The sequence below is a fragment of the Chelonoidis abingdonii genome, chromosome 8, assembly GCF_003597395.2.
Source record: "Chelonoidis abingdonii isolate Lonesome George chromosome 8, CheloAbing_2.0, whole genome shotgun sequence".
NCBI lineage: Eukaryota > Metazoa > Chordata > Testudines > Testudinidae > Chelonoidis > Chelonoidis abingdonii.
The window spans coordinates 33,472,041-33,595,130 of record NC_133776.1 but is presented as its reverse complement, the minus strand read 5'-3'; the positions used below and the strand labels follow the sequence as shown (position 1 = coordinate 33,595,130).

General features: G+C 43.6%; 1 protein-coding gene across 2 annotated transcripts; it reads left to right on the top strand.

Annotated features, from left to right (window-relative positions):
- The first annotated feature begins 6,912 nt into the window (after window positions 1-6,912).
- ATP1B3 (ATPase Na+/K+ transporting subunit beta 3) lies at window positions 6,913-85,359 on the top strand. 2 transcript variants are annotated; one of them, XM_032765673.2, is made up of 7 exons: window positions 6,913-7,163; window positions 29,128-29,256; window positions 44,275-44,382; window positions 55,632-55,822; window positions 57,020-57,070; window positions 73,675-73,761; window positions 76,708-85,359. In XM_032765673.2, the coding sequence occupies exons 1-7, from the start codon at window positions 7,055-7,057 to the stop codon at window positions 76,876-76,878; spliced, it is 846 nt and encodes a 281-aa protein (XP_032621564.1). In that variant the 5' UTR covers window positions 6,913-7,054; the 3' UTR covers window positions 76,879-85,359. The 2 variants fall into 2 exon arrangements, with proteins under 2 accessions (XP_032621564.1, XP_032621565.1); XM_032765674.2 differs by lacking the exon at window positions 29,128-29,256 and having other exon boundaries at window positions 6,964-7,163.
- Window positions 85,360-123,090: the final 37,731 nt, after the last annotated feature.

The window sequence follows — 123,090 nt, the reverse complement described above, 5'->3', positions numbered from 1 at the left end:
GTATTCACCCACGAAAGCTCACGCTCCAAAACGTCTGTTAGTCTATAAGGTGCCACAGGATTCTCTGCTGCTTTTACAGATCCAGACTAACACGGCTACCCCTCTGATACTTGACAAAACTGTTGTCATTCACAGGTGATTAACCACACACCCTGAAAGACAAAAGTTTTGTCAAGGAAAGGGGCCAGTATGAACAGTGCTTTGTAGGCAGGATTGCTTTCCTGCAGACAAAGATACTGCTGCTGGTTGGGGGTGGAAGTTTTTTGTTGGCAGCAGAGCTTTCCTGCCAACAAACAGCTGTTGCACTGTGTGCCTTTTAGCGGCACAGCTCTAGCAGCACAGCCATGTCGCTAAAAGCTGTATAGTGTAGACAAAGCCTTCGAAAGGAAGGGAAGTCCCTCAGTCTGTAATATTTCTCATCTATGCAGTCTCTTCTTGCTATTTTTGTGACCTGCTTCTCCCTCTCACTTATGATGATGAATAACATTTCAGTGCATTTAAAACCTTCCACGTGGGCAGGAAGAAATAGTGTTAGGTCCTCAACTTCCACTGAAATTAATGTGAATTTTACCTGCAGGATTTAGCCCATTCTAATTTAGAAAGTAGCATGATGATGCTCCTGAACTATTTAATCTCTCATCACTATTTTCCATGACTATTAAAATCACCAGATTTTTCTGGAGGTGTTGTAGGCCACCTTATTTCTACTTGACTCCCATGAGCAGCTTTGAGATGCTACAACTACATGTATTGCAAATACTTTATCTTGAATTCGGTATCTTCTTTATCACAAAAGTCTGTATGATTATGGGTTCATCCCTTTACATGTACTGTTCTGAGTGATCTTTTGAGGACTTTTTTCAAAGGCATTTCTGCTGCCTCAGAGTCACAGAGTCTTGTAATTATTTATTTGTTCTCAGTACAAACCCCTCTTGGAAATGAGAAAAGCTGATGAAATAGAAAACCATGTGTTAGGTATATCATTGTCTTTTGAAAACTTATTTATTTAGAATTGTATACACACTAAAAAAGGGTCACATATGTTCTTGCACAGCCATAACTTCAGATGAGGAAATTCTTTGTATTTCTTGGATGTCAGCAAGACTTTCTAGAATATATAATACAAAAATTAGAGAGATGTATTGACTAAAACATAATTTGGTTCAAATTGCATGGAAACATGGGGATTGTGAGGTGAGTAACATGAGAAGAATATTTTGTATTAAGATAATTATTGTAAACTAACCTGGTAAGTCTTAAGAACAGACTCTTATGTATAATTCAGGAAATGGAAAGCAAATAGTCCAGAAGTTGCAAACCACTTATGTCACAATGGGATTTTGTTTTTTTCCAATTATTGAAACAAAGCTACAACGTAAGGGACTCTGACTTTCTTCAGTGTTAACACTTTCTAAATTGTCTTCTAATCTTAACGAAAATTTCTCTATTATAGAGGATGGACAATATTTGAATAATCAAGACATTTGTTGTTGGGGTTTAGTTCCAGGGTTTAGGATAATTTCAAATCTAATTATATTATTTTTCTCTTAGGCACTTATCCCTGTAGGACCTAAAAATCCTCTTATTTCTATAATACAAGTAGTATTAAAAGTGTATGTAATACAGAAAAAGAAAGGTATTCATGTAGCTGAAGAAAACTGGTAAACTGATTTCAAGAATTAAAATTTTCTTTGTTAGGAATGCAGTATAATATATATTGCATTTATTTTTTAAAAAACTGCAATAGAAATGGAACTGTATATTTTTTCTACATATTTTAAATCTGCCCACTAAAATTTTATTAAGAGATTGTCCCAGGAAACCTGATAGATATGATCTATTTGGAAGTATGTGCAGTTCTAGTTAAATGCCATGCAGGAAACAGAGATGAACTTAAGTTGAGATGAATGGATCAAGATAATGTTTCCTGAAGTTCAGAGGTAAGTTTTTAATTTGGAGTTTTGTTATCCTTTCTATTCTAGAAATGATGCCAATGGCGAAGTTTCGATTCAGGTCTGAACTTTCTTAAAATACAGAGGTTTTCAGATCCAAGGTCTGGCCGGTAATTACTACTCAGAATTACTGATTATTCATTATACATTATCAGCAATTCATCACTTGCTTTTACTTTACAGAATTACCAATGAACTTCCTTAAATCCATTTCAAGGGCTTATTTATATATTTAGAAAGTGGGAAAGATGAAAAGGTGAATTGGACTCCTCCTATCTATGCAGTGTTCTGTAATTTGAATTCTTAAGGGTAATGAATTAGGTACCTTCTTGTGATATGAAGGTTTGAAACTGAAAATCAGAACAAAGTGTGTTTTTAAAATACAGTATACTCTACTGAATTGGAGTATACCCTAGTTGCCTTACCTGGAATTCACCTAAGGAACTGATTTATCTCTAATGGCAATGAGTGCTGCTTAATTATTAACAATAAAAAAAAAATTCCACTCTTCTCAAGTTCCATTTCAATCAATTAATAATTGCTTGAGGGGCAAATGAGAATAGATGCATTTTGTTATCAAGTTGAAGACAGGGATTTCCTTGTACAGGTTTTTGGAGCTTATAATGGACATAGGAACACTTCTTCATAGCATACACAGCAGTAAGGACATGAGCTCTCTGCCTCTGTGCTTGGCCATTCCCTATTTTTAGATCATACCACCCTGTTTTAGGTCTGCCTGCCTTTAGTCTTCTGCCATGGCTGCATAGACAGTAAGAGTTACTCTTCTCTGGTATTATTGCTGTGAACCTTCCTCTGTCATAGAATCATAGACTTTAAGGTCAGAAGGGACCATTATGATCATCTAGTCTGACCTCCTGCACAATGCAGGCCACAGAATTTCACCCACCTACTCCTGTATCAAACCTGTGTCTGAGCCACTTAACTCCTCAAATCATGGTTTAAAGACTTCAAGGTGAAGAGAACTGTACCTATTGATTTCCAAGAAGTGGGCAGGTGGAGGCCCACCCACTGCTAAAGGATCCCCCCCCATGAAGAGAACTGTACCAACTGGGTTTTCCGGGAAGTGGGCAGGCGGAGTGTTGGGCCTCCCTCCATTTCCCCAGCCAACTCCAAATTGCAAGCCCCTCCTCTGTCCTTTGTCTCTTTCCCGGGCTAGGAGGCCACCTGATCTCTTTGTTCTCCAACACCTTCAGTTGGCATCTTGCAGGGGAAGGGCCCAGACCATCAGTTGCCAGGAGACAGGGTGTCAGCCATTCTCTGTGCAGACAGCATCACACCTGCCTATGGCTCTGCAATAATCACACACCCACCACCTAGATATTTAAGAAATGCATAGGGGAAACTGAGGCACCCCACAGTATTCAGAGAAAACATTAAGAACATTCCCACTTTGTCATACTGTAGGAGGGGCAGCTCAGGGCAGAGGGAGATGAAAAGAATGGGCTAGAACCAGGGAGAAGGTAAGGTTCCTGCTCTGTGTGGGCAGGGCTGGGAGGGGGATCCTGTTTACCCCCTCCCCAGCGCTGCTGCACTTGTAGTTTACCCCTGGCCCCTCCCTTGCTCCAGGGACCAACCCTAGTTCCTGCCCCACTGTGCTTTTGCCCCTGGCCCCTTTTACAATCATTCCCCCCGGGGGGGGGCAGAAATACGTTTGGAGCTGGGCCCACAAAAAGCTAATCAGGCCCTGGGAGCTGTAGTGAACTCATCTGGAAAAATACAAAACTTTTGCAAGCTCACAAGAGCTATTAATAGGCACTGTCACAACCTGAAACTCACACTCTGGCTCTCGGTCTGGCCGATTGTCAGTCAGTACAGGGTCAACACAAGGTCAGTACAGGGCCGTGTGCTACTAGTGCTGTGTGCAAAAGTGGTGTGTCGTATGCAGCCCCTAGTGTGCCGGGTGCAGCTCCTGCTGACGTAAAGGGGACCAGCTCAGAACCCGATAGGTGCGGGAGCTGGAAATCAATCCAACACCGACACGAGTAAGAGTCTTCAGATAAAACTGTCTCTTGCGCCAAAAAACATTAGAAGTGCCCGCGTGTTAGCTGAAAGGCCTGATCACCCTTTCAGCCAGAGTCGTCTCCGTTTTTTTCCGGTTCGTGTCATGTTATGTTAGGATTACATCCCTTCAATTTGCCATGAACTCGATGTCTGTACTGCTGGTCAGCTGCATCTGGAGTGTGCTAAGAACATTTTATTTTTTGTATATAATCCATTTTGCCTAGTCACTTTCTTCTGTTTTTCTTCCTTACTTGGTATAAAATTGTGTATAAAGTTGTGTATAGAGTTTTGTATATAATTGTTAATAGTATTCTTGACTGATAAACTGCCTTGTTCAATTTGAATTGTAATTCATTCCTGTTGTTAATTCAGTCTGGCTATCTCCTTGTTGTTGTTTTTTGTTGCCTGGTACTCTGTGTGTGTGTGTGTGTGTGTGTGTGTGTGTTTATTCTGACAGTATCTGTAGTTATTGAATTCCCCCTTTCCTGATCCAAATTGCAATTTATCCTTGTTGCTTGTTCAGTTAATGAACAGCTGTTTGGTTTTGAACTTTACTCAGTTGCATTCAGTTGTTCCTCACCAGAGTAAACACTTAGTCGAACCTGATTCGTCTCAGTCAGGCACTTATGACTCTCAAGCATTCATTAAGGATGCCATTAGATGATGTAAAAAAACATAAAATCTGAGAGGTAGGATGTTTGAAGCAAACGTATATTAACAGGCTTGAAAAAATGTGAAAATTGTTGTAAGACATTGAAATGTTTTCTGTTAAACATAAGATCTAATTTATTGTATTCAAATACAGTATACCAATTACTATAATAAAGAAAACACATTCTAAGACCTAGCCTGATGATATGTCTTGGGTTTTGAAAAGCACTTACATGGCCAGCTCCCCTGGGGATAGTCCCAAAAGTAGGGGGACACCATCTCACCCAGTTTGTTTATCCAGGAAAGCAGAGCTCAGATTCAGCATTTGGTTTTCACTGGACTGTTGTTCTTTCTCAGTTTTCCAGCTGGCTTGATATGGGTACAATGAAGTCAACTAACTTGTCCAAGATCACACAGTGAATCAAGGGCTCAGGAGGGATGAGAAACCTGTATACTTTTCTCCATTGCTTGCAATGCTACACTATTCTCAGTAAACTGGAAGGAAACACAATTTTATTTTTCACTCCTGTGCAAATGGTATCATCATTGTATAGACTGAGTTTGCATAGATATAGAAATTAAATGGGATGAAAAAAATTAACCCATACATAACAAACTTCACATGGAACATGCTAAGCAGAAACAGTTTATGGAATCTCTTCTGTTAAACTATGCTATGATTGTATTAATCTTTTTTAGGAAGATGGTTTATTGTATAACATGTCTTTGTTTTCCAAATATTTAACCACTCCTGCACCAAATCCTGGAAACTACAAAATCTACATACACAGGCTGGGTATAAGTGTGGTCCACTATGTGCATGTGTGAAGGGAAGCAAAAAGGGGAAGGAGAGAGCAGCTCCCTTGAGTTGTAATTGCCTCAGCCACCACTGTGCCCCCTTAACTCTAGCACCATGGAAGGTTTGGGTAGTTGATCTGTTGAGCTGAAGTCAGTGATGTCATATTCACTGATTGCAGAACTAGGAAGGGGGAAAAAAGGAGTAAGTCTTTAATATTTTCAATAACTGAAACACATGGTGAGAAAGTGTTAGTGTTGAACATCACTGGCAGTAGTCAGTCCCTAAATATGCACTCATTTTGAAAATCTTAGTCACCATAACTGCCAGGTCAAACAGAGAGGTAAGTGTGCTGGTCCCCAGCTCTAACCTTAATACATTAAAGATTAGGGGATACTCTGAGATCTACAGATAAGGACTATATCAGAAATAGGTATCACTGTCAAACCATGCTCTATTCCTTTATCACTAATTATAAATCAACATTAGTGAACACAATACTGTGCAGACACTTAAAGTGCAGACCTATCCAGAAAAGTGATTTTGTTAAAATGGCATAATGGTTCCCAGGGCCAGTCTGGCACAGAGTTCCATATCAAAGTAGTATAATTTCAGAGGCTGTGCTAGCCTATTGGGGGCCCTGTGAAGGAATATTTTTGCCCCCCCCACATACTGCAAAAGCAAATAGGTGGTTCTCGTGAGCTGTTTGGACCCCTAAGCAATTACTTAGTCTGCTACTTGACTCTGACAGTTTGTAAGTATAATACTCCTCCTCACTCCTGCCAGCTGCTGAACTTCACTCCCCCTGGGCTCAGAGTCAGGCTGGGGTTTTTCCCATTTGCTGCATCTATACCACTGAGAAGTTTTGCAGACCAAACTGTGTGCCCTATGTGACAGCTGTGTCAACTCCATTAGCCTTTAGTGGGTGTGTACAGGTCACTGAGTATATAAATGAAGTCAAGGAGGTAGCACAGTCTTAGTTAAGGGAACAATTAGGCCTGGTGAATCTTTTTATGTTCAAGGATGTGACAACTGACAGCTCCCTTGGTGACTTAGGGGACCTGCCTGGAATCAGCTCATGTGAAAACCAGGTCATTTACGTGCCAGGTCACGGATTCAATGCCACAGTCTGAAAATTTTATGTCAAATCAGTTTCTGTTTCCCTTCCCCCACCAAGCATGTGCTTGGGTCTCATAGCCCTTCCCTAAGTCCGGCTCAATGGGATGTGTGCACACGCTTGGGCAGGGTGAAGCAAGGCAGCGCCTGAGGTCTCCGCGCCATATGCCGTCAGAGCAGCACCACTCCAGGCCCCGTGTCGCTCTTTGGGGAGCCCTTGGAACTCCGGGGCTCTACGCACCACCTCGCCCCAGCGGCTATTCTCCTTCTGGCCGCCAGGAGGCAGCAGGCGCGACTTCGAGACAGAGCGGGAGGGGAAAGGGTGCGCTGACGCGTGGGGCCCCGCCCCGGCAGCGGGAGGGGGAGTGAGGAGCTCGGCTGCGTGCGACTTGCCCGGCCTCTCGGGCGCCCGGCGGGAGGGGAAGAGGGCTGTTACTTGGCGGCTCGGAGCAGGCGCTACCACAGTTCGGCTGGGAGTCTTTGCCGCCCGGACACGCACAGTCCTCGCCCCGCCGCCATGTCCAAGGAGGAGAAGAAGCCGTTCAGCCAGACCATGGCCGAGTGGCGGCAGTTCGTGTACAACCCGCGCAGCGGCGAGTTTCTGGGGCGCACGGCCAAGAGCTGGGGTAAGGGACTGGCGGGGGCCTGGCCGGGAGCCGGGGGCGGGTGGGTGAAGAGGTGAAGGAGCCGTTGGGGGGGGCTGCCGGCGGGGGGAGCCACGAGGCGGTTCTCTGGAAGCCGTTACTTTCGCTGCGTTCTGATCTAAAAATAGCCTATGATAGTGCGCCTGGGAGGGGTGGGTCTCGGAGCCCGCGTGCTGGTTCCGCGGCGCCCGCCCCGCCTTCCTGTTCGTCTTGCTCGGGGCGGGCTGGTAGGGTTGATGATCGGGCCGTCACGGGAAGCATCTCTCCGTACGTCCCCAGCTGATTCACTCTCCGCGTAAATGCTGCAGTGGGGCTCAGCAGGCTCCTTCTCCGTGTCCGCTGCGTAGGGATGGGGAGGAAGGAGGAGTCTGGTGGCGTAACTGTAGCAGGTTACGGCTGCAGACTCCCGATGCCAAGACGGGGGCCATCTCCCTCCTCGCTGATCTCTTCTGTGGTATTGCTGCAGCCACACGCGTGTCATGCTCCCACATATTCCTTATTGGCATGACAGTTTGGGGAGCTCTGACCTGTCAGTGGTGAATGAGGTGTGCTGCTGCTGCTGGAGGTGGTGGAGAGGTCTGGTCTTTGAGCTGTCAGTTTGCCCACAGCTTTTGAAAATAGCAGGGATGGATCTGTAACTTACATTACTTTTGCTTAAGGTTGACCCTAGATTGAATTTTCTGGGATCTTCCTTTACAGATGTGGCTGATAACAGTAGTTTCTCCACATGACCGTTTGGAATACTGTGCTTTCATTCCCCTCCTCATTTTCCCACTGCCTCTGCTGGGAGCTGTAACAGGAGGGAGATGAAATCACGTTGTTCTCCCAAATTCTTAAACTACAATAGTGGGGGGAAAATGCATATTAAAGTGGTGTATAAATGTTAAGTATTAATAAACTACTCCACTTCTCAAGGGAAATGTATATTTCTTGGCTTCAGATAGCACCCTACTTACTCCTAAATTTTGATACAGTTGAGATATTTAAATAGCTGTGATTATAAAATCAACAAGAATTTCAGCATGGTGTTGAGCAGTGCTGGACATATGCGCGCCCTGGTACACACTCCATGAGTAGTAACACAGAACATGCAGGGTGTGTGCTCTCAGGTTGCCTGTCAGGAGAGGGCGCTGTTTCTGATAGGAGCTCTCCTCTATTCAGACAGAAATATGATCCTGCTGGCTACTCTGCTACTCAAATAGAGTAGGAGGAAGAGAGGAAATTTCCAGTCTGTTGTTGTCTTGTGACTTCTCTGTTCAGGCACTCCATCAGCAGGTTCTCTTAAAGTGTGTGGGTTGAATGAATGGGTGTGTGGTTAAGTGATCATAGAAGCATATTTGTGTACTGAAACAGATAGCATTAACAACTATAAGTGTTTTAGAAATGCTTAGCATATCTTAAGGAAAAACAAAGATATTTATCAATCATAGAATATCAGGGTTGGAAGGGACCTCAGGAGGTCATCTAGTCCAACCCCTTGCTCAAAGCAGGGCCAATCCCCAGACAGAATTTTGCCCCAGATTCCCAAATGGCCCCCTCAAGAATTGAACTCAAAACCCTGGGTTTAGCAGGCTGTTGCGCAAACCACTGAGCTAGTCTCTCCCCACCAATGATTGGGCTTGGCAGAATTTGTTTTTTTGTTTTTTTTAATAATTTTGACATGATACGGATGTTTATTTTTAAGCATTTTTATCTGTTTAAATTTCCACAGTTGCAGGAAATCATGGGTGTCAGACAGTGAGTGGGGGTCAGATGATTATTTAATGACAGTAGAAATTCAAAAAATTAGCTTTATAACCATTAAGACACAAATTATCAACTCACAGGTCAAAATATACAAAACAAATATCCTTAAATCAATATTTAAGTTCTTAAGCAGCATTTTTCTTATGTTACCTATCTGTAAATTTCATCAGTGGAAATATTTTTTTGGCAGTTTGTATATGTATGGTGAAATCAGTGTTTTCTGACAATTACTGATAAAAATTGAACCCTTTCAATCTTGTAACTTACTTTACTAGGGAACACTTTTGTAATACTGCCATCCTGGTCTCTTCCTGTGCCATGGCATATTGTCTATAAAATTGTTTTTAATAGCAAACCTACCTTAATCTGGAGTTGAGTGATTGTTCTGTTTTATAGCCAAATCACTCAGTAAAGATACTTTCCCATTTCAAGAATAAATTCAGTAAATATGTTTATATAAAGGTTCATTAGTACTTTATGTAATGTTGTACTTAATTTGTTCTTCAACAGGAGTTTAGGTAATAGATGTGTGGTAAAGAGATTAAATATTCCTTAATGTCAATGCTTAATTCTGCATTCACAAAAATCATTTTGTATGCTATAGGGGTGTTAGTTTAGACTTTTCATGCTTTATATTGAACCTGTTATGTCTGGCTACTTAAATATTTCTGAAATTTTGAGTCTTCAGTTTATCTTCATCCATTCATATCTGACTTTTGAGGGTAACTGCTAAGAAGAAAAATTTGTATTTGATTACAAATTAAAATTGTTTGCCTTGCATCTTTTAAACTGCTCTGTCAGCACTATGGGAAAGAGGTGGGAGGCTGTTGTTTACCAACTCCCTTGGGAGCAGTTTAGGCAGCTGCTGTCCCTTTCTTGTTACCCTTTCTGCTGGGTAGTTCAACTGACTCTGTCTGAGGTTAGGGGAATACCTAATAAAAGATGGCTCCTCATCTTCAGCCAGCCGCTCGGGATAGTTCAGGAAAATGCTAAAGAGAATTAGTTATGGCTCCCTGATTCTCTGCCCGCGTCCAAGATAGAGCCTTGAGATTGCTCTAACTTCCATCAAATTGGCAGTTTATCTGGAGAACACATTACAGTTGCAGGGAGCCAGAGTGCAACATGTTCAGACTGCTCCCCCTCAATCTCTCTGGCCATGTCTGTACTACATTTATGTTGATATAACTTGCATCTCTTAGGGGTATGAATAAGCCATTCCCCTCAATGACATAAGTTACGCTGACCTAAATGCTGATGTCGACAGCTACTGCCGCTGGTTGGAGGTAGATTAATTAAGTCGGTGGGAGAGCTCTTTCCCATCGGCTTAGAGAAGCTATACTAGACCGCTTATAGCGGCGCAGCTGCATGCTGTTTAGTGTCGCTGTAGCCTCTGACGTGACCACTGCACCAGTAGTTGCAAATAGAGAGACGCATAGGAGCTGGTTATCCTAGAATCTATGCTTACAGGGGATTCCTCCATGGCAGGGGAACATCCAGGAAAGGAAATGCTGGTCGTTTCTGCTGGTCTTACCTGCTGAACAGGGTGAAGAATCTGTTTCAAAGTATTGATTGTAAATGCTTGACTACCAGAATTTTTGGCTGAAAAGGGAGGATGCTACTGAGTAATATGTGATTTGACTGGGTGTGTATATTGGGAGGTGTTTCAATAAATAGTCTCTATGTCTCCTGCCTCCTTAGGAGACTACTGTAGACTTTTTCTTAACTTTGTGTATGTGTCCTCCTTTTTTGTTGTCTCTCATTGTTGAAAGAACGCGCTATGTTTCTTTTTGAAGATATGGAGTTCGGTAGTGAATGATGCACAATGGTGATGTGACTTAGGCAGAAGGTATTGTTCAAGAGATCAGCTACTGCACGCATTTGGGCCCGTTTGGAACTGTTTTAAGATTGATGCACTCATTTAATAAAAACTGTAACTTTTCAATAGGAAATGGTATACAAAAATATAAATACAAATCAAGGTTCTTTAGCATTTCCTGTGAAAAATAGGGAAAATAGTATACACAGAAAACATAATATAAGCTAAAAGGCAAAGATATGGTAATTATCTTAAAATGTGACACTGTTACTTTCAGTGCCTGAAACAGGTAAAGATCTATAACCCTAACATGGTTAATTGAAACACTTTCACTAACTCCTTTTAATTTTTCTGTGTTCACAGAAGTAAAGAAAGCTGTCCTGTCCCTTCATCCAAACTACAGGTGGAACTTAAGTTGATGGCTCTGATTGTCTAGCATGTTTACCATTAATTTTATTTTCCCTTTTCACCTTCTGAATGCCATGAGGATATAATTTTTTACACTAGGTATTCAGCTGTCTAAGACGATTATAGGATATCAGCATACTACATGTACTGGCTCAAGGAGCACCATTAAATCTTTATTCATTGTATAGCATATTCTTTGTTGTATAGAGCATAATCTGAGTTTTTTCATAAAAAACTATGTGTATTTTCCTGATCTAGCATCTTAAATACTAATGAATATAGCATGGTGGTAAATACTACTGTCTAGTAGTGCAGTTAATTCAATCATTATGCATTGTCAGGATTTGCACACACTCTCTCCTTCCATGCTCCTCCCCATGAACGCTCTTATTTCACATTATCATGACTTTGGAAATGTGGTTGATTCATGTTCCTCTTATGATCTATTTGTGGAACATACCGTATTACAGGAATGCAGTCTGCCCTGAATGATCGTTAAAGTACTGTATTCATTGCAATATATATTAATGTAAAGACTATAAAATTGTGATAGTTGCTTTGTCCTTTATATACTATTTCATAGACATACCAGAAAATAAATTATACTATCCATAGGTCTAAAAATTTGTGTAACTTTCTAAATTAATCAAATATGAAATGTTGGAATTTTTTAAGTTTATATACGGTATATAATACTTTATTATATTCACACTTCATGAAGTGTGAGTTCTCTGTCAAAACTGTGATTCTTAGGGCTGGAACTGTCCTCTGTCCTAAACTGACTAGTTGTGGTAAAACATGCACAGAATAAATTTACCTATAAATTCCTAAATGTTAAAAATTAGGAAAGCTAATTATTTGCTACAGATCATATAAACTTAATGAGTACTGGATATATACAGCATTACATGGGGCAACTCCATCACAGAGAGGCCCACTGGTGAATGAATCACTTTAATACTCTCTGCTTCATTGAATATTTCAGTGGCTGTTTCCTTGAAGAGACTGAACATTCTGCATACTAGTATTTAACTTTTTTCTCTTCTATTTCAGGTTGATGAAGTGCTGTTTTACCAGATTAACCAGCTTCCTTTTAGTTTAAATTAATGTACCAGCATACAACCTGCTGGTGATTTCATACCCACTATTGTATATCACTGAACCTTGACTAAAAGGTGAAAGGCAACTCCCATTAATTGTCAAGTGTTAATTCTATAAAGTTTTAACTTTATGATTTGTATAGGATACAAAATTGCATTAAAAATAATGGGATTTACCTTACTCCATATGCAGGCTCCACTGGTATGTAATGGTATGTGTATGATTTCAGCAAGACATTGGTTGAGTGTTTTACTAAGGGAGTACTTCATGGGAGCTGGAGTAGAAAGTGAAGGGGAGAAGAGAAGCTTAAAATAAGGCTGATGGTTGGGACATTGGGCATATAGCACAGTTTCTCTCACGAGATCCGAAAGCACTTTTAGAAACATCAAACTTGCGCGGACTCCACACAGAATTTTTTTAAAGGGACAAAATCAACTTAAAAATCGCACCTTGGTCAGAAAACTTCTACCTAATGCTTTTACAAGTAACACCTAAAATTACAATAGCTGAAAAAAATTCTAACTCATTTATATATTTGACAGCCCTTTGTGTATATTCAGTTTTACTGTTTTGCCTGCATAATCTGTAAGTTTTTTTGCCTTTTGAATGGAATTTTCACACTGCAGCAAGGAGGAAAAAATATTCAAACAAACAAAAAAAAAACAACAACAGTGTGATTGTAAAGCACCCAGAATGGCAAGAGGACACTTTGGCAGGTGTAGTACCTGGAGCTACTTCCAGTTCATTTTTTGAAATTGACTAGACTTCAATATTACCCTTCCTCCAATCTGGCATAAAAAAAAAGGGGTAGTCACATCTGTGGTGAAATACAGCTACTGTCTAGCACAGGGGTCTCAAACTCAAATGACCACGAGGGCCACATGAGGACTAGTACATTGGCCCGAGGGCCGCATTACTGACACCTCCTCCCTCAGCCCCACCCCCACTCCACCCCTTCCATGAGGTCCTGCCCCCATTCCAACCCCTTCCCCGAAATCCCCACCCCAGGGGGTGTAAGAGGAGTGTGGGGTGTGGCAGGGGCTCAGGGCAGGGAGTTGGGGTGTGGGGTGCAGGAGGAATGAGGGGTGCAGCAGGGAGCTCAGGGAAGGGAGTAGGTGGGTGCAGTAGGGATGAGGGGTGCAGCAGGGGCTTAGGCAGTGGGTTGGGGTGCAGGGTGTGGCAGGGGGTCGGGTGCAGGGAAGGGAATTGGGTACAGGAGGGGGGCGGCAGGTGGCTCAGGGAAGGGGGTTGGGGTGCAGCAGGGGGCTCAGACCAGAGAGTCAAGGTGCAGGGTACAGCAGGGGGTTGGGGTGCGGCAGGAGGCTCAGGGCAGTGGGTTGGGCAGCAGGAGGGGTGTGGCAGGGAGTCAGAGTGCAGAGTGCGGCACAGGGCTCAGGGCAGCGGGTTTGACTGCAGGAGGGGCTCGGGGGGTGGGCTCCCTGCCTGCCGCCCTACCCCCATGTTGCTCTGGGAAGCAGATGGAACATGGAGGAGCAAGGGCACAGGGGCATGTGTTGCTGTTGCTTCAGGCACACCCCTCCGCCCCTAGTATCTCCCATTGGCCAGGAATGAAGAACCGTGGCCAATGGGAGCTGCTGGGGGCGGTGCCTGAAGCAACAGCAACACACGCCCCTGCGCCTCTGTTCTCCCATGTTCCTTCCACTTCCCGGAGCGGCGCAGGGGCAAGGCAGGCAAGCAGGGAGCCTGCCCTGCCCCGGGTGCGCGACAGGCCGGAGCCGGGCTAGCTAAATGCTGGGCGAGGGCAGGGGGGCTGTGAGGAGCTTGCGGGCCGCAAAAAATAACTTCGCGGGCCTCATGTTTGAGACCCCTGGTCTAGCAGCACACAGCAACGTTGTATATCTTATCCATCATATAATATTACCCATTGCATTTTGTGGAGTTTGGTTAAATTGTAAGTGCTTGGAGGCAGGGACCATATCTATCTTGTCTGGTATGGTATTGAGTCCACTGTCAGTTCATAACAATAAGGAACAGATTATGTGCTTTAAATTCACAACCTACCTTAATCTGAATTAACTTGCAAGTATAGACAAGCCTTTATTAAATGGTAGTTTGGTACAGGAATCAAAGAATGCCATATCCTATAGAAATCATAGAGGGCATTTTAGGTAGACAAAATATAATCAAGTGGTCAGCGGTTTTGTTTTTACGTGCTGTAATGACTGCATATCCAGTTACACAGTGTATCCAGCAGTATATTATGGTGTTCAGAGTACTACGTGCTGAATCCCCACCACTACTTCAGCACATCAGTTTACATGGAAGCGTATCATTCAGGACAGCCACACCCTGTCAATTTAGTTTAAGATCTGGCCGGATCTGAACTCAAATTTGTATTGTTTTTTTTTAATCTAATAGAAGCAGAGAAGGCAGAATGAAAATCTATAAGAACACTTGCAGGTTTTTAGATATGAAAGAGATACAGATGGATATTCAGCAACTAACATTTTTTAACATTCAGATTTCACTTAGTGCATTTGACTAGTGGATACTCTGAATTCAGTGCATTCTTGCAGTGCTTGTTTTTATGAAAACATAGGAATTTTTTTCTGTCAAAATTAAGAACCTGTTGGCATTTCTTATATAAGCTTATGTAAGTTCTTCTTAACAAAAGATAACTTATAAACTGGACATTAAAGCATAAGCATTTCGTGTGTGAGGCTTGATACTGTAGCTGTAGGTGGTGAGTTTCTGGTTATATGCTTGTTACTTTCCCTACTATCTTTTTAATTTGTTTTCTTTGTCAGCCAATGAGACAAAAGGAATTGTCCAGTGATATTTGGAATGGTAACCTGTATTACAGATCTGGTGACCTACTCTTTCCTCCTTCACTCTCTACAAAAGATGTCATATGTCACTAGAAATGGTAAAAACAGTCTCTGATGGGTAGATAGCTGTCTCTTCTGAGTAACAGTTTTTTCCTGACATGCCAAGGAGTACTGTTACACTGTGAATTCATTTAAATCAGTAGTACACAGACTGTACTTAACTATTTCATAAAGTAAGCTAATGCTTGCTGGTTGGTATGAGAATTCAAATCTAGCAATGATATGCTGTAGCCTAGCAAATTACACTTAGCATAATTATTAAAAATCTATGGTAAATATAGGTGTGGGTTTCATAAACTGGATAGGTGATCCATAAAAATATTTAAATTAGATTTGTTAGAAAAAGCTGAACAAGCCACTACAGTCAAGATGTTGGTTTTATGTTCAAGTCTTATAAAAATATTCCATCTTAAAGAATGACCTGAAAGATCATAAAATTATTTTTATAAACTTAAGGAAAGTCCATGTAGTCCTCTTCCCTCCCACTCACCCGAGGAGGACCTGTGAGGTATCTGAGCTCCGGGAGTAAGAGGCAGGGAGTTGAATTTTTAACAAATCTGAATTTCTAACCCAAAAAAACAAAGCTTGAGGTGTAGAAAGGGTTTGCTAGAGAACCTTTTCAGGCTTTTAGACATCATAAAGAAGCAAAAAAAGCATGTCTCTTTTTAGCTTAGTGGATAAGCAAATCAACATAGCTGAATCAAATAACTTTACATTCATATAATGCCTTTTACTGTGAAGTGTTTCACAGAAGTGTTCTTATCTCCCTTCCCTGCTACTGAAATGCAGTAGCTATTCTGTATTGGCAACACTTTGTGGTTATTATTATTTATTATTATTATTAGCAGAAGTGGCACAATAATTTCTGCAACTGGGGAAAATTTGAGCAGATAGAGCATAATTATCTTTAATATCTGTGCTCTTATGGCAATTTCTATTAATGAGTTGAATGCTCCCAAAACCTGCATATTTACTAATCCTGGGGTTCTCAAACAGGGTTGGGACCCCTCAGGGGGTCGCAGGGTTATTACATGGGGGATTGTGAGCTGTCAGCCTCCACCCCAAACCTCACTTTGCCTCCAGCATTTATAATGGTGTTTAATATATAAACAAGTGTTTTTAATTTATAAGGGGGGGTTACACTCAGAGGCTTGCTATGTGAAAGGGGTCACCAATACAATAGTTTGAGAACCACTGTACTAATCATTCATATTGAATAATCAGTTTCATTGTTTGAATTAAACAGTTCTAAAACTAGATGTTTTTTGCCAAAATAAAGACAGTCTTGCTGACTAGATGGAAGTTGTTACCGGCCATGTTGTCATTAATTTTGTTGAAATGTTGATCTTGCTTTTGACTCCTCTGAAGAAATAGAGCATTTTGATTTAAAATTTCAAAACTAAGTGTGAGAGAAACTTTTATCTCCTTTAGTGTCTTATTCTTGATTTTATTCCACTGTCTATATTATTTGTTTCAACCCCTAAACTCTCTTCTATTCTATGTCTAAAACACTGTCCATCACCTCTCCAACTCATGGCATGTATACTCCACTTATCTGAGCTCTTTTTACGGCTGCTCAAATCCCCTCCCATGCGCTAGTCTCCTTTTACCTTACTATTGTCTTCCTTTCTATGACTCCTTAGTCTTGTCTCTCCAGATGAAAACATTAAATTCCCTTGTTCATTATGCTGAAATAATTGTGATTTGGGTAATACAAGTATCCATTCTGTAGTTCAGGAGCTAATGTTTCTCTTCATACAGGTTTATTTAAACTGATTAAAATATATGGTGGTGGTACTGTAGAGTACGTACGAATCCTACTCTGCTGAATTGATGCTATATATTTAATATGAACTGGCTCAGTTCTTCAGCAGACTTAAAAAATCATACTTGATGGTGCTTAAAACTTCAACTGAAGTTTTAAACAATATTTAAAATAACTATAACTTAATCTAATGAACCAAAAAAAAATTTGCTACAAAAGAAGCTATCTTAGTAGAGAGGATTTTAGGGACATGACATCAAGGAGGGAAATACTGTAGGCCTGCTTCACTTGTTTGAGTTCAGAATTGACTGTTGCTGTAGTCAATAAATAAATAAATAAAATTTGGGGTTTTTTCTGACTTCTGTAGGAGTCCTGCTGATCTTCAAACAGGAAATCTTCACAATTTACTGTTAACTCTCTATGTGATCAGGACTTTGAGATTGTCTGAAGAAGTGGTATAAATTATAGTATGACATTTCTTTCCTTTCTGCATTTGTCCTCAAAATTAAATGGTCAAGATAGAGCAGAGTTCAGGCTTTCCCTGCAGGAACAGTTGATCCACAGCATGGAGGCTTGAAGGTTTGTGGGTTAGAAAAGTTTGCCAAAAATGAGACTCCCTTCTATCTGTATGTTTTTGAGAAAATAAAGCTTTTTAGCAGGAAAACTATTTGTTGTTGCTGAACCCAGTGTTCTGAAAGTTAAAAAAATGCTTCTGGCCATTTGAATTGAATTTTAAATTTGCACATCTGAATCTCCTGCTGGGATTCTGTAGCTTGTCGGGGAAACATCCTTCCCTTTAATATCTTGTGTAACATGTTTTTGGTGATATATCTCTAGTAGTACATATAAGGAGATGAATTTATTGTTTTAAATGTTAGGCTCACATGCTATTGGTTACTAAATACCAGATGGGATGATAGTATAATATCCAGCTGGAATTATTTTTAAAGCAAAAATTTATCAATTTAGAGAGATTATTGGACATACAATTTAGTGGCTAAACTGTAAACTAGTGCTTGTTGTGAATTTAAAAATGTGTAGCAGTGCAGGACAAAACTGACAATTTCTCACGATTCTAAAATGTCTTCATAGCTTTAATCTATTGCATAGCTTCAAAAAATTCCCTCTAGCATCCATACAGTGTTAATTTTATCTGCTTTTTCTGCAACAGAAGTTAGTCATTTTCTGAGCTGTACATGTTATTTACATTGGCTACACTTGAAGTAGCACAAGGAAATAAACCAAATCAACCAATTTGGTTTGTGCTGTTAACACAAGTCCATGTTTGTTAAATGGAATGTGTCACTGTTGTACTAAAGGAAACTTTTCCTATTAATTGCTGAGAGTGCAGAAAAATTGTGAAAAATAGAGCTTCTTGATAGTGTGTTGCTATAAAAAGAGCTTTAAGCTGTGTTTCTAGTCCAAAGACACTCAGGAATCAGGTCTGTTAAACAAGGTCATGACACTTTTAGATTTTTAGAGTCCCTTCTGTTTACTGACAGACATTTATTACCTTTTACTTATGCTATCCTGTTAGAGTTAACACAGCTACATCAGTGTGAGCTGAATTTTTCTCCTGTTCATTTCTCACCTATTGGTCAGAGTGTAAGATGAAGTGGTAAGACAACCTAATTAGTGACGTGAGCAGGTCAGGGTTCTTATACTTCATAATTTTTTAAAATTTTTTTTTTTACAATAATATGCCTGCTGCTTTTTAGACAATCTCCATTCAAAATCATGCAGAACATCTCTCCCTTCCTTCTGATCACAAAATCCTGTAGCAATTGTAGCAGTTGTTCATATGGAAAAGTGATAATAGAGAAATATTTAATACGCTGAGTTTCCTTAAATGAAACTTGGTAACTGGAAATTCGGAGACCTTATGACCAGTCAGCTCTTCGTATAGTTTTGGACTCTCTGTAGAGTTACCAGTAAACCTTAATTTTAAATGATCAGACATACACAAATTAGAACTGGCCTTGGTCGTTATTCGGAGTTTTGGCTGGGAAGAAGAGGAGAAGATGCAGAGTCCCATCTGTACTTTTTCCGAAGTATTTAGGGAGGAAGTGAGTTGTGTGGGGGAGGGGGAGGGAACCAGACAATTAGAGTGAAACAGGCAGAAATTATAAAATTTTGAAAGTATTTACTCTTAGTTTAAAAAGAACCCCCCAAATTTGCCATTTCTGATCTAGTGACCAGATTCTCTTGTGGTACAGAGGGGGTGGAATCTGCTTCTAATCCCTTCACTCCCATCCAAAAAAGGAGAGGGGAGAGTCCCTTGTGGGCATAGAGTTGGCATAGCTATCTTCAAATGTTGCTCTCTTCATAGCCCCAGTACAAGATGTGTGTGGCAGGTGCTATGGTGATGCTCAGCAGGCAGGCAGTCCCTTGGCAACTCTACTGCCAGATGGTGGATGTTAGAGCAGCTCCTAAGAGAAATCATAAACTTGGTGCAGCAGAGAATCTGGACTCAGATCTTTTAAGTAAGAGAAATGATTTACCCTATATTGTTGAATGCCATTTGTATGAATGGACACTTTAACCTTGAGATTTCTAACTGTTGCTGCCTGAGAATTGAGTTTGAAGCATGGCTTCTAAGGTAGGCAGTAACTCACAAGTTAGCAAAATGATTTGGTAAAGCCAGCCGTGATGTGGGAAAATATTTCTATAGGACTGCTTAGTCATCTACTAGAACTATATTTCCAAAATGTTTGGAGATTATTTTTACTTTTGCTAAAGTATGAAAAAAAAATTGTGAAATCAGAATGAAATAGCTTTTTTTTTTACTACATTCATATTGAGAAGAGGGAAATATAAATTTACAAGAATATCATTTGCTTCTCTGGGCAACTGTGTACAGGCAAGAAGACATAGTGAGGAAAGAGTGAGAGGGGGGCATTCAAAACTGAGAAGCCAAACAAACCACAAAAGACAAGATGAGGAGAAATGAGTGGTGCTGTTCTCTTCCCTCCTAGGAGGGAGGAAATTCCAAATTTGATAGTTTAGCTACCATGTAAGAATGCAAAATATGGGGTCTTCCTGGGAAAGACTCCTGGTTTGAAATCAGCATATGTTCTCCCTTGCCCCACAGTCTCCATGGTAGCTGGGATCGTTGTGTGCATCATAATGCTTTATCTTAAACCTTAGACAACTACGTCAAGTGATCGCTCATGTGTAGTCCACAATAGGTGTGCGTGCTTACCACGTACACCAGTGCCGAAAGTTTTTCCCCTAGCAGTACCTATAGGAGGGAGAGCCCCCTCTGGTGTGGTATAAGGGGAACTGCGTGCTCCCACCACCCTAAGTTCCTTCTTGCCTCCAGTGAAGGTGTGTCGGAACTGCTCTGCTCCAGCTTTGCTGTACCTCGTCCCAGAACTGTTTATTCATTTAGTACCTATAGTTAGTTTTGTTAGTCAGTGAGCCTGGGCTGGGGCATGCCTCGAGCTCCGGGATTTAAGTTCTGCAGTTCTTGTCAGCGTTCTGTCAAGAAGCAACCCGCACACAGGCTGTTTGCGCTGCTTGGGAGAAACCCATATCAGCAAGAGCTGCAAGATTTGCAAATCATTTAAGCCTTGGACCGAAAGAGAAAGGGACATTAGGCTCCCATCCATTTTGAAGGAGTCACGCTGACCCCGGCACACCGCTTCAAGCCAGTACCGGGCACTGCGGTCTCAGTACACAGTGATCTGTCAGTGTCATCAACCGGTCAGCACCAGTCTCCGTCCTCAGGGCACGTCAAGAGGGCCAAGAAGTCTCCCTCTTCGCAGTGGCACCGAGGGAAGTCTGAGACAGAGGGTAGGCCCATGTCGGGCAGTCTTGATCCCCATCAGGCCCTAGGCCTCCGACTCCCATAGAGTGGAGTAACCCAGCCCCTTTGGAACAGGCCTCTCCGGATGTCCAGATGCCATCCACGCCCGAAGCCCTCCAGGTGGCTTGGGATGTCTTGTCCATGCCGGTGCCCAGAGTGCCGCTGATGTTGGCCCCATGCTCTAGAGGCAAGCCTCCGGTGGGATCTCCACACTTGCCTCCGGCTCGGTACTGGTCTCAGTCGAGGGAATGTTCCTGATGCCAGTCATCGCCCAGCGTCCACTTGGGACAGAGTCCACATGGATCGCCCTTGACGCCAATCAGACTCTCGAGCCGGGTTCCATCCAGCTGAGACTTGTTGACACTGGCCCTACTCAGAGAGTGGATATCGACAGGACCGCGGCGGACGTTGTCGAGAGGGTACCGCAGTCAGTCACGGCATGGTCGTTGTTGCTGTTTCCACTTGGGCTCCTGCTCCAAGTCTCTGCCAAGGCACTGCAGCCCCGGGCGTCGATCGCTGGCGCCTCGCCATTGCAGGTCTGCCTGTTGAGGCCGTTCGCGGAGCAGCTGTTACCGTCAGTACCAGTCCTCCATGTCGAGATCGCATTCCTGTGACTGTTGCAAATCCTGGCACCACCCTCCTTTCAGTCGAGAGACAGCAGCAGATCCTACGCTAGCCCAGTCTCCATTCGTAGCCGTCCTTCAGTGGGCCGGACCGGGCAGCTGGCCCCACCGGTGCCACAGCAGGTGCAGTAGCACTGAGCATCGTGGCCAGCTCAGTGGGTACTGTGGCCTCTGGCACAGCCCCCAGTGGGAGCTTGCTTGGTGGCCAGAGCTTCGGAAGTACCGTCAGCCTCCCTCTCCAGACCTCCGACGAAGGAGTCAGTGGGACGCTTGTCCTCGGTACCATGCCCGGAGTCTGACCAGGTGGTGGATCCTCCAGTGCTGGCCAACACCCAAAGCACTGCACCAGCCTCTTTGCCCCGCCCCGCCTCCCTCTATCCCGCAGGGGGACTTCAGGGCCCACCAAGAGCTCTTAAAGAGGGTGGCAACAAACCTCCATCTCCAGGCAGAGGAGATGGAGGAGCCCTCAGACTCCCTGTTCAACATGTGGTCCCCATTGGCACTGGATAGGGTGGCCTTGCTGCTCCCTGAAGGGGTGGCTAAAATTTCAAATGTCCTGTGGCAAACACCGCCCTTGTTGGCCCCCATATCAAAAAAGGCAGAACACCAGTACTTTGTACCCTTAAAGGACATGAGTACCTATATACTCACCTGGCGCCCAACTCCCTGGTGGTTGAGTCGGTCAACCACAGGGAATGACAGGGTTAGCCAGCCCCAACCCCAAAGAACAAAGACTCTTGGAGGCTGGAATCTTTCGGAAGAAAAATGTATTAGTCTTCGAGCTTCCAGTTACGAGTGGCAAACCATCAGGCCCTATTGGGTCAATTCGAATTTAATCTGTGGGGCACCCTGCCTAAATTTGAGGTCTTCCTCCAGGAGTGTGATAAGGAGGAGTTCTGGGTGCTGGTGGAGGAAGGGGCAGTGGCAGTTCGGGCTTCCCTTCAGGCTAACTCAGATGCTGTGGACACGGCGATCATGGCTCCTGCTTTCCGGGCTCTCCAGCGAGGCACAATCTTCCATGCAGGATTGCCTATTTAATGGGAAAGCTGTTGGCAGAGGAAACAGATACAGGGCTGCATGGCATGAAGGACTCCCGCACGACCCTCCAGACCCTGGGTCTCTATGTCCCGGCTCCGGCAAAAGGTAAGTTCAAGCACAGCAGACTCCAACCCCGGCCACCCTCTTGAAGTACGAGACTGTCCATAAGAAGCAACGGGACTATAAGAGGTGCTTTCACAGGCAGTCTCTGCCTCCACCCGGGCCTGGACCCTTCAAGGGCAGGCAGGTCCAGAAAAGACTCTAGACTGATTCTTGTCTGCATATTTATACCTGCCTCTGGAAATGTCCACCACGTGCATCTGACGTAGTGGGTATTCACCCACGAAAGCTTATGCTCCAATAGTTCTGTTAGTCTGTAAGGTGCCATAGGACTCTTTGTCGCTTTTTACAGATCCAGACTAACATGGCTACCCCTCTGATACAGGTGGGGAAAAAGGCGTTTTGATGGGATGCCAGGGGGCAACCCGCTAGTCCTCGTCAGGGATCCAACCCAGCCGGTTGTGTGCTTTCCTTCCGGAATGGTCTAAGCTCACTTTGGACCACCGTATCCCAGGGTTACACCCTCCAGTTTATCTCCTCCCCGCCCAACCACCGCCTGCTCCTGTCCCTCCTGGGGGACCCCTCACACGAAGCTCTGCTCGAGCAGGAGGTGGGGAGGCTCCTAGGAGTAGGAGCGATAGAGGTGGTGCCTGAGGAGTTCATGGGCAAGGGGTACTACTCCCATTATTTCCTTATTCCAAAGGCCAAAGGGGGGTCTCAGGCCCATACTGGACCTATGGGGTCTGAACCAGCACATGGTGAAGCTCAAGTTCTGCATGGTCTCCCTTGCCTTCATCATCCCCATCCTGGGGACTGGTATACTGCCCTCGATCTACAGGACACGTACTTCCACATCCACGTATTTGAGGGGCACAGGTGCTTCCTCCCTTTTGTGGTGGGACAGAATCATTACCAATTTACGGTCCTCCCATTTGGGCTGTCCACTGCCCCCAGAGTGTTTATAAAATGCATGTCGGTGGTAGTGGCCTACCTCAGATGACGGCGGGTACAGATATTTCCCTGTCTGGACGATTGGCTTGTCAAGGGCACCTAATGTTCGCAGGTGTGGGATCACGTGGCGCTCCTGTCCATGTGCACCACCTTGGGCCTACTGGTAAACAACACCAAGTCCACGTTAGTCCCGGTCCAGCACATAGAGTTTATTGGGGTGTTCCTGAACGCAGTGTCGGCCAGGACCTCCCTCCCACCAGACAGGTTTGAGACCCTGAAAGGTCTCATCGACTCGATCACAAGGTTCCTGGTGACAACAGCCAGGGTTTTGGGTCATATGTCGGCATGCACGTATGTGATCTGTCATGCCAGACTCAGGATGAGGCCCTTCCAGCTCTGGTTGGCCTCGAATTTCTCCCAGGCCATGGACAGGATGGACACTGTGATTACCTCCCTGCGATGGTGGTCCACTCCGAACAACATGCCCCAAGGGATCCCGTTCAGGGACAGGGCCCTGTCACTGGAGCTAGTGTCTGATGTGTTGGACCTGGGTTGGGGGCCCATTTGGGGAGCTTTCAGACCCAAGGCCTGTGGTCGGCTCAGGACCTGACCCTAAACGTAAACATCAAGGAGCTCAGAGCAGTGCGGCTGGCATGTATGGTCTTCTGATTGCACCTGGAGGGCAAGGTAATCAGGGTCCTCACGGACAACACGGCCTTGATGTTCTGTATCAGCATGCAAGGTGAGACCCGCTCCTCTGCCCTCTGCCTCGAAGCCCTCAGGCTGTGGGACGTCTGTATAGCCCACAACATCCACCTGAAGGCCTTCACTGGGCACCTGCAACGAGAGGGTGGATCACTTGAGCAGTGACTCAAGCACCGGCTCTTCCAAAGGTGGGGAACTCCCTAGGTGGACCTGTTCATGGCTCAGCAGAACCGGCGACGCCCCCGGTTCTGCTCCAAGGAAGGCCTGGGGAAGGGGCACTATCTCTGATGCTTTTCTCCTGTCCTGGTCAGGCTGGCTTCTCTACGACTCCGCCCCTGTTCTCTCTAATCACCAGGGTTCTGGAAAAGATAAAGTTGGACAAGGCTCGAGTTCTCCTGATTGCCCTGGCATGGTCCAGGCAGTATTGGTACGGGACCCTCACGGGCCTGGCGGTAGCTCCGCTATGGCCATTGCTGCTCCGCCCAGACCTGCTCTCACAGGACCAGGGCCGCTGCCTCCCTCCCAATCTAGCAGCGATTCACCTTACGGCATGGCTGCTCATTGGAGGAGAGGAAAGGATGTGCTCAGAGTAGGTTCAATGTGCCCTCTTCGAAAGTAGACGGCCCTCCGCTCACCACTCTTATTTGGTGGGTGGAAGACCACAGTGTCTTCCCGGTGACGGCCCTGATCCAACTTATCCTTGATTACTTCCTCCACCTGAGGGCCCAGGGCCTAGTGACCACGTCCGTCAAGATGTACCTGGCGGCCATAATGGCCTTCCATCCGCTGGTGCAAGGACACACGGTGTTTTCCCATGCTATGACTGGCTGGTTCATTAAGGGTCTAGACTGTCTTTTCCCACATTCTAGACTCCTGGTTCCACAGTGGGACCTAATCCTGGTTTGGCTCATCTCACAGGGCCCCTGTTTGAATCACTGGCCATGTGCTCCTGGTCTCACCTCTCGTGGAAGGTGTCCTTGCTGGTTGCTATCATGTTGGACAGGCAAGTTTCGGAGCTCAGGGCCCTGACCTCCGAACTGCCATACACGGCCTTTCATAAGGACAAGGTCCAGCTCCGCCCACACCCTGTGTTCCTCCCGAAGGTGGTCTCCACCTACCACATGGGTCAGGATATTTTTTCTGCCGGTCCTCTGCCCCAAGCTTCACGCATCCAGTGAGGAACTGTCTCCACGTGCTCGATTGGCTCTGGCTTTCTACCTCGAGCAGACTCAGCCATTCAGAAAGTCCTCACAGCTGAGCGTGCGAGGAGCCAGCCGATTTCCACTCAGCAGCTTTCCAACTGGATCTCTTTGTGCATCCGTTCCTGTTATGAGCTGGCAGGCATTCCCCTGCCAACCATTGTGAGGGTGCACTTGACCTGGGCACAGGCCTCCTCAGCTGCCTTCGTGGCCCACGTCCCCGTGGATGTTTATAGGGCCGCCACATGGTCGTCGGTTCACACGTTCGCCTCGCACTATGCGATCGTCTCCCAGACCAGGATGATGCTGGGTTTTTTACCCACCTCCAACAGATATACTTTGTTTACCCACCTCCAACAGATATACCTTGAAATCACCTGTTGTGGAATATACATGAGCAATCACTTGAAGAAAAAACAGTTATCTTTTCCGTAACTGATGTTCTTTGAGATGTGTTGCTCATGTCTATTCCTCATCCCACCCTCCTTCCCCTCTGTCGGAGTTATCTGGCAAGAAGGAACGGAGGGTGGGGGAGCGCGCAGCTCCCGTTATACCGCACCGGGCAGGAGCCACTCCAGGGTTCATGGGGGGACGTTCCCCCCCCCCCACAGAGACTGTAGGGAAAACTTCCGGCACAGGTGGACGTGGCGAGTATGCACACCTATTGTGGATAGATATGAGCAACATATCTCGAAGAACATCAGTTACGGAAAAAGTAACTGTTTTTTCCATCTGTTATATTGCGTGATACGTATGGCTAGTAATCATCTGGTGGACTTTTTTCAGGGCCCTACTATGTAACGCCTGACAGACTGATGCCAGTTGGTACAGGAGTCTGGTGAGGGCAAATATACTGGTCACTGGGTGAGTAGTTTCTGTTCCCTGAGTGACCAGAGCAGGGCTGCACTAGAGTAATCAGGAACTGCTAGAACCAATTAAGGCATGCAGGCTATTAGAACAACTGCAGCCAATCAAGGCAGGCTTATCAGAACACCTGGGTTTAAAAAGCAGCTCGCTCCAGTCAGGGTGGGGTAGCCAGAAGAGGGAAGTGAGTGTGAGGAGCTGGGGCAAGAGGCGCAAGGAGCTGTGAGTGAGAGGGGTGTGCTGCTGGAGGACAAGGAGTACAAGCTTATCAGGACACCAGGAGGAAGGTCCTGTGGTGAGGATAAAGAAGGTGTTCGGAGGAGACCATGGGGAAGTAGCCCAGGGAGTTGTAGCTGTCATGCAGCTGTTACAGGAGGCACTATAGACAGCTGCAATCCACAGGGCCCTGGGCTGGAACCTGCAGTAGAGGGCGGGCCCAGGTTCCCCCCAAACCTCCCAACTCCTGATCAGATGCAGGAGAAGTTGACCCAGACTGTGGGGAAGATCACTGAGGTGAGTAAATTTGCCAAATAAGCGCAGGACCCACCAAGGTAAAGGAGGAACTTTGTCACAGTAAACATTACAACACACAAAATTGTGCACTCTTCAAATGTTTTTGCAATACCTACTCACATCTAGGTAAGTTTAGGACAATTATTCACCCTTAATTCTAAATTACTCTTCCTGTGGGTTTACTTGAGACACCAAAGCTTAATGTACTAAAAGAAAATCTACCAAACTTGACTATTTAATTTTGTATGCATACAATATGCTCTTGTAAATGGATTACTGGAATAGCTTTAGTTACCAAGTTCCAGAATGGGCTACGTTCCTGTAAAAGCTTACAGCTCAATCTAAGCCATTTTTGATAGAGATCGCTTACATGAGTAATTGCATCCTTTACCCTCAAGTCGACTTGTGATGCAGCACTTCTAAGGTGAAAGCCTTCTGCCTTACTACACAGGAAAGGTGCACATTAATAGTACTACTGCAGAGTGTCATATCTAGTTATTTTTAGGACCTATGAGATTGTGTAACCAGACAGCTACTTAAAATGTAGATTATTCTCTTTAGCAGTTTTTCAGAGGAGCAGTCCGTAACTAATGCACGATTCATCATTTTTTATCTTGCAGGCACATACTTTCTTCCAGGCTTTCCATGCAAAAGCTCCCTTATGTCACTTTCATTTTTGTAAATCATTAATCACTATTGCCAACGTGATGAAAAACTCTCTGAGGTGATGAAGTGTTCACACCTGTGTTGAAATAATATGTTAAAGAGCAGTTGGCAACATTAAAAAAAACTACATAACCCTGTATATCTGGGTCATCTTAAAGCCTTTTCATCTATTTCTTAACTAAAGGCTAGTTCCATTTTTTAAAATTGTTCAGTTTAACTCCATAGCAGACTAGGCCAAGATGAGGATTCCAGCCAGTTCCACCCCAGCGATATTAACTTAAAATCTTTAAATCCTTAGTGACTGTGTCCAGTTTCCTTCCTCTTTTTCCACACACTCTGTTCCTTCAACTACTCTTCACAGGTGATATCCATGTGGTAACTGAGAAAGCATCATGATTTCTCAAAGCTTGAGGCAATAGAAGTAACGTTTTAATATTAATTTGTTTGAATACTGATTATAGGAATAATATGATATAGAAATATATTTAATGTTTTGAATCATTGGCAAACATTAGCTTTGGCTTGATATGCTACAGTATAATGTAGCTGCTTACTAACCTTAATTTTCTGTTGATTTTGGGAGATACTGGAGAGGATGGGGGAAGCTTGTTCCATGAAGCTTCCTGTTTTTCTAAGTTATCAGTTTCACTCTCTAGACAATTTCCCTTGGTGACAAACCTTCTGTAGTTTATTGGCACAGACCTGCATAAAGCTTACAGAAAACACCTGAAGTGGGCAATCCAAGCTTAGCTCTAGACCAGTGGTTCTCAACCCATGGGCTGCATGCAGCCCAATTAGCACACAGCTGTGGGCTGAAGGCCGCACATGGTGGGCTCCTGGCTGCCTGGCCGTGTGTGGTGGGCTCCCAGCTTCCCCACAGCAGGTTTGGGGTCCCGCACAGCCCACAATGATAAATAGGTTGAGAACCGCTGGTCTGTTCACTCTGTTTAGTTAAATGAAAAACTATATTTACTTAATGCTTTAAAAAAGAAAAAAACTAATCGGTTAATAAAATTGCTAAAGGAGCTCTGTAATGTGCCCAGTCTAAACCCGATGTCTGGGATAGCTTGAGAAATGATTGCAAGATGTACCGGTTGTGTGTTGGATGTATTCTACAACCTTCTTATCCACATCGCAAAACCACCTAACTTACTGTCACATGTACCTCAAGTTCTGCATCAGAAGAAGCACCATGTAGTCCCCAATCAGCGAATGAGAAATTCTACAGTTGTAATTTGTGTTCACATTATAGCATCTTGTTTTTTCATTCAGGGCTCTCTAAACTTAGTGAAAATCTAATGTATAGTCATTTGGCTTGTAATCTGATTGATTATTCACATATAGTATTGCACGTAGAGGTCTCTGTTATGCTGGGGTACAATCAGTTACTTCGCTCTCAGAAACAGAAGCTGCAACAGAACAAAAATTGTCCTCAGAAGCTGGGGAAGGAGCATCCTCCTGTTCAAGCTCTTTTTAAAAAAAAAAAAAAAAAAAAAAAAAAATTAAAAAAAAAGGTTGATTTCAATTTTATTTTACAATCATATTATCATATGTAATCTAATACAAAATTAAAAAAAAATGGAATGAGAAGTTGTTATATATATATATGTATGTATATATATATATATAGCTATATATATATATATATAGCTATGTCTGTAGATTCTAATCCTGAAACACAAGGAAGATGTAATTTGGTATCTCTGTATTTGAGTGGTGGGGACTGAGCACCTGATCCAACTCCTATTGAACTACAATCCTCAGTGTCAAAGTAAAAAATTAGACTCACGTTCAGTTTAAATATTTTGTTAATTTGAGTTCTTTAATTTTACAGGTCTAATCTTGCTGTTTTATCTGGTATTCTATGGTTTCCTAGCAGCACTCTTTACCTTCACAATGTGGGTTATGCTTCAGACCTTGAGCGGAGAAATTCCTAAATATCGTGACCGGATTTCTAGTCCAGGTAACTGTACTCTTTTTTTTTTTTAGTTTTATTTCTGGATTTTAAATTAGAATTAGATAAGATTTATCTAATAACTTCCTTTTAGGATAAAGTACATATTCCAATGTAGTGTAGTTTTTATTGGACTAACAAAGAGTTTTAAAGGAGGACTCTTTTATAATGGGTGAATTATTTGCACTTTGTAGGTTTGCAGCATAAAGTCATTTATAGGCTGCTTTTTTGGCCATATTTACTAACTGATAGCTCTAAATTCACTCCTTTCTAGTTCTTCCTGGATTTTGCTGTACATTTAAATTGCAGTTTTCAATCCACAACAATGCAATATGAGGTCATAAACATAGCGTTGTTGCTTCAGTGCAGGAGTAAGCTAAGTTTTGATATTTTGCTGCAGGGTAGATTTGATTTAAATCATGATTTAAATCACTGGTTAGGAAGACTTGATTTAGTCATTGATTTCTACATAAAAGTGCATTCTTGTTGGTTGTTATAACCTTAATACATATTCCTCACAACTCAGAGATAGGTGTAGGTTTCATTTTTAGAAGGTACACACTATACATTTTTAAACAGTGATTTATTCTGAAAACTTTTCAGATATTTATGAAGTCATTGGGAGGTGAGCTATCTCCAGTTCAATAGGTTAATCATTAATATTTGGAGGATTTTCTTGCCATGCTGTATTAGGAGAAGAACATCACCAGACAGACAATTAAATTGTTTTATTTAACTAAAACAACAACATTATGTATCCTAGATTCTTTTCTTGAACAGCAAATATAGAGTATTTTAACAAAACAAGCATATGCATTTTTCAAGTTTGTTAAAATTGTTTAACTAAAATAGTTAAATGACATATTTACAAAAATAATTAAATCAACCATGTTAGCCAGGTCAACATGAGAAACTTAAAATATTGCCTTCTGTAGCTAACTCAGTCGTCTTCACCTTCATTTTCCTGTTTGTTCATAATCTGGATAAGAAAAACAAGCTTTCCTGCTTTTTCAGGTCCCAAACGATTTCTCAATTTGAAATAAACTAGTCCAAAGGAAGAAAATATTCTTTCTACACCGGCAGAAGAAGCTACTGCTGTTAAAAGTGAGATTATCACTTCAACAATCTCTGACTCTGAGTGCTTAAGTGACTTCCACCACTTCACTGGTGTGACTTTCTTTAAAACATCATCAGCAAACATATATTTCTTGAATGGTTCACCCTTAGCTCTGAAGTGTATTATAATTGGCATTATGAAGGGATGATTGTTGGATGTCCATGTCATAGCCAACTCCTCTTCTTCAGCAGTTATAGTTTGATCCTTGTACTGAGTATTGAGAATATTTGCAAGAAAATTAGCTAGAGATAGTGCTTGTTCTGTTCATTTTTTTTAATGCTTGTAATTTAACTGTCATTGCAAACTCAGCATGTGTTCAACATTTCTCTTAAGCCCAAAGTTGAGAACTTTGGCTGTGACAATGCCATCTATTTTTTTATGATTTTGTTCACAAATTGTCATCAGATTAGGCCAGTTCTTGATATAGTGCTCAAAACAGTTCACTACTGAGTTCCATCGCACGTCTTGTGGTAGAGTTAGCTTGGTTCCTCCCACTTTTTTCAGAGCAGCCACTGCAGAGTGGTTGTTACGGAAGTATTTTGCAATTTCAACAACATTAGCCTTTATTTCTGGAACACTGAAAAGTCTTGCTAGGAGGTGCAACAAATGAGCACTGCAGCCATATGTTATTGGCTTGGGACTCTCTTCTCTCTCTCCTAAATAATTTCGTATCTTGAATGCATTTGCAACATTGTCTGTGACCAAGCTGCGTAATAGATATTTTAATTTTTTTTCAGTTTGCTATAGCTTTTACTGCTACTTCTTGTAAATATTCTGCTGTGTGTGCATTTACTGATGTATCAATTGTTTCTGTAAGGAAGATATTCCCTTCTTCTGTTGTCACACAAGCACATATAACAGGATCATTGTGGACATTGTTCCACCTATCAAGACTCAGGTTTACAATTTCACCCTCTAGACCTTGTCTATGGTTGTTTCTTGATGATGGAGATTTTTTCTTTTTGCTACAGGTGATGTACTGTGGCTGTGACATACTTAATGTGACTGAAACACTACCACTGGCAGATAACTGAAACTAAAAAAAAAATTGAGCTTGAAGGTGGATAGTCTTCAGAATCCTGTATGTTGAGGATGGATTCTCTTAAACAAACTAAGTCAATGTAGTTATTTAATTGCTGTTACCATACTTCTCATTTAGCATTACTCATTGCATTCACTGACTCTCGGTACTACTTTAAAGGTGAAATTGTAAAAGGAAGATCTGCCTATTTCAGCTATTTACTTTTTATCACAACTACATCTAAAATGATAGTACCATAGAGTAACAACTATATTTTTTGCTCAAATATGATAATTCAAGAATAGTCCAGAAGGAAGACAGGCAGTCCTTCAGAAAGAAGTATGAAATAAAAAAAATTACCAGTCTGAAGATCCTTCATGTTCAGACATGTTCCTTTCATCGTCTTCAAAGCAGCTTCCTCCTGAGAAGGAATGCTTTTCCTGATGTTGTTTCATTCGGGCAACCAGGCCTTGCATTTTTTTGTTGCACTGTTTGTATTTTGCACGCATGCCTGTGTTACCCACAGGTAGAGGAACTTCATTAAAATATTTCCAAACTGGCTTTCTCTTATGGCCTGTTGCCGTTATACGTTTTCCCTTCTAGTGAGAGAATGGTATGGTAGATTTCAAATCAGTGAAGGCTACAGTCAGGAAGACCTCAAGACTTCTGGAATATGCTGCTTGAACAGTTTCGCTTTTGCTTCTACTGCCTGCCCCTCCCTCCCTTCTCACATTTATCTCCAGACTTCTCCTTGTCTAGATTGTAGCCTGAGTTGGGATGTACTAATATTATTAATTTGGATAATATGGGAGTTTAATTTATTAATTTTAATTTAATTTTAATCATATTGATAATAATTATTAATGTTAATAGTATGGGTTTTAGGGTCTCCAATCTGTTTGATCAGAAGATAAAGTTCTTGTCCCGAATCAGGCTCAACAGAATTTACAAAGGACCCTCGGGGTTATGACAGGAAGCCCACACTGAGACAGATACAGCTTTAAAGACTTTTTGTTAAAATCAATAATAGTAAGTAAATGGTAAAATACTCAGTTACAATTGCATTACTGCAATTCAAAAGATACATATGGTAATATAGTATTATATGCTACAAAGCTTTGGTTAAAATACTCACACTGTTCCTTGATAACCTGGTGGTAAGAGACACAGGACCAGCCTTGCAGTTCAGGTTTCTCAATTCTTCAGAGAGGGATGCAGTGCTTAGAAAAATGTAATGCGAAAAGCTATCAATACTAACTTGGGGTTTACTTGATTAACTTTAAACTTAAAATCAAAACCTAATAAACTAAGAATAAAACTTAGGGAAACCAAGCTTAGCCTAGTTCCCTTGAAACTTAAAGTTTAAGAACAAATATAGCCTACTAATAGTAGTAACCATCATAGATGGAATAGAGAGAGAGAGTAGAAATAGAATATAAATGAGAATGGTAGAGTGGAGTGCTCTAGCGAGGTGGGTCACAAGTGCTGGAAATCCATCCTTCTATGCCCAAATTTCATTCCTCACCCACAAAATGTTAGGGTGCGCTTATCCCATAGGCTAATATGTTTGTGCGTATTGATGACAAGTACATACGCCCATAAGTTCCCTTGTGGTGTACCTGTTATGTCTGTGGGTACAACACTGAAAACCCCCCTATGCCATTCTCCGTTGTCGATTGATCTAGATAAAAGGTCATAGACATCGGCGTGGGTATTGCTCTATTTAGGTAACAAGGTGTAGGTCAACTTTACTTTTTGGGGTAAAAGGTCTTAATATAGATAAGCTAACTTTGCCTTAGCTTAACATATAGAATATGGCCTGTAGTAAGTTCCTTGCATTACATCCAAACTTACTTTAATATAAATCTATAAACCTACTACAATAAACCAAATATTGAAACTATAAGAAAAGATATATAATATGCAAGCAAGCAGGTTAATCCTATAGGCTACGTGATCCATTCCGCCCCCATCAATATTCTATTCATTGAACTTTTTGAAACTTTGCCCTTTTAGAGAGAGGTAAGGGATTGACTCCGGGTACACACATTTGCAGGGGGCAATAGGGTTGAGGTCTGTTATTTCTCACCTGTATATGTTTATTTATTTTATTAAAGAACATTTTTGCTGTTAACAAGCATGTTATCTCTGGAGAGACAAATCCACAGTTTGAGAACTGCAAAACTAAGTATCTCTGATGGTATGTTCTGGACTGAGTCCCATTGGATAGGTAGAAAGATTAACCTAAATAATCTGTACAGGAGTCCCTGGAACCCTATAATATTGGGTCTCTAATCCATAACTATTTGAACTCATTTACAAAACTTTATTTAAACATTACATGAATGTATTGTCTCATACTATAGAATTAAAATTTATAATTCCTATTCCATGATGGGATATCTTTGAGCTATAACGTATCTTAGTTTAAACTATCTTTAGATACGTTTTGTCTCAAAAAGCATTTTATCAATTTTTTTTTTAAATCATTGATTTTTCTTCCCTGTTTTACTGTTAAAGCATACAGCTGAAATAGAGGAAAGAGATAATGACTGGGAAAACAAAACTTATGGAAATATTTTGGAATATTTCCTGTTTGTAGAAGAAAGTCCCTTCAGATATTGATTGTTCAAGATATAAATTAGATATGATATAGAAGATAGTGAGGTGAAGTTTTTGCATGTTTTAAAATACCAAACTCAATTAAAAAGGAAAGCTGTCATTACCTAGTCCTATGTTGCTTACTGGATCAGACCGGTGGTCCATCTAGTATCTTGATGCTAACAATGGCTAGTATTGGACACTTCAGAGGAAGTGCAAAAAAGACAGTGTATAAGCAGTTATAGGATAGCCTTCTTCCTGGGAAAATTTCATCGTAACCCCAAATAGAGGTTGTCTTAAACCCTAAAAGATGAGGGTGCTTCCAAAACTTTTAATATTTAGTATGTCAATTCTTAATTTATTAGCCACTTATATAGTATTAAAAAAGATTACCTGCTACCGTAAGAGATGCATTGAGGCTTGGAGTTCCACAGGCTAGTTGTATGGAAGAGTGTTTCCTTTTATCAGTTTTGCATTTGCCATCTTTCAGTTTAACTGAATGTCCGTTTGATCTTGTATTATGAAACAGAGTGATTCGAAGTTCCTGATTTCCCTTGTCTTATCATTAATATTTGTATAGTCATGTCCCTTTTAATTATCTCCATTCTAAGATAAATGAGTTTAAAAACTGAAATATCTCTTCATATGAGATTTTTTTTTTTTCATGCTTATAATTATTCTTGGCTCCCACCTCTGAATCCCCTCTTTCTACTGTGTCCTGTTTGAGAGTAGGTGACCAGAAATAGTTTTCCAGATGAGGGCACACCATTCATTTTATACAATGGCATAATATTTTTATATTCTCCAGTCATTATGCATCAACTATTTTTTTAACCCTGTTGCACATTGAGCAGAGACCTTCATTGTGTTGTCCGCAGTGAAGATCGGGGCCTTTTTATGAGCTCAGGCTGAATTTAGAACTCAGTAAAATATGAATAGTTCAAATTATATCCTCCAGTGTGAATTACTTTGCATTTATCAATGTTATGTTATGTTCAGTGGTTCCTTAAATAATTCAGATTAAACTCAAAGTTCCCTTTTCCCTTTCATTTAGATCATATTGTACGTATAGCCAGACAAATCTTAATTAAAGTGAAGTTAAGGTTGTAGGCACATACCAATAGGTAATGCATATTACCGTTTTAAAACTTTTTTTTTTTAAAACCCTTCCAAACATGAAAAGCTCAAGTACTGAAAAATCAAGGTTGCACTTCTTAAACAAGGTGCCTAAACTACTTTCTCTGTCCCTGTACAGATGCCAGCCTACCATTTTCTCTATTTAAATATAGAGTATTAGAAACATTAACTGTAGAACCTTAGTTTTAGAATTTTTCATGTATACAAATCTCCAGTAGCAAGCCTTGTCCCTTTACTGACTTCTGCTCTTTTTCAAGTACTCTAACAGCATAATCTAAACCGATGAGATTTATATACGGGGCATAATAGCTAATGTCACTTGGAGAATTGGCTGCCACAGAGTTGTAGAGCTGAGTACATCCTATGAAGAACTGAGTCCCCTCAGGACTTTGAAAGATCAAGCGTTTAATGAAAGCAGGAATGATTTATTCTTTCCATATACTGTTTGTCTAATCATGAATTGGTAAAGCTGTGTGTGTACAACTAAAGAAGATCATAAAATGACACTCTGACAATGATTATAATGCACTGTAATTTTGGTGGCCACTATTATTGTTGGATAAATTAGCATGTGTTCCAGGCTTTTCTGAGAACACTGCTCTGAAAGATAGAGTTAAGGTAGTTTGGGGACTTAGAAAGTTCAACCTTAACTTTGTTTTTCTTTGGTTTCTAATGTTTTTAAAAGGTAATATGCACTCAGACTACTGATATTTGCCTGCAAACAGAACTTGACCTTAACATTTTTATCCTTACTTTCTTTTAAAATGGTCCTAAAGTCTGCTGAAGACTTCAGTTCCTGCACACCCTAGGGTATGGTCAATCCAACAGACCTTAGAAGGTTTGAGGGTAAATGGCCACAAAGACTCCTGCTAACTACAGTGCCTATCCACCATCTTGTGGAGGTGAGTTCTGTTGCTGCAGACCTCCTGTGTGGCTCTCAAAGGCTTTGAGTTAGCAAAATGGGGGGAACTGGGGAGAAGAAACTCCCTACCTCTCTTTTATGCTCCAAACCCTTTGGCAGGAGTTGTGAGGAGTGAAGAACCCCTTCCTCACTATATTACTGCCTCCAGATGCTTCCTGGGCCACCTGCTGGAGTTGATGTTTTTCTCCTGCAGTTTCTCTGTTATGAAACTGACTCCTGGCCTCCTGTGAACTGTCGGAAATTCATCAGAGCCCCCAGCTCTCATTAGTTTTAGATCATTCCCCCTTCAGCACCCAGTTGACTCCTGAACCCCTGATGATCCGAAATAGGTTTGTCTGCTGTAAACTGCTAGCTGACAAAAATGGAGTGAATGAACCTAACTTCCATAGCCTGCCCTATGAATTAGCTTATGCCTGTGAGAGGGCAGACAAGAACTTAAGGCTCACTATGGATTCTTTCCTTCTGCAGATCTTGAGCAGTCTACAGAAAAGCGGAGAGAATGTTCCCTCACCTGCACAGATCTCCTCAGATCTGCATGAATGGGGCTTCCTTCTGAAAAGCCTTAGGTCTGCAGGAAGCAAGGGCCTGGCCCATCAAGAAATTTAGGGCACTGATATGTTCTCTGGGGTCCCACCCTCTCCCATTTCACTTTATTTACGCAGACATTTGGGAGGGAAGGTGGGAGCTGAACTTCTAGTCCTGGTTCAGTTGTGCTTTGCCCACCCCAACCCCCTGTTAGCCCTGGCAATGAGCAAGAATAGGTGTTTAGGGAGGACATGGTGGTATTTTCCTCCCTTCCTTCAAGATCTGCCAAATCTTTAGAATGGAACCAATCTTACCTTAACAAGCCATTCTCACTAATCAGGTTACATGTTGAGCTCAATTTCTGCCATGGAAAGGGCATTAAAGCCTCTTGTTTGTTTATTCATTTTAATGGAAGTTTATATCTCCAGCATCTTTTGATACCTTCTGACAAGATCATCGGAGAATTATTGCCTGATGAGAAAATTAAATCAAATATTAAGTCTTTTCATCTTGGGTGCTAGATCTCAGTTGGGGATACTATTTTGTGTGTCTCCATTTTTTTTGTGTGATGGAGGTTGTGTTTTCTTTTTCTTTTTTTTCTTTAAGTAGTTAAAATTTAATTTGGAACTATATTTGGCAGCTCTGATTTGATCAAAGTTTAGGAACTCCTAGTTGCTTTCAAATTTTGCAATAAAATTCTTCATTTCTGGATCTTATTTTGAGGCAAACATATTCTTTGTGTAGATTTGAAAAAGGAAAGGGCAAAGTTCTGACTTAAAGTTGTCCACTGAGTTTCTATTTTAATTAGGGAGTGGCTAGTACTCTACAAAAACTGAAGTAGACAATAAATGGTTACATTTTAGGCATATAGGGTCTCTGTACTGGCCTGAAAATTTACCATTGATTGCTTTGTTACCGACCTTAATGTTGAGCCTATGAAATTATTTTGCAATGTTTTTCTGTGTAATGGTATAGAGTGGTACAAGGGTATACATTTTGCCCAACCTCTCATTGATTTAAGGGAGGTAGATTCTTAACAAAATATTTATATTCTATTTAAGTTCCAAGTAATAACTCAGTTTCCCCAGGAAGATGGCCTGGTATTGTATACTGTAACAGTTCTAGAGAGAGAGCCATTATAGCTTCTAGATACTATTTTCAAAGAGTATATGTATTTTTTTTTGACTGCCTGAAGATTTGATACTTGCTTTGGATGTTGCAGGGAATCAAATATGCTTAGAGATCAAATAACTTATGATTCTTCTTCGAGTGCTTGCTCATATCCATTCCAAGTAGGTGTGCGCGCGCCGCGTGCACGTTCATCAGAAGAATTTTCCCCTAGCAACACCCGGTGGGTCGGCAGGCGCCCCCTGGCGTGGCGCCATTGCGGCACCGCATATATACCCCTGCCGACCCGCCCGCTCCTCAGTTCCTTCTTGCCGGCTACTCCGACAGTGGGGAAGGAGGGCGGGTGTGGAATGGATATGAGCAACACATCTCGAAGAACAACAGTTACAAAGGTGAGTAACCGTCTTTTCGGGCTGTTGATTAATCGCAGTTAACTCACACGATTAACTCAAAAAATTAATCACAATTATTGTGATCGCACTGTTAAACAATAGAATAGCAATTAACATTTATTAAATACTTTGGGATTTTTTTTACCTTTTCAAATATATCTGTTTCAGTTACAACACAGAATACAAACTGTACAATGATCACTTTATATTTTTTATTACAAATATTTGCACTATAAAAAGAATAACAGAAGAAATAGTATTTTTCAGTTCATCTCATACCTGTATTGTAGTGCAATCTCTTTATTATGAAAGTGCAACTTACAAATGTAGATTTTTTTTTTTGATACAGAGCTGTACTCAAAACCAAAACTATGTAAAACTTTAGAGCCTGCAAGTCCCACATAGTCCTACTTCTTGTTCAGCCACTTCTTGTTTGCTAAGAGAAACAAGTTTGTTTAGAAGATAATGGTGCTCACTTCTTAGTTACATTGTCAGCGGAAAGTGAGAACAGACATTTGTATGGCACTTTTATGCCTGATATCACAAGGTATTTACGTTGCAGATGTGCTAAAGATTCAGATTCCTCTTCGTGCTTCGGCCATCGTTCTAGAGGACATTCTTCCATTCTGATGACACTCTTTAAAAAAAATAATGCGTGACTGAACTCTCTAGGGGGGAGAATCATATGTCTCCTGCTCTGTTTTACCCACATTCTGCCATGTATTTCATATTATAGCAGTCTCGAATGATGACGCAGCATATATTATTCGTTTTAAGAATGCTGTCAATGCAAATTTGACAAACTGCAAAGAAGATAGCTATAGCATTCCACCCAAGTGCCTTCAAAAATCTGAGAGGAATGAAGTGTGGAGCATGCTTTCAGAAGTCTTAAAAGAGCAGCACTCCAATGCGGAAACTACAGAACCCAAACCACCAAAAAAGAAAACTAACCTTCTGCTGGTGGTATCCGACTCCAATGATGAAAATGAACATGCGTCATTCTGTACTGCTTTGGGTAGTTAACAAGCAGAACCCATCATCAGCATGGAAGCATGTCCTCTGGAATGGTGGTTGAAGCATGAAGGGAGATATGAATCTTTTGGGCATCTAGCATGTAAATATCTTGCGACACCGGCTACAACAGTGCCATGCAAACGCCTGTTCTCAATTTCAGGTGATGTAAAAAAGAAACATGCAGCATTATCTTCTGCAAATGTAGACAAACATTTGAGCGATTGGCTAAACAGTAGGACTAATAGGACTGATTGGACTTGCAGGCTCTAAAGTTTTACATTGTTTTATTTTTGAATGCAGGGGTTTTTTGTACATAATTCTACATTTCAACTTTCATGATAGAGATTGCAGTACAGTACTTATATTAGGTGAATTGAAAAATACTATTTCTTTTGTGTTTTACAGTGCAAATATTTGTAATAAAAATAAATATAAAATGAGCACGGTACACTTGTATTCTGTGTTGTAATTGAAATCAATATATTTGAAAATATAGGAAACATCCAAAAATATTTAAATAAATAGTATTCTAATATTGTTTAAGTGTGCGATTATTCGTGATTAATTTTTTTAATCACTTGACAGCCCTACTTAGGCTGAATAGTTTTTTTTTGTTTGTTTGTTTTTAAATTGCCCCTTTGAGAGAAGGTGAGCTCTTGCATAAGTAATCCGGATACCTCTCTTTGAAAGATTGAGGGTTGGATTTTCAAAGGTGCTGCGCATTGTCCTAACTGTCCCATTGACTGAAATGGGAATAGTTGTTATAATCACAGTTTTACCTGGAACACAGAGCCAGCCAGTGTGTGACTTCTGGATTCTAGACATGGGCCCATATGATGGCACAAAATATAGATATGTATTTGAACATTCCAGAGTTTGGGGAAGGAGGTTGGACTACCTGTAGTCAGTACCACCATCTTCTGAATTTGAGTGAAGTATTAAAAGTTTGGAAACAAGTTCATCCAGTTCAGGTTTAATCAATTTTTGCCTTAATTTATGAATTCTCAGGCAATCGTTGTCACTTATGGTTTCTGATCATATATTTGACAGATAATAAACAGATAACACAGAACAGGTAGGAGCCCCAGTTACTGAGTTCTGGACTACCGGGAAGCTCTCCCACGCTTCATGATGGTCATCTCAGTCTCTGGTGCAGTATTCTCTGATTTGGGCCCTGTTCACTTGGTTTCTTATGCCTTCCGACAAAACATATTAAGGAGCTTTCTTCCAATAAAAATTAAGGATTAAGTTTCCTATAACCTGTGCAATATGCGTTCCCAAGGTTCAATTTACATAGTATTTGCTATCCACACTGTTTTCATATCATCATGTCTTTGCAACCTTACTCCTGTTTTTCTTTTTTGGCATGATGTTTTGTATATTTTATTACTGAATAACTTCCTCTTATCTAAGCCCGCCAACACAATACAATCCCTGAGCAAAAACTTTGCCATTGTCCTGTCAGTAATTTTGCTTGTGTTTTTTTTCAGGGCCTTCGTATTTAGTTGTTCTCAGCAGGGTTCTCTAAGCTTTAAAACCATAGAATGTTCCAGTGTATAAAATAGTTAAAATAAATAAAAAAAAATCCTGAAACTTCACCAAAAAAGAAACTTCTGACCTCCTTCGCTAGATCCTTTACTATATAATCAGTTCCATGCTCTGATGAAGTTGCACAGTGGCTCTGACAATCCCAGTATCATGTAGGCCAGGGGTCGGCAACCGGTGGCATGCGGCTCACCAGGGTAAGGACCCTGGTAGGCTGGGCCAGTGTGTTTACTGCCATGTCCGCAGGTTCGGCTGATCAACCCCCCCCCCCCAGTGGCCACGGTTCGCTGCTCCAGGCCAATGGGGGCGATGGGGAAGCGGCGGCCAGCACATCCCTTGGCCCTCGCCGCTTCCTGCAGCCCCCATTGGCCTGGAGCGGTGAACCACGGCCACTGGGTAAGTAAACAAACTGGCCTGGCTCGCCAGGGTAGTTGGCCTGGCGAGCTGTGCGCCACAGGTTACCGACCCCTGATGTAGGCTGTGAATTGCTTGGGGGTGATGTGAAGGAAGGTAGATTTAAAAGTGGTTGTACACCATGCCTTTTGCAATGTCTCTTTTAAGATTAAGCATCAAAGAGGTAGCCGTGTTAGTCTGGATCTGTAAAAGCAGCAGAGTCCTGTGACACCTTACAGACTAACAGACATATTGGAGTATGAGCTTTCGTGGGTGAATACATCTGACAAAATGTTTAATCATTTAAACAATTAACTTTTAAAATGATATTTACATCCTTAGTCTTGACAGAATCCAGTCACGTTCTCAAGCTCTGGGTTTCCTAGCATGCCCTTGGGGTGCAGATATAGCAACCCTTTCTAAGATACAGGACTCCATTCTGAAACCAATGCTAGTTCTCTGCATGCCTCCCCAGTTTCAGTTGCATAGCTCGCAGAGTTCCTCTGATACAGTGGATCCTCTGGATTACTGTCTCACCCTTCGGACACTATGGGTATGGCTACACTTGCACGTGTACAGCGCTGCTGCGGGAGTACTCCCGCGGCAGCGCTTTGAAGTGTGAGTGTGGTCGCAGCACCAGCGCTGGGAGAGAGTGCTCCCAGCACTGGGGCACTGTTTACACTGGCGCTTTACAGCACTGTAACTTGCTGCACTCAGGGGTTTTTCACATCCCTGAGCGAGAAAGTTGCAGCACTGTAAAGTGCCAGTGTAGCCAAGGCCTCAGTGGGAGTTAAAGCAAGTATCACAGACTTTATAAAGGAATTTCTAAGCCAGTCACACACTTTACTCACAGACAAAGCATAGAAGAGAGACAGATCTATGAGAAAACAACCAAAATTTATACACAGAGCCATTTGAGTTTGGTCAGTCCTTCCAGGGTGCCTATGCTCTCCTCTGCTCTTTCTCCATCTTTCCACCTTGTACTGGTTTTTTTTTTCTTAAAATGTCTAGTTTGAAAATTGAGAGAGCCTCCTTTGTGTAAAGTTCCAAGTGCCCTCTGTCAGGTGACTGCTCCCCTTGGCCCCCTCCCCCCATGGTTTCAAGTTCCTGTCAGGTTACACATTGCTTAGTTACAGCCCCATCTGGGATAACTGGTGGTTCTGGGGTGCAGTTAGCTTATTGTCCTAGGGAGTGTCCTTTTGAATAGAATGCCCTCCAGGTTAATGACTCTTGATTGCTCTCCATTGTTAGCCCTCTGCTGACACCTCATGGAATCCCACTTCAGTATGGAGGTTAAAAGGCAACAGTGAAGGTACAGTGCAGTTTATGGTCAAAATGGCATTCATCATGCAAAATGGGGTTTGTAGTGTCATGTATCAGACTGTCATACTGGCATTTAGATAAGACTTGCCCTGGGAAATAGTTAACTAACTGCTGCTGGAGTGAGAGGGAGAACCTGTGCTTTTGTGAACCCCACAGAAAAGGTGAATGAGTCAAGAAGTGCATTTTTAAAAGGCATATATAAAATGTTAGCCTCTGGAACTCATTCCTTCTCCAAAAACTTCTAATTTGTCTAAACTGTTTCCCTATTGTTTATAAAAATAATAATAATAAAAAAACTGCACCATTTTCTGTGTCTTCACGTAGGGCTTGCAGTGGATCACTGATTTGGTCTATGTAGTTGTACTTTCCATATGCTTTCTGATAAGTTTTTTTTTATATATAATACATTTATTATTTAATGTATAAAGTGACCTACAGAGAGGGGAAAACTGATTTTGTTACTTGCTTTTCCTTTTTATGATATATAAAGAAGGCCTGAGAAGTGCCTCCACCCCACCCTTTTTGGGGGAGGGAGGGAGGGAAAAAATCTTGTTTAATATTTCAGCTTAGAAATATCAAGAATGTTGTGTGTCTAGTCTTCCTGGGTTTACCAAAAAATGTGTGGTGGCCTTTTTCAGATTTTAATTGAAGAGTGGAGCAGGTAGATATTACACCCTTAACTAAAAAAAACAAAAAATTCTACAAGATTTTTCTTTTCTAGTTATATAGGTTAACAAATCGTTTTAAACTATGCAAATAAAAATTGTATCCTCAGTAGATCAAGTTTTGTTTCTTCAGTGTTTGCTATCTCATTCTGCTAGTTTTGCTGCTGCCTATAGTTTTCAAAGGTAGACATAGGGCTTGGCTACACTCACACTTTACAGCACTGCAACTTTCACACTCAGGGGTGTGAAAAAACACCCCCCTGAGTGCTGCAAGATGCAGCGCTGTAAAGCCTCAGTGTAATCAGGGTGGCACCGCTGGGAGCACGGCTCCCAGCACTGCACGCTACACCCGTAAAGGATGTGGTTTACGTGCTCTGACCACACTCACATTTCAAAGCGCTGCCGCGGCAGCACTCCCGCAGCGCTGCTGTGGCAGCGCTTTGAAATTCCAAGTGTAGCCATATCCATAATCTGAACTTCTGGTGTGTGGGGAAGAAGGGTGAAAAGAACAATCAATGTGGTTTTGTTTTTGGCTAGAGGATCTCTCAGGCCATCTGTTTACATTATAAAGTTTTTTGTTTGTTTTTTAAGGTGCAAGTCCTCTTTTATTCTCTGTGGGTCACCCTGAAATTAAAATTATAATAGCGTCCAGTTTTACTATGTAAGGCATGTTTGGCTTTATAAACCACTTTAAAATTAGTAGGTTTCAAAAGTATGCACAGGAGATACAAAGGTATCTCCATTATGTAACAAATTTATAATGAAACTAAGAGTATGTAAAAATACCGAGTGTAAACTGAAGGTATGGAAGCTGTCCATTGGACTGTCTTACTCAGCACTAGTCTAAAAATTAAAATGTTCTTTTTAAAGAAAGAAGCCTTGGTATAATGCTGTTGAATATGGAAAGTACAAAGTAAAACTGTAATCAATAAAATACTTTAGCTAATCACCTGCAGTTTTAAGTTTTCTATTCTCAATCATTTGGGTTTTGATTATTATGAATTCTAATTATTATAGCTTGCACTTAAATTGTAACTTTATTTAGACTGTAATTTAGATTTTGGTGTTGAAAATTGATTTTAAAAATCTACCCTCAAAATATGGTTGTACAGTAGAAGGATAATGCTGAAATTCCATGCTAGATAGTCTATTTACAATTTTAAAAATGTCTTTCTGAGAAATGAGGGTGGGGATGAAAAGAGTTGTTTAATATCTGACTTTTACTTTTTGTTTTTCTTTAAAAGGACTTATGATTTCACCAAAGCCAGTCACTGCGTTGGAATTTTATTTTAATAAGTCTGACTCCAAGTCATATGCAGAATATGTTTCTACCCTTAAACAATTTCTAAAGTGTAAGTAGAATGTTTTTTACATTACGAGTAGTTTAATTAAACTTAAAGTGTTTGGACAGTTTGTAGCTATAAATACATTCAGTTGATTTCCTTTAGGGAAAATTCTGTAGAATTTAACGTTTATTAACTATATCAATGGTCCCCAACCCCTGGGGTGCACCCCCGTAGGGGGGTGTGGAGAAATGTTTGGGGGGGTAGGGAGGCAGGGCCCCCCAGCTCTGCTCTCGGGCCCCAACCACAGTTCCAATTGCGGCTCCCAGGCAGTGCAGACAGGTTCCATTACAGGTAAGGAGGGAGTGACAGAACAAGTTTGTGGGGACCACTGGTCTAAATTGTATACTGATTTGTGACAGTGTTCGCTAGATTTGCTAATGTACTTTTAACTATGGCCATTCTGAACAGAGACACTTCTACAGATCAGTAAAATGTATATATTCTGCTTTTCATTCCTTAAATACACCCCTACCCCGGTATAACACTGTCCTCAGGAGCCAAAAAATCTTACATTATAGGTGAAACCGCATTATATCGAACTTGCTTTGATCCACCAGAGTGTGCAGCCCCGCCCCCCCCGAGTGCTGCTTTACTGCGTTATAGCCGAATTCGTGTTATATCAGGTTGCGTTCTATCAGGGTAGCGGTGTAAATATAACAGAATCCAGAGTTAAATGTTTGGTCAAAGTCTACCATGATTTACAGCTGTGCAACCTTCGCTGAAGTCAATAGGTAGTGTGCTTGGATAGCTGAGGAAGGAATTGAGTCCACTTGCCGCAAGCATAGTTAAGAGTGACATTAAATTGGTTCAAGAAATACATTTGCATGCAGACAATTAAATAGTATTATTTACTTTTTGTATATAATGTCATAATGGTGCATGGTATTTTACAGGTTTATAAAACATGACGAGATTAAAATTGAAGTTAGTATGTGGGAAAAGATTGTCAGACAAAGGGTAGATAAATGAATAGCAAAGTTATTTGTGTAATATGTTGGTTTCTGTTTTTATATGTTACGTAGAAAAACTAAGCTAAAATAATGTTGTTAAGGTTTTCAGGTCAAGCACTCAAAAGTTAGGAAGTGCCAGAATTAAAGTTGTTTGTACAATCTTAATTCGGCCCCTTTGTGCATAGGTACCACAATTGTCTTTAATTACATGATCACATGCTAATGTTTCCACAGGTCTCCTCATTCAGTGCACAGAATGAAAGGTGCTCAATTAATAAGGCAATTCAATATTGTGTATTCTCCTTGTTTTTCAATGTGTAGCCCATGCCTTATTTACTGCACACTAGGCAAACCCTGTTCTGAAGACTAAATTATTAATTTGCCTCAAGGCTTCTCCAGGAGCTCACCACTATAGTATGATTGTTTCTCAAACATTAGTGAATTTATTTTCACATGACTCCTGTGGGATGAGGGGATATTATTATTCCCACTGTACAGATGGGGAATGCAATGCAGAGAGATTGAAATTAAAGGTATTTACTAGTTTTGGGTGTCTGATCTGAGAAACCTAGAATCTGATTTTTCAGAGTACTTAGCTTTTATATGGTACTTCATGTATTCAAGCACAGCTTCCACTGATGTCAATTGGAGAAGAGAGTGCTCAGGACTTCCACAAATCAAATCCCAACATCTCATTACCCAGAAAATAAGGAATACAGTGAGTGACCACCTTTAAAAAGTTTGGTTTAAGCCACTTATATAGCATCACATAGGAATTCCTGTGACAGAGACAAGTATAGGATCCAGTTCTCCAGGACACCATCCTTTCCTTTCCCACAGTCCTGTGCCAGAGTCACTAACCACCTTCCAACTGCTGCAATAAATGAAGCAGGAATCCTACACTTAAGTCACCTTTACTCTACAACCTTAATTCATCCCCGAAGCAGGTCCAACCTATGCATTGAATCAGGCAGGGATCCCTGCTAACCTGTCTTTGTCTCCAGTCTTTCTCCCCAATCCCTGGCTCCTTGTTGCAGTCCCATTCTTCTTACCCAACCAATTCCACTCTCTTCGTTCCTGTCTCCTCATTTGATCTGTCACTCTCCCCAACTCAGATCTCCAGTAGTGCCCCCCCCCCCCCACATATTTCCCTGTTCTCACTGGTTCCCAGTTCTGTTATCCCTTCATGGATGCCTCATCCAATCTCATCCATTCTCTTTGCTGAGTCAGTGCCAGTTTTCCTCCCTGCATCCCAGATTCTTGTCCAGTCTGTCTTCACATGCTCCTCCCTACCCTTTTGGTTCTCAGTCCCAGTCTTCCCCTCAGATTCTCACCAGGCTTTGCCACTCTACCTCTCATTCGATTTAGATTATGCTAGTATACTAATTCAAGGTCAGTGCCTTTGGGATTTTGTTCTGAAGGAACCAGTTTTTCCAAGATCATATACATATCCAGCTATTTTGTTACCTCCATCAAAGACTACAAAGTATTTTGTGGTAAGAGATTTTCAGAGGCAAAGGTCTTTCTGGGCTTCTACCTCTTGGATGGTGGAATCTATCCTTGCAGTGGATGTCTTGTACAATGCACCTTTTTTTGTCATCTTTTTTTTTACTGAAGGCATCTCACTTCACTGATATTGGCGAAATCCCCCAGGGGTAGTATAGTGACAGTATGGGAATTGATTTCAAAGTCCCAGTGATTATTCTACAGGATTAATGGAGTGCAATATCAATGTCATGTGCCTGAATTGAACATCATCTTACTGGAGCACTGTACTCTGCAGCTGAGTAACACAGGGCCAGCCTGGCTGGTCAGTGTTTTGGGGTCAGTTTCTGGAGTACACAGTTCCTGGAGTTCACTTTTTTTGATCTGTTCTTTGAATGTCACCATTTGATCTAATGTGACCCTTGGCCTACACTGGATGTTCATAGTATTCCAATATCATTGGATGGTACAATCCTTGAGAACTAAACAAAAGTGAATTTTCAAGAGAGAATTGGTGGAAGAAATTGAAGTTTTTCTTCGGTTGTTTGCTCATATCCATTCCAGTTAGGTGTGCGTGCGCCGCGTGCACGTTCGTCGGAAGATTTTTACCCTAGCAACACTCAGTGGATCAGCAGGGCGCCCCCTTGACTGGCACCGCTGTGGTGCCGGATATATACCCCTGCCGACCCATCCGCCCCTTAGTTCCTTCTTACCGCCTGTGTCGGTCGTTGGAACAGTGGAGTGCGGCTTAGCTGATCTCCACCTCCCTAGCTATTCGCTCGTTTCTAACCATTATTGTGTATATAGTTCAATATTCTATATTTCTAGTGAGTTTTATTAGTTCTTTGTAGTAGTTATTGTATATAGTTAAGAGGGATCGGGGATTAGCCCCTTCCCCTCACCTGGTACCGGGACTCATGCCCGGTTCACCGGGCTTCAAACCGTGCTCGGCCTGTCATAGGCCGATGCCTACAGGAGACCCTCACAACTCCTGTCTCAAGTGCTTGGGCGAATCCCACCTCGCAGACAAGTGCCGCATCTGCAAGGCTTTCAAGCCCCGGACGAAAAAGGAGCCCACTCGTCCCGGGAATTTCATCTTCTTCTTCTCCGGATGAAGCAGTAGCGGGGACATCGTCATCGGGCCCGCCTCCAATTGACCTCAGGTCACACCAGGACCTCCTGTGGCGGTCCAGAATATCATCTTGCCAGTAGAGGAAGTTCTAGAGGTGGAGGACCCGGTGGTAAGTATATTGTTGGCGGAGGCACCAACCAGAGTGGCCCTGCTGTTCGTTCATTCGATCCAGGCTAAGGCAGACACCATCTGGCAATCCCCAGCATCTATCCCGCCCACAGCCAGAAGGGTCGAATGGAAATACGTGGTGCCCTCCAAAGGGTATGAATACTTATATGTGCACCCCACTCCCTGTTCATTGGTTGTACAGTCCGTCAATGAGCGGGAGCGCCACGGCCAACAAGCCCATGCACCTAAATCAGGGGAGGCTAGGTGAATGGATTTATTGGGACGGAAAATCTGTTCTGCGGGAGGCCTCCAACTCAGGGTAGCAAATCAACAAGCCCTGCTGAGTAGATACAATTACAACACCTGGGAGGCGGTAGGGAAATTCACAGAGCTGGTCCCGCAAGACTCTCGCCAGGAATTTACAACATTATTGAAGGAAGGAAAGAAAGTAGCACGGACCTCCCTACAGGCCTCGCTAGACGCCGCCGATTCGGCAGCTAGAACGGTCGCCTCTGGAATCGCCATGCGACGTATATCATGGCTGCAAGTGTCAGGCCTGCCACCTGAACTTCAGCACACTATACAAGACTTACCATTTGATGGCCAGGGCTTATTCTCACAGAAAACAGACCCTAGGCTACAGAGTCTGAAAGACAATCGCATAATTATGCGTTCGCTCGGAATGCGTACGCCACAGACTCAAAGAAGATCCTTCCGCTCCCAACCTCAGCGCCCTTACCCCCGTCTAGGCCAAGACAAGACTTTACCAGAAGGCGAGGTCGTACCAACCGCAGACGTCAGTCTGGACCTCAAGGGGGTATCAATTCTGGTCCCACCAAGCCAACAGCAGGACCCAAATCAAACTTTTGAGAGTGCGCCCGAGAGCAGTGTACCAATTGTGTCCCAGGATCCTTTTCAGTTTTACAACCGCCTTTCCCCGTTCCTCCCTGCATGGTCCCGATTAACCTCGGATCTTTGGGTCCTACGCACAGTGGAGTTTGGATACCATCTTCAGTTTATTTCACCCCCTCCCTCTCAACCCCCCTCCTCGTCCCTCTTCAGGGACCCCTCTCATGAGCAACTCCTCCTGCAAGAGGTTCGGAGGCTCCTTACAATGGGAGCTATAGAGGAGGTACCGAAGGAATTAAGGGGTAAGGGGTTTTATTCCTGATATTTTCTAATCCCCAAGGCGAAATGGGGGCCTCCGGCCTATCCTAGACCTGCGACGACTGAACAAATTCATGAAAAAGTTCAAGTTCCGCATGATATCCCTGGGGACCATCATCCCTTCCCTGGATCCCGGAGATTGGTATGCCGTTCTCGATGTAAAGGATGCATATTTCCACAGATAGTATCTACACTTTGTGGTGAATCATCAACACTATCAATTTACGGTCCTTCCCTTTGGACTTTCCGCAGCCCCTCGGGTATTCACGAAGTGTATGGCGGTAGTCGCCGCTTCCCTCCATCGTTGTCGAATACATGTCTTCCCATACCTCGACGATTGGCTTATTCGAGGGACCACCGAGGCACAAGTCACCAGTCATGTGAGCATCATCAAGAACCTATTCACACATCTAGGCCTGATATTCAATTTGGAAAAATCTACTCTAGTGCCTACGCAAAGGATAGAGTTCATCAGGGCCACTCTGGACTCCAATCTTGCAACGGCCAGTTTGCCTCTACCTCGTTTTCAGGCAATAGTCTCGCTTATACAAAGACTTTAAAGTTTCCCGACAACCTCAGCTCACACCTGCCTTGGTCTCCTCGGCACATGGTTGCATGCACATTCATGACAAAGCACGCCAGACTGCGCGTGCGTCCCTTTCAGACTTGGCTCACCTCAGCCTACCGTCCAGGCAGAGACACCATAGATATTGTACTCACAATTGCACCGAGCATCCTCGGCTCCCTCGACTGGTGGCTGACGCCATCCCTAGTGTGTGCAGGTCTGCCCTTCCATCCACCACAGCATTCCGCATCCCTAACAACGGACTTGTCATCTCTTGGCTGGGGTGCTCACCTAGGGCACCTTCGCACTCAAGGTCTTTGGTCATCTCGGGAGTTGGCGTTACACAGAAATGTCAGAAATGAGAGCAGTCCGACTGGCATGCGAAGCGTTCCAGCGCCATCTACAGGGTCGTTGTGTTGCAGTGTTCACAGACAACACAACGGCCATGTATTACATAAACAAGCAGGGAGGGACACGATCTTCCCCCCTTTGTCAGGAGGCGATGCAACTATGGGACTTTTGCATAGCCCACTCAATAGACCTGGTAGCGTCTTTTCTCCCAGGAGTCCGGAACACTGGCAGATGAACTGAGCAGATCCTTTCTTTCTCACAAGGACATTCTCCATTCTGTCTTCCAGAAGTAGGGGTTTCCCCACATAGACCTCTTTGCCTCCCGGGAGAACAGGAAATGCTAGGTTTTCTGCTCCCTGCAAGGTCGCTCCCCGGGCTCCCTCTCGGACACATTCCTAATTCTGTGGAAGGGACACACATTTTATGCCTTTCCTCTCGTCCACAGAGTGCTACTCAAGCTCCGCAGGGACAGAGCCCATCTAATCCTGGTCGCTCCGGCATGGCCGAGACAGCATTGGTACACCCTGTTGCTTGACCTCTCTGTGGCAGACCCAATCCCCTTGCCACTATGCCCAGACCTCATAACACAGGACTTCGGCAGGCTTCACCATCCGGACCTGCAGCCCCTTCATCTGATAGCATAGCTGCTGTCTGGTTGAGCCAATCTGAGTTGCGTTGTTCCACCTCAGTACAACAGGTGCTGCTGGGAAGCAGAAAGTCTTCCACGCAAACGACATATCTCGCCAAGTGGAAGCGCTCCTCCCACTGGTGCGCTCAGGGTAACTCTATCCCCAAAGGTGTATCAGTCCCCATTATCTTGGACTATTTATGGTCCCTCAAGGAGCAGCGCCTGGCAATCTCTTCTATAAGGGTGTATCTTGTAGCTATTTCCGCCTTCCACCCTGGGGAAACTGGCAGTTCAATCTTTTCTTACTCCATAGTTTCCAGATTCCTCAAAGGCTTGGAGCGGCTGTACCCTCAGGTCAAGCGCCCGACCCCTACCTGGGATCTAAACCTGGTGTTGGCTAGACTTATGGATCCCCCATTTGAGCCTTTAGCCACATGCTCGCTGCTGTACCTTTCCTAGAAGACAGCCTTCCTCATCGCTATCACCTTGGCTAGACGAGTCTCGGAACTCCGAGCTTTGACTGCGGATCCCCCGTATACAGTATTCTGCAAGGACAAGATACAGCTGCGACCTCACCTGGCATTCCTTCCTAAAGTGGTCTCTGCCTTCCACATTAATCAAGACATCTTTCTGCCAGTCTTTTTCCCGAAGCCACACTCATTGCGTCAGGAACAAAGGCTACATACCTAGGAAGTCCGCAGGGCTCTCGCCTTTTATATCAAGAGGACCAAACCCTTCCGACGCTCGCCTCAGCTCTTTGTAGCTGTCGCAGAGCGCATGAAGGGCATGCCTGTCTCTTCCCAACGAATTTCATCTTGAGTGACATCCTGTATCCGGACATGCTATGACTTGGCTCGCATTCCCACTGGCCATCTCACCGGCAGTTCTACGTGGGCTCAAGCCTCATCTGCTGCTTTCCTGGCCCATGTTCCTATCCAGGAAATATGTCGCGCGGCTACCTGGTCTTCCATCCACACCTTTGCATCACACTACGCACTGGTCCAGGAGTCCAGAGACGATGCTGCCTTTGGCTCTGCAGTCTTACATTCCGCAACATCTCACTCCAACCCCACCGCCTAGGTAAGACTTGGGAATCACCTAACTGGAAAGGATATGAGCAAGCACTCGAAGAAGAAAAGACGATTACTCATCTTTGTAACTGTTTTTCTTTGAGATGTGTTGCTCATATCCATTCCAAATCCGTCCTCCTTCCCCACTGTCGGAGTAGCCGGCAAGAAGGAACTGAGGGGCGGATGGGTCGGCAGGGGTATATATCCGGCACCATAGCGGCGCCACTCCCAGGGGGCGCCCAGCCGACCCACCGAGTGTTGCTAGGGTAAAAATCTTCCGACGAACGTGCACGCGGCATGCGCACACCCAACTGGAATGGATATGAGCAACACATCTCGAAGAACAACAGTTACAAAGGTGAGTAACCATCTTTTATATGGTACATGAGGAGATTGTGCTGGCCTGGGGCTATGTAGGAAAGAGTTAAGATTTTTGTAGGAGGAGGTCATATGGGAGTATCAAGGTTTACTGAGTTGGAATAACATAGTAGAAGTATGAGAAAAAACGTTTAATCTCATAGTTAACATGTAGCATACTATACGCCTGTAGATAATTTGATTCAAACAATTTAATTTCACTTTCGTGTTCTGTTTAACTCTATATAACGAGACCCTGCTGGCTAGTAGAGGTATATATCTTTTATTTTGTCTAGTGACTATTTATTCTTATTAACACTGTCACCTGCTTCTATGAAGCAGCCGATCTTGTAAAGTTAGGGAAATTAAAACTTTTTCACCATTTTGCTTAAGAAATGTTTAACCTTTTAAAGATATTTTTAGAAGTATATTCAAAAAAGTTGACATACTCCTGCATTTTGCTGTAACATCTGCCCCCAGCAAGCCAGAGTATTTTACTACCAATGTACTGCTTACTTTGGTGGGGTTTTAGGTGAACTTGAGACAAGTGACTGATCAGCAACCCTATTGTCTTAAGTTCTCTACTTACCCATTTACACTGCTGCCACCTGTGCTACAGTTGTTAAGCTGCCCCTCTGCTATCCTCCCAGTCTGCCTGAATCCTGTCCTAGAGGGAGTATTTACAGGGTGAAAAAGTTGTGCATTCTTCTCATTGAATCCTTTGTTGTGCTGAGACTACCAACAAGAATGCCATTTGAGATGGTGACATTTGAATTTGTCATCCTAGTTGTGTACTTGAATACTCTCAATTTAAATAAAAAACGATTGTACAGCGTCTCAGCTTGAATATGCACACTGCCATAGAACTGTTTGATTTAAAGAGCTGTTTCTGTGGTAATGGTGAAGAATATATATCTTCAAAGACTGATACTTGCTGGTAGCTGTGCTAGGGTTTCCAAAACTCATAGCATCTAAATTTAAAAAAACAACAACAAAACTCCCTGTTTTTTCAGTTTACTTTGAACATTTGCTTTTTATGGTTTTAGCAATAAATGCAGCTGTGATCAAATTTGTGACAAAATTGGACAAATAGCTAACAGGAAGAGAACCAAATCCAATTTAGTGACCTATAGCTGGGGTTCTCAATATCTTAAAATGCAATCCACATCTTGACAATTGCCTAGGGACCAAGGATCTTTAATAGCACCTCTTTGGAATCTAGTATATGAACTCTCTAATGGATCACACCACCTTATCCTTATGAGCCCTGTAGCCTTTTGGAGCAATGTGAGCTCAGCAATCAGGGTCCCAGAAGAGTAGGAGTTTCTCTAAGAAAGCAGAGTAAAGGCCCCTTCCTGCCAGATCTTTGTTACAAAATATGATTTCTTGCCCCTTCTGAGAAGGCTAGATATTCATGTGTACCTCTGTCTTGATTGCTGGCTAAGCAGAGGACCAATCATCTTAAAGGATACACTCAGCACTCAAAAGTCAAGACAGTCTGACAGCTGTTCTAGATTTTGAGCTTAAGTATTCACACAAAGTCCACTTCCACAGTGATACAGGTGTTGGAGTTCATATGTACAACTCTGAACTCTAGATTTAATGATTGTACATCTTCCATAAGAACAATTTCGTAATAAGTTTTTAAAATTATTCTTAAGCTTGGGTCAAGACCTCCAAATGACTGCAAGACATTCTGCCTTAGACTGTTGGGCCTCGTGGCCTCTTGCACAGGGTAACTCTACCAGACAGAACCTTGAATGAAAAGAGATAAATGCTGGTTGAGACTGTAGCTCTCCAGATTCGTTATGTAGGGTCACAATTATAGGGTGAATATTGTTATCCAGAAGGTTCTGAGCTTCTGTGGCAGGAGTGCTCATATCACCCAGAATTTGGACCCATGACAGGCCATTTTGTATATTGGCCTTCATTATTATTCATATGTCTGTAGCACTTACGAGCCCTAGTCATGGACCAGGACCCCATTGTACTAGGTGCTGTACAAACACCAGAACAAAAAGACCGTCCCTACCCAAAGGAGCCTACAGTTGAAGTATAAGATAAGAAACAACAAATGGATACAAAGGGGGAGTACAGGGATACAAAAATATTGATCAGCATAATAGTCTGTGGTCTCTGCATACCTAAACATCATCAAGTTTTTTGTAGGTGTCATAACAAAGGAGAGTTTTGAGAAGGGATTAGGAGGTATATAATGAGGTAGCTTTGGTTATGATTATGGGGAGTGCCTCCCCAAGTGTGTGGGGCAACACGGAAGAGAGCATGAAAGTACTTGTTTGAAAATTTAACAAGTGGGCAGTGGAGGCTGGCATCATGGGCCGATTGGAGGTGATCATCAACTGCTTGATAATGAATGAGATGATAGATAGGGTGGGGATTAGCCAAGAAGGGGCTTCAAAATAAATTCAAGCAGTTATAGTTGATGCAATGTAGAAGGGGGAGCCAGAGGAGGGATTCAAAGAGAGGGGTAACATGGTCAAAGCAATTGCCTAGAAAGATGCTCTTTGCAGCAGCATTCTAAATGGATATGAGCAGAGCAAGACTGCATTTGTCAAGGCCCTGGGAAAGGTATTGCGGTAATTGGTATATGAGATGTTGGAGACTTGGACCAGAGTTTTAACTTTTTGAATGGATAAGAAAGGTCATATGATATCTTAGATTATATGCAGAAAGAGTTGGCAAGAGATGAAGACCTAGAGGAAGATGTGAGTTAAAGATGACACCTGGGTGTGAAGGCAGGGTGATATCCACAGTGATTGAGAGAGGACCTAGTAGAGGAGGGCTTTAGGGGAAGGTGTCTCGTTTCCAACAGTTCAGCAGATCAGGTTAACTTGATTGTGGTTATAAGTGAATTTCTGCCTTCCTTGACATATCTGGTCTTTGCCAGGAGCTATGTGCTGCCCTCGTTAAGGGTAGTAGAACTGAATTTTTGATAGCAGTAATGTCAACCCCTGGGAAGAATTTTATATCCTCTGATTACTCTTGTCCTGTAGTAAAATTAATGCGGATTTTGTAGGTCCGTTTCCCCAGACTGGATCATCCTTCCATTGTATGTTACGTCTGCTCAGTTTACACCTGTCTCCTCATTTCTAGAGAAATGAAAAGGCTTGGCAGTTTCTAGAGCCATATCTGTGCAAAAAGAGAACTGGGGGAACTAATTTGGCATCTCAGTAATTTAATGAATATAAAACTTCTAGCACCACTTGTTGATGGCAAAAATACCTGTAAATAGTTTTTGCTGTCTTGCATAATAGGAAAAAGTATAGTGGGAAAATAACTAATTTTGTTTTCAAGCTGAAACTTTAAAAATTTATGTCGAGATAAGGGACCTTGAGAAGTAGTTTTACTGTAGGGTTGTGTGCTTATTGGTTGCATGAATGTGTTAACACCAATAGATTTAGAAATATTTTTTTTTTTATAGCTTATGATGATTCAAAACAATCCAAAAACATAGCATGTACCGCAGGAAAACTGTTTGAGCAGAATGAAGAGCGTGCTGTTAAGCAGGCATGTCAGTTTAATCGCACCAAGCTTGGATCATGTTCTGGAGTGGAAGATGACACTTTTGGCTATGCTAAAGGAACTCCATGTGTGCTTGTGAAAATGAATAGAGTAAGTGCATAGAATTTTCTTTCTGGTTTTCTTAAGTTTAAAATTTAGTTTCCCAACTAAAACTTTATAAAAATTTATTCCAGAGAATGACTCAATAATTTGTCTTGGCTTTTCCTTCAATTTCTCTCTCTATGAAACAATGCAACTTACTGAAATAACTAACCATTTTTATTTGGGGTTGGGGAGGAGGCAAGTTGTTTAAATCTCTAATATTTAAGAATATTGGCTTTGTTTCCATGGATCAAAACACTTGGAAGCCCAATTTTAAATACAAGGGTGCTACTCTTGCCTTGTAAAAGAAAAAGCTTAGTGTAAAGTAAAGTTTGTTTACATTTCCAGAATGCAAGTATAAACCAGAATGTAATGTGCTTGCTTTAACTTTTGAAACTATTGTGTTGAAAATGGTATTGCAGGGTGGTGATGGTAAAATATTCCACTCTTTGTTAGCTGACTTCAAGTTACATGATATGTTGCCTGGACATACCACCTAGATTCAGCCAGTAATGTTACATGCTTAATTTGGAATGGTGAACTGCTACTGGCTGTGGCTAGTGAAACCATTTTGAGGAGTAGTTCATCAACACTTTAGATCCTAGAATGGTTCTAGTCCATGGGACTCTGTCAAAATGGTACCTTCTTACTCACCAGGTTTGGTCTCTGTGTATTTAGTCATATTTGCTTACTGTAGTGAGAAAATATGTTTGTGGGGTTTTTGCTGTTTTCATTCCTCTTTATGCTCTTCAGAAGCAATGTAACTAAAGAGTGAACAACGGATTCTATTCTAGTCTTGTGCATCAGCAAGGTGTATTTTTTTTTTAAAATAAGGTCTAATTAATAACACATGTGCAAGCCTCCTGAAGGAAATGAAACTACACAGCTGTAACTGAAGGTCTGAGCTAACCTCAGAGAACCTTTTTGTTGGTAACAATGTCTGAGTTGGGAAGACCCCAGTTTTTATGCCCTTTTACTAGGACTGTAGACATGGAATCTGGAGACTTAGTTGCTTGTCAACTGAACACATTTAATAGAGAAATCCTATCACGATGCCCAGGGAAACCTGTAATACCATTTTAATCTCATAGTCAAAGTGTAAATGCACATTAAATGTCTCCCATACATTAATGTTTTTTTAAAAGTCAGCTTTGTACAACTCCTACAGAAGAATAGCTGTTTATGGAGATTTTACCTTTTCTTTAGATAATTGGATTAAAGCCTGAAGGAGAACCACACATACAATGTTCACCTAAGGTGAGTAGTGAATCAGGATAAGTATTTATGGCCATTTTCCTTTGTTTAAATAGAGAGTAAAGCAAGCATAAGTGCTAGAGGCAAAGATTTTTAACTTCATTTTTTCTTGGAAACTTCCATTATTTTTAAATCCACATTTTGATTTCTTTTGATAGCTATGTCTGTTTTGTGTTCATGCAGGTTAGTGCTTCAGTACGTTTAATAACTTTTTCATAAAGATACCTTTTCTTCTTCTCTGTCAGTTTAAAAATTGTTCTTTTGTTCTTGTATGTTTCATATCATTAAGTCTTATCTGAAAATCAGGTAGGTCTGATAAAGCTGAAGACAAAAAGTATACATGTGATTTCTTGTTCATACTGAAATATATTTTATTTTTGTTTTTTACTTCAGTACAAGTTGTATTTTGTTTTCCCATTTCATAACCAGTATTTTTGTTTTTCTTTTCATGCTGCAAATGCATCTTAGACAATTTATATAATGATGGGTAAGAGACAAGTGGGAGTTGTAAAATTGTTAATGTTCATAAAGTAAGATTTGTTCATACTTGATTTGAAGACAACTTATATCAACAGATCTATTCATGTTTATTGTATGACTTAGCGTGTGTGAAGAGTTTCTTTCAGGCTAGATTATTTTATTGATCTGACTTCTGCATGTTTTCCCAAGTCTGCATTTTAAAAAAACACAAAATATTTGGTTTAAAAAGAATCTTCTAAAGATGGCCATGTGATTCAGTGGCCAGTGCAAGGGATTGAACGTAGGAATAATCTGGCTTTGATTCTAGGTTGACTAAATTACTCTGAGTGAAATGCTTTTATCCCTTACTTCCTCCTATTCTGTATACCCTCTCTCCCCCACTCTTTGACTGTGAAAAGCCCCAAATCCATTTTTCCCCCAGTATGGATGAAGTGGTGTTGACATGCATGAGAACTTGGTAGACCCCATCATGATGTAAGTTTCTGGCGTCTCACTCTTCAGTCATCAGGGTGTTGGCAGGGAGTGAAGGTATTGCTAATAGATGTATAAATTGTGCAGACGTACTCTCTATCTGTAGTAGCAAATGCAAAGTGACTGATGGTGCCCTACGTTCTTCCTCAAGTGTGAAGGTGTGCTGTAGAAGTTTGTTTTCCTCTCCAACCCCATGTAGTTTCCCCTGCTCAAAGTGTTTTTACTTGAGTTTTTAATAAAGAATAAACGTTTCACCTTGAGACTTCTCTTTACCTCTTTGTGCTTCTGTCAGCCCAGCAGCCAATTTGAAACTTGACTGTGGAGCCAGGATTGCACTAGAAAGCAGAGGTTGCATCTGGGTTGAGCTTTCCTTTGCCAAAGACAGATGTCTAAAACCAATGTGGTGTACTGTGTGTTGGATGTTTAACTTCATGCAAGATTATGGGTATAGTCATGTAATGTTCACTGACTTTTTGGTAACTGCTGTAAACTTCAAAATATTTGAGTGATAAAAGTAAGCTGTCTGTTGAATGTTGTGTGATTGAGCACAAATCCCATTATGCTGTTTACAGACAAAATTTTCTATCTAGCTTTGGATCTGCTCTTTATCAGTCATCTGTCTGCTTTTTCATCACTTACCCTTTAAGTATGTGAGAAATGTGTGACTAGTCTTAGATGGAGTTCCATGGGTGTAAATATGAGCGGGATTGAGACCACTGTCTTTGCCTCCTTGTAATACAGTGTGAATCCTTGTAAGTACAACCTATTCACATTCTTAAAGGACGTCATCTATGTGAAATCTGTAGTCAAATTGAATTTAAAAAATTAAGTTTCAAGTACTACACGTGTGGCAAAAATTGTCAGGAGGACAGATGTAGTGCTTAAAACAACTTAACTCTTTTTTTATAATGGCTACAGATTTTAAATAGATGTCCTTTTAAGAATTTTACTATTAAGTATTTCTCTCCCCTCTGTTGCTTTGTGAAAGTCACGCAAACACTAGAAACCCCTCTATATGGGGATGACAGTAAAATGCTTATTTATGAAGTGCTATAAAATGAATATAGTAAACTGAAAGACAAGAAAAAGTGTCTTTCAGTGTCATTTATAAGAAGTAGTGTGAAAGTTTTTCTGGTAGAATTGTGACTTTCAGTTTGTTCCTTAATACACCCTGTTCTGGTTGCTTTTGTCTCTATTTAGTTCTTTACCCTTTTGCCAGAGATATTTAGTTTTATGTTAGTCAGAATAGCTTTTTCAGCATTTTCGTTCCTTTACCTTAAGATATATTGTTTACATATAATATATTGTTGGCTTTTGTTTTTTTGCATCAAATATTTCCTTAAAACACAGAAGTAAAAGAGGGACACACAGACACATAATAGCACCCAGGCATACACAGCATATGTACTCCCCTCAAAATTTCTCATTTTAATCCAAAGGTATCCAGTTATTACACTGCTTACAGAGAGAGATGACTATTTCCTAAGTTGCAAAAAGAGAATAAAAAAGGTGATGAATTACAATAGAGTTGAATGAGTAGGGTTGCCTTCCCTTGCTGATGTCAACATAACTAGGATTTTATGTTGAGATGTGAGGTGAGATTAGTAAAATTTTGCCCTGTAAAACCAGCTAATCATCATTGATCTTGCTCTTGTTCTTATCACCACACATCAGTTTGGGTAACAAGATGAGCTGTGATTGTAGGTGAATAAGTGGGAATCCAGATATCTAATTATAGGATTACAAATCATTCTTATCCCAAGTTCTTCATTTCTTCAGGACACAGTACGTCCTTGTTTTCACTTCTGGAATAATATTCACTATATTTGGAGGCAGTCCTAGTCTAATATCTGGGGTATCTATTTTGTGTTTCGCAAACTATGGCCTGATTATTAGGAGTGCTGACCACCTACAGAAGCTATTGGTGCTAAGCATCTTTGAAAACCAGGCCATTAATGAACGGAGAGTCTAGAAATTCTTCTGACAGATGCATTTTAAGTAAGTGCTTGATTTTATTCTATAGTAATCTCCTTGAGTTGCACATATATATATTACTTAGGGCCAGATTTTATGAAAGTTAATCATGCAGTTGCTCATCAGGCAATTCTAAGTACAAATATACCTATGTGCACAGAGTTACCAGATCTGTGCATATAAGTACGATGATTGTATATGCAGCTGTGCAACTACTCTTGAAAATCTGTACCTTAACTTCCTACTTTTACTGTAATTCTATTTAATCCATTTTTCTTTTTTAGAATATTCACGTATTCCATACTTCATTTGTTCAATGGTATTTCTGTAATGATCCTTTTAAAAAAAGTGTATTTTCCATTGTGTGAGCACTTATTGTAATTTACAAGTACAATGGGAAATATTGAATCTTTGCGGTACATAGCAGGGCTTGCTAGCTCAAGGGCCAAAATATCTGACAGATGTACCTCCAAAGCAGGTTGAGAGAGAAGGAAAAAATAAATAGTTACAGGCCAGAGAAGGATTGGGAACAGGATCCTGTCCAAAACATCACAAATGATTTTTTTTAAAGCCTACCATACTGAAATTGGATGTTTTCTTCTGCATGTGTTTTTCTCCTGCGTCCTCCTTGCTCTCTCTTCCTTCATTCTTCCCTTTTCTCTGGTTTCCATTTAACTGCTACCCCTACAGTTGATCCTTACTGCATGTATTTGCTACACGGCTTTTATCATTAATTCACATAGAAAAGGGGCATCTATGTCAGAAAAGCCACTTGTGCATTCCTTACCCTGGGGGTCACATTTGAACAAGTAAAGGCCTGAATTTTCCCCTCCTGCAGCAAAATCCATGAAGGGACTTTCTATTTGGGGATCTATGATGATATCCTTTTGGAGATTCCTCTTCATTACCATTCTCAAACCTGGAGAATTCCTGGAAATCCAGGGCCATCTGCGGAGGGGCAATCTATGCCTGCTGCTGCTCTGGCTCTCAATAGCCTCCCATACACAGGAAGATGGGGATAATGTTAAAAAATTACTATAGGCTGGAATTGTACTAACTTTTGAGGTTTATTTTTTCTGTGTGGCCAGTGGGAGGCTGATGTGCATCCTTTACTCTAGTACTGCTCCTATCCATTCTTAACTTCCCTTTTGGACTACACTGACAGCCCTCCAGAGGGTCCAGAAGGGGTGGGCACAATGCTGTGAGGCTGTGGAGAGCTTCGCTATCACACTGCACAGGAAAGACTTGAATGTGGAGGGCCCCCTCCATGCATGGATCTGAACAGGCATGATCTCTGCCAGAGTAAGGAGCCTCAAATGTTAGATTTTATGTAACTTTTAGCAATAAGTCCTGTGTGCTTCTGGAAACATCATGTCCATGAGAAAGTACATAACTAAAGTAATGGACCATTATCTAGAGTAGTCAATTACATTTTACTAACGTTTTTAGTAAAGTCTAATGAAGTGCTTCGGTTAACTTTATCTGCAGATAACTCTGTAACCAAGTATGGCCTCTGAACCATAGCTTATGAAAACAGTCCTCTGTTGTCTCTACTGATTTATATGTTATCCAGTAAATCTGACTGGTATCAAACAAATTAATGTGTTGATGAGATTAAGCATTGTATATTAAATCTCACGGGGGGGGAGAATTCTCTACACAGAACTCAGGATTGTTGCATCCAAAAATGATAGTGTAAGCCCACATTCATCCTAGTAAGTCTGTGGTAGAGCATAAGAGAGGACCCTGGTCTCCTAGTGTGCATCTGCACTGCACACTAAGTCCAGATCTGTGGGACTCGGGCTTGTGGATTTGATGTTTCCAAGCCCATGTTTGAGTTATCCACATTGCGGTGGAAACCTGGGCTTCACAATCATGCTGTTGCATCCACACTGTAATATGCAGACCCAAGTCAGAGCTTCAGCTTCTGCGGATGTTTACTGTCGTATCCCTGAATTCCTAGTGTCCTTGCCAACTGACAGTTGTTTCATACCAGATTGTAGGAGAATTGTCTGTGTCTCCTATGGTGGTTGATTGGAAGCATTTTGAGTGATTTTAGTTCACAAATACATCCATTTTGGGTCCATGTGTTCCCAGCAGCTGGAGACAATACAGACCCTGACAGAGTGGAAAAACTTCTCTACCTCATGTTCTGTCCTATTTTGGGACACAGGCAGAGCATCTGCATGACCTTCTCTACCTCATGCTCTGCCTGTGTCCCAAAATAGGCAGAACATCTGCATGACAGTAGAGGACATTTCAGTTGCAGTTTTTGAACAGCTGAAGGCACCTCTCAGAGGATATTGACATGACAGCTGTGACTCAGGGTATGTCTACACTATGATATTAGGTCAAATTTGTAGAAGTCGGTTCTTTAGAAATTATTTTATACAGTTTATACAAAATGCTCTAAGTGCATTAAGTCCGCGGACTGTGTCTACAGTACCAAGGCTAGTGTCGACTTCCGGAACCTTGCACTGTGGGTAGTTGTGAATAGCTATCCCGCAGTCTCCGCTGCCCACTGGGATTCTGGATTGAGATCCCAGTGTCTGACGGGGCAAAAACAGTGTCATGTGTGGTTCTGGGTAAATGTTGTTCCCCCCCATCCTCCCCCCATGAAAGCAACGGCAGACAATCGTTTTGCGCCTTTTTTCCTGGGTTACCTGTGCAGACTCCATACCATGGCAAGCATGGAACCCGCACAGCTGACCATCACCGTAAGTCTCCTGGGTGCTGGCAGATGTGGGACTGCTGTGCTACACAGCAGCAACTCACTGCTTTTTTGCAGCAGATGGTGCGTTATGACTGGTAGCCTTCATTGTTGTATTCCTGGATGCTCTTTTAGCCGACCTTGGTGAGGTCAGTCACGGGTGCCTGGGCAGACTCCTTCTGCCGAGCATGCAGGAGACGACAATGGCTAGCAGTCATAATGCAGCATCTTATGCTGGGCACCCAGGAGCTGACAGTGGCTAGCAGTCAAACTGCATCGTCTGCTGCCACCCTAAAGATGTAAAAGATAGATGGAGTAGATCAAAACAAGAAATAAACCCGATTTGTTTTGTATTCATTTGCTTCCTCCTGCCCTCCATGAAATCAATGGCCTGCTAAACCCAGGGTTTTGAGTTCGATCCTTGAGGGGACCATTCTGTCTGTGACAGTTGTTTGTGTTTCTCGTTGATGCAAAGCCACCACCCCCTTTGTGGACTGTAATTCCCTGTAAGCCATGTCATCAGTTGCCCTGGCTTCCGTCAGAGTAGGCAATCATTTCGCGCCTTTTTTCAGCCCAGATGCCATAGCATTGGGATCATGGAGCCCGCTGAGATCACCGTGGCAATTCCGAGCACTGTAAACACCACACACAGTATCCTGGAGCATATGCAGAACCAGAACCTGCCAAAGCAAAACCAGGCGAGGAGGCGATGGCAGCGCGCTAACGAGACTGAGGAGGACATAGACAAAGACTTCTCGCAAAGTATGGGCCCAAGTAATGTGCACATCATGGTATTAATGGGGCAGGCTCATGCTGTATAACGCTGATTGTGGGCCCGGGAAACAAGCACACACTGGTGGGACTGCATAGTGTTGCAGGTCTGGGACAATTCCCAGTGGCTGCGAAACTTTCACATGCGTAAGGGCACTTTCATGGAACTTTGTGACTTGCTTTCCGCTGCTCTGAAGCACCAGAATACCAAGATGAGAGCAACCCTCACAGCTGAGAAGCAAGTGGTGATAGCTCTGTGTAAGCTTGCAACACCAGACAGCTACCAGTCAGTCGGGCATGAATTTAGAGTGGGCAAATCTACTGTGGGGGTGGCTGTGATCCAAGTAGCCCACACAATAAAAGATCTGCTGATATCAGGGGTGGTGACTCTGGGGAGCGTGCGTGTCATAGACGATGGTTTTGCTGCAATAGGATTCCCTAACTGTTGTGGGGCGATAGACGGAACCCATATCCCTATCTTGGCACTGGAGCACCAAGGCAGCAAAAAGTGGTACTTTTCAATGCTCCTGCAAACACTGGTGGATCACAAGGGATGTTTGACCAACATCAATGTAAGATGGCCGGGAAAGGTACATGACGCTCGTGTCTTCAGGAACTCTGGTCTGTTTCAAAAGCTGCAGAAAGGGACTTTCTTCCCAGACCAGAAAATAACCGATGGGGATGTTGAAATGCCTATAGTTATCCTTGGGGACCCAGACTACCCCTTAATGCCATGGCTCATGAAGCCATACGCAGGCAGCCTGGACAGTAGTCAGGAGCTGTTCAACTATAGGCTAGCAAGACCAGAATGGTGTTAAAATGTGCATTTGGACGTTTAAAAGTGCGCTAGCACAGTTTACTGACTCGGATAGACCTCAGCGAAACCAATATTCCCATTGTTATTACCGTTTGGTGTGGCTCCACGATATCTATGAGAGTAAGGGGGAGACATTTATGCTGGGTTGGGATGTTGAATCAAATCGCCTGGCCACTGATTACGCGCAGCCAGACACCAGGGCGGTTAGAAGAGCACAGCAGGACACGCTGTGCATCAGAGAAGCTTTGAAAACCAGTTTCATGACTGACCAGGCTATGATGTGAAAGTTCTGTTTGTTTTCCCTTGATGAACACTCCCCCCCACTTGGTTCACTCGACTTCCCTGTAAACTAAACACCTTCCCCTCCCCACTTCGATAACTACTTGCACGGCCATCTCCATGCGACAGGCATCCTGTCTGCTTCTTTCTGGTCTGTCAACAAAGGCTCAACAATTGATGCAGGACCTCTCCTTTGACAGCCAGGCACTGTTTGCAGAGCAGATGGACAGTAAACTGCGTGGCCTTAAGGAATCCTGCACTACCCTGAAAACTCTGGGCTGTACGTTCCAGGTTCAGCCCATAAGTGGTTCATACCGCAGCAATCTCAAGGCCAAGGGAGTCAATCCTACTAGGAGTCCTGTCCCCCTCCCAAGAAGAGTAGGGGCTACAAGCACCACCCAAGCCACCCCTTCCTCTTTCTGTCCAGCATTTTGAGGTTGCGCCTACCAGACTTTATCCCAGATCCATCTCTCCTGCTGTTCTCCAACTGCCTTTTTTCCTCCCCGCATGGACAGATATAACTTCAGACAGCTGTGTCCTCAATACTGTGGCAGAGGGTTATACCCTACAGTTTACTTCTACCTCCCCCCACCCTGCTTCCTCATCCCTCTTCAGGGACTCTTCTCATGAGAGTCTCCTTGTGCAGAAGGTAAAGGGGTTGCTATATTTGGGTGCTGTGGAAGAAGTGCCTCTTGAGTACAGAGGTTCTATTCCCGGTATTTCTTAACCCCAAAGGCCCAGGGTGGTCCGTGGCCCATCCTGGAAACTGCATCCTGGAGCTGAGGGACCTCATCAAGTATATAAAAAAGCTAAAGTTCGGCATGTTCTCCAGTCCAGAGATTACCTGTACATGGTCATTGCCATTCCCCCGATGGTACTCTCCTCACTGCAATGGTAGACCGAACAACATGCCCCTCCCCCATCACTCCATCAATTTAGTGTTGCATGCCTTGCACTTCGGCTGGGGCATGCACCTCAGCGACCTCCAGACCCGGGGTATGTGCTCCCTGGAAGAGATGACGTTACACATAAGCATCAAAGATCTCAAGGCAGTCTGCTTGGCATGCAGAGTCTTCATACTGCACCTGTTGGGCAAGATGGTAAGAGTCCTGACAGACAACACAGCCCTGATGTTCTACATCAGCAGGCAAGGGGGAGCACGTTGGTCGACTCTCTGCCAAGAGGCACTCCGTCTCTGGGACTTCTGCATTAGCCATGAAATCCATCTGGAAGCTTGTCACCTCCTTGGCATCAAGAATATGCTAACAGATCACCGCAGCAGGGACTTCTCTCACCACCAGTGGTCGCTTCACTTGGAGGTAACCTGCATGATCTTCCAGAGATGGAAAACTCCCCGTGTGGACCTGTTCTCCACTAGGCTAAACAGGAAATGCCCCGGTTTTGTTCATGGCAAGGCCTGGGCAAGGACTCCGTCTCTGCCTTCCTCCTGTTGTGGTCATGGAACCTGATGTATGCAATTCCTCTCTTCAGCAGGGTCCTGGCAAAGATCAAGAGAAACGAAGCACAGGTTATCTTGATCGCCCTGGCATGACCTCGCCAGCACTGGTTCGGCACGCTAATGAACGTGTCAGTGGCCCATCCCTGGCCCCTTCCCAACCGACTGGACCTGCTGTCACAGGACCATGGTCAGCTCCTGCATCCCAACCTCATGTCCCTCCACCTCATGGCTGAACCCGGAGGAGCGGACCTGCTCGAGTGAGGTCCAGCAGGTCCTCCTGGGAAGCAGGAAGCCCTCAACCAGACTGACTTACTGGGCCAAGTGGATGAGGTTTTCCTGCTGGGCGTCCAAGCATGGCATCTCTGCCTCGTGCTCTTCCATACAATCTGTCTTAAATTACCTGCTTCATCTGAGGAACCAGGGCCTGGCACACTCTTCCATTAGAGTGCATCTTGTGGCCATCTCCGCTTTTCACCCACCAATCCAGGGACAGACGGTGTTTTCTCATGACATGATGGTCAGATTCTTGAGAGCCTTGAGAGATTCTTCCCGCAGGTATGGACTCCTGTCCCGCAGTGTGATCTTAACTTGGTCCTCTCTAGGCTCACCGGTCCATCCTTTGAGCCTCTGGGTTTCTGCTCCCTTTTCCACTTGGCATGGAAGGTTGTGTTCCTGGTGGTAGTGACATCGGCAAGACCATCTCTGAAAGTAAAGCCTTGATCTCAGGACCTCTGTACATGGTCTTCTACAAAGATAAGGTTCAGTTGCGACCCCACCTGGCCTTCCTGCCAAAGGTGGACTCCTCCTTTCATATGAACCAGGACATCGTTCTCCCAGTATTCTGTCCCAAACCGCACAAGACCAGTAAGGAGAGGCGTCTTCCCGCCCTGGACATCTGGAGTGCCTTGGCTTTTTACTTAAACGTACCCAGCTTTTCCAAAAATCGACTCAACTCTTCATCACTACAGTGGATAGGATGAAGGGTCACCCGGTGTTCTGGCAGAGGATTTCTAATTGGATCACCTAGTTCATAAGGACCTGTTATGACCTGGGGGGGGTTCTACTGCTGCCGCCGATTGTCAAAGCTCACTCGATGAGAGTGCAGCCATCTTCGGTGGCCTTCCTGGCACGCACCTCTGTCCAGAACATCTGTAGAGCTGCAACGTGGTCCTCTGTTTACATGTTTACTTCTCAGGAGGCCAGAAACAATGCTGGGTTCGGCAGAGCTGTGTTGCAATGTACCCATCCATTAATTCCTACCCACCTCCAGGGGTACTGTTTTGGAGTCAGCTAATATGGAATGGACATCAGCAAGCACCTGAAGAAAAGACAGTTAGTTATCTTTTCCATAACTGGTGTTCTGAGAGATGTGTTGCTCATGTCCATTCCACAATCCTCCCTCTTTCCTCACTGTTGGAATTTCTGGTAAGAAGGAACTGAGGGTGGGGGGAGCCGTCCGCGGCCACCCCTATTCCACGCCAGACAGGTGCCACTCCAGAGGTCACTAGAGCTGGTCCCCTACAGATACTGCTAAGGGAAAAACTTCTGGTTCTGGTGCATGTGGTGAGCGCATGCACCTAATATGGAATGGACATGAGCAACATATCTCAAAAAACACCAGTTACGGAAAAGGTAATGGTCTTTTGCTTCCGATTCCTGGAAGGCAAATGGCAAGCCTTGGAATTGAAGGACTGGGAAATGGTTTGTGGGATAGATTGGCAGACTCTCCAGACATGAATCTGGCAACCTGGACTCAAACTGCATCCACACTATGGTCTGGTCTACACTACGCGTTTAAATCTATTTTAGCAGCGTTAAACCGATTTAACGCTGCACCCATCCACACAACGAGGCCCTTTATATCGATATAAAGGGCTCTTTAAACCGGTTTCTGTGCTCCTCCCCGACGAGAGGAGTAGCGCTGAAATGAGTATTACCATCTGGATTAGGGTTAGTGTGGCCGCAAATCGACGATACTAGGCCTCCACGGCGTATCCCACAGTGCACCATGTGACCACTCTGGACAGCAATCCGAACTCGGATCACTGCGCCAGGTAGACAGGAAAAGCCCCGCGAACTTTTGAATTTTATTTCCTGTTTGCCCAGCCGTGGAGCTCTGATCAGCACAGTGGCGATGCAGTCCCAATCCAAAGAAGAACTCCAACGATGGACCAACGGGAGATACTGATCTGACTGCTGTATGGGAGGCAAATCTGTTCTATCAGAGCTCCGTTCCAGAAGACTAATGACAAAAGCATTTGAAAAAAATCTCCAGACAGAGGCCACAGCAGGACTTAGCATAGTGCTGCGTGACAAGTGTAACGGAAAGCCAAAGAATCAAATGGACGCTCATGGAGGTGAGGGAGGGGGTACTGATGGACTCCAGCTATCCCACAGTCCCGCAGTCTCTGAAAGCATATTGCATTCTTGGCTGAGCCCCAATGCTTTGTAGGTCAAACACATTGTCCAGGTGGTTCAGGTATATGTCGTCAATTTACTCTACCTCCAGTGAAAGAAAAGGGAAAAAAATCGTTTTGTTAACTTTTGATAGTCACCCTATGTCTACTGCATGCTGCTGGTAGACGCGATGCTGCGGTAGCTGAACAGCAGCAACCCTCTCCTCTCCCTCCCTTCCCCTCCTCATGGCAGGCGGTACATATGACTGTTATTCCATTGTATCATCAGCCCATGAGTGCTCCTGGTCTGGCCTCTGGTGAGGTCGGCCAGGGGCGCCTGGAAGTATAATAGGAATGCTCCCCGTCATTCCTAGTGGATGGTACAGAACGGCTGGTAACCATCTTCATCGTAGGGAACTGGGGGCTGAGCTCCATCAGTCCCCTCCTCTCATGTCTAAAGAAATATTCTATACTGCTGGCTATCATAGCAGCTGGAGGCTGCCTGCCCCTATTTTATCTCCTACTAACAAGTCAGTGTTTCTTATTCTGCATTCTATTCTATTCCATCCACACAAATTGGGGGGACACTGCACGGTAGACAGGAGGTTGGGAGAGCACGGAGAGCAATGGGTTGGGTTGTTGCAGGGCACCCCTAGATAAACGCAGTTGCAGCTCATCATTTCTGCGGGATCTGACACGGAGCGGCTGTGTTCTCTGGTACACAGGTTCTCTAGTACACATTACCCCATATTCTAGGCAGACTGACTCTAATTTTAGATAAAACATAAAGGAGGAATGACCCAGGAGGTCATTCCATTTTTGTCTTTGTGCCCCCGCGCCACCTCAGTGAAGGTCAGCCAGGACCCCCATAGCAGCAGCAGACGATACAGAATGACTGATAACTGTCATCTCATTGCCAATTACAGTGGCATGGCAGACAACAGAACAACTGAAAACCGACTCTGCTGTCTTGCAAAGCAAAGTGAATGCTGCTGGTAGTGCTGCAGTACCGCCTCTGTCAGCGGCATCCAGTATACATGGTGACAGTGACAAAGGCAAAACGGGCTCCATGGGTGCCATTGCTATGGCATCTGCCAGAGGCAATCCAGGAAAAAGAGTGGCGAAAAGATGTCTGCCGTTGCTTCATGGAGAAAGGAGATGGAGTGACAACGTTTACCCAGAATCACCCGCGACACTATTTTGCACCATCATGCCTTGGGATCTCAACCCAGAATTCCAATGGACGAGGAGCTGCAGGAACTATGGGATAGCTACCCACAGTGTAACGCTCCAGAAATCGAACGCTTAACTCTCGGCGAGGTATATGAGAACGCACAAGGAAAACGAGGCGAAAGGTAAAGAGCAGGGAGGGGCCGAACCTTATGCTGCTTGTGTGGCCGCGTGCACTCGACTTTATACAATCTGTTTTACAAAACCGGTTTATGTAAAATCGGAATAATCCCGTAGTGTAGACGTACCCTCTGAAATGCCTGGACTTTGACCTGCTTCATAGTAGGACTCGGGCTGTGCATCCCTTCCCTGCTCCCAAACAGGGTGCAAGGACTTTCTGACCTGAGTTGACTAATTTTGCATATGGATGGCAGGGGGGGCTTTGTGTTCAAACTTGAGTCAGAGCCAAGGCTTAGTGTTCAGCATACATATACTCCTAGCCAGAGATGTCAGCTATCCCTAATTTTCATTAATTGTCCTGATTTTTAGGGACATACAGCAAGTAGGGCCATGGTCACAGACTGCGCAGTGAGAGTCTGTTAGGAAGCAAACTGTGGTGATTTTGAATAGATTGGGGCACTGCTGGGTTCAACGCCCAAGCCAAAGGCTGCATGTTGCACTCTAGGTACCTAGAGCACATGGGGTAGTTAGAGCACGCCAGCAATGGCCATGCAGGATGGTTAGCATGCAGTCATCAACCTGAGGTTTGGGCAGTAAATCCAGCACCTCAAACTTCACTGACTATTGCAGTGGCTTGACTTTATCAGAGGCTTACTGCACAGTCTCTTGGAGCAGGAGCAGGCAGTGATGGTGGCAGTGGAGGACAGAGGGAACATGACTAAGGAGGAAGAGGAGGCAGATCATCCTGGGAAGGAAGTCCAGGCCCTGAACTGGTAACAATAATTAAGGACCCTGCTTTCCTAGGGCTGATCTTCCCCTTCTCTGTATTTGGAAGTAAAGGTCAGGGGTGCAATGAGGTAGGGGGCAGGCCCTCCCCTTGGCCATGTACACACAGACTAGTAAGGGCAGGGGTGGAAGTCCACGGAGTGTCCCTAATTCCTTCGTAACTTTTTTCATAATCTCTGAAAGTCTCAGAGCAAGGTTGGCATCTCTGCAGACTAGTCCCTATTTCATTAGCCCTGGGTAAGGCTGCGAGTCTTTCACAGAGATCACGGAAGTCATGGATTCCGTGATTTTCCGGGGCCTCCATGACTTCCGCAGCGGCCGACCCCAGGACCCCGTGAGCAGCTGAGGCAGCTCTGGGACCAGCCACACCGGCCACTGCTCCGACAGCCCCAGGCAACTGGTCCCAGGCACTGCCCTGGAGCAGCAGTCTGGGAGGAGCAGTGGAACCCCAGGATGCCCTTGCCTGAAGGAGCAGCAGCAGTGATGGGGCACCGGGCCGCCCTCCTGGCCCAGAGTGGCAGCGGTGGAACCCCAGGCTGCCCCCCTCAACGGTCAAGATATAGTCACAAGTATTTTTAGTAAAAGTCACGGACAGGTCATTGGCCATGATTTTTTTTGTTATTGCCTGTGACTTGTCTGTGACTTTTTTTTTTTTTTTTTTTTTTTTTACTAAAAATACCCATGACTAAATCATCGCCTTATCCATGGGACGCTTCCTGAATTTTTGCAGCCCATGTGTGTTTAACTCTACATAATCACTACACTAGAATTCCGTTGTATGTAGGGAAATTTAGCTTTGGCAGATTTCATCCAAAAGCCAAAGCTGAGTGGATGAGGCTTGGGTCTGCCATTTTAGAGATGTGGATTCTGTTCCTAGCTCTGCCAGAAGTGACCTAGTTCAGCCTGTTACCTTATTGCAAAATGGGGGATATGAGGCCTTGGTTAATAAAACTTTTGAATATCCTGAAATAATAGCAGCAGAAGAGGAGGCTTACATTCATGATATTCTGGCTTCCTGGTCAGTATACCTCGTAACCTATTTTGTGTGTGTCTCTCCATCACCATGCTAACCTGTCCCAGGGACAGCTCACAGCATAGTTTGTAGGTGTCCCATTCACTTGCTCTAAGCGTCAAAAACAAAATGCAGGAGATTTTTAGGTAATGGAGTTTGGTCTTGGTGTGAAATCTTAATAGAAGGCAGTTCAGCGATAAGGAACAGCAAGAATTTTAGTTATAAATTGGGGATGCATCAGTTGGAAATAACTGAGGAGGAGATGGACCTCGGAGGATTGGTTGATCACAGGATGACTATGAACCACCAATGCGATATGGCCGTTAAAAAAGCGAATGCGGTTTTAGGGTCCATCAGGCGAGGTATTTCCAGCAAAGATAAGGAGGTGTTAGTACCGTTATACAAGGCACTGGTGAGACCTCATCTGGAATACTGTTTGCAGTTCTGGTCTCCCAGGTTTAAGAAGGATGAATTCAAACTGGAACAGGTTCAGAGACGGGCTGCTAGAATGATCGTAGGAATGGAAAACCTGTCTTATGAAAGGAGACTCAAAGAGCTTGGCTTGTTAAGCCTAACCAAAAGAAGATTGAGGGGAGATATGATTGCTCTTTATAAATATATCAGAGGGATTAATATTAGGGAGGGAGAGGAATTATTTAAGCTTAGTACCAATGTGGACACAAGAACAAATGGATATAAACTGGGCACTAGGAAGTTTAGACTTGAAATTAGATGAAGGTTTCTAACCATTAGAGGGATGAAGATCTGGAACAGCCTTCCAAGGGGAAAGTGGGGCAAAAGACATATCTGGCTTCAAGACTAAGCTTGATAAGTTATGGAGGGGTAGTATGATGAGATATCAATTGCCAAATAGGCTCTTTGATGATCAGCAGGTAAGTATGTCAAGTGGTCTGTGATGGGATGTTAGATGGGTTGGGATCTGAGTTACTACAGGATTCTTTCCTGGGTGTCTGGCTGGTGAGTGTTGCCCACATGCTCAGAGTTTAACTGATCGCCATATTGGGGTCAGGAAGGAATTTTCCTCCAGGGCAGTTGGCAGAGGCCCTGGAGGTTTTTGCCTTCCTCTGCAGCATGGGGCACGGGTCACTTGCTGGAGATTCTCTGCACCTTGAGGTCTTCAAACCACAATTTGAGGACTTCAGTAACTCAGACATAGGTTAGGGGTTTGTTATAGAAGTGGATGGGTGAGATTCTGTGGCCAGCATTGTGCAGGAGGTCAGACTAGATGATCATAATGGTACCTTCTGACGTTAAAGTCTGTGAGCAGTATCCATATGCATTTCATGTTTGTCACTGTCTGCTCTCAAAAACGTGTTATAAAAAAGTTGACATCTTAAACAATGGGTTTTGTTTTTGTTTTTCCGGATAGCCTTTATCCCAGGAACCTCTTTGTCAAATTACCTCAGTCTTCACCAGAAACTCAACCCTTAGCCGTGAACTGTTGTGCTTATTTTTCCAGTGGGTCCTAAATGTGGATTTTAGGGAGATTTGAAAACTTGGCTTTAAACAAAAATCTAGCTGCAACCTTAAATATGGATTTGCTATTGCTTCTTCACAATAAACATTTTCTAACTTGCCTGTGGATATTTGGAAATTCAGCTGCTCTGTTTAACATTTTCCTTAAATATTTTTGTTATATTAAGGGGAGTATAAATTGAAGTTTTCATTGTAGAGATGTGTCTTTGATTTTTTGAATGATGATGGGTGGAAAATAAAACTTAGGGCTATTCTGGCTTAATTTCTACTTTACTAAATAAATATTAGTATTTTATCTAGAATAAAAATGGAAGGTTGCAGCATGTATAAGCTAAAATCTGTGTTGTGAAATACAATTGGCTCTTTGAACCATTGGTGGTAGAAGGTTATTAATATATTAAATGTTTAACAAGTACAAGTCTATGTGTATGAGTCTTTTAGTTTGGCAAAGGTTGTTCATTCTGTTGTAAAACTCTTCTGGTTCAGCAGTACTCAAATATTTGTGTAGGGTTCTTGCATTTCATCATTAGAACATTGTAATTTTCTTTTACCTCTTAATTTTTGTTAAAACAGGAATTAACTTTCAATTTTATCTTCAACCATAGGAAGAAGGCAAGGTTCAGATAACTTATTTTCCTGATGGGGGAATGATTGATTTAATGTATTTTCCATACTATGGAAAAAAATTACATGTAAGTATGTTTTAATGATAGTCATGTGTTTTGTAAATTTTGGGGGGCATTTTTAGGATGGGTCTGTGATGGTTATTGCATTGTTCAGACTTGAAATTTCCAACAAACTACACACATGAAATATTACTTATGCAGGTATTTCAGAGTACTTGAAAAGGTCTGTGCTTCACCTGCTCATACACAGGAAAATAGATTGGGCTTTACTGTCTTCTTACTGAAGAAAGTAAAACTGAATTCACACTAACATGATTTCAATAGTTTTGCTGTAAAAAGTCAGTTTTCCTTCAAGTGTTATGTTCACTGACTTATATTTTATTAGAGCTCCTCAAATATAAATAGAGGTGGCTAGATCAGATAGGCCTGTCCACAGTACAGTTATTAAGAATTAGAAACCAGTCATTGACATGATTATTATTAACCAAGTTTAACTATCTGATGTGTGTATTAATATACAACTAACAGTTTTTTGCCCTTATCAGAAGTCTAGACTGAGACACTAATGTTTTTTGAATAACTGGTTCAGCACACTCCCCCCCTCCCCCGCAGCAGTGTTGGTGTCACTCTTCATGTCCTTCATTCTTTATATCCTTTGAAGCACTGTGGGGTAGCTTTCTAGGCTTTCCCAGAATTTGCTAGTATAAATACCGTTCGCATGCTAAATACATGTAGACCAGGGGTCTCAAACATGCGGCCTGCCAAGCTCCCTGCGCCTCCACCCCACACAGAGTTATTTCCTGCAGGTGAGGGGTGCAAGCTCTGGGAAGGAGTTTGGGTGCAGGAGAGGGCTCCAGGCTGGGGCAGAGTGTTGAGGTGCAGGAGAGGGTATGGGGTGCTGGCCCTGGGAGGGGGCTCCAGCCAAGGGGTTGGGATGCGGCCTTCCTCCTGGTGGCACTTACCTTAGACGGCTCCCGGTTGGCAGTGGGTGCAGCGAGATTAAGGCAGGCTCCCTGCCTATCCTGGCCCCACACGATTCTCAAAAGGGGCCAGCATGCCCCTACAGCCCCTGGGAGGGGTGGGGTGGAGGGAGGGTACATGGCTCTGCACACTGCCCCTCTCTGCAAGCACCGTTTCCACAGCTCCCCGTTCCTGGCCAATGGGAGCTTCAGGGGGTTGTGCGTGCAGGCAGGAGCAGCGCGCAGAGGGAGACTCTTGCCCACGGGGCCCCACGGGCCACTTCCTGGAGTGCTACTGAAAACAGATACTTTCTTAACAGAAAAAAAAATCTATTAAGGAGTCCACTTATAGTTAATGGGAAAAATCTAGGAGTCAGGCTTCATCCTTTTAAATGAATAACATTTTATATCAAGAAGTATTTTGATCTAGGGATTATTCCCCAAAGGTCTCAGGGTTCACTTCACTAGAGCCAGTACAATCTCCCACAGCTTGTCTTAGACTTCACTGTAGCGGATCTCTTCAGAGCTGCTACCCTGAGGTTTTGTACCTTTGCGCAGCACTGTTCCCTAAATTTAGCTTCAAAATTTGGTGCTCAAACTGGTGAAGTTATCTTCAGATCTACCACTTCTTAAGCTTCGAGGAATGTGTATTTCTAAAATAGTGATACCCACCCACCCTCTTTAATGGTCTGATTTTAAGTGTCTCAAGTTGACCACCTAAAAATTGAGGCACCCAGAATAACTAGCCACTTTTGGAAATAATGGCCTAAATCAATAAATACATGAGAGTTCTCAGATTACAGCATACCTGTGAAATATAGGTTTAATAGCTGTTAGTAAATTTATATTTTACTAGGTCTTGAAATGCCATCTGTAACAAATATAAAGGGTCCTTTAAAAAGTGATGCCTTGCTTAAATTGGACTTTGAAACTAGAATTCAGTTGAACAAGGTTTTGATATCTTTCCTTCCTATATTTTAATTTTTGACAACGGGAATTAGTTCAATAACTATAATTGCTCCACTGAATAATAGAGATCATCATATAGTTAAGGTCAACATCCTCAGGAGAGGAATCCTACCAGAAACTATCACCCTGATAGTGGGTGGTTGCAAAAAATTCCAAAGAAGCTAATTCAGTCCCTCAAGTCAAAATTTAGAAAATTCAGAAATTCTCAGCCTCAGCGTGGATGCTCCTTAACTATACCATAGAAAAGTCATGGAATGCGTGCATGTACGTAAACAAAGATGGAAACAGAAAGGCAAGTTAAAATGATTGAATAGCAAGGTTCTGTTTGAAGTGAAGAGGTATCTGTAAGAAAATGAAGTTCAACGCAAGTTAAGTGAACAGAAAAGAGCATTAATTATGGCAGATTTTTCCATATGCTTGTAAAAAGCAAAAGGTTATTATAGGCTTGAATTTTCAACAAAAAATGGCGAATTAGACACCCAAATCCCATTGACTTTCAACAGAAGTTGCAATCAAACTTTCTTGAGCACCTTGAAAATCCTGTCTATAACTGTAAATTTATGCTGAATTTTTCAGTTGAAACAAATGCTGTGCAGAATTTTAGCCTGATGAACTCCTACACAAATAATTTTAACTAAGTTCGGGTACATCTACATCCCAAATTAAGGTGTAATTGTAGCATGGATAGGCAGACCTGCACTAGCTTTAATTGAACTAGCAATGGCTGACAATAGCAGTGAAGACGCAGCAGCACAGACACAGCACTAGCTAGGAACAAGAGTCTGTGGCAGATTTGTGCTGGTATGGCTACCCTGTGCTGCAGCCCATGCTGCCACGTCTTCACTGCTGTTAGCCGCGCTAGCTGGACTAAAGCTAGCATGTGTGCGCCTACCTGCACTACAGTATCACCTTTATTTACAGTGTAGGTGTACCCTTAGATGGGACTCTGTAAAACTGGGGTTTTTGTTTGCATTTTTCTAGTTCAGTAAACAGTAAATGAAGTGAATCTGCAATCTTAATTGTTTTTATTCAGAGAAGTTTACTGTGGTATCTGAAATAATTGTCCCCCCTCTCTATTTACTAGGCTGACTATCTACAGCCGCTAGTGGCTGTTCAACTAGCAATTAACTCCAGCAGTACCAAAGAAGATGTAACAATTGAGTGTAAGATTATGGGATCTCCCAATTTAAGAAATGAAGATGACCGTGACAAGTTTCTTGGACGAATTTCCTTCAAAGTTCAGATGTCTGAATAGCATGATTCAATCTCCAGAAAGTAAACATTATGTTGTCTGTTTTTTTATTTTATATCATCTGGACGTGTCATTCCTGGATATAAGACCACCTGGGATAATGTGGCACATGGCGTTCAGGGTAGCATAATAGTGTGCTTCCAAATCATATTTAAAATCCCTCAAAATAACTGCCTGTCAAGCTTCTGCCTGCCCCATTGGACCAGTGTACAGACCATAGTTATGTGATATTAGGGACCTGTAAATAGTTGATTCCAAACATGTAATAATGGTGGTCTTTGTCTGTTCTAAAATGTGGTTTTATCCCCAAGTGACTGTCTCAAACATAGTGTGCTGTGCTATGTAAATACTGTATTGATTTAACACTGGTTTGACTGTCATATCTCAACACTGATACAGTTTTAGGGATCAAGTGATAAGACTAAATGGTACCTGACCAACATAGTTATTTAAAAAAAAAAAAAAAAACTCTGCAAGAATTGCGTGTGTGGAGACGCCTTAAGTCCTGTACTGGGTTGGGGGGACTAAATAAAATGGATTTTAAAAGTGTTGATATGGATTTTTGAAATTATTTAAGTGCTGAATTAGTCTGTTTTTGTGCTTGTCACTGTGCAGGTATGTGGAAACATGTAATATTTAGTATTTTAATTGAGAAATTGAATCTCATTGTATTGTTAATTGCTTGCAGTATGTGGAACCCAAATAACACATACAGTGTAATTTAAAAACTTTAGTTGAGAAATATCATCTGAAACAGTTTCTTTGACATGTTAATGGTTTCGAGTCCTGGTAACAATTGTACTATAGAGTTTGCTTAAAAGAAATGGCCTCACTATTCTGTGAGTCGCCTTTTGTTTTTTCGATAAAATCAAAATTCCTAAAATGAAAAACTTCTGTTTTAAAATTAAAAGAGAATGAGAATTGTCTTAATTGAACATTTCTTTAATGTTTATACGTAGTTCCCTCACATCACTTTTGCCATATGTTCTTTTTTTTTTTTTTAACTTTCATTCAACTTTTGTACTGAATTTTTGGTGTGCTGCTTCATCCACCACTTGGGAGAAATTTGCTTTCCCATCTTGTTACCTGAAAAACCACTTCTCAGTTTGCAGCTAGTCCAGGTTTATGTGAGATTGCGCTTTACATCAAATTGAATTGCAGCCATTTAGATCTCTCACTATTGTCGTTCCTGCAATATTGCTAATAAAGGAGCAGTGCCACTCTTTCCTATTGGTTTTTTTTGCATGTGTGCTCCTTAGTCTCGTTCAGTTTTTCATGATGAAAAAAATTTGCTTTGAACTAGGAGAGATTTGCATTATCTGTTTGACTTAACCAGACTTTAATCGTTTCAGCTGAAATTTCCCATGCCTCAATGTCTGCTTCAGACTTAATTTTTTTTTATAAGTTTTAGGGTATGTCTACACTACCTACCGGATCGGCGGGCAGCGATTGATCCTGTAGGGGTTGATTTATCACGTGTAGATGCGATAAATCGATCTCCAGTCGCTCTCCTGTCGACTCCTGTACTCCACCACCACGAGAGGCGCAGGCAGAGTCGACGGGGGAGCGGCAGCAGTTGTCTCACTGTGGTGAAGACACCATGGTAAGTCAATCCAAGTACATCGACTTGAGCTATGTCATTCACGTAGCTAAAGTTGAATAACTGAGATTGATTCCTCTTCTTTTCCCCCCCACCCTCCAGGGTAGACCAGGCCTTAGTAAAAATGGGTCAGCAGCTTCTTAGACCAGATTGAGAGGAAATAATTCTTATAACCACTTTACTGAGAAGTTCTAGCTTCTTGATGCTTCAGAGCAGGGTTCTCTGGTTTCCTACTGAAGTCAGAAGGATGCATTTTGCTGTCTCCATGAAAATCGACCAAATTTTTGCTGAGTTATAAGCCTCTGAAAATTGTAGGCTTTTCAGAATTTGGCAGCGAAATTATCTGAAGATTCCATCCACACTGAGATTATTCCAGCTCTGACCATGCAGGGATTGAGTAGGACTTTCCCTGAAGTTGCTCCTCATAAGTTGGTGGTAGCAACTGTGCTGCTAGATATTAGAAATGAATGAAATCTCTCTTCTTTGTGCTTAGTGCACAGGCAGCATGGAGGAAATTTTGACCCAATTACTAGTTTGTTTCAGATACTTTTGTTTCTTGATGTGACTCAAAGTAATTTAAATAATTGGAAAAATTAAATATTTGAAGTTTGCTACTGATTCTGAAATGAGATGTTCAGTTAGTCCATAAATCTGGGTCTACAGAAGTTTGAGCGTTTTTGCAATTTTTTTAATTAGTTGACATTGTTAATCCACCTGTCTGAAAAATCAAACTGATTCTGACTTCAGTTAACCACTGCACACAGTATTTTTATCCAGCATGTTTTATTTGTTTCGTAAGGTTGTATGACTCTCACAAGCCCTCTATTGTTTGGAGTTAAATCACATTCTTTAGTAAATTATTTTAGTAACCTTTCAGTCAATAGGAAGAACACGTTACTGGAAAAATTCTATCCTGTCCCCAGCAGATCATGTTAGCTATTTTCAGCAATGTTCTTTTAAACAAAAAAAATCATTTCAGTTCACTGATTCCCTGACACTTGTTAAAATATGTGAATAGTAGCACTAAATCAAGTGCCAAATTACTGAAGCCCTTCAGTGAATTGACGTTTTCTATACCAACACATACTCATATTTAATCTACCTTATAAACTAGTATTTTTTTGACTGCAGCATTACCAAGCGGATTCTCTTTCTGTAAAGCTGCCCATTATGAAAATTCTAAATTTATTAACTTCATTTTAATATCCATTTCAGCATCAGTCTGTGTCCTCATGTGACATTAGTGAACTTTGTTATAGTTTTCTTAACTTTAGTATAGTTTTGTTTGCTGGCTATTTTTTGAGAAATTTTAGAAGGGGTATCTGTATTGAGATCCCCCCTCTTGATACATTAGGGCTATTCCATTATTGCATATCCTGTCACCCAGCTACAAGACCTGCCCATCATGTGACTCAGCTAAATCCATTAATAATGGCCACTCCAGATATATCATCTGCTTGGAACAGTGATACATTAATAGAGCATTTAAATGCCACTCATTTCCCAAGAATACCCTCAAGAATAGAGGTGAGGTTGAAGTTATGCTTTCTTGAGAGATCTATGCAACTACCACCTCCCATCCGCAAGAAGTCTAGAAAAGATCAACCATATCCCAACTCAGCACTGGTTAGTTGCAGTTCTGCCTCCTCTCATGAACAGTCTCCTCCCACAGACTGTATTCAGCAACTGCCAGTCTCTTTGGGGAAGGACGAAGGAGCACCACTCCTGTCTGGAGTTTGTTCTCTGACCTTGAGTAAATGACCTATAACTTCTCCTTAGGTTTCTTACACTAATACCTGAAATTTGGAGCGTCTGCCTGGTGCCACGGCACCATAGAGTTATATGCCACTGATGGCTTCTATGTCCTATAAAGGCCACACTGCCCTCTGGCACCAACTTTGCACAGATACTCTTGGTGACTACCATCTTGCCTTCAGTACCAAGTAGTGCCTCCTCAGTGCTGACCCTTGCCCTGGTCCTGGATGTTTAGCATCAGAGATCCTGGCACTGAAGCCTTTCCTGGTACCAGCCAACCTATCTGTCAGTCTGTTATTGGAGTCTCCTCTCCTGGAGTATTTGTGATATATTATGTAAAAGCAACCAGCTACCTCAGCGCCACTTCATCTGGTGCTGTACAGGGCCCATAGCCTGGACATGTCTGCTCCACTTGTCAGGAGGAAAGTCACTCCTTGTCATCCTCACCAGAATGCACTAAGGTCTCCCCTCCATCCTGATGCCAGTCTCCACAATGTGTAGCCCGATGAAAGTTTAACAAGGATTGCGGAGAACATAAAAGACCAGAAGATTTCAAGGAGTGTCCATTGTGGTACCTTCCTATGTGCCAACATCCCACTTTGCCTACCAATGTTGGTTATGCTGGTCTGCCTAGAGTATGAATCCCTACTCCAGAAGACCCACAGCCGCTGTTGTTCATCCAAGATCTACTTCAGTGAGGAAGTAATTATAGCCTCCTCCAACCACCCAACTTGATCAGTCCCAATTCATGAAAGATGAGTACATTAGGGAGAAAAATCAACACCCTTCAGATCAGGTACCTCTGGCCCCTGAAGGGTTTCTTCTTGATCTCCTGATGAAGTGGTTCATCCACTCTCTAGTCTCTCAAGATGAGTTCAAAATCTTTCAGGACTTCTTGTAAAGGACCCTAGAAACCTTCAGCGTTCCTCCTGAGGTTATATAGGAGAAACAGCACATATTATTGGATGTTCTGTACACAGCAACACCAGGCAGAATAGCAAGGTGTTCTGGCATACCCCTGGCTCCATCCTACCCACTTTAGAGAGCAGTATATCAGATTTCTGGTAGACAGCTCTTACTATCAGTACAGGATACTGCCTTTCAGTCTCTCAGTGGTCCCCTGGATTTTCACCAAGATTCTAGCTATAGTATCTCTCCATCTGTGAAGGATGGAAATGCAACCATACCTCTTACAGAATGATTGACTGGTTTGGGGATAATCACCCACAGCAAGTTACCAAGTCAATTCACACCATTTTTTGGCTTCCTTGGGTCTCAGGGTCAACAGGGACAATCTATTCTGACCCTGACTCAGTCCATAGTTGTATCGGCTTTCTGTTGGAAAGAGCTTACCTGCTTCAGCAATACTTACAAACCATGATGGACTTCCTCAATCAGCTCTGCAGGTGCACTAGAATGCTAGTGAAGATGTGTCTCAAGCTCATGGGCCTTTGGCAGTTTGCTCCTGCATCACACAGCTTGCCAGACTTCAACTCTGGCCACTGAAAGGCTGGTTGAACTGAGTTTATCTACCCAAGAGACACAGCATGGACCATCTGGTCATTGTCCCCATTGAAGTTCTGTCTTTAAGAGGATGGGAAAATCAGTCCAAGTGTGAGTTCTGTTCTCTGTTTCTTGTCCCACCAATACATGGGTCATGGATGCTTCTGCCCAAAAATGGGGAGTTCATCTCAATCATCTCAAGGTTCAAGGATGATGGTCACTAAAGGCGACCCTGCAGCACATAAACATACTGAAGCTCGGGGCCATATTGTTAGTGTGCAAGACTGTCCTAAGTTCTCCTTCAGGGCCTCACTTTTCAAGTGTTCATTGACAACACCACCACAATCCACTACAGAAACAAGGAGTGAGATCATCCCTGTTTCTGTGAAAAGACTATGTGTATTTGAGAATGGTACGTACTTGATAACACTGTCAGTGGCTCTCCACCTGTCCAGCTTTCAGAACATCCTGGCAGATCACCTCAGCAGGACATGCTACAGTACCATCAATGGTCCCTAAGTGATTTGATTCTCCGTGGTGGTCTTTTTGAGAATGGGGACTGCTATTCCTGGACCTGTTCACTACATATGAAAACAAGTGTGCATCTGCTCCGGAGAAGGTGTGATGCCATGCTCACTAATGGATCCCCTGGTCCCTGGGGCTCTTTTTATGCCTTCCCGCCAATCCCCAGGATCCCCAGAGTTCTCAGGAAACTCAAACAAGACTCAGGCTGTGTTATTCTGCTAGCCCTAACATGGGCCAGACAGCTCTGTTTTTTCTGAGCAAGTGAGTGTCTCTGACCTCTGATAAGCTCATGTTTTCTTCTCAATCTGCATTCCCAGAATCAGGGCCAAATGCTATATCCAAACCTGGCCTTGCTACATCTGATGTTCTGGATGCTGGTTGGATAACCCCTCTGGAGAGAGACTGCTTATCTGAGATTCAGGAGATACTCCTCCAAAGCAGGAAGCCTTCAGCCTGGATCATTTGCACTGTAGAGTGGAAAAGATTCTGTGTGGGTAACTCAGTGATAGCTTTTGCTATTGTCTACTTTGATCCCAAATACAGTAACTCCTCACTTAACACTGTAGTTATGTTCCTGAAAAATGCGACTTTAAGTGAAACGATGTTAAGCTAATCCAATTTCCCCATAAGAATTAATATAAATAGGAGGGGTTAGGCTCTAGGGCAGCTTCCCCTACTCTGCAAGCACCAGGGGCAGGGGGCCTCAACCCTCAGCCCGCCCACTCCACTCCTTCCCTCCAGTCCCCACCCTTGACTCCCTCTTCCTCCCCCACCTTCTCCCCCTTTACTTTGCACGCTTCATCCTAGCTCCTCCCCCCTCATTCCCCTCCCTTCTAAACAGTGCAAACCAGCTGATTGCCACATTCAGGAGAGGGAGGGGGAACCTGCGTGCCGAGTCCTCGCTCCTCCCTCCTGCCTCCAAAACGCTGCAAGCTAGCTGATTGCTGCCGGCAGGAGGGAGGGGGAAGGTGTGCCGAGACCTCGCTCCTCCCCCCTCCCTCCTGCCCGGGGCAATCAGCTGGCTTGTGGTGTTTAGGCGGCAGGAGGGAGGGGGGCGAGGACTTGGTGCAGGCTCCCACTCTCTCTCCCCCTCCTGCTGCCCGGGGCAATCAGCTGGCTTGCGGCGTTCAGGAGGGAGGGGGAGCCTGTATGCCAAGTCCTCGCTTCTCCCCCCTCCAAAACACCGCAAACCAGCTGATTGGCATGGGCAGAAGGCAGCAAGAGGAGGGGGAAAGCGCTGATCCGTGGGGTCTGCCAGCAGGCGGGAGGCGCTGGGAGGACGTAGGGAGGCTGCCAGCTGAGGAGAAAGCAAGCAGCCAAACAAAGTAAGAGTGGAGTATTGCACAACTTTAAATTAGTATGTTCCCTAATTGATCAGCAACGTAACAATGAAACAATGTTAAGCGCGATGACTTTAAGTGAGGAGTTACTGTATTTTGGACTATCTGCGCTCTCTGAAATGGTCGAGCCTCTCTGTCAGTTCTATTAGAGTGGCGACCGTTTCCACAAATCACGCACCAGTAAACCTTGTAAACTCCCCCCCTTTCGCCCCCCAGTAAAGGGGCATCCTGCTTCCTGGGACCTCAATCTCATTTTAACTGGCATGATGGGACCTCCATATGAACCTGTGACAATACGCTCTCCACATCTATCCAAGAAGGTGATATTCTTGGTAGCCATAACTTAGCTGGAAAAGTCAGTGAAATAAAGGCCCTTAAGACAGGCCCTCCGTATACTGTCTTCCATAAGGACAAGGTCACCCTTAGGCCTAATCCCAAATTTTTGCCTAGGTGATCTCAGACTTTCACCTTAATCAATTCATACATCTCCTGGGTTTCTTTCCAAAACCCACTCTATCACAGCTGAAATGAAATTACACACTTTGGACACAGTGATAACTTTATCTTTTTGTATTGGATAGAACCAAGCTATTAAGAACATCCCCTCGGCTGTGTGGCTTTTACAGAAAGAGGACAGTACAGTCCTCTTCACTCAGATTATCCAAGTGGGTCTGAGACTGCATCAGGACTTGCTATTAGGTGGTGAACAAGACTCTTCCAGCTCATATCAGGGCACGTTGCACTAGGATGCATGCAGTCTCCGCAGCTTCCCTCACCAGCATTCCAGTCTGAGATATGTAGAACAGCTATCTGGAGTTTGATCTACTTGTTCATTCTCTATACTCCCTGGTCCAGTTTTTCAGATCAGATGCAAACTATAGTAGAATTGTCCTGCAATCACTTGTCAGATAGGACTCCTTTCTGTCCTCCTGGCCAGAGAAGTGCTTGATACTCACCAAGAATGGACTTTCTGTGCACAGTAATTGAAGAAAAAACAGAATGGTTACTGATGCTACAGTTAATGTGGTTATTCAAGATGTGTTGTCCATGCCATAATTGGGGAGCCCTACCATCCGGGTTCTTGATGGCAAAGGAACTGAGGGACAGTTGCAGCTGCCTCACTCCTTATGCCCTTGGCTGTGGTGGCCAGAAGGCCTGGCCCCAACAGATACTACTTTTCAGAAATAATCTCGTGTCGTACACTTGGGGGCTTATGTACACCAAAAATGGAATTTGTGTGGAAAACTCATCTGGAAGAACACAATTTACCCAGTTTCCAGTACTAGAGACCTGACCTGGCATGATTGTCAGTGATTTTCAGCTCTCACTGAAGCATTGGAAGTTGTGAATGCTGAGCACCTCACAAGTGCTGTTCAGCATTTTGTAGGTTCAGATTGATAATTGTTAGATGGCAAGAAATAGACAACCTTGTTCTTACCTCCTTACTACTCTATTTGAGCTTTTGTTTTTAAGCATTATAAAGTTCAGAGTTGTGTGTAAGATATGTGTATATACTATATATAACTGAATAGTAAACATCAGGTGCAGCTCTGAAGCAGTCCCTTGTTTCTGTTTCATACTCATTTAAAGGAAACATTAGGAACTCTATGTACTTAGGATTGGGTCTTACCTGTTGAAGCATATTAACAGAGTCAAATTCCATATTTTAGACAGTGTATATTCTATGGAGTGATGCAAATGTGATGATAATTGAATGTGATGCAGTAAGCTGTCTGAAATAAAAGTACCTTGTGCTCTCCAGCTGCCCAACTTTGTTCTGTGACTCATGAGCATGTAAATGCCATTTCTATTTTTCTGGTTGTAGGGGACCCCTGCAGTGATAACTAGTCTAGTATTTACTGTATCCAACAAGGTCTTTCACAAACCTGCTGTGGCTGTTGATCCTGACTCAGCTGTTGCTATTCCACTGCAAACTCTTAATTGAAAATATGATAGAAGAAAATATATTTGTTAGCCAACACTTTTTTAATATGAAAAAGCAATACCAAATTCCCTACAACTTTTCTGTCAAATGTTCTTGTGGGAAGGAACCAATTTAAACAACTTAAAACTTCTGAAGCCCTTGTCTGCAATAGGATTTTTAGCTGTATCTGTGCAAGCTGAGCTATTTACAGGCAGTTGTACCCTGGCTTCAGGATGGAGTAAGCCACACCATATGAATTATGCTGCGCTTGTGTATATTGTATATGCTAGGGGTTTACCGGTGTAGCTACACTGATGTCTCAACATCCAGTACAAATACTCCCACTGCTACTCTCTAAAATGCTCCTTTACTCTCCCTGAAAAAATCATAGCTTCACTTTAGGCTTTTCTCCAATTTATGCAAGTTCTAAACAGAGCAGTGTTTCTAGGTTTAGATCAGAATTCTCTACCTCCATACAAGAGATAGCAACCATATTGGTTGTAGTCAAATTCAATGGAATACTAGAGTCATGATCATGAATTAAGCACAGCCGTGGACACGCTGACACCAAAGTATGCATTCTCTCTCCACCATCTCTACAAGACCTTCATGGTTCCCTAATGACTTGTGATGTGGGACTAAAGTAGGAAGAAAGAAAAATTGAGTAGTGTTGTGAGGAAAATTTTAAGCAGATGTAGACAGCCCACTACAAGGAATTGTAAAGGTATTTTTTTTTCTGTTCTAGCTCTGGAAAAAATAAATCTGACTTCACCACCACCGTAGCAGCTGCTAAATTGAACTCCACTGTACTATTGTGGCGTTTGAATTGCCTTTTAACATACAATGTCACCATTCAACTTCAGAATGAAGAAAAGAATGTTTATTGTTTTGAGAAGATAGCATGCATCCATGACGACCTCTTGGGATACCAAGAACTGAACAGTGGCCATAAGAAGCCCGGTACCGTGATACTTTCCCTCTCTGCCTATGGCCCCTTCACACACACACACACACACACACACAGAGGGCCTCAAACCACTGAAGGAAAACTTAGCCAACATTTGCAACTCAGACTCATGTCCTTTCTGGCTGGTGAGAGAGTGAAGAGCACCAGTGCTATGTACTGTCTGAGATTGTCTGCAACTCTTTATGGAAGTTTTCTCTTCTCCCAATCAAACCAGTTCTTCAGTAACCACCACTCAGTACAATCTAGCTACTGTTACTATCTAACCTCTCACTCTTACATGAGCTACTTGAGACACTTGCCAAGGGTTGTGTCCAGTTCTGCTTGGATACGGTCAACATCCTGGGTTTCTGTAACCAGGCTTCATGTCAAAATACAGAACAATGATCATACTGATGTCACTCCTAGGCTAGGCAGCAGGCTTAGGGCCAGGTAAGCAGCGGGAGTTAGGCACTTAGTGGCTATCCTCCCTTCTGAGTCTTCCTTCCGTTCCCCTGAGGCATGCTAAGTTAAAGCAGACAGAGGTCCCTCCAGGCCCTTGAGCAGGGCTCCCATCTAACAAATCAGGGAATTTGTCAAGGGAGAAGCCCCTTTATGGAAGAAGTGCTAGCTCTTCTTCTGTGATAAACAGATAGTTAAGGGTTAATGCCTCTTTTACCTGTAAAGGGTTGAGCAGCTCAGTAAACCTGGTTGACACCTGACCAGAGGACCAATAAGGAGACAAGATACTTTCAAATCTTGGTGTGGGGAAGTCTTTTGTTTGTGCTCTTTGTTTTGGGGGTTGTTTGCTCTTGGGACTAAGAGGGACCAGACGTCAATCCAGGCTCTCCAAATCTTTCTGAATCAGTCTCTCATGTTTCAAACTTGTAAGTAACAGCAAGCAGGCGTGTTAGTCTTATTTTATTTTCTCAGTTTGTAAATGTTCCTTTTTGCTGAGAGGATTTTACCTCTATTTGCTGTAACTTTGAACCTAAGGCTAGAGGGGGTTTCTTCTGGGCTATATGAGCTGATTACCCTGTAAAGTATTTTCATCCTGATTTACAGAGATGATTTTTACATACTTTCTTTCTATTAATTAAAAGCTTTCTTTAAGACTGATTGATTTTTTCCTTTCTTTAAGATCCAAGGGGATGGATCTGGACTCACAGGAATAGGTGGGGGAAAGGAGGGGGATGGTTAAATTCTCGTTGTGTTAAGATCCAAGGGGTTGGATCGAGTGTTCACCAGGAACTGGTGAAAAAGCCTCTCAAGGCCACCCAGGGAGGTGAAGGTTTTGGGGGGACAGGAAGTGTTCCAGACACTGAAATTTCTGGATGGTGGCAGTGTTACCCGATCTAAGCTAGTAATTAAGCTTAGAAGTGTCCATGCAGGTCCCACATCTGTACCCTAAAGTTCAAAGTGGAGGAGGAAGCTTGACAGCTTCTCAGGCAAGTTTTGCTGAAAGTTTCCTTCCTCTCCTGGCTTCCTTTTGCTATGTGCTAGGACCTGTCATCAACAGGAGACAAGGATAGGGACTGGTCCTTTTCCCTATGGAAGGTTTTATATCTAAGGCAGCACAGATGTGGAGGCAAGAGAGCGCACCTAGAGGGAGCCACGATGAGGGGTGGCTAAGAGCTGGATGCCTGGAACCAAGGACAGAGAGACAGCAGGAGGCAATGTCAGAGAACAGGAGCAGTAGATCAGTGCAGAGGGCTGCTTCATTCTCTGTTGTGAAAAACAAATGTGATAGGGGAGAAACACAGTGATATGTTTTGAGTATGGTGTAGCTTGAAGCCCAGTGGGAAATTTTAAGTTTATCACTTTTGAGATTGCTCTTAATATGCCCTGAAAAATGTGTTAGAATAATGGGGAACACTCTGGGAAAAAGTGATTTATAAATCTTGAACTTTAAAATAGAGACACTCCACCTGTGGTATCTAAGCTCAGTTGAAAGGCCCACTTGCTGCCTTCAAGGCTATAAATTGTGGCTCTCAACTGTCTTAAAAATAAATTTTAATTATGAATTTAAAATGCATTCTCAGCTCTATGCCTTGTAATTTTTAACAGACTTGTTTGAATCTTCTCTATCACTATGGGGAAGAGGTAGAGGGTCTTGGCTCCCTGACTGCCTCTTACTACTTCCACTGCCATCCCAGGATTAGCTCTGGGGTGCATGGGCAGTGAGTTCTATGGGCCCGTGGTGCCTGGGCTCCAAGAATATTCCTGGCCCGGGGCCTGGCTCTAGCAATGTTAGAGGCCCAGTCTCTTCCTCAGCCCTGCCTTCTGCCCCCAGGTGCTCCCTCTGTGTCCCCTAGGCGATTTAATATGGCCCGAGCCGCCTAACCACCGGTGACAATGCAGCACAGTCTGCTCTGCCTGCTCGCTCCACGTGGCTGCCACCCCCTCCCTGCGGCCCCTGGGCGGGGTGGGTCTGTGTCCTGCACCAAGCACCCTTGTGGCAAATAGGAAGCTCCGGGGAGGCAGAGCCTGGGGGTAGCAGCGTGTGAAGTCACCTTGGCCTGCCCTGCCTAGGTACCCCCACAGAGCCTGCACCTCTCAACCCCTCCTATACCCCCAACCCCTGCTACAGCCTGGAGCCTGCACCCAACCCCCACCCCCAGAGCCCAACCTCTCACCGCTTCTGCACCCAAACACCCTCCCAGAGCCTGCAACCCTCCTGCACCCCTGCCCCAGCCCATGGCCTGCACCCCAGACCTCCCCTCACTCAAACTCCCTCCCTCCCAGAGCATTAAGCAGGCAGGGAGCAGAGTTTTTGGGGGGCAGCTCTGGGTCTTCTGGGCACTACCAAAATTTCTATGAACCTGCTGCTCTTGCTGGGGTGAGCAGGGAGCACTCTGAGTAGTTTCTATCCCTTCCTTGCTGCAATTGCTCATCAGTTCCCCTGCTGGCCACCTGTGAGAGAACATCTACAGTGGCCAAAAGGAATGCAGGATAGGAACTCATCTGGCTGTTCTTGAGCATAGGGGAGAGTCTAGCAAAGATGCCCCACTTCAGAAAATGCAGGAGAAGGGAAAGAGATTGGATGAGAACCAACAACCATTTACTACTATGATTTTTCTGTCTCAGGCCCAGATGCAAATTACAGTCACCTGGGGACTGCTCTACCTTTTGCCACTTGCCAATGGTCTCCAATGGACCATACACCAGATGACACTAGCCAGAGCAGGATATGCTACAGATTCTGTCCCTAAGAAGCCCCTAGGGAAAAGACTGCTAGAGGAAGGCATGGGAACTAGTTGTCCCTACTGGGCCTGGGGAATCGCTACCATGAGAAGTATGGGTGATTTCTGCTCACTTGCTGCCTGAGTATTTGAAAGGAAACAGAGCATAGCAGATATCCCAACCTATTGATTTTGGCCCTTTTTAAAAATAATACATAAGCCCTCAACCTGAAAACCCATCTAGAAAGAGTGAAAAGTACTTTAAACATTAAAATTGGTGCTTCTTGAAGTGGGCCATGTTTTAGTATTTCAGGGAATTGCCATATTTAAAGAATTTACTTCGTGCTTAAAGTAGAAAACTCAACATAGCCTTAACTAGAGAGCTGTTATGGTGCATTCATAATATGTATACAGAGAGAGAGAGGGAGTGTAAAGACCCAATATTGTAAACTAGGTCAAAAATTACATAACATGTCATTGCTTGAATTCCCTTTAGGCTAACTTTATATATTAAAAACTCAGCAGGGCAACTGACAGATGCAGTTTGACAGACAGAAATGCAATCATAGCTAAAACATAGCAAGAGCTCTTTGAAATCTCTCTGGGATATGACCCCTTTTTGGAATCATAAAATATATGTTCAATTGCTGTTTTCTTCCTTTTAACCACTAAGCCAGAATCCTCTTCCCTGTCTGTCAGAGGTTCGATGTTGTTCCTTTATGAATGGAACCTAGAGACAACCTCTTTAACTGATTCTGGATTGCAGAAGAGATATTATTTATTTTTTAATCTAATGCATTACTCGTTGGTTCAAAAATGTATAGCAAGTTAGAATGTGGAAGCCATGTAAAATTAAATATAAAAATAAATAACTGATACTATACTGACTATAATGGGGATGAGAGGGCAGTTGTGAGAGACAGAGATTAGTATGAGCCTGAGGTCCACAAGTGAACAGCCTCCTGCTGTTTAATGGAAGTCTAATGTGCTGCATAGGACACACTCACTTCCCCACACCTCAGTTGGAGTGCTGTGCTTTAGAGTTTCTAATTCCATCCTACCTGAGTTTATCAGCAATGTCTCATCCCTTTTTGTATCAGTTTTAAATTTCTTCCGTCCTTTCTCTGATTTACAAAAGGAATTTAATGCTAGAATGATTCAGTATTAAAATCTACAGTATTAATCAGTGAAGCAAAAATCTCATTCTCTGGGGCTTGTCTGGAAGCGTACTGACCTGCCATGCACTAACTAGACATGTGGACCCTACTACTGAGCACTAAAATTTGGTAGTGTGCTTTGATCTACTCCCGTTTCAAAGAACTTTTAGGCCTGGTCTACACTATGATTTTAGGTCAAATTTAGCAGCATTACCTTGATTTAAGCCTGGACCCGTCCACACGACGAAGCCCTTTTTTTTTTTACTTAAAGGGCTCTTTAAATAGATTTCTTTACTCCACCTCTGATGAGGGGATTAGCTCTGAAATTGGCCTTGCCAGGTCAAAGATGGGGTAGCATGGATGCAATTCGATGGTATTGGCCTCCGGGAGCTATCCCAGAGTGTTCCATTGTGACCGCTCTGGACAGCGCTCTCAACTCAGATGCACCGGCCAGGTAGACAGGAACAGGCGCGCGAACTTTTGAATTTTATTTCCTTTTTGGCCAGTGTGGCGAGCTGATCAGCACAGGTGACCATGCAGAGCTCATCAGCATGATGTGCACATTGCTGGGGCACATTGCCCAGCCCATACTTTGTGAGAAGTCTGTGTCCGTGTCTATGTCATCACTCTCATCACTACGCTGCTGTTGCCTCCTTGCCTGGTTTTGCTTTTGCAGCTTCTGGTTCTGCACTGAAAAAAGGCGCAAAACAATTGTCTGCCATTGCTCTGACAGAGGGAGGGGCGAATGATGACATGGCTTACAGGGAATTAAAATCAACAAAAGGGGTGGCTTTGCATCAAGGAGAAACACAAACAACTGTCACACAGAATGGCCCCCTCAAGGATTGAACTCAAAACCCTGGGTTTAGCAGGCCATTGATTTCACAAAACAAATCGGGTCAATTTCTTCTTTTGATCCACTCCATTTATCTTTTACATCTTAGGCTGGCAGCAGATGGTGCAGTACTCCTGCTAGCCATCGTCATCTCCTGGGTGCTCGGCAGAAGATGCTGCAGTACGACTGCTTGCCATCGTCATCTCCTGGGTGCTCGGCAGAAGATGGGAATGACCTGTCTGAGTCACTCCCATGTCTGCCCAGGTGCCCTTGACTGACCTCACTGAGGTCAGCTAAAAGAGCACCCAGGAGTACAACGATGGTGGCTACCAATCATAATGCACCATCTGTTGCCAAAAGGCAATGAGCTGTTGCTGTGTAGCAATGCAGCCCCAGGTCTGCCAGCACCCAGGAGACGTACAGTGATGGTGAGCTGAGCGGGCTCCATGCTTGCCGTGGTATGGCGTCTGCTCAGGTAACCCAGGAAAAAAGGTTCAAAATGATTGTCTGCCATTGCTTTCATGGAAGGAGGGAGGGAGGCCTGACAAGATGTACCCAGAACCACCCGCAACACTGATTTTGCCTCATCAGGCATTAGGATCTCAACCCAGAATTCCAATGGGCAGAGGAGACTGCAGGAACTATGGGATAGCTGCTCACAGCTACCCACAGTGCAACGCTCTGGAAGTCAACGCTAGCCTCAGTCCTGTGGACACAGTCTGCCGACTTAATGCACTTAGAGCATTTTGTGTGGGGACACACAATCAACTGTATAAAAATTATTTCTAAAAAAACGACTTCTGTAAATTTGACCTAATTTCATAGTGTAGACATACTCTTAGTTTGTGGTGGTAGAAGCCACACAGCCAGTTAATGCATGAAAGGTTAGTGCATTGTAGATTTATACTCCAGTTTACCATACGCTAACTGTCTGTATAGGCAAGTTCTAAAATAGATGCTGATTCAATCTCTAATCATACTCTTTCTCTTAATATGCTCCTGAGTGTCCCCTTGCCATGCATATCCATCTAAGGACAGAAAGTTTAACTACTAAGGCCTTGGCTACACTGGCGCTTTACAGTGGTGCAACTTTCTCAGGGGTGTGAAAAAATACACCCCTGAGCGCAGCAAGTTACAGCACTGCAAAGCGCCAGTGTAAACAGTGCCCCAGTGCTGGGAGCACGGCTCCCAGCACTGCAAGCTAATCCCCACAGGGAGGTGGAGTACATGCAGTGCTGGGAGAGCTCTCTCCCAGCACTGGCGCCGCAACCACACTCACACTTCAAAGCGCTGCTGCGGGAGTGCTCTCGTGGCAGTGGTTTGGAGTTTTGAGTGTAGCCAAGCCCTAAGCATCAAGAAGTTGTATTTTTCTTCATTATAGCTGTGAGGTCTATGCTATCTAGCCCTCCCTTTTAATAATTTTCCTTGTTATTGAACATGCTGTGCAAGATTTTGCTTCCAGTGCCCCAGTCTGACACTGTAAAAATTCTCTGAAGCACCAATGGGTTACTGGTACAGTGCTTTTATGGGGTGCCCAGTAATGAACATAGGTAAACACATGAAGGGAGAACATCATAAACTATAGGATATTTGCTCTGCTTCAGTGCCTAGATCTCTTGTAACGTGTACCCTATATTCTCTTCCAAAAATGCTATTATCCCTGGTTGATTTCACATAAAGGCTAATGCACAAAGTAATTCTAGTGGGCCAGGGGGATTGGTTTAGCTGCTATTTTGGTTCACTGGTTTGATGTGGAACATTTCAGCCAAATTTCATTGTCTAAATGCATTAATAGTTCAACCATTGCAATAACAGGATTGGCATTCTTAGGAAATAAAATAGACCCGAACTGCCCTGATAATGTAAGGTTGATTAGTATTAAGATAAACAACTTACTGAAAGACAAATGTGTCTTAACTTTGCAGCTTTACAAATTACTCTGTAACATGAGTTAATTTTTGCAGGCATATATGAAATTAGTGGCACAAGAGGGTAAAATATGAACATCCAACTCCATTCTAGTAGTGTCCATGGATCTCAGGTTGAAAATCACTGTACTAGTGAATGTCCCCTACTGGCCTTGGTAAACTCTGGAAACCACATTTACCCTTCCTTTTCCTGGGCCAGGGGTTTGCTTCAGAGATTCTTCTAAGGGCCCGTCTTCCCTGGAATCACAGTGTTAGTATAAGTTAGAGTCAACTCCAGCGTTAGCCTTCACTGAGAACAGTCACCCTGCAAAAATAACACTGGAGCTGCACAATGTTTGCATGAGCAGCATAGAGTGATTTTACTAGCAGCACTGGAGCTTTGACCCATATCCCCTGACTGGCCAGCTAGTTGGAGTTTAAAGATGGATGTCTGCACTGACGCTGGAGGAGACATACCTGTCTTAGCTCCAATGGAGCTCATGTGCTAAAAAGGACTACCCCTTCCCTCCCCAGGAGGTAGCTATGATCTCAGACAGGATCGTACTTGGGGAGGCTAGCAACTCCCTCCTCTCTTGTGCTGCTGGCTGCATGGCTATTTTTAGCAGTGCAGTGAAGACATGCCATAAGAGGAGACGACAAGAGACCTCCTCTCCCAATAAAACAAGCCAAGGCACTTCCGAATGGGAGAGACAGCCAGGCCCGTGGGGATTCTTTTCAGCTCCCACCTCAGATTTACCCCTGGCCTATGATCCCCTTTCCCACCCTTTTCTGCAGGATGGCATGTTCCAAGGCAGCAATGGGGTAGTAGCAGTGTCCTGCCAAGGAGGGGCCCGGCCGCTCTCTGTTGAGTGGCAGTGCTCAGAGCCGCATTCTCAGCAGCAGCCTCCTGCCAGTGGAGGGGTGCTGCAGTGGGGCTCCTCTGCAGCCCACTGGGCTCTTGCTCTGTGCCCTGCTGCAGCTCTCCCACCCCACCTCAGCACAGAGGGAGCCCGCCAGGCAGGTATGATAGCAGTGTGGGAGAGGGGCCCTCGGGCAGGGGAGCGGAGGGGTTTGGGGCAGCCAGAGGGAAGCGGGAAGTGGTGGGGCCTGGGTGAGAGGGGGGGCAGTGCCAGTGCAGGTGAGGGGAGCCATCTGAGTGTGAGTTTCAGAGGGATTTTGAAGGAGCAAGGAGGGGCCATGCAGGGGCAAGGAAGGAGTGGAGTGGGGTGACTTTTGGGAAGGGATAACTGGGTCTCTCAGGGAAAGGAGGAGGAGAGATTGAGGGGTTATGGGGAATCTGTATATTGGGGGAGGGGGAATAAGGGGAAAGGAAACACTGCTGGAGGGGTGTGTGGTAGCATCCCTGAACTGTTAATGCCTTGAAGGAGGGTTGCAGTTACAAAAAGATTGGGAAACCATCGCAAGGAACGCTGCGGGAAGCAGTGCAGGTGGCACTTACTTCCCTGTCTGCCGCTACAGAGCCAGTGTCATGGTGTTGCCTAATGTTCTGGCAGTCAGATGAGGTACAAAACAAGGCGTGGGGGAGGGTGTTAGCCCAGTGTCCTGGCCAAATTCTCCCATTACACGCTGTCTAACTAAAATTTCCACCTTTCAATTGGATGCTTTACCTCCTTTTCTCTTAAACAGCTGCTGTGTTCCACAGCTGAAATGGCTGCATTTCACTGTTGGTTTGACCTAGCTCAGTGGGGTATTTTGAAGCTTAATTTATGTTTGTACTGTGCGTTTCGGTTATGGATTTGAGATTATTGGCATTATGAATAAAACAATACAAACCCAAGCACTCGGCCTCCCATTCCCCCTGCCCCCAGTTCCTTTTGTTGCTGACACCACACTACTTAAGCTGCAAATAATAATTCCCACAACCAAAGGGGTTAAATGCAATTTTCATTACCAAATCCCACACCTGATTTCACTAAACAAGTGTATTCTTGTCAAAGTGCTGTTCACATGCCATTGTATGCAGCTCTAAACCTGTGTTGTAGTGTCAGTAGTCTCTACTTTTGGATGACTTATGTAAAGCTCAAGCTTGTGGAAAACATGCAAAGAACAGTTAAAACTTAAGTGATTGTCAAAGTGGGGAAACAAAGGAAACTGGTTGGGGAAATATGGCAGGTATTGGTTAAATACCGTAGGACTTCAGTGTAACCACTTTGGGGTTTAGAGAGCATGTCCCCTTTAAATCTTCTTCCCGGGGGTAGGGGGAGAGTAAGAAAAAAGGAGGGAAACTCCAGGGGGCAGCTGGATCTCCAGGGAGAGGGAGAGGCAGTCAGCAGGCCCTGGAAAAGGGAGCAGGGAGAACCTGCCTGAGGCTTGAGGAGGACAGGGGCGATCGGGGACAGCCCAGGACAGGATCCAGGAGGAGCACTGGGCCGGGGAGGAATTGCCCAAGAAGGACAGGCCAGCGCTGGACCCAGTATCATGGCTGCCCAGAGCTGTGTAGGGCTGTGAGTAGTGGGGCTTGTGACTCTGCATTGGGAAGAAGAAGGGAGGTTGTAGCTAGTTAAGTGGGGAGGTGGTCGCTCTGTGTGGCTTTGCAGAGAACAGCAGAAGGCGGCACCGGAGGGGTTTGCTGGGGAGAGTTCACTGGTGCTGAAGATGACCAGGAGCACTCACGATTCACCACTGGACTGAAACTTTGCTCAGGCTTCCTGAACTCTGTGTGCAGACACATTGCTCAGTGTCTGCCCTTCCAGACTGTGCTACCACTGGGCCCGTGGGGCCTTGGCTTGGATGCAGCCCTTCTACTGTTCCCTTTAATATTTCCCCTTGTTGTATTTCTCCTCTCATCCCTCTGTAAATAAATATCTCCCTTTCTTATATCTATTGTACTTTTCCTGTGGGGATGGGTGTTTACTCTGAGGTGGGGGGGTTGGAACAGGTGCCCCTGGGGTGGAAGGGATTTCTCTTGCTGCATTCCTGTGCAAGCCTTCTCTTGGCCAGAGCTCCCTGCAGAACAGACTCCATCTTGGCCATGAAGGCGCTAAAGTTACACTAGTAACTATTGGAGGGAGGGGAAAACCACCATCCTCTCACCACCTTTCATAATAAAACCTAGCATATATTACTGTAAAGTGTAGATTGGCAGAAAATAGTGTTTACTCCTATACATATCCCGTTACTGTGTGTTCTATGCTGTATTTGCACTCGTGCTCCTTTGCCTCATTTCTTATGGCTTTCTTTGGTCAGTGCTCTAGGGTTTTTTGTTCATAAGTTGTCTTGCTGAGTCTACATGGGGCTTTTGCTTTGTGTAGATGGAGAACTAATAGTGTGAAATTGGTTGGGCTCGCTATGTGGCCCTGTGGCTTGTTGGGGGACAACAGTGTGGCATGGAGACTGGGATGTCACTTTCAGTAGCTCAGTTGCCCAGGGGCTTCTTAAGGTGGCCAGCATCTGCAGAGGCTTTACAGAAACATTGACAAAAATAAATAAATACCTGATAGACACCAGGTCTATATCACAGATATCACAGAGGGACATAGCCCCCTAGAAAAGTGGCTATGGTCATGGTAGTCCTAAGTTAGCAATAGGGTTAGCGTGTATTCTGCCTCCTGCTAAGACTTCTGTGATCATAAACGTTGCTTTCTGGAAACAGTATTCTCAATTCTCACTAATGGGGCTAGCTTGATTCACTCCAGAAAGCCTGAAGCCAAAACTGTACCTGCAGGTTGGGGCATTTTCCCCTGTCATTATGGTTTAAGTACAAACTTGAAACATTTTTTGATTCTTAAATGTACCAGGATGTACATACCCTTACTGTAGCTAATTCTCAGTAATCATAGTTATCTTGCTTATGCCATAGGCTGTTATGTTGTATAAATGTCATAACTTGCCTCTTCCTGTGGTATTGTGTATCATTTTGATAGCATGTTGTATTGACTAATGTGGGTCGTGGTATGTATTATTTTAGCAATAATGTTTTAATTATTATAATAGATTCATTGCTACCTAATATCTGTGTATCATATTTTGCTGCATGCCCTGGCCCTTCAAAACTTAAAGGTGACAGCAGACAGAGACCTTGGAACTTTCTGCTCCAAAAGCTGCCAGCGGAGCAGTTCTGAGTCAATGTATCCTGAGAGCAGCAGTATAAATATACTCTCTCCTCTTCATTGCACTGTTTTCCATTCCATTCTGTAAAAACCAGCAATTGTCACTACTTTTCCTGTTGATGTCACTTTGGTGTTGAATTCTTGCAGGGTTTAACGTTATAGGGGAATGCCAGCAGGCTGAGTTGTCTTTATAAAGTACTTCTAACTAGTAAATCTAATGGAGGTAGAGGCAGGAGACCTGGGGGAGAATAAGGGTGTGGGCACCTGTCAGCTCCATATTTTCCCCTTCCGTGTGCCAGTATCTGGGGATGGATATGAGCTCTCTAGCTCTGCATGTGTGTGAGAATCTGGAAGGTTCCTGCTCATCTGTGGGGGTCTGACACCCTCTCCTTGCCCCTTCTCATGGAGCCAGATTCTGGAGGGGAGATTCCCTTTCAGGGGGTGTCAGTGCCTCACTCCCTGCTCTCCCATGTGTGTGCCATGATCTGGGGTTCCCTGCCTACCTATAAGGTATGAACACCCCATGCACACACACTTCCTTTTTTCACTCTTGAGAGCCAGGTTCTGGAGAAGGCTTGCCTTTCTGGGGGGATCTGAGCCTCCCACCCTATTCCCCTCTCATGTAACATATGTCCTGGGGTGCCTCATTCCTCTAAGGAGGTCTGAGTCCACCTCAGAGCATGCACTAAGAACAGACTGCTGACATTGGATTGGGGTGAGAAGCTAAAACCAGGCTTGCTTGTCATAGAAATCCTGCAGCTCTGGAGAGGAAGGATAGGAATCCCCACTGAAATAAATGGAGCAATTTGCATATCTCACAGCTATTGTTTCAGGCTGCAGTAATCTCCACTGAACGAGAATACCCTGTTGAAACCATCTCCTTGAAATGAATGGGACACTTCAAGCCTCTCTGAGTCTGCTGTGTTGCTGATGGATATGTAGAGCTCTTTGCTTTCACTTGCCCTTTAATTTAATGCAGTATTATATAGAATCATAGGGTTGGAAGGACTCTCAGGAGGTTATCTAGTCAATCTCCTGCTTGCAGCAGGACCAATCCCTGGACAGATTTTTACCCTAGTTCCCAAAATGGTCTCCTCACAAGATTGAACTCACAACCTTGGGTTTAGTAGAGCAATGCTCAAACCACTGAACTACCCCTCTCTACAACTGTGCTTGTTCAGCTGTAGCTAAAGTTGGGAAACACTTCCTGTTTAAAGGCTGACTCTTACAAATGCTCTAAAAAAGGGGTTCTTACACTAGGTGTCAGGACCCCTCAGGGAGTCACAAGGTTATTACATGGGGGGGGGTCGTGAGCTGTCAGCCTCCACCCCCAAATCCCACTTCACCTCCAGCATTTATAAGAGCGTTAAATAGAAAAAAAGTGTTTTTAATTTATAAGGGAGGTCGTACTCAGAGACTTGCTGTGTGAAAGGGATCACCAGTACAAAAGTTTGAGAACCACTGCCCTAAAATCTGTGTGCCTTACACAACTTGTCCTGAAATTTGTTATGCCTTGTGGGAATGTAGGGTAGGGCTGCTGATCCAAATGTAGAGCCATTTAAGTGAGGGTTTCCCAAGATAACAGACACCAGAAGAAACAAAACAAAACAGCATTTTCTTCTGTTCACAGATTCTAGCACCTTTGATTAGTTTGAAACCCACTGTGAGCAGAATCTAAGTGTATGTCTACACTACAAAATTAGGTTGATTTTGTAGAAGTTGATTTTTTAGAAATCGATTTGATACAGTCGATCGTGTGTGTGTGTGTGTGTCCTCTAAGCACATTACGTCAGCAGAGTGCATCCACAATACTAAAGCTAGTATCAACTTTTGGAGCGTTGCACTGTGAGTAGCTATCCCATAGTTCCCTCAGTCTCTGCCGCCCATTGGAATTCTGGGTTGAGCTCCCCATGCCTGATGGGGCAAAAACATTGTTGCGGGTGGTTTTGGATACATGTCATCAGCCCCCCCACCCCCCCGTGAAAGCAAACAATCATGTCTAGCCTTTTTTCCCCTGAGTTACCCGTGCAGACGACATACCATGGCAAGCATGGAGCCTGCTCAGCTCACTGTCACTGTATGTCTCCTGGGTGCTGCTGGCAGACATGATACTGCATTGCTACACAGCAGCAGCTCCTTGCCTTCGCGGCAGCAGACGGTGCAATACAATTGCTAGTCGTCGTCTCCTAGGTGCTCCTGGCCAACCTCAGTGAGGTCAGTTGGGGCATCTGGGCAGAAATTGGTGCTTCTGGCCTACCTCGGTGAGGTTCGTCAGGGACACCTGGACATAAATGGGAGTGACTCCAGGTCATTCACTTCTTCAAGTTTCGTTTCATGGAGATTCAGTCCTGCCTGGAATATCTTGCGAGCTGGAGGCTTCTGCCTCAGACTGCTTTCCCAGCCGGCAGCACCGTGCAGTTGCACGTACCCCAGCCTACCCCTTGCTCCCATGACTCATGAAGCCTGGACAGTAGTAAGGAGCAGTTCAGCTATAGGCTGAGAAGTGCAGAATGGTGGTAGAATGTGCTTTTGGATGTTTAGAAGTGCGCTGGCGCAGTTTACTGACTTGGTTAGACCTCAGCAAAACTCATATTCCCATCGTTATTACTGCTTGCTGTGTGCGCCACAATATCTGTGAGAGTAAGGGAGAGACATTGATGGCGGGGTGGGAGGGTGAAGCAAATCGCCAGGCTGCTGCTTACATGCAGCCAGAGACAAGGGTGGTTAGAGGAGCACAGCAGGGCATGCTGCACATCAGAGAAGCTTTGAAAACCAGTTTCATGAGTGGCCAGGCTACGGTGTGAAAGTTCTGTTTGTTTCTCCTTGATGAAAACCCGCCCGTTGGTTCACGCTACTTTCCTGTAAGCCAGCCGCCCTCCCCTCCCCCTTTGATCACCACTTGCAGAGGTAATAAAGTCAGTGTTGTTTCAAATTCATGCATTCTTTATTAATTCATCACACAAATGGGGGGATAACTTCCAAGATAGCCCGGGAGGGGTGGGGGAAGGCGGGAAGGACAAGGTCACACTGCACTTCAAAACTTATTGAATGCCAGCTTTCTGTTGCTTGAGCAGTCCTGTGGGGTGGAGTGGCTGGGTGCCCGGAGGCTGCCCCCCCCCCCCATTCTTGGGCTTCTGGGTGAGGAGGCTATGGAACTTGGGGAGGAGGGCGGTTTGTTACACAAGGGCTCTAGCAGTGGTCTGTGCTCCTGCTGCCTTTCGTGCACCTCAACCATATGCCAGAGCATATCAGTTTGATCCTCCAGTAGCCTCAGCATTGCTTCCTGCCTCTTCTCCTCATGCTGATGCCACCTATCATCTTGACCCTGGCACCTCTCCTCTTGATCCTGCCACCTGTCCTTGCGTGCATCCCTCCTGTCCTCGCGTTCATTTTGTGCCTTCCTGCACTCTGACATTGTCTGCCTCCACACATTCTGCTGGGCTCTTTCAGTGTGGGAGGACTGCATGAGCTAGAGAACATTTAATCGCGAGCGCATTTTTTTTTGTTTTGCCTTCTAATCTTCGCCAGCCTCTGGGATGGCGATGATAGGGTGAACATTGAAACATTTGCAGCTGCGGGAGGAAGAAAAGGGAGAGTAGTATTTAAAAAGACACATTTTAGAGAACAATGGGTAGACTCTTTCAAGGTGAATCACGCTGTTAACATTACATAGCACATGTGCTTTCTTTACAAGGTCGAATTTTTCCTCTTATATTCAGGGTGTGTGAGATCACACATGTAGGGCCAGAGGGCAACAGAATTTGGCTTGCAGACAGCCATGTTAAGCTTTAACCTTCATAATATGTGGGAATGGTTTCAAACAGCAGCGCCTTCATTTCCCATACCAAGCACCCATTGGGTTGGCCATTTAAAATGGGTTGGCCATTTAAAAGGTGGGGCTGCAGGTTTTCAGGTTAACATGCAGCACAAACCCAACTAAACCCCCTCCACACACACCCAAGTCTCTGGGATGATCGCTTCACACCTCCCCCCACCGCATGGCTAACCGGGGATGATTTCTGTTCAGCCAAAGGCAAACAGCCCAGCAGGAATGGCCACCTCTGAATGTTACCTTAATAAAATCACCCTATTTCAACCAGGTGACCATGAATGATATCACTCTCCTGAGGATAACGCAGTGAGATAAAGAGGATTTCTGCTCCATCCCCATATGCATTAACAGACTTTTCCAGTAGCTGTACTGGCCACGAATGCATCCCAAGTCTTCAGGGCAAATTAATCATTAAACATGCTTGCTTTTAAACCATGTATTATATTTACAAAGGTACACTCATCAGAGGTCCCTTCTCCGCCTTCAAGGTCTGGGAGCTCACATTGGGTGGGTTGGGAGGGTACTGGTTCCAGGGTGATAGTTCCTGGCTGTCGGGGAAAACAGTTTCTTTGCTTGCTTGCTGTGCACTATCTTCAACTTCATCATCATCTTCCTCATCCCCAAAATCCGCATCCGTGTTGCATGAGAATCCATTGATGGAGTCCACTCATGCAGATACTCACGGGCAGGGGATCTGTGGTTGAAGATGCAATAGTAGGTGAGTAATAGGGAGATGAGGGCGTGTTGGGTCTGCAGTGAGGGATGGGGTATTACGGGGAGAAGACTAAGGGCATGGGTACACTTGCTAGTTAGAGCTCATTAAAGCAGTCTCATGCACTCTAATTCATGACACGTCCACACTGCCTCCCCAGCTAGAGCGCTCGTGGTAATCCACCTTGGTGAGTGGAATAACTTTTGGTGCAGTGCCACGGCGCCAGTGTGGACTCCTTGGTCTGTTAATATGCTCTGATCGGCCTCCAGAAGTGTCCCACAATACCTGTTCTAGCCACTCTGGTCATCACTTTGAACTCTACTGCCCTGCCCTCAGGAGGCCAACCAGCAGACCCACCCTTTAAATTCTCTGGGAATTTTGAAAATCTCCCTCCTGTTTGCTCAGCCAGGCATGAAGTGCTCTCAGTGAATCTTTCTGAGGAGGAGGAAGACACCCTGGTATCCCTAGATACATGTAGCCAGGAGCTGCTCTCAAGCCAGGAGGAAGGTAGCCAGTTGCGGCAGCCAGTGCTTGGGGAAGGCCAAACACCAGAGGAGGTGCCCGGTAAGTGGCTTTTATTTTGGAAAGGAAGTTATTCGGTGGTTGCTCTTGGGATGAGGAGGGTTAGGGTTGCATGCATGCAGGGTGTTGATGTGCTCTCTTACATCGCGGTAATCAGCCTCAGTGGTCTCTTCAAAGGTCTCATCCAGAACTTGGGCAATGCGCTTGCACGGGTCTCTTGGGAGAGCCACTGTGGTCTTTGTCCCAGTCAGGCAAACGTCCATGCCACTGTGCTGTGAGGGGAGGGGGGGACCATTGCTGCACAAAGGCAAACTGCATATGGGCCAGGGTGGAAGCCGCATTGTAGTAGAAGACCCTCCCTTATTTCCCAGGTCACCCTCAGCAGTGAGATATCGTCTAGGACGAACTCCTGTGGAAAGTGTGGGGACAGTGTTTAGTATGGGAGCTCCCTGCAGCTATTGGCTCTCCCCAAGGCACAGAAACCCAGAGGACAGTATGGCAGTGAAACAATCAGTCCCCCTTGACCCTGTGCTTATTCACCATTTTGGGGATCCGATGAGTTATGTTGCTTTGGGATGGGAAAATTATGCTATTGTGTAGACAGTGCTTGCCCTTAAGCATGGGGAATCATTGCTCTGTCTGGTGTGAACAATGCTGCCTCTGTTAAGTGTTGCATTTTGCCTTTACAGATGCAACCTTGAAACATCAGTCATCTGTGTTATCACCATCGGAGAGGCTACTGAGAATTAGAAAGAGGCCACATAGAAGCAAAGAAGACATGCTGCATGAAGTAATGCAGCAGTCCCTTAAAGAGAATCTAAAAGCACAGGAGTGGAGGAAGAGTGAAAGGAGGATCCGCCAGCAGAATGAGGAGCACCGGCACAAAAGAGCAGCGCTCTGGCAGCAAAGCACGGATCAGCTGATAAACATCATGGAGTGCCAAGTGGACTTGATCCAGGCGCTCGTAGCCATGCCGGTGGAGCACTACCATGCCTCTTGCCTCCAGCCCTTGTCCCAAAACTCTTTTCCATGTGCCCCATGTCACCACCAACCCACTTTCCCCAACATCTGGGTTCTTATCGCCACCAGCTGCCTCCAGGACCTGTAGCTTCACCACCCAACCCTGAAAACTACAACTCTTACCCACTGCACTCAACCCCCATCACCATGCATTATAGCCATCGTGAAGTACAGCGCTAATTGCAGACAGGAAGGCTGTGTATGATAACAGGACATATGCAAATCTGTGATTGTACCATTTCCCACTCTGCCCCCTTGCCCTTTCTGTTTCCCAAGCAGTTGCGTTTCTTTCAATAAATGGATTTTTTTGGCTTTGTAAACATTCTTTATTATTGCATAGTGTAAAAGATCTTAGCCCAGGAAAGCAACGGGCACTGCAAGTCAGCGTAGCAAATGCAGATTCTAACTAACATTGGAACCACTGCACTTCACTCCCATGCAGCGCATCAAACATTACTGGTGACTTTCAGCCTCAAATTGCTCCCTCAAGGCATCCTTGCAGCCCCACGCTGGGCCCCTCTAATAGCCCTGCTCTCTGGCTGTTCAAATTCAGCCTCCAGGTGTTGAACTTCCGAGTTCCATGCCTGAGTGCCTCTTTCACCCTTCCCTTCACAAATGTTATGGAGGGTACAGCATGTGGATATAACCGTGGGGATGTTGTCACTGGCCACGTCCAGCTTCCCATACAGAGAGCACCAGCGGCCCTTTAAATGGCCAAAAGCACATGCCACAGTCATTCTGCACCAGCTCAGCCTACTGTTGAACGGCTCCTTGCGGCTATCAGGGCTCCGTGTGTAGGGTTTCACGAGCCATGGCATTAAAGAGTAAGCAGAGTCTCCAAGGAGCACAATGGGCATTTCGCCATCCCCTACAGTGATCTTCTGGTCTGGGAAAAAAGTCCCGGCTTGCAGCTGCCTAAACAGGCCAGTGTTCCAAACGATGGATGAGTCATGCACCTTTCCGATCCAGCCTGGAGAACCATACAGAAATACCCCTTCCAATTAACATACACAATGGCTAGGTGGGCTGGTGCCAGAATTGGAATATGCGTCCCATCTATCACCTCTCTGCAGTTAGGGAAACCCATTTGTGCAAAGCCAGCCACAATGTCATGCACGTTACCCAGAGTTATTGTCTGAGCAGCGTGTGATTAGTGTCCCTGCAAAGGTACATCAACATGATTCCAATGGTCGACTTTCCCAATCCAAACTGGTTAGTGATAAATTGGTAGCTGTCTGGACTTGCCAGCTTCCAGATTGTAATAGCCACCCGCATCTCCACCTTCAGGACAGCTCTCAATCTTGTGTCCTTACATAGCAGGCTGGGGGCAAGCTCATCACAATCCCATGAAAGTAACTTTTCTCATCTGAAAGTTCTGCAGCCAGTGCTCATCATCCCAGACTTACATGACAATGTGAGCCCATCACTCAATGCTTGTTTCCTGAGCCCAAAAGTGGCATTCCATGGTGGTGAGCATGTCCGTTACTGCCACAAGCAATCTTGTATTGTATGCATTACTCAATATCATCGGCGGCATCCTCACTGTCACTTTGGATCTTAAGGAATAAATCGACTGCCAAATGTGACACGCTGGAGAGCCTCAGCAGCATATTTCTCAGCAGTTTGGGCTCCATTCCCACAGACCAAATGGGAAAACAGAGCATGCAGTACAAAAAAAAAAACCATTGAAAGATGGTGCCAAATATGGATGGAAGCCCACAGATTGCTGGGATGCAAACTGACACATAACAGGGTATTGGGACAGGATCCAGAATACCCCGCACTCCCTTGCCACAAGCCACAGTGCCAGAATGGGACGAGGCGCTCTGTAGGATAGCTGCCCATAATGCACCATTTCCAATGCCTCTGCAAGTGCTGAAATGTGGCCATGCCACTGTGCTTACAGCTGTCATTGTGGACAGACTGCAGTGTTTTTCCTACTGTGTGCTCCGAAGGTTGGTTTAACTCTATATCTGCAAGTGTAGCCATGCCCTTACGCAAGGTCCATGCTACGGACCCTACAGCGGCACAGCTATGGTGCTGTAATGTCGCCCATATAGCCGCTCTATGCCAGTGAGTGAGAACTCTCCCGCTGGCATAATTAAACCATCTCCAATGAGCTGTGGTAGCTATGGTGGTGGGAGAGCATCTCCCACTGACATACCGCCGTCCACACCAGTGCTTTTGTTGGTGAAACGTATGTTGGGCAGGGGTGTGTTTTTTCACACCCTTGACTGACAAAAGTTTTACCAACAACAGTGCTAGTGTAGAGAAAGCCTGAATGGGACTGAGCGGTAGGAAGAGGGGCTGGCGATGTTCAGGTATGGGGATTGGGGGGCGGAGGCATAGGGATTAGGGCAGGTGAAGGGGAGAGGCCAGGAGGGTTGGAGAATGTAAGGGGAAGCTGGAGGTTTAGGACGGGGGGCGGGGGGGCAACCATCAACCTTGAATGCTCCCCTTCTGTGTGTGTGTGTGTGTGTGCGCTGAAACCCCCTCTGCATGGCTCTAGCCCCCTCTCCCTGCCTGCTGTGTGTTTTGGGATTGAGGGGAGTCTGCTGGTTTTGGGGTGTCTAAACCTGCTTCCGTGTGAGTTGCTATCTAGGGTGGGCATGTGGAGGACTGAGGGTAACGCAAAATTAAACATCTGAAAAACAGAAAATGAATAGTTAAGATACTACCACCTTTAGGGTGGGGTAGGGAGGGGGTGGCCAGAGTGTCAGGGAAGGAGCACATTTTGGCAGAGGGGCAGACTGGATGGGCTTGGCTGATGCAGGGGTAGAACTCCTAGCTGAGGGTGGGTGATGAGAGCTCTGTATGCTGTTTGGACTATGTAACCAAGGTAGTGCGTGGCCCTTCAGCAAGCTGCTGCCTGATATGTATATATAGCAGCATAGAGCAGGAGATAGCAAGGAGTAACTTCTTACAGCTTAATGGGCTTCTCCCAACTACAGGCTTTATAGGATGGGAAGGCGAGGGAAATCTGGAAATATTAGCAGGAGAGTGCTGCATGTTACAGGGCATTGCGGCTCAGGTGGCAGAGCAGGAGAGAGAGAGGGACACCAGGCTCTTCTCTCACATGCATGAAGTTACTGTAACCACCATTCAATAAAACTACCAAGGTTTTGGGACATAGAAAATGTCTGTGATTTCTTTCAATGGCCCACTTAGCAACTACACATCGCAAACATTTCAAAACATGATCATTAACCCCATTCCAATAATAAAATGTACAAAAATGGGATGGTAGGACTCAGATAACAACCATGTCACCTTGTGGAAAGACAACTGGACTGGGACTATTCCTAGCTATGCCACTGGCCAGTTGGGTGACGTTGGGCACGTCACTTCACCTTTCCATACCTCAGTTTCCCATCTGCAAAATGGGATAATAATGTAAATTTTTTTGATAGCTGCTGACAAAAAGTACTATGTATAAGCTAGGTCTTTTGATTGTTACTTAGCCACAGTAACATATCAATTGCAAATCTAGGTGAGTTCTCAAACTAGGGCCGCGGCTTGCACTTGTCTATTCCATGCTAGGTGTGTGCACACCACGTGCACTGTTCCTGGAGATTTTCCCCTTAGTGGTATCTGTTGGCTTGAGTGTCCTGTGGAGCCGCATGTGTATACGCCGGTATAAGGGGCACCACTGGCCTCATATCCACTCAGTGTCTCCTTATTGCTCATGACATTTGCTGGAACAACCTTTTGTTTCTTCTCAGTGGTTTTGAACTCTCTTCAGTCATAGTGTTCATATTTTAGTTTATATAGATTTTGCAAGTTATGATAGTGCATATAGTTAGTGTATAGTTCCTATTGTTGAAGGATTTTTTTGCCCCAGAGATCAGGCATGCCCCGGGCTTTGAGCCTTGTGCCTCTTGTGGCAAACCTGTGTCTCTGAGTGACCTGAGGTGCTTGGGGGAAACTCATGTAAAGGACAAGTGCAAAAGCTGCTGGGACTTCAGCCCCTGCACTAAGAAGGACCAGGGCTAAAGGCTGTCCTCCTGAAAGCCACCCGCAGACCTGTCGCAGAGCAGAGACACTCTGATTTGGCACTGAGTACTTCGGCATTGGTGCAAAGTGCTCTCCCCGGTACTGAGTTCTTCCCAGCACTGTTCTCCATCCCCAGTGCCGAGGATGCAGCACAAAAAGCAGTGCACCAAGAGAGGGCGCTCACTAGTGGAGAAGCGAGACAAGTGGGGAGAGGGAGTGAGGCCACTCGTCTACGCCAGGACCCACATTGGCACCGTCGACTCCACCAAGTCCGGTGTGGAACCCTCTGCTGACACCAGGGAACCACTGCGATACCAGTGGACTTACAGTGCCATTGACCCTGGAGGCTTTTCAGGCGAGTAGAGTCTTTCATTCTCTTCTGGTCCCTCCAACCCTACTGGGGCATGAACTAGCTCTGGCATCCGAAAGCAGGAGGAACTGAGTGCATCAGGCGCCTTCCCAGCACTGGTTCCCAACATCCAGGGGCAAGCCCCACCTGATCCTTGCACACCACTGGTCCCTAGAATCCCAGCACCCTATGGAAGCAGGAGTGGGTACTGCTTCACCATGATAGCTGGGAGAGGAATCCTCTTTGGAGTATGAAAGGGTACTGCCAAAAGCCCACCATCGGTACCCAGCCTACTCCCCACTGAGCTTCACTGCTGGTCCTCCAGCAGGCCCCTGGCCAGTGGGTCACTGGCTAATGCAGTGGCCCTATTGGAACCCGTCTGGTTTTGCCCAGGTACTGGGCCCTGCCTCCCACTGCTCCTACTCAATGGCCTCCAAGAGGTGGGCCACCACTTCTTCCCACTTGGCACCAGATCCAGACTCCAATACCAAAGTCCAGGAGATGCCTCCAGGGGACATAGTCAAGGAAGAGGAAGGAGCCCCTCCTCCACTGCAAGCCTCCTCTCCTCCACCCCCCGCAAATGAGACTGTTGCAGATCCCAGCAGTTTACTTCCCCAGAATGATTCCAGGACCTTCTGCAGGGGGTTGCTTCAAACCTGGGCTTGGAGATTGAGGAGCTCAAAGAGACATTGCACAGTCTTATTGATATCCTAGCTGTAGTAGCTCCATCCAAGATGGTCTGGCCCATCAATGAAGGGCCTATGGCAAACTCCTTCTTCTCTGGCCCCCACTTGAAAGAGGGCAGAGAAAAAGTATTATATACCAGCAGGCGGGTTCGATTACCTGTGCTCTCACCCTCCCTCCCGGGGTCTCTGGTGGTGTCTGCAGCTAATGAAAGGGACAGACAGGGTCAGTCGAGTGCTACCCCTAAACAAAAAGCTGCTAAGAAACTGGACCTTTACGGAAGAAAGGTTTATTTCCCAGGTAGCCTTCAGCTGCACATCACCAATTGGCAAGCTTTGCTGGGGAGATATGATTTTAATCTATAGGACTTCTTGAATAAATTCAAAGACTCCCTGCTTCAAGAGTTGAGACAGGATTTTGCAGCCTCTCAAAGAGAGTAAGACCATGGCTAGACTTCTCTCTAAGCAATTCTGGATGCTTCTGACTCGGTGGGCTGGACAATGGCCTCTGTGATCATTATGAGTCTCTGTTCCTGGCTCCAGTCCTCTGACCTTCCCCACGAGGTCCAACAGTAATTGAGAACCTCTCATTTGAAGGCTCCTCCCTTTTCTTGGAGCAGATGGACACAAGACTTCATGAACTGAAGGACTCAAGGGCAACCCTACGATCCTTCAGCCTGTACACTCTGTCTGCCTCCAGAAAACACTTTAGGGACCAGCAGCCTCCTCAGTTCTCAGGACTGCCAAGACTTGAGCCCTACAAAAGAAAAGGGAGAGGTTATAAGTGGCTCCAACCATTCCCATCCACCTCAGCCTCCCAGCCAGAGCCCCAGAGATACTCCCATGGGCCCAAGCAGGCCTTTTGAAGATGCAACGAATGGTGCTGTATCAGTAGCTGTTTCAGATCCATCCCCCCTTTCATTTTTGGACTATCTATCCCTCTTCAGCCTGTCTTGGGCATCCATAACATCGGACCAATGGGTCTTGATTACAGTGACAGTCGGACATACCCTTCAGTTTTTATCCAACCCACCCTCCAACCCCCATCCCTGTCCCTCTTCAGGGTCCCTTCTCACGAGCAGCTCCTTGTCCAGAAGGTGTAATCCCACCTATGTATGGGATTGTGGAGGACATTTCTTAGGATTTGAGGTGGAAGGGGTTTTACTCCCAATATTTCTTAATCACAAAGGCAAAAGGGGGACTCCAGCCCATCCTGGATTTATGCCGCCTCAACAGATATCTCAAGAAACAAAGATGCTGCATAGTCTCCCTGGCCTCCATCATTGTGTCCTTGGACCCAGGAGACTGGTACGCTGCCCCTGACCTAAAGGACACATACTGTCACATTTCTGTCTTCTGTGATCACAAAAGATTTCTCAGGTTTGCCAATTCACTGCCCTTCCTTTCAGCTAATCAGCAGCCCTGAGGGTTTTTATGAAGTATATGGTGGTTGCAGCAGCCTTCCTCAGGTAGCAAGGTGTTCAGGTCTATGCATATCTTGATGACTGGCTGATCAAATCTCTGTCACAGGCTCAAGTGCAAGACAGCATCAGTCTGGCCCAAACAACCTGTAGGGTGCTGAGCCTGCTGATAAATGAACAGAAGTCAACTCTTATCCCGGTTCACAGAATAAAATTTATCGGGGCAGTGCTTGACTCAACCCAAGCCAGGGCCTTCCTGCTGAAGGCCAGCTTCCAGACCATGGCAAACTTGATATCCAAGGCCCACCCACTCACAACAGCTTGAGGGTGCCTCAGGCTGCTAGGTCACAAGGCAGCTTGCACTTATGTGGTTCAGTATGCAAGGCTGCGCCTCAGGCCCCTCCAGATGTGCCTAGTGTCAGTATACTCCCCGAGCAGACACCACTTGGATTCAGTACTTATGATCCCTCCCTCAGTCCTCACCTTCCTGGACTGGTGGAGGGAGCCAAAGTTGGTAATGATGAGGATGCCCTTCGTGGCCCCACAGCCATCAGTGTCTTTAGTCTCAGTATCATCAGACCTAGTGTGAGAAGTGCACCTCAACAATCTCAGGACTCAGAGCCTCTGATTCTGGGAAGAACTCTTCCCCCATGTAAATGTCAGGGAGCTCAGGGTGGTATGCCTGGTTTGACAAATATTCCTTTCCCAGGACTCAGGCCAGGTGGTTCAAGTCCTGACAGACAATGCAGCAGCCATGTTCTATATCAGAGGTGGGCAAAATATGACCCATTGGCCACATCTGGCCCGCGGGATTGTCCTGTCCGGCCCCTGAGCTCCCAGCAAGGGAGGCTAACCCCCAGTCCCTCTGCTGCTGTCCTCCCTCCCCTGCAGCCACGCTGCTGCACGAGGAGCGCTCTGGCCTGCCACTCCCAGGCTTTACAATAAGCCAGTCCTGCCACTCTGAGTGCCTAGTAAGGGGGTGGGGAGTTGGATAAGGGGCAGAGGGTCCTGGGGGATAGTCAGGGGACAGGGAGCAGTTGGATGGGGGTGCGGTCCCAGGGGACAGTTAGGGGTGGGGGTCCCTGGGGGCGGTCAGGGGGCAGTTGGCTGGGGTGGAGGTTCTGGGGGGCGGTCAGGGGATGGAGAACAGGGGGTTGGATAGGCATAGAAGTCTTGGGGGGGCAGGGTGTGGATAGGGGTCAGGGGAGTTGGATGGGGGCAGGGACCCAGGTAGGTGATCAGGGGACAAGGAGCAGGGGGAGTTGGATGGGTTGGGGGCTTTGAGGGGGCAGTCGGGGGCAGGAAGTAGGATGGGTGCGGGGACCAGGCTGTTTGGGGAGGCACAGCCTTCCCTACTCAGCCCTCCATACCATTTCACAACCCCAATGTAGTCCTGGGGCCAAAAAGTTTGCCCACCCCTGGTTTAGATTAAGATCCAGGATAAAGCAAAAGCTGAATAAAAAACTTTGTTAAAGGAATAATCATTTGACTCACCTGGATTTCAAAAAAATCAACCCCCTCCCTCCCAAACACCCCCAAACCAGTGAACAAATGTAAGAGTGAAGTTAGCAGAATACTGCACTGCTCCTTAAAGCAGTTTACAAATGCAGACGTACTAAGACAGTGGTTCTCAAAGCTGGTCTGCCGCTTGTTCAGGGAAAACCCGGGTACCTGTCGTGTCCGCAGGTTTGGCCAATCATGGCTCCCACTGGCCACACAGGCCAATGTGGGCTGCGGGAAGCGGTATGGGCTGAGGAATGTGCTGGCTACCCTTCCCGCAGCCCCGATTGGCCTGGAGTGGCGAACCACGGCCAGTGGGAGCCACGATCAGCTGAACCTGTAGACATGGCAGGTAAAACCGGTCCGGGCCGCCAAGGGCTTTCCTTGAACAAGCGGCAGACCGGCTTTGAGAACCACTGTACTAAGAGACAAGCTAAAAGAGAATCAATGCATATGTTATATCAATCATGTTGTTTCAATATGAAGTAAACCTGTTTTTTTGCTTGTGAGACGGCAGATAACATAACTGGGTCTTAGTAGTTTTTTTCTTTCAATGATCAACATACTATAGCCAAATATTGGGTTAAATTCAACTGTTTTTCTTAACTAATGACATGAGTAGAAGGCGTCAATAGGCGTAATCAATAAATAATGTTAATGAGTGAGTGGTGGAAAATGACAGCTGGTGTTGCGTGGGTACAGCGTGTCCTAGGTTGCCTTTGGATGACACCTGCAACGTAGGACAGCTAGTCCCAGTGGAGTAAGTAGTTCATCATCATTGTTCCCATTATGCCTCTGGTATTTAGGGCAGTGACGAAGCTCCTCCATTCCTGTCTCTTTCTGACAAGTCTTTCAATGGTTCCCCCGCTGGGCCCCAGGTTTTTCAGCCTAGCTTCCACAGCTCTTCACCATGTTGTTTTCAGGCAGCCTTGGTTTTACTTGCCTTAAGGTGTCCATCTTATTGTTGTAATAAGTGGCTGGAGTCCTTTAAATAATGTAAAGCAGGAACAAATGGGAATGAGGGTATTAAGTAGGACACAATGCGCATGGGTATGTAGCCTCTTGGGCAGCAGAAACACAGGCACTTGACCCGAACAACATTAAGGACAAGGGCTCAACCTACACAAATCACACTTACACTGTAGGCGGCTGAACAGACACCCCAGCTTTTAATGAAGATTCTTGCTTGTAATGCTGGACTTGCACAACGGAGCGATTGTTCAAACCTCTGTCCCCTTATCTTACATGTGGGGTTGAAAGAAAGTTTAATGAATAATAAACCTACACAGCTGTGTTCTTTCTGCTGCTCCCGCAGATGTTTGGTGTTTGTTCCTTTCTAGATGAAATGCATGAAATTAAGTGAAATGTGACTTTAAAAGTCATTCTCCACCCCCCACCCTGTCCAAGAAAAAGCCTAGATAGTTATTTGAATGCTTCTATTTACCAGTGATATGCACATAAAGAAGCTTGGTACTGGAGTACAGCTAACATTGCTTTATAACATTCTTACAAAAGACAACAGATTTGTACAAGAAAAAGTTGAAAACAGCATGAGTTTGCACCATGCTGCCTTATGGGAAAACTAGGCTGAGGAATCCTTTACCAAAAGCATTTGAAATCTTTTACTGGTCTTACTTCACAACTAGTTTGTTCCAGTCTTTTGAGAGAGAAGGTGGGGAAGTGAGGCGAGTTATGTTCAGTCATGTCCTTCATCTTTCTATTGGTTTCAGAGAGGGAAGGTAAAAATTAGCACGGAAAATACAAATTGTTTTAAATTGAGAACTTCTTCCTTTTTACTCAGGACAATGAGAGGAAAAATATTGGTAGGAGAGAGGTTACAGAGAAATAACAAGTTTTATGAGCTTGCTTAGAGATAATACAACAAAACCCTCCTGAAGCCCTCATGCAGCAATGTATCTGTTCTTGGAATAGTGAGGAAGCTGAAGGGAAGTGTTGCTGGGGCTTAGTTTAAATGAACAGATGTGAATAATTTTGTGATGTCATCTTTAGAATTATGTTGGACTCAAAACCACAGAGGAGGCAATCATTGTAGTTGTGAGTCTAAAGATTATGGGCTTGTGGGCATAGCCTTTCTTCATTTAAACACAGCTCTGGCCCACAGGAGCCATACATTACAGTGTCTTTTGGAGCTAAAGATGCTACTAAGTCTATCCATAAAGGCATCCCTCCAAGGGCAAGCTGGCCTTAAGAACATTGCAAATTATGAGACTCTTTCCTGGTTGTGATCTACACTAGAGTTTGGATTTGTTTCACAGGGGTGAACACCCAACCCTGCAGGTTTTTAGTGTTTAACAGCTAGTAGACTTGAGAGGGAAAACTACTGAACCATGGGTAGTTCAGGTAACTTAGGAAAACAAGTCTGGTGACAGTGCATCTGAGAAGTTAGTTAGTCCAGGACACATCAATACCAGAAAAAGGGGAAGGACTTCAGAGAAGAACAACAAAAATGATCAAGGGGGGGAAGAGAAATTAATTTCTTAGCCCAAATTAAACAAATTATTGATTACTAAGATACTCAGCTGCTATGTGTGTGGAGGTGGGTTGTGTGGATGTGGTAATGGTCTGCAGATATTTGAAAGCTATAGACAGTTATAGAGGAATTATTTAGCATGTAACACAGGCAGAATCTGGAGTGGTGAGCTGTAACTACTAGTAGAAGATTAGGATGAACATCAGGAAAATCTTCACGACAGGAAGATGTATTAGACTGTTGAATAGGAAGCCACATCACTTGACATTTAAATCTAGACTGAACAAAACCATAGTAAATTTACAACAGGGTATAATTGTATATTAGGAGGGAAATTAATTAGCTGATCCTGGGGGATTTTTCTAGCTCTAGGTGAGGTGATTTTTTTGATGAGCTACATAAGAAAATAGTCTCCTAATATACTTTTATAAATTAAATTGACCCAATGTAAAGAGATTCTACAAAACCATCTTCTTTCACTGGATGTTATGTTAGGTTCCTCTGAACTAGACTATCCACCAGGCTACAATTAGTGAATTTTAAATATTTATTTTGAAAACATCAGATTAACTTGACTCTTTTTTCCCTGGAGTTTCACATTGTAAGGAGGCTTTTTTGAAATGGAGAACACATGCTACGAACATTAAATTTGATCAGCTTTCCCCTTCAACAATGTTTTGCTTAAAAACAAGATCAACCCCAGTTGTCTTTGAATTCTTTTATTCTGTTCTTCTACAGTTCAGCTTTACTTCTCAAGTTATAAACAGCTGGATGCTGTTTTTCTCCAACATGCTTTTCACTTCGATAAGATGTGTTTATTCCCCTCCTTCCCCCAGTTTTGTGGAATACAGTTCCCCCTTGCAGCATTTTCAGTAAACATGGGATCAGCTGAGTATACAGAAATAGTTTCTTCTATAAAATTTCCATAAAAAAATAGCAAGTATTTATTTACAAAGTGTGAAAGACTGTAAAGTAATAATTCCTTATTAGATCCAATACACTGTATGCTAATACCAATGTTCCCATTAAGAAAGTAAAACTTTATGTACTTTGTATTTCTGTCTGTCAGTATTTAAAGCATATATAATATTATTACATTCCTTTTCCACTACTAATAGTCATATACAATGTGGTAATAAAAATTAACATTACTTGATCAAAAAACCCCAAACCAAATCTAGATAGCTTAATAGCAGCTTTTGCCAAAACAAAATAATAGGGTTATAATTAAATGATACCAAGCAAGAAAGAAACTCATGGAATATTAAAAATCTGCATCAAATTGTTTGAAGTGATTTGCCCAGAAAGCCTATAATGTATTAGATGGCAGTTTACTTTGAGAAAGTCTTTAAGCTATGTCAATGCTACAAGCAGTACAGCAGCACAGCTATGCCACTGCAGCATAGACATTTGCTATAGCAACAGATGGGGTTTTCCCATCACTATAGTAAATCCACCTTTTGACAGGTGGTAGCTAGATTGATGGTACAATTCTGCCATCTACCTACCTGCATCTACAGTGTGGGTTAGGTCAACCTAACCTGTTTCACAGGGCGAAAAATTTTTCACAGCCTTGAGCGAGGTAGCTAGGTTGACCTAAGTTTTAGGAGTAGACCAGGTCTTCGTAATAAGGCTTTAGCAGTACAGGAAAGGGGAGATGTAAAAATGCTTTTATTTAATGCACAAACACTTTGACAGAAAAAGAGTAAATTATTTTATGCCAGTAAATACTTTAGGGAAAAGACGATACGGTTATTGGATTCAGTAAGAGAACAGAATGAATCAAACCCTCAGTTGATCACCATAAAGCAAAGATCAGCAATTTCCACTCATTCTATAGCTGAAGTACTAGAAATAATTAAATCCTATACAATTTACAGCAGCACCAGTTAGAGCCACTATAGCTAAAGTTATCTCAGGGCTTTCATTTTTCAGGAGTTCACAAACTTTTAAGTTTGGTCTGAGTTGAAACTTGGCATAAAACATCCAAGCTCATGACTGAGCCTACTTTTCTGTTAACTTAAATAGGTAGAAAAGTGGTTAAAACAATTAATGGGCTTTTAAGTGGTTTCAGCACTTCAAACACAAAAAGGAAGGGTTTTAAAAAGTTAACTCCATGCAGAATTTAGTCCGTATTGTGGATAAATACTTCAATTATTATCTTTAGAAAATTACAATTGTTATCATACTCATTCATGCTGTAATGGCTCCATAATATAGGTTGATATATAAGACTGTTGCCCAGTATCATTATCTGCTTTAAGAGAGCAATGATCTATTGCCAGATCCCACTGTTCAGAAGTGCCTACATACATCTACTGACTTTAAACTGTGTCCTGGCTTGTTCTGTTGTCATATCTCACAATGACATGCAGGAGACCCAAATAAAAATATCCAGCTTGGAGTCTTGCTCCTGGGATAATTATTGCACTCAGGACCCTGGAAGGACAAGTTGAGCTTTAAACCCTCCATTTTTACAGGTATGTAATGAGCAGGACTAATCCTTCACAGTAAAGAATTTTGGATGATATATGGGTTATAAAATATACATACAAATTGACTAAATTATGAGCCTATTTGAAGTGTTCTGGGTAAGATGCATGTGCCATTGCATCAGAAACAGGGGAAGTGGACAGAACTTGTTTTTACCCAGAAGGTGCTTTTGTGAGGAAATGTCTCTAATCACCATATTACCTGAAAATCAAACCCAAAGCTATTATTAACCCTTATCATTACATTAAAGGTTTAACAAACCCAAAACAAAACATTCAGATTTCAAGGGCATAATACAGAGTATCTTCTAGATAGTATTTGGTGCATGGACAGACTGTCAACCCAGAGTTTAATTAATATTTAATGCTGAATTTTCTTGCTTCCATGCATTTCATGGTACTTCAAAATGTTAATCCCATGGGATAAAAACCAGCTTTAACCAATCAAATATACAGTCTATTAAAGGTTGACAGTCACCAAACTTAGATTTTACAAAAACCAAGATCAACTGAAACGTTCCCATGAATTTTTTAAATTCAAATAAAAAAATCTGTGTTCACTAGGAATTGAACATCCCCTGTCAGCATTTGCAGCCTACCTATTACAGCTATTCTAGTGCATGAGAGCCAGAACATGATGAGGGTTAACTTCTGCATTTCACTCAGCCTGGATAATGATAATAGACTAAATATTAGGGCTGTCAAGTGCTTAAAAAATTAATTGCGCTGTTAAGCAACAATAGAATACCATTTATTTTAAATATTTTTGGATGTTTACTACATTTTCAAATATATTAATTTCAATTACAACACAGCAGCAAAGAGTCCTGTGGCATCTTATAAACTAACAGACGTATTGGAGCATGAGCTTTCGTGGGTGAATACCCACTTCGTCGGATGCATGATTACAACACAAAATACAAAGTGTACAGTGCTTACTTTATATTTATTATTTCAAATATTTGCACTGTAAAAACAAAATATTTTTCAATTCACCTCATATAAGTACTGTAGTGCAATCTCTATCATGAAAGTTGAACTTACAAATGTAGAATTATGTACAAAAATAACTGCATAAAAAAATAAACCCAACCAATGTAAAACTTTAGAGCCTACAAGTCCACTCAGTCCTACTTCTTGGTCAGCCAGTCACTCAGGCAAACAAATTTATTTGCAGGAGATAATACTGCCTGTTCTTGTTTACGATGTCTCCTGAAAGTAAGAACAGCCATTTGCATGGCACTTTGTAGCTGGTTTTGCAAGATATTTATGTGCCAGATGCTCTAAAATTTCATGTGTCCCTTCATGCTTCAACCACCACTCCAGAGGACATGCATCCATGCTGTTGACAAGTTTTGCTCGATAACAATCAAGAGCAGTGCAGACCGACATGTTCATTTTCATCATCTGAGTCAGATGCCACCGACAGAAAGTTGATTTTTTTGGTGGTTGGATTCTGTAGTTTCTGCATCAGAGCATTGCTCTTTTAAGACTTTTAAAAGCAGGTGCCACACCTCATCCCTCTCATATCTTGGACAGCACCTCAGATTCTTAAACCTTGGGTCCAGTGCTGTAGCTATTTTTAGAAATCTCACATCGATACCTTCTTTGCATTTTGTCAAATCTGCTGCGAAAGAGTTCTTAAGATGAACATGTGTTGGGTCATCATCTGAGACTGTTATAACATGAAATATATACAGAATGTGGGTAAAACAGAGCAGGAGACATACAATTCTCCCCCCAAGGAGTATAGTCACAAATTTAATTGATGCATTATTTTGTTAATGAGCATCATCAGCATGGAACCATGTCCTCTAGAATGATGGCCGAAGCATGAAGGGACATACAAATGTTTAGCATTTAGCATGCTTGGCATGTAAATATGTTCTCACTTTCAGGTGACATTGTAAATAAGAAGCGGGCAGCATTACCTCCTGCAAATATAAACAGATTTGTTTGTCTGAGTGATTGGCTGACCAAGAAGTAGGACTGAGTGGACTTGTAGGCTCTAAATGTAACCAAAAAAAATCTGCATTTGTAAGTTACACTTTCACGATAAAGAGATTGCACTTTAGTACTTGTACGAGGTGAATTGAAAAATACTATTTATCATTTTTACAGTGTATATAATCAAAATATAAAATGAGCACTGTGCACTTGTGTTGTAATTTAAATCAATATTGAAAACAGAAAAAATTGCAAAAATATTTAATAAATTTCAATTAGTAGTCTATTGTTATAAGTGCGATTAATCATTCTAACCACGATAATCTAACCACGTGAGTTAACTGCGATTAAATGACAGCCTAGTAAATATCATTACTAAAGAGTAATTTCAATTTTAAAAGTCTATTAACTATGCAGATAAGGGAATTTGGTCTAAACAACTGTTTTTAAGTTCTTTTTAATACTGTCATAATGAATGTTGCTTCACCTAGTGAGGGGCTCTCTCCTCTTAAATAAATAACAGCAACAGGCCTTTGGCTTCATCACATCCCAGGCACGGGACAATTGCAAGAGCATTAACTGCCCCCAAAGTCTTATTCTGACTAAAGGAAGCTTAGCTTAACCTGAAAGACAGTGACATTTCTAGATTGTGATCATGATGAGTAATCTCAAAAAGAGGGACAAAGTTAAATAAGCTCAAACATAGTCCTAGCCCTGTCTCACTGTATCTGGATAGCCCAGCATTTAGAGTATATTAGGATCATGCAATTAAGAGACATCTGTAATAACAAGGCACAACTGCATGGGTCAAGACTGAAAGCTCATTTTTGTTTTGGTTTGTTTAGTCTATGTTAAATGCACCCTGCAATTACTTGCTTTACTTTTTCTAAATCAGGGTAATTTGGCTTTTAAACTAATTAAAAGTAAAGTATTTTTAAAATGCCTCTGGATATTTTCAGTTTTAAAGTGCCTGTTAAGTATCCAAATGACCATTATCTAATTTTTAGATTGTAATGAATACATTTAGTTTTGTTTAAGACGGTAGTGTGGAGGGGAAACAAAAAGATAATTTGACAGCTATGTCCTTAAATGATAGATTCTACCCTAAAACAGCTTTTTATGGGTGACTTATTTGAGAACAGTGATTATTTAGGATCAAACTCTGGCTCTATCACACCTCGTTGCAAGGTGGGTGAAGTAATATCTTTTATTGGATCAAGTTGTTGGTGAAAGAGACCTACACAGAGCTCTTCTTCACCTACAGAAGTGGTCCAATAAAAGATACTACCTCACCCACTTCATCTTTCTAATATGATGACACCAACCCTGCAAACAACTTCTCCATACAATAAAGTTGTGCCAGTTTAACTAAGGCTATGTCTACACTACAGCCTATGTCGGCAGAATTTATGTTGCTGAGGTGTGTGGCTAAGGCCTGGTCTACGGGGGGGGGGGGGGGGGGGAAGAAATCGATCTAAGATACACAACTTCAGCGATGAGAACAGCGTAGCTGAAGTTGACTTATCTTAGATCGAATTACTTACTTCGCGTCCTCGCGGCGCTGGATCGACGGCTACGGCTCCCCCGTTGACTTTGCTTCCACCTCTCACATTGCTGGAATTCAGCAGTTGATGGGAGAGCGACTGGGGATCGATTTATTGCATCTACACTATACGCGATAGATTGATCGCTACTTGCTGATGTGGTGTGTAGTGTAGATGTACCCTGAGCCACCCCCAAGCGACATAAGTTACACCAACATAAGCATCAGTATGGACAGAAGCTCTCCTACTGACATAGCTGCTGCCACTCAGAGGTGGTTTTATTATGCTGATGGGAGTGCTCTCACCCATCGGCATAGAGTGTCTTCACCAGATGCGCTGCAGTGGCATCACTGCAGCGTTGTACGTGTAGACATGCCATAAAGGTCTGATTTTGAACTGCTTTAGTTAAACTGATGCAAACTTTGTATGGTTTAAAGCAGCCTTGTTGCAGTTCAGTTTAAGTCTATTAGGAATCTCTGCAACCTATATCAGAATAAGCCACTCTTAAACCAGTGCAAACTCCTCTGTGGATATTTTTATTTTGGTTTCAGTAAGTGAGTTTAAAAGCACACCTTCAGGTAAACTGGAATAATTCTCATACAGATGAGACCTTAGAGTAGATTAATTTTGCCACTGACTTCAGTAGAACCAACATTTGGCCTGTAGAAATGAAAAATCTGGCACAACTGTAGTGTAATCATTAATGGCCAGATTCAGTAAACGTTAGAGCTAACTTTCACACAGTAGAAATACCCTCCATCCTCCTCCTGGAAATGCACACATTTTTGGGATATTTGTGGTACAGTCTAGCAGGTTTTATTGACCCTTCCTCTAAATTTAAAAAAGCCCCCAATCCCTAAAATAAGATGTTTAATATATAAAAATGTTTACTGCAATAGATTTAAAATGTATACACACAATTATATTGGTCACAGCTAATTACTTCATGTACTTCCTCAAATAATTTCAGTAAATCATACCCAATAAATAAACATTTAAATAAACCAGAATAGCAGTACAAAAACCATAACAAAAAAGCACTCTCAACCACTAGGTCACTTTTCAAATGTTCATATCACAATTTTCTTTATGCTTAAAGTTTAATTGCTACCTATCACCAGATAACAATGGACATATTAGCTGTATCACACAATATGGCAACTGAACAGAAGATGAGAGAACCAGTCAAGCTGTTAATGATCACATTACTGTGGTAATGGCTCCTGGGGCCACTCAGAGCTAAAAGGGCCTTTTGAAGGGACTGAACACCCATTGCTCCTATTGACTCAATGGAAGTTGTGGGGTGCTCCACAATTTGAAGTTTCCTTATAATTGAGATGCACCATCAGTTTTTGGTGCAGTCCTGCAATTTTGCAGCACGCCTCATCAGATAAAAAGGAGGTCAAGTGACTTGCCTGAGTTCTCACAGTGACTCTCCATCTGGATGAGGACCAGTTCCCAGACTTTAATGTAACCATAAGACCACAACTGCCTGTGTTAAAATTCCCTCTGGACTGGAACTTGCAACATCGGATCTCAAGCAACTTCCTTTTGAAGTCCCAAAACTGGTTTTATGTTTTGGCCTTTGTATGATTTAACTATTTTCAGCAGGTGGGAGATCAATTTGTGAAGCTGACCAGTTAATAAAGCTACATACTTTCTGGTATTGAAATACAGCAGAGAGGCTGGTGATGCTATGCCATGGTACTTGCCAAAAAGCAAGCAGTAGTGCAGTGTACTTTTAATGGGAGTTTTGCTATGGACTTCAACTGGAGCAAGCATGCCAAGCTCCTGGAAAAGAAAATTTTTTGTCATTAAAGCAAAATTAGTACTGCTTCTCTTTGAGCTAGTGTTCAAAGTGGTACTTATGGGTTTTCTGGTTTCCCAAGGCCTGCAACAATGTTTGGTGGATGGTATGATGGGGTGGATCCTGGATAACACACTGACTTTTTTTTTTTTTTTTTTTTTTAAAGTAGTTTCATAAACAGAGAAACCAATTTCCAAAGGGATTGTCTCCAAGCTAAGAGACACCACTGAAATAACCTGCCCCCATCAGATATTACTGACCTAACATTTACAGTGCCATTTCCAGTTCAAGTGGTAGTTACTGTAGTAATAATCTGAGAACAGATTATTAACATGAGTCAAGACAGAGGACATGACTGCCCAACTGTTTCTGTGACCTATGTTCATGGGATATCCCACCAGTCTTGTCTAGATTGGCAGTTAGCCTGATAAGTATAAAAGAAAATTTTCCTTGTAACTTTGCTAGCCATCTCTCCTCCAAATGTGTGTAAACATAACAGACTACAACAAATCTTCAATAGGGATGCAGGCAATTTGTAAACTCCTAACTAAATAACAGCCCTAGTCATTATGGTCTAATATGGGTATTTAGAAATACCTAAAATATTTACATGACTATGAAGATAAAAAAGGAATTATTTCAATTTATCATTTCATTATTCACTCTTAATTAGGTTTAGCATATTGAAAGGAGTAAAAACTGGGATTAGTTTAAACTTGCATATCAAAACATTTCAGGTCAACCTGTTCTGCTTTGATACTAAAGAAAGTGTTGAATGTTTAAAAATTATCTGTTCAGAGACATTCTAGGCACCAAGTTGTGATGCTAAATGTAGAACTGGACTCAACTCAGATTTTGGGAGCCTAATTCAGCCCTTTAAACACATTTTTAAACAATTTTTCCCCCCTATATTTAACCATTGTACTGGTATGATTTGTTGTTATATTTCACTAAATGCAGTAACTTCGCTGTGACTCAACATATTTAACAGCATCTTTGGTCACAATGGAGTCAAATACATAATCCAGTAGTTTAGACATTTACCTCTTCCAAAACTGCAAATAAATATTTTCCATTAATGTGACCTTCAGTAAACAGAAGTGCAATTTATTCACTAAAGAGGTCCAGTTTACTAACATTTTGGGTTGACATGATTGTGAA

Bases quoted from the DNA above. Each gene is read 5' to 3' on its own strand.
- ATP1B3 (XM_032765673.2), top strand. From the start codon at position 7,055: ATGTCCAAGGAGGAGAAGAAGCCGTTCAGCCAGACCATGGCCGAGTGG. The intron at 44,383-55,631 runs GTAAGTAGAATG...TTTTTTTTATAG, and splicing joins CCTTAAACAATTTCTAAAGT to CTTATGATGATTCAAAACAA. The intron at 57,071-73,674 runs GTGAGTAGTGAA...CTTCAACCATAG, and splicing joins ACATACAATGTTCACCTAAG to GAAGAAGGCAAGGTTCAGAT.